This window comes from Salvia hispanica, chromosome 3, assembly GCF_029641045.1.
Source record: "Salvia hispanica isolate PSC_SH4W2 chromosome 3, Shi_PSC_v1, whole genome shotgun sequence".
NCBI classification, from domain to species: domain Eukaryota; kingdom Viridiplantae; phylum Streptophyta; class Magnoliopsida; order Lamiales; family Lamiaceae; genus Salvia; species Salvia hispanica.
In genome coordinates, this window is record NC_142694.1 from 46,039,998 (window position 1) to 46,181,102 (window position 141,105).

Genomic DNA, 141,105 nt, shown 5'->3' on the forward strand with positions numbered 1-141,105 from the left:
ACTATGAAATTTGCTCTTTTACTATATCTTACTTATATATCCATTTTCTATCTTTCATTTATGTGGAAAATAATTTGCTAAACATTTCACCAATTATTGACTTTATGAAATGTTATAGCTGAACAATTTATGGTTTTATTTTACGTTATATTTGGACTTTTAACAATTTAAACTTTGAGTACTGTGCTTAGTATATGCATGGTCTTATATTTATTTATATCTAAAGATATGATCATAAAGTTTAAAAATACACGTTATAATGCTAATTATTAGTTTTGGTCTTAATACTCTTATTACCCTAATTGGCTAATCCAAAACACAAATATTCATGGTTAAGGTTGTAAATTTTTAAATGCTAACTTGATAAAATTACAATCGAATTTTAGTAGGGCTGAGTTGCTGATCCAATTAACATTTCTAGTAATTTTCCTTGGCGATGGCAATAACATCCCCATCTACAACAATAATTTCCCTCGACTTCAATTACTCATGTAATATTCATCGCATTGCGGAGGAGCTGATGGCACATTATATGGCCCCAAATAGAGGTGTCCACGGTTCAGGAACCGCTGGTTCCGGTTTTGGAAATTGTTGAACCGGAACCGAACCGCGAGGGTGTTTCGCGGTTACGGTTCCGGTTCCAAAACCGCCGGTTTCAGTTCCGAACCTGTGGTTTTTTACGGTTTTTCACAGTTCCGAACCGCCGGATTTTTTGTGGTTTTTTGCAATTTTGGCTTGATTTCATGATTTTCCGGTGGTTTTTCGCGGTTCCGGCACGGTTTCAGTTCAAAAATTTTTGAACCTGAATCGAACCACAGTTCAAAAATCGACGGTTTTAATTCGGATAAATTCTCATAGTTTCGGTTCGGAACCGTAACCGACAGTTACAGTTTCGGTTTTAACCGCTGGTTCGGTAACCTTGGGCAGGTCTAGCCTCAATGTAAGCCAAGAAAAACAATCAAATCCCAACTAAAGTGACACGTGCATCATGAAAGATACGTACTCGACACTTGCATGTACCCGATAACATTGTGCAAGAATGATTGAAATGATTATGCATGGGCATTCGAGACACATGCAATGACAAATACCAAGGTCACTGACAATCCAAAACTGTCATATCAATCCGCACAAGGCACGTTACGACTGCCCCTACATGGTTGGCAATATCGTTTCAATGCTCCCACCGTAAGTGGAAAAAATTCCCATCAGATGCAAAGAAAAATACAAGTAGTAATTGTGGAAGATCCAACCATCATCTTAGAAAGATTCTTTGGCCAACGACTAATGATTTAACATGTATTCTTTGGTGTCTCCAGGTCAACAACGACATCAACATGTTGAACCACTATGACGTATTCAACAATGCATGGAATGTAGAGCGCCCGTTGCAAGCTTCACCACCAATGTATGTCCGTACAACATGAGCTACTACTTCGTGAACGACACCTATCCTATGTGGCTAGCTTTCATTATGACCTTTTCATGTCTAATAGACTAAAAAACCTCATTTTGCACAGAAATAGTAAAAAAAAGACGTGAAAATGCTTTCGGGGCTCGCCACGCATGAACACATAATAAAGACCAACTTGGTCGACTCCGACACGATCTACTTGAAGAAATCTAGGCATGCTTCGATCCCGCGATGATTAAAATATTTTTCTATTATATTTTTAGTATGATTTATTTTAACAATGTATATTTTTATTTCAATCATGTAATATTAATGTTATGAAATTTTAATAATTTTCTGTTATTAGTAAACCTACTTAATTGAAAATTATTACTATTAAAATTAATAAGAAATTATGAATAAAAGAAGTAGGCAGCTAACACTCTTGAAAACCTAATGCTTAATGTTTATGAATAGTGTAAAAGTACGCATGAATATATAATGTTTAAGGAATTAATACTTATGAATAAAAGAAGTAGGCAACATGTAATTTTATTGACATTTCAATATACTATATTGACATTAAGTGTTGACATTTTAATTTCACTGTATTGATATTTTTAATACATTGCATTGATGGGTTAACAGAGTTAGCAATTTAAAAAATTAGCAATATAACGCACCCTATTAAGAGATTATATGAATACTATTAGGTGGTGTTCGGTTTCATAGATAAAATAAGAAGTAACAAGATATAATCTAGGATTGAGTTGTGAAATTATTTTAATCATAGGAGGTTAGCTATGACTAATTATCTCATGATTATCCATCTAAGATTGAATTGTGGGATTGAATCTCATGAATCAAACACATTACAAATTTAATTCGGGATACAATCTTGCAAATCGACCACCTTCGTGGAGCTAGGTGAACAATATTTTATTTAGCAATTTCCCTAAATCCACATTTCGAATCGACGAATTATATATACCCACGTGGGATTGATAAAGTGGCTTTGCATTAGCCAATTTCTCATGAATTGATCCCTTTGATCGATTATTTTGCCAGCTGACAAATACAAGCCCTAATTTAGCAAAAATAATTACTAATAGCAAAAAGAAAAAGGTTTTGGGGAAAAAAAGAAAATAGACAAAAAAAGCAGTGAATCAAATTAGGGCTTCAAATCAAAGCTGGAAGTTTCTCCTTTTTCCCATTCTCTCAATTTCTCCCCAATTTGAACTCTTTCATGCTCGATCTCCACTTCTCCCATGGCGTGGTCGCCGTAATACTGATTACAGGTACGGTTCATGTGTGTATGTCGCCGGATACATACTTGCATGTTTAATCTCTGCATTTATTTTCCTGCTTTTTCTTAGTTTGCCTATCAAATCGGCGTATTTTGATAAATGAATTGCCTTTTGGTGTATTCCAGGAGAATTTGATGGGTTATTTATGGATATTTTTCGTTTTCTTTCCGTGTGAAATTTGTGGCAGATCTAAGTGGGGCATGGAAACAAAGGGGGTCGTATAGATTTGATTGAATTGAGTGATTATTGATGGAAATCAGCAACAAGAAGTCTGGTGGCGCTGAAATCCCTAAGAAAAACCGTTCATTAGATCTCAAGAGCCTCTATGAATCCCAGTTTTCTCAAGTGAGGAATAGTAAGAAGAAAGTTTGTGATGAAAATGATGGGGAAAATGTTAAAAAGAAAAAAAGGAAGAGTAGAAAGGAGGTTCCCCTGAGTAGTCTCGAGAGTGATGCTAAGAAGAGTAGGAAGGAGGATGTAAATGGTGTAAAACCAGAGCTAGATTTTGGAAAAAAATTGAAGGACGGGAGTGAAGGTCTGCATGAAATCTCGTTGCCTTTGGGAAACAATGGAAGTTCTTTTAATATCCCAAAGCGTCCACGGGGTTCTGTGAGGAGGAAAAAGTTGAAAAGTGATCAAGGTTCTGAGCCGACCAGACATTCTGATTCTGCTGATTCTGCAGGAGAAGTCAAGGCTGAAGTTACTAAATCTGAGGATGGGGAGGCCCTCAATGACCGATTAGCTCAGGTAACAACCCCTCTATTGGGTAATGACAGTGTTTCAACTGTGAAATCCAAGAGAAAGGTAAATGGTTCTAGTTCAAAATCAAAGCAGAAGTCTGATTCAAAACCTGCTGTGAAGTCTAGTGGTTCAAATGTGAAATCAAAGCAGGAGGTGGGAGCTGAAGAAGTTAGGAATAGTGAGCCTGGTTCAGCTTGCCACACAGGGAAAGAATGTAATCCAGTTGTAAATAATAATGTTCCACCGCGTAAAAGAAAGCAGAGAAACAGTCAGAAGAAAAAGGATGTAGTACTTAGCAGTGATAGAGGTGGTGCCGAGGCTAAAACTAAGAAGTCTCAACCTTCTATGGGTAGTTCATCAAATAAGCTGTTTGTTGATTTTGTGGATGAGGACGATGATGATGAAGAGAATCTTGAGCAGAATGCTGCAAGGATGCTCTCCTCTCGGTTTGATCCAAGCTGTACTGGCTTCTCATTGAAGAAGTCTCCAGTTTCTCAGAAGGCCGATGGATTGTTGTTTTCATCTTCATCTGCTCGGGTCTCTTTTACCCGACAGGCCAAGTCGTTCGCTGATGGACCGTCTGCATCAGCTGATGATCAGAGCAGAAATCTTAGACCCAGGAGAGGAAATGCAGGGAAAGGCATCCCAAGGAAACGACGCCATTTCTATGAGATTCTTTCCGAAGACTTGGATCCATACTGGGTTTTGAACCGGAGGATAAAAATATTTTGGCCACTGGATGAGAGTTGGTACTATGGCCTTGTGAATGATTACAATTCGGAAACTAAGCATCATCTCATAAAGTACGATGACCGAGAGGAGGAAATTGTTAATCTCCTAGATGAGAAATTCAAGCTTTTGCTTCTCCCTAGTGAGGTTCCTGACAATTCGAAAAGTAAGCGGAGAAGGGCCAAAGATTTACATAGTGGACAAACAGCTCCATCAGCGGGTGATGATAGCTGTACAAGGGACCCTCTTGATTCTGAACCCATAGCGTCATGGCTTGCTAGTCAATCTCATCGTGCCAAAGCTCCACCAAAATCTTTAAAGAGACAGAGGACTTCACTGAAGCACCTTCCTTTGGCCTCTTCATTGTCATCCGAGAAAACTGACTACTCAAATAGTGATGTAGTTGACTCAATGATATTTAGAAGTAATCCAGATTGTGAATCTGCATCAGTAGATAGCTTACTTGATGGCCAAAGGGGTAATAACTCTCTGCATACTCACACATCTCCAAGTGAGAAACATGTGGTTTATGTTAGGAAAAAATACCGTAAGGCAGTTGAAGGAGGTAATTCTGTGTCTAGAGCTGTTAAAGCGTGTAGAACTTCTCCATGGACTGTACCACCACTTTCCCCTGTTGGTGTTGGCTGCCGACCTTCTAAAGGAGGATCTGGCAAGCTACTATGGTCATTTGACTGTCAAGGCAAATTAAGACTGAAAGATGCTTTTCTGGAATCTGACCAATTCAAATTCGAGATTTGCTTACCTGGATTACCATGTCTAGGGACTTCATTTGAATCAGGGATTTTTTCACTGCTTCATGACATACTTATGCTTCAACATGGGGTGTTGGTGGCCAGTTCTCCTGCTGTTGTCCTGGAAATGCTTTTTATAGATACTAATTATGGCATGAGATTTCTCTTATATGAAGGCTGCCTGAAACAGGCTGTAGCTTTGATCTTACAGATCTTGATTGTCTTTAGTCAATTTGATGAAAAGTGTAATGACGGCATGAAATTACCTGGAACCTCAATAAGGTTCCAACTTTCTAGTTCTCAAGATCCAAGGAAACAGCATGTGTTTGAATTCTACAGTTCCTCCAAGCTAAAATGTTCAAGATGGCTTTACCTGGACTCGGAGATTCTGCAACATTGTTTGCTCATTAAACAGCTGCCCATCTCAGAGTGCACGTATGACAACATTAAGGAACTTGAATGTGGCAATTTCCAGTCATGCGTACCTTGTAATGGTTTAAAACACTCGTCAAATGAGGTATTCTCTTATCTTACTTATTCATATGCTATTTATACTTTTGAAATATTGGTTTTATATCCCTCTTTTTTCTCCCTAACTGTGTTTGTAATAGCTAAGATACTGCGACCTGGAAGTTGCCATGGATCTGTTATTTAACAGTAATGGTTCTCCTTCTTTCACTTCCAGGGTTTCAAAAAGAAATATGTTTCTGGCATTTTGCCAATGGGTATTTCCCGAGAAGCCCGTAATAAAAGGATGACTCAGTCTGCTTTTAGTCTGGCCGCAAAGCCTGGAAAAGTGCCTCAATTCGCTCTTTCCTTTTCTGCTGCACCAACTTTCTTTCTAACTCTACATCTCAAGCTACTGATGGAACATAGTTTTGCTTGGGTTAATCTCCAACATCAGGATGCTCTCTGCTCTTCAGAAAGTTCTGATGCTATTTGTCAACCAGGTGCAGAATGTGCTCGATTTAAACCCAGATTCAGTGCTCTTCAAAATGGTACTACTGGTAATAATATCAGAAAATTGGATGCTAAAGCTCCTGGTCTCATTGGTTTTCAACAAGATTCAGGAAGAGGTGTTATCTTGGCAAGCAATGCTGCTGAGAATGCACGTTCCTCTAAAAATATCCAGAGGGAGAATCCTGAGATTGATGGAAGGGGTGGATGTCTCAAAGAATTTGCTGGAAATGCATCATCCAAAATTATTAGTCAACCATGCCAGGATGAGCCTAGGAAAGAAGCGCACCAACTGATTGATGCACCCGAAGTTTCATCTATGCCTACTTCAATCACATCTCAAACTCCCGCCCCTAGGATTAATTCCACACCTGGTGCCCTGAGAGTTGACATTCCATCTTCTGAATCAAGGCAGGCCTCTGATGTGGATTGGAAAGTGCATGATGAATTTATGCATAAACCCAACACTATAGGCTTCAGAAGCTCATGGCAGCATAGTGGAAGCAACTCAGTTTCTTCTCCATTTGGACATAAGCCCCCAGTGTGGCCTGATGGAAGCCCAAACTTCAAGCCCAATGGATTCAGTAATGGACCAAAGAAGCCACGCACTCAAGTTCAATACACATTGCCTTTTGTAGGTTGTGATATCAGTGAAAAGCAAAAATCGCCAAGCACAAAATCTCTTCCTTGCAAACGAATTAGGAAAGCTAGCCTGAAGAGGATATCTGATGGTTCTGGTAACAACCAGAAAAATGTGGAGTTGCTTCAGTGTGTTGCAAATGTACTAGTCACCAATGGGGACAAAGGATGGAGAGAATATGGGGCACATATTGTGTTGGAAGCTGATGATCATAATGAATGGAGACTGGCTGTGAAACTTTCTGGGGTTACTAAATATTCCTATAAGGTTAAACACATTTTACAGCCTGGGTCTGCCAACCGCTACTCACATGCTATGATGTGGAAAGGAGGGAAGGACTGGGTACTGGAGTTTCCAGACCGGAGCCAATGGGTGCTTTTCAAGGAGATGCATGAGGAATGCCATGACAGGAATATCCGTGCTGCATCTGTGAAGAATATCCCCATCCCCGGAGTACGGATGGTTGAAGAGAGTGATGATGACCATGGAAATGAAGCTCCTTTTGTTCGGAATCCTGTACAGTATATCCGACAGGTCCAAAATGATGCTGAAATGGCAATGGATGCCTCACATATTTTATATGACATGGATAGTGATGATGAACAGTGGTTGATGGCACACAATAGTCGTGCTGACAAACATGATGAGATATCTGAGGATTCCTTGGAGAAGGCAATAGACATGTTTGAAAAAGTTTCATATTCTCAGCATCGGTTGAACTTCACAGATGAAGAAATTGAAAAGCTTCTGACTGGAATGGGGTCAATGGGGGCTGCAAAAGTCTTGTATCAATACTGGATGGAGAAGAGGGAGAAAATCGGCATGTCATTGATAAGACACCTGCAGGTCTGTTTTATATCATTGTCCTTTTATATTGTAGCATTGCATATCGTTTGTTAAGTTAAATACCTTTGGTCATATTTAATACTCCTATAGAGTGTCAAATAATTGCTCACTTTACTATGAATGAATTTTGAAATGCGTTTTAGCAGTGTGTCTGAACCAGAAAGAAAAGAGAACAAAGCATCAATGCACGCTTTCAATTGATTTTAGAAATATAATTATTGGTGGCATGTATGCTTTAAGTTGATCTCATAGGTTTAGTGTGCGTAGGTAACTGATCTCTTCAGGGGAATATATAGAGCTTTTGGATCATGCATCTGATTAAAACCATCACATTAGGTAGTGATTGACAAATCATTATAAAACTGAATACGGCTCTTCTTATTTTCCGAAGCTTGTCGAGCAAACTTAACATACAAAAATACAGCTTCAAACTTAACTGGCCAATATATGTTATAGAAATATATATTTTCTTCCTTTTTTGTTGTTCTTAGGCTCATCGCTATCACTGTTCTGTATTCAGCCTCCGCTTTGGAAGAGGTATCAACAACAGCTGAAAGAATGGGAGCACAAGATTTCTCCCGGATTATATGCCTTTTCTTCAGGTACTCAGGGGAAAGTTCGTCCTGAAAAACCACCCATGTTTGCATTCTGCTTAAGACCACGTGGCTTGGAGGTTCCCAATAAGGGTTCTAAACAACGGTCTCACAGGAGACTTCCAGTTTCTGGACACCATCATGCTTCCATGGCGGATCAGGACAGTCTTATTTTTGGTAGTATTCACTGCTTTCCTGTTGCAATTGTCTCAATGATTTATACCATTGCCTTTTTTTTTTCTTTTCTTTCTGGAAGCCATATCCATTGTTCCATGATCATCTCTATTTTTGTCACCTATTAACAATCTGTCATGGCAGGGAGGAGATCCAATGGTCATGTTTTCGGAGATGAGAAGATGTTGTACGCAAGCAGTCTTCATCATGACTATTCTGATGTTTCACCATCATCAAGGCTATTGTCTCCACGCGATGCGCATTTCTACTTGAGCACCGGAGCGTCAGGCAGCCCAAAGTTTTATAAAAACAAATCAAAGAAGCTCGGATCATACCCCTCTTATAACAACCAGCCCTACACCCCGAGGTCAACAGGGAAGCGAAATGCGATCCAGCAATGGAACACTGGTGTGCCTGAATCACCCGGTCAGTGGCCTTATTTCCTCGAAGGACCTGACAGTCCAGATCTCCACGAACTACGATTACGCGATGCATGTGGTGCGGCACAGTATGCACATAAAATGGCCAGGCTGAAGAGGGAGAAGGCTCAGAAGCTGTTCTACAGAGCAGACCTAGCTATCCAAAAAGCCGTGGTTGCTCTGATGAATGCAGAGGCCGTAAAAGAGTCAAGTGACATCAATTAGAAAAGAGAATGTGGTTCTAGTTCGTGTGGAGGAGAATAACTCTCCCATCAGCCGAGAGGGCACGATCCTATCATCGTCCTCGTCTCCGCTGTGGGTGCATAGAGAGTCGCAGATTTCAGATACGCGGCTTTCTATAATTTGTCCATAATATAAAATAGTAGTCATTTGTAGCGTGATGGCTGGGCAGGTATTTGTAGATGGCGATTTGTCACATCTGCCTAGTCTGATACAAAGGTCTCTCGGCTGTATTTTCACTGTCAAGGGCATTTTTGGTAGACGCATGTATTTTTCCAGCCAAAAAATGAAGCAAGAGGCGCCTCAAATTTTAGAATTCTCAATCTTTGTACATAATTTTTGTTGTTGCCCTTCTCATGGTTTTCTAATCTCTACTGATATTAATTACTAATACACTATGGTTGTCAGATCCATCAAAACTGTGTATGGCTGTCTGTTACTCTCTGATTATACACTATAGTTAATTTGAAATTTGTAATTTACCCCTTTTTCTTCTTTGAATTGGGCGGAATGACTAATGAAGGATGAATTTTTTTTATCCTTAATGCAAATACGAAATTTGCAAAAGAAAAAAAGAAATTTTTAAAAATAAATAAAAATAGTAATTCATCCCAAGGCAGTTTTTGGATCTTTAATTGTATTACAAAATCTTGAATAATACTAATTGTTATTACAACTATTAATATTAGTGAGTGCTTTAAAACAATAGGCAAAGGAACAGACCAACCGTCAAAACCGCCAAGATTCCCTCTTTGCCTCTCTGCCTCTGCTAACATGAAATCATCATTCTCATTTCATTTTCTCCTTCCCTCCTTCCACACTCCAAACTACCTTTCCTAATCCAATCACCCATTAATTTAGGGAGGGTTTCATTTGGTTTTCTTGATTATCTTCTTTTGTAGTTTTTGTTTATAGAGGGTGAGTAGGAAAACAAATTTGCAAAATGCCTCGTCGTGTGAAGGAAGAGGAGAAAGTTGAGATGATCATTCGCGGCCTTCTGAAGCAACCGGACAATAGGAGATGCATCAACTGCAATGCGTTGGTATCATTCTCCATCTTTTTTTCATTTTTATTGGAATTTCTAGCTCATGCTCATTTCAATTATATTGGCAATGGTCTTTTTGTTTGATCATCATGTGAGATATACTCATTATTTGAAAAGTGAAACTAATACAAATGGATTATGTGAAGAAAATCTCTGATTTATCTACAAACAATAATATTCTAATCATTTAGCTAATCTCATTCCTATGTTTGTTTTTCCTTCTCTGTCTTGTGTTACTACTATGAGATATAAAATGTTGAGGATTATGCATATATATTGTAGCCGAGACGAATGAACCTAATAAGCATGATTGAATGATCAGGGGCCGCAGTATGCCTGCACGACTTTCTGGACATTCGTCTGCACAAATTGCAGCGGAGTACAGTAAGTTTCGTCGAGTACTTGTTCAATAAGAATACAGAAACATCACTACTCATTAGCTGTAGTAAATTCTGACTCGTCTTTCTGAAATCACAGCCGGGAATTCAATCATCGCGTAAAATCAGTGTCACTGGCAAAATTCAGTGATGAAGAAATCATGTCTCTTCAAGCTGGAGGAAATGAGGTCATATTCTGCTTTTGCTTGATCAGACTATGATCATAACATAAACAATTTTCTCTGCATAATTTTTTCAGAGGGCAAAGCAAATTTACTTCAAAAGTTGGGATCCTTACCACAAGTCTTATCCTAACAGCAGGTATATATACATAGTTATTGAATTTGCAGTTTATTGTCATCCCACACGAGGCCTATTTCTGCGTTTCCAGTAATCTTGAGAGGCTTCGAGAGTTTGTGAAAAGCGTTTACATTGATAGAAAGTATGCCGGTGAGAATAGCTCCAACAAGCTACAAATGGCCCAATCAGTAAGCCTAATGCTCAAACACAGTTGGATCTAATTGATCACAGAATATAAATTTTGAGGCGCGAAGAGTCATGCATTGTTTCAACGCTGCAGGAACCAAGAAACGCCTTATCTGAGTGGCCGTCTGAGAGGTCTCGTTGGGGTAGAAGGGATGACTATGTGGGGAGGTCTCCGGGTAGCAGTAGCTGTGGCAGAGACGAGTTTCGTGACCACAGTTTATTCGAGAGATCTCTTTCATCTGGAGGGTTGAATTTGAAGGATTTCTTGGAGGAAAGAAGTCCAACAAACAGCCAAGTGATGCCAAGGTCTATCAGCCACAGGAGCCGTTCCACTCATTTCGAGATAATTGATGACAGGTTTCGAGAGGATGGAGGCGTGAAACGCTACGAGAGGAACTCTGGCTCCGGAGGCAGGTCACCTTGCTCTATAAGGAGCGCGTCAAGTGTCTCCCCTGTCAACTCGTTTTTGGGAGGCAAATCACCCGATCTACGAGTAGCTGCACTCGATGATCATAAGGCCTCTCCTAGTGGTCACGAGGTTAGTTAAATTTATAGATTACTGTGTCTTTAAACATTGAGCTTCAAAAGTGTTATGGTGTTTGTGTGATCATGGCAGAAGGTAGCTGATGCTGCTGCCTCTAAAGAGAAGAAAAACGAGGCAGCAAATTCAACCAGCTTGATCGATTTTCTTGATGCAAAACCACCCGAGGCTAACGAACAAGTGGCTTCAGAAGCTAGCAATGAAAGCAGAAGCATTGTTCCTATGAATTCAATTGAGGCTTTGCTGTTTGAACTGTCGGATCCCATGCCTTCGTCTCCAGTTAGTGCCTCCCAAACGTCTCTTGCAGTTGCAACTGTGAACAGTGCGGATAATGCTACTGATGTTGAGACAGAAGAAGCACCCGGGGTACCTGACTGCCCTGAACCTCTTGCTCTCACTGTCATGAAAAGTGACCAACCATTGCATAGAGACGCCACCAATCATGTGATGCAACATGTCCACACACATCATATAATGCCTCCCAACACTACTATACAAAGCGCTTCATCAGTTGAATCTTCGTTGAATGAGGTAACAAAATAACTTTTTTCAAGACAATTATCTCACTTGATCATGATTATCTTCTGTAAAGAAAGATGTAATTCCTCTGCAGCAAGGGTACAGATCACTTTCACCGGATGATCTGAGGCGAACGAAGAGCGTTTCAAACGTGCAATCATTAGGAGCTGCCAATACTTCACCTTGTGCTAGGAAGGAAATCCCAGAGGTATTAATCTACTTGTATAATCCTTTCCATAAGCTTATGTATATATCTATATTGTGCAGAATCTTTTCAGTTCGGGTTTCGTCTCGTTCAATCCAGCATATACTGGATGGCAGATGCATCTGCCTCATGGAGGAATGCAATTCCATCATCATCCTGCAATGGTATGCCTCAAATAAATCTCAAAATCTTGATGTTTTACGCGTACACATCAATCTAAACGTGTCTTGTTTCAGCAGCATGTGGCCACGTATCAGAATCCCCCGAGACCAAGGAATCCCTTTGACATTGATGATGATGACAGAACCCAAATTCAAGCAGCAACAGTAAGCACAAACAAACAGTCTTTTAATTTGTGAATGTGTTACCTTACCTAACTCGTATATGCTTGGTCTAGTTCATGCCTATGTCACCGTTGCACGGAGCTCATCCAAACATGTTGAATCCAGCAGCTTCACAGCCTCAGCCTTCACCTTATTATCTATCTCCTCATTCATACATGGCCCCATATGGCATGAACATGCCTCAAGGTATAAATTCTAAAAGAAAGAATCATTTTTTTTAAAAAAAAGTTGAAATATTCATGATCTGATGCCAAACCTGCATATAGTTCCTGAAGCTTACATGGCGCAGCTTCCAAACAACATGCTTCTTGCAAGGTAACATTGCAACTCTTTCTCCAAAATAGTTAGTTTTAGTAATATTTACATGGGAAATATCTCCTAATCAAGATCTCTTTGCAGGCCAGAAGGGAATGGCAACTTTGGCACAGGCGAAGACGCCTTTGCTTCCCTGAATCCGATCACACGCTCCTTGCCTAGTCTTCCGCTGCCACGAGGAAATCCTTTCGGATGATGGGTTGAATGGTCGTGTATTGAGATACAAAAGTGCGTTGCCAGTGCAATGATGCTGTTTCACTAGAGATTAGAAATGGAGGCAATGTGACATTATATGATGATGCTGTTGTTGTTGTTGTTGTTGTTGTTGTTGTTGTATACTCAACCCTCTCCTATATTTATTTGAGACACACAATCAATTATAATCTTATCTTAATTACAAGCAGACTAATTAAGTCAATGGATGTTTAACATTAAGTCAGAATGATCCCAATATATGTGAGCTTGGTGCATTAGAATCAGCAATATCTGAGCATGAAATGAAGAATTTGGAAGCATTCTAAATATTGCAATAAAACATTCTTCTTTTAGATGTGTATTTCAACGTGCGCAATTGTAATTGTTTATAACCTGATCATAAAGTTCTCAGCAGGATGTTTCTTTTATGCTTCAGTTGATAGAAGATAATGACTGGAAATTGCATTAGTTGAACATAAAACTAGTACTAATTCAGAGGTAGAGAAGCTCATAACTTTACATTAACTCAAGCAATGTCAATGATACTGAATAATTATTCCCTAACAAGTGCAAAAACCAAACAAAGCCTTCTTTCATCATCTTCTCTAAATTCCTTGATCAGCTGCACATTGATATCTTGAGTTTCAATCATATCTCACATCATTCATTCTTCACTTGATGTCACCTCAAAATTTTAATCTCATCGTGTCGGGGTTAAATAGAAACAACAGCTGTTCTAGCAGTGGTGGTGGAGTAGCTTCTGAACAAGGAGGTGAATGCGTGGAATCCGAAAAAGGAGGTGATCAATGATTTGTTGGTGGATTTGATGGTTGTTGGCACGGACACATTGGTGTTGTAGCGCTTGGAGCAGGAGGCTGAGCTTCTGGTGGTGGTGATGATGGTTTTGGTGGTGGTGTTGATGGTGGTTGTGGTGGTGGTGCTGATGGTGGTTGTGGTGGTGGTGCTGATGGTTGTGGTGATGGCGCGGGCTGTGGCTTGTTAGGTGGAGGTAGAGATGGCTGGGCAGGGGGTGGTTGTGGGGGTGCACATGGCACTACCTTAGGTGGTGGTTCTGTTTTGGAATGATTGCATTTGAAGCCTTCACAGTTAACCGGTCGAGCCAAGAACCTTTGGCACTCCAACGCGGATCTCTGGTTCGGCCTCTCCTTCAAACAGTTCATCTTGTCAGCAAACTTAGGCAGCTTTGGGCACGAAGCAGACCCTTCCGAGAAGAAGTTGTTGTCGTACACAAAGTTATCCATGTTCGGAAGCTCACATATCTGGTCAGCTATCCTTCCAGACATCATGTTGTGTGCCACGTTAAGCTGCTCCAACATGTTCATTTCCCCGATAGCATGAGGCAACTCGCCAACGATCTGGTTATTGCTCAAGTCCAGCACGGTCAAGTTCTTCAGCTTCAATATTTCACTTGGGAAGCACGACGAAAGACCAGTGTTTATGAGGATCAGCTCGTTCAACGTCTCTCCCATCTCGCCTAATCCTGCTGGAACGCACCCTCGGAAGTTGTTGTTAGCTAAAACGATGACAGAGACGTGAGATTTGCCTATGTTGTCAGGCAAAGCAGAGGAGAATCTGTTGTTGTTGACAAATATGGCATCAAGGTCTAACTCAAAGAGTTTTCTTGGGAGTTTGCCTTCGAATTCATTGAAACGGATGTCTAGGTACCTCAGGCTCGGTAGCTGGAGCATGACTTTAGGGAACGTCCCTGCAAAGCGGTTGTTGCTGAGGTCCAGCTCGTGGAGGCGCTTCATGTTGACAAAAGTCCGTGGAATGGTCCCACAGAATCTGTTCGAGTTTAAGTGGATCAAGGAGAGGTCGTAGAGGAGGCCTAGCTCGTTGGGGAGGCTCCCGGCTATGTCACCGTGGTTGAGGTCAATGCCTGCGACTGTGAGCTCGTGTGGGAACTCGGGCGTGGGCCAGCAGATGATACCGGTGTAGTTGCAAACGTCTTGTCCGATCCAGTTGGCAGTGATGTTGTGTGGATCAGAGAGCATGGATTCTTTCCAAGCTTGGAGTGCAATGTAGCCGTTCCTTAGCCTAGGGTTGTCGATATTGAGCCCGGGATCGACTGCTAGAGGCTCGCCTTTGTAGGACAGGAGGCGTCGCATCTGGTGGTCCGGATCATCGTCTGTGGATCGGGAGACGTTGAGAAGGAGGAAGATGGTGCAGAGGAACAAGTGAGAAGGCTTCATTGTGTGGGGATTGATTGTTTTGTTATGAGTTTTGGAATGAGGATTCTATATAGTTTTTGAGTGAGTTTAGTGCTTAGAATAAGTGAGATGGAGCATGAAATTTGATAAATCTGTTGGTTTAGATGAGATTTTTATGCATTTTGTTAATTTGTTAGTGTGTATGTTGAGTGTAATTTCCACCACAGATATATTTAGCACTTCATGTATTTAGCATGTATACTATGCTTTAACATTTAGTACTACAAAAATGTGTATGGTAAGGAATGTGAACTTGTGAATGTTTGCGAATTTGGTAGCTGTTTGAAATAATTTGTGTATATTCATTAGTTTATAGATTATACTAGTATATTTTCTTGTTGCATTAGTAGTAGTACCATTGCCATATATATATGCTTATAATTGGTAAAGAAATGCAATGCAAGAGTACAAATTTACATAATTGGGAGTGTAAAATTTCTCCCAAGTGTGCTATATCAAAAGTCTTCTCGAAGGATGTTGTATTATGAAGTTGATCTCTGTTAGTCATATGAAAAGATAAAACTCGCAATCAATCAAGTGGCTGTTCAGTTCACGAAACAAAATTGTCTTGAGATGCAGTGTAAGTAGATCTTGGCTAGGATTAAATTAGTCTTATGCATGGTTGTAGAGTAGGGTGGAGAGGAGAATAATGAGGAGAGGGAGATGGACAAATTAGTAGGAGGGGGTGAGGTGAGATGGTTAAGCATGAGATTAGGTGAAAAGGAGTCCATTCAAATGGGCCGAAACATGCTCAATTATACAATTGTTAACTAAAATTTAGTTCAAAATGTGAATGGAAAAGATAAAAGTTATCTTGGGAACCGAACGGGCACTAAGTAGAGTAGCAAAATATTTTACATTTTCTTCTTGTACTCTAGCAGATGTGGAAAAAACTTTAATGTGGTCATAATGAGATATATATGATGATAAGATATGACCTTAAAAAAATGTGGAACGAACATGTAGGACTCCAAATGCTAACATCTTTTTTGAGAGAATCTAATTAGTGTAAAGAAAATAATTTGTGCTTATGAGTCTATGGAGAAGTAACTGACTTGACAAATGTAGCTCAAAAAGGATAATATATCATACTTCCTCCATCCCTTAAAAATATACTCCCTCCGTCCCGGAGTATTAGACTCACTTCTTTTGGGCACATTATTTAAGGAATTGATATTTAAATAATTAAAGTGAAGAGAGTAAAATATGAGAGAGGGAAAAAGTAGGGGAGAGAAGAGAGAAAAAAGTAGGTGGAGAATAAAATAAGATAGATGTTTTTTGCTAAAAAAGGAAATGAGTCTAATATGTTGGGACATCCCAAAAAGAAAAGTTAAGTCTAATACATTGGGACGGAGGGAGTACTATATTTGTCATTTTGGGATGTTCTTTAAAAATAAACCAATTCTATTTAAGGAAATTTTTTTCTCTCTAATGAGGTGCGTCTCATTCTCCACTAACAATATGGAGTATTATTTTTTCCTTATATTTCTCTGTTATTTTACCAATTGTGCATTAAAACTCATGACGTTTCAAATGTTGTCTATTTTTTAGGAACGAATGGAGAATTCATCATCATCAAAATTCAAAGTGATAGAGTACATTAAAACCTGGAGTTTCGATATAAACTTAATCAAAACATCTTTAGAGACAATATAACTTTGATCGACTTTATAAAGTAACAATAATAGTCATTCTCGTATGTGGATCACCGCTAAGCAAGATAAAGTACTATAAGGCTGTGAAAATCCTACACATATTAATAAATCGAAGTAGTGGCGTATATTCAATGTTATTTGCACCATATATTAAAAATATAAGAGAGAACATTTTTTTTGGTCCACGAACTTTGCCAAAGTATCATTTTAAGTCCGTGAACTTTAAAAATATCATTTCAGGTCCATCAACTATGAGTTAATATCATTTGAAGTACTTTTTTTACTATTTCCAAGTTTTTTCGGCCAAAAATATCCTTGATAATTTAAAGGGTATATATTTTTAATAAACTTATCCTATACTCATATTTTTTTTATAAATATCTTTACTATATATTTTTGATGAATTTTCTAAATATAATTTGACCTTCAATATTATCACTTAATTTTGTGACATGCAAGAAAAGATCCTTATTCAATTTTTTATTATTGAAGAAAAGTTCTTTATTCTATTTTAAAATTCTTTAATATAAAAATATTGAAGAAAAACAATTTTACTTGCATGTCACATAATTAAATGATAATATTGAAGGTCAAATTATATTTAAAAAATTCATCAAAAATATTTTGTAAAGATATTTATAAAAAATATGAGTATATGATAAGTTTATTAAAAATATATACCCTTTAAATTATCGAGGGTATTTTCATCCTATAAAACTTGGAAGTAGTAAAAAAGTACTTCAAATGATATTAACTCATAGTTGATGGACCTGAAATAATATTTTCAAAGTTCACGGACTTAAAATGATACTTTGGCAAAGTTCGTTGACTAAAATTGATGTTCCCTCAAAATATAAATAAGCACAGAGATTTTGCACTTGGTTTAATAAAAAAAAGAAGTACTTATCTCAGTGTGATTATTTAGTATTATTACATCACACTTCATTGTCATTAGTCATCCAAGATAGGAAGTGATTTTAAATCAACACTGAACTTCGGTTGAAAATGATTACTTACTTTTGCAAGGTACCCCTCTGTCCGCCGTTAGGATCCACAATTGAGTTCGGCACATATTTTAATAATTGTAAAGAAAAGTTGGTGAGAAAAGGCAGTGAAATCCGTGGTCTATTATTATTATATTAGTTTTATAATAGAATGTAAGTAGAATGAGTTAATGGAAAATAAGGTCTACCTGTATAATAAAAGTGAATTGAAAATTCTAATGGCGGACAGACTAAAATGGTAAATCGAGAACTCTAATGGCAAACAGAGGGAGTATCGTAAAAAAAGATCTTCTATAAGACGTAACCATTAATATATCGGCCAGTCTACAATAAAGAAGAAATATTTATTAAGAGTTTAAAATATAATACGGAGCTCCTTTGTTATTTACCCAAGAATATTTAATTTACTTTATAAAATATAGTAATTCATTTTTAAGGGGAGTGATAATTGCTAACTCATCATTTAATTGCTAACTACAACTAATTTAAGGCCATAGGATTTTAGAAAACGTGTGGTCTACAATTTGTCACGGGTAATTTTCATTTTTATTAATAAAATAAAAAAAGATAAAAAAAAAACTCCAAATTAGGGTTTTTGATGAAAATGTCAATATAGTGTTTCGAAAATATCAATACAATGCTATGAGAATCAACACAATGCTTTAAAAATGTTAACTCATTGCATATATTGACATTCTACGTGTATTATATTGACATATTTTATATAGTATGTTGACATTTCTGCTTGTACGAAAAATTTAAAATTTTTTGAATTTTTTTTCAAATTTTGACGTAGGATATCGTTGGAATCCTTATGAAATTATCTTTAATTTGATATATGTTATATGAATTTAAAGTTTTGGGATTTCTTTTAAAAGTTAGTTATAACTAAATATGTAGTTAATTGATATTAATACTCCTATTGATATTTTTTGGAAATAATCATATGGCCTTATTGACGTTTTTCGTTGATCGTATTGACGTTTAGAGATTCATGATCTAAGCCCTTAATTTGAATATCTAATGACTATTATTTAGTTGTAGTTAGCAATTAAGTTATGAGTTAGCAATATAACACTCCCCTCATTTTTAAATAATAATTTTTCTATTTTAATCTATTCTATAAAATTAATCTATTTTTTATTTGACAAGTATTTTTTCTTATGAGATGAGCTTTATTTTTCACTAATAACATTATAATCAAATTTTCTTTCTATTTCTCTTCTATTTTATTACTTTGAATTAAAATTCATAACATCCCTATAGTTCATATTTTTAGGAAGTTGAGAAATTGAAAAGTTCAAATAAGATTACCCGAACCCGAGTAGAATTAGTGTGGATCCACGACAGACGGCCCTAGATTCGGTTAATTCGCCCCAAAATCAAAGGGCTAAAACCGTAAATTCAAAGTGCCCAAATTTCCCTTTTCAATTCCACTCCGACACTTATATTTCTCTGCATCTATCTATGTCTCCATGCTCGCCTGAACCTCCAATCCAAAAGCTCCGCCGCGGCCACCACCACTCGGTACATAAATCGCAATATTTCAATTTTTTTTTAAAATTTAATTTTATTCATCTGCGATTCGATTCGATTTTGATTGATCTCTGGAAAATAATACTCTTTGTTGCGTTAATGCAGCTTCTGCGGTGACCGATTCGCTTTTATTTATTCGGGGTGATTTGTTTCAGGTATTGCTGCATGTTTGTGTGGTTGCATGTGTTTTGTATGTCCAGTTTTCATTGCCAATGTGTATGCAATTTCTCTAGTTTTTTCCCCCTTTTTTCAGCTTTTTTCCTGTTTTCCCTAAAGTTATGTATTAAGGTTGGTGGTGTGTGGGGTGGGGGCCCCAACAATTTTGGATTTTTAGGTGATATAAGTAATTTTAAGTTAAAATTACATTATTTTGTAAGTACTTAAATTTGAGAATTGAATTTGTGTGTGTGTGTGAGTCTTGGGGGTGCCAGCCTTGATTTTACTATGTCATTGACTCATTGTTAACCTTGTCTCTCTAGATTTTCAGGCTGGAAGTTGACTTCTTGTAATTGTTGACATCAGAAAATGGTTTCATGTTCAAATGGTAGCTTGTCTGACGAGGTCTCGAATAAGCGGCCTTTGGAGAATGGTTGTGTGCCTAAATATAAGCCCAGGAAAGTATCTTCTATCCGCGATTTCCCCCCTCGGTGTGGCCCCAATGCAGTGCCAGTGAATTTGCAACCAGAAGAATCTGTTTGTTGTAACGCGGCTGGGAGTAGAGATGATCAAAGTGTTGTGAATTTGGAACTGACCAACACTATGTTGGAGTGTCAATCACGTGAAGAAGTCAGTTCACCAACTTCCTCGACTCCCCGGCACTGTGCAGGTGTAAATGGTAGCATAGCCGTATCAATGGCTGAGACATTTGATACATTAATCGAGAAGGCAAAGGAGAATATAGCTGCCTCCATGAAACTGGTTGAGGAAATGGGATCTGTTGGAGCTAAGATACCCGATGATGATGAGTCGCACAGACAGCAAGCAGTATATAATCCTGTTGAAATAGAGGGAGATGAACAATTGGGTACATATGTGGGAAATGTGGAAACAACAGTAATAAATGGTCTCGTGGACGAAGCTCATGAAGTTATGCTAGAATCAGATCTTGTTGGAGTCAACATTGTGAAAGACATAGATACTCTTGATCAGTCTGGAGGTCGGTCACTGTTGGAAGAGTTAAAGGAGGATATTGGTGAAACTTCCTTTCAGAATTCCGGTATTGAGGTGGCTAAGTCCCTGGGTGATCCTCTGGAATTTTCTGCCATTTGTGGCAGTATTCAGCCAGGGCCTTCCATTAGGCCAAGAGATAAATACCGTCCCAGAAGAGTATCTGCTGTTCGTGATTTCCCTCCACATTGTGGCATAAATGTTTCTTTATTGATTGAGAAAGAAAAGGGGATGGCTGGCCTAGGAAAGGATAGTCTGAACAGAACCGAGGAAGCTGAATTGACGCCGAAACCAATTATGTCGACGGATGCCTCAGAGAGGGAGATAACAAGCGAGATGCCCATGGCCTCTAAAAAATGTCCTGATGGTCTTTACAATGTTAGTGTTGAAATTGAAGAAAGTGAAACATTGAATGATAGTGCTGGAAGAGGATTGCTAGGAGAAATGACCGTAGCCACTGTAGAAGGGGACAGGATGGAATTTGAAGAATACAACAGAGATTTACTGCATAGCATCACTGAGGCAAATGGAGCATCTCCAGGATCAGATACCATGGCTAAGGCATCGGTGAATACCAGAATCGAGGATGTTGGAGGGTCAGTTGGCAAAGAAGTTGCCACTTTTTCACCAGATACAAATGATAAAGATATGCCTCCTCATGGTGATATTACCTCCAGGAATGAATTAAATAGAGAAGTTGTACATGGCCTGATGGCGGCACCATATTGCCCCTGGAGGAAATCGAAAGCTTCTTTAAACGGGCCAAATGGTGGAACGGATGGTCTAAAAAGGAGAATGCAGAACGTGTCTCTACAGAAGAAGCCCGAAGCTGATACTTTGAACACTAATGTCGAAGCAAATTCATCAGGCTCTCCGTCTCAAAAGAATAAGAGTCCTGTTTCAGATGATAGGGATAAAACGCATAGTAAACCAACCATCATAGACGAGGGAGATCATCATGCCGGAAGTAAGGGCATACGTGAAGCCACTCCTATATCCATGTTCAAGGCAGATGTTGACAGCAGTGATAATGATTCGGCAGAACCAATTAAAAAAAATGTTGTTGATTCTTCTCCAGGAGACAGTGATCAAGGGAGGAATTTGCATAATGCTTTTGTCTCAAAGGATGTTGTGGATAGGGAGGTTGTGCATGGTTTGATGGCTGCACCTAATTGTCCATGGAAGAAAGAGAGAACAATAGTTAACTCAAATGGAAAGACAAGTGGAGCAAAAAAGATGAAGCAGAATTTGTCTTGGCGGCAGAAGTTCAAGGCTGTTGCCATAAAAAGTAAACCTGAAATGAAATCTCCAGGTTTGTCTTCTAAGAAGAAAAAGAAAGTTCATGTGTCCAATGATGTAAATGAGGGACCTGATGCTTTGGTGCTTGGAGATGATGGAGATCATGATGGAGATTTTGCTACAAATTCTCCTGTCAGCCGCAACCTAGAAGAATGTGAAATAAGCTTCCCTCGATTTGGTCCCAGGAGTTCTGGTCATGGTGATGACCGCTACAAAGTGAGAGAAACTCTTCGGTTGTTCAATGCTACCTGTAGAAAGCTCTTGCAACTAGAGGAAGAAGAAGTGGGAAACCTGGTTGAAGGAGAGGAAGGAAGATCAAAGCAGTTGGGCAGAAAACTCAGAAGGATTGATCTAATAGCTTCACAGGTGCTCAAGACGAAGGGAATATATGTAAATACAACTAAAAGAATTGGAGCAGTTCCAGGAGTTGAAGTGGGCGACGAATTTCAATACAGAGTGGAGCTTGCTGTTGTTGGCATTCACTTCCCATTCCAGTCTGGCATAGATAGTATGAAGGTAGATGAACTTGTACTTGCTACCAGTATTGTTACGTCTGGGGCATACCAAGACGATGCCGAGAATGCTGATGTTTTAAGATATTGTGGGCAAGGAGGAAATGTCCTCGGGAAGTCTAAACAACCTGAAGATCAAAAGCTTGAAAGGGGGAATTTGGCTCTAAAGAATTGTATAGATAAAAAGACACCAGTGCGTGTTGTTCGTGGATGGAAGGAGATGGTGCGTATTGACCCTCTGGATTCCAAGCCTAAAATGGTCACTAGTTATGTTTATGATGGCCTATATACTGTGACTGATTGCTGTACAGAAAAAGGGCCACATGGTAAGCAAGTTTTTATGTTTGAGTTGAGGAGGAACCCAGGCCAGCCTGATCTTGCTTGGAAAGAATTGAAGAAGTCAAGTAAGTCCAAAGTCCGCCCAGGATTGTGTGTCACTGATATTTCTTGTGGAAAAGAACGCATTCCTATTTGGGCGGTGAACACTATAGACGATGGAAAACCACCTCCATTCAACTACATTTCAAAGATGATGTACCCTGATTGGTACAGTCCAAACCCCCCAAAAGGTTGCAATTGTGTCGGGCAATGTTCTGTCAGAAAAAAATGTGCATGTGCACAGAGAAATGATGGAGCAATCCCATACAACCGCAATGGAGCTTTAGTTGAAACTAAGACTCTTGTGTACGAGTGTGGTCCCCATTGCAAATGCCCCCCTTCCTGCTACAATAGGGCCACACAACGTGGCATCAAGTTTCAGCTTGAGATCTTCAAGACACAGGCTAGAGGCTGGGGTGTGAGGGCCCTGTCTTCTATACCTTCAGGAAGCTTCATATGCGAGTACGTAGGAGAACTTCTTGATGATGTAGAAGCTGAGGAGAAAATTGGCAATGATGAGTATCTCTTCGACATTGGCCAGAATCTAATCGATTCCCCTGCCAATTCTGATGACGAAGAAATGACTGCTGAGCTTAAAGGAGGGGGTTGCACGATTGATGCGTTGACGTATGGGAATGTTGGGAGGTTCATTAATCACAGCTGTGCGCCCAACCTTTGGGCGCAAAATGTGATTTATGACAACGATGACAAGAGAATGCCCCACGTGATGCTTTTCGCAATGGAGAACATTCCTCCTCTCCAGGAGCTCACCTATTCTTACAACTACTCCTTTGGTCAGATCCGCGACTCTGATGGAAACGTTAAGGTTAAGAGTTGTTACTGCGGCGCTGCAGGATGCAGCGGCAGGTTGTACTGAGGTGTTTGTGATTATGCTTTTCATATATATATCTTTCTTCCATTTTTATGTTGCTGACATGTGCATATACAAAGCCTAGAGAGTGGCTCCCAAGTTTTCCTAATGAATGAACTGTAACATTTATAAATGCAGATAGAATTTCTCTGTGAGCATCATATTGTTTTATCTTTTATGCACTTTGTTTGAATTTGATGCATGGTCACAGTTTCAAATAATTGCTTTACATACGTACATAAGGGGATGTCAAATGCAAACTTTAAATATTGTACAATCTCCAAATTATGATCTGGACAGTTAGAAAATGTTAAAATGTCAACAGATGACAAAATACAACAAAAACTGTTAACAAAATGTCAACGGTTGATGCTGTGTTGACATTTTTTGTTATTGTTATTTTGTTATCTGCTGACATTTTCCTGACGATCCAGATTATAGTTTGGAGTTTGTACAATATATAGAGTTTATATTTTATCACTACCCCGTAAATATGTACTTGCATTGTGTGTGTACTGAAACAATAGTAAATGTAATACTCCCTCCGTCCAGCAATAGTAGTCCCATTTCTCCAAGGTATGGGTTTTAAGAAAGTTTTGGAGTGTGTAATAAATGGTGTGATAGTGGAATTTGGGACCCACCTCAATTGTGTAAAATATTTTCTTCCATGCTGGAAGTTTCATTGGTATGAGATGAAGGTGTCAAATTTGGCTTATTCTACCAAAATTAAAGAAGCTGCCAAAATTTTTTTGTTGAGTTATCGCTGAGTTTCAATAACATTAATAAGAATAACCATTTTTATGTCTTGAGTTCCATGGACAGATAGAAAAAAATGAATTTAAAAATTACACAAACATTAACAGAATGCTTTCAAATGCTATTTCATCACATTCACTTCAATTCTGTTCAAAATACAATTCCAAAAGTGCTAAAAATACGAGGGAACTGAAATGTTCAAATTTCCCTCTACAAAAAGTTTGAGGGAAATTTGAACTCCAAAAAGTACAACTCCAAACATCAGCTATAAATACACCATCTACACTCATTTAAGACACTCTTACCAACCCCAAAATCTGAGAAACTCCAAAAAAACTCCCTTAGTTTATGTAAATTTAAATCCCTCAGAGAAAATTCATCATAGGGATGGATAATGGGCAGAGGCAAACCAAACACTTGAACAACAACATCAAGAACAATGTGGTGCAGTTTCTACTCAAGCACAACCATGATGGAGTGCTTGCAAGAGGGGCTGTAATGGAGGCAGCAGAGACATTTGAGGTCAATAGGAAGACCGTGTACAGGCTATGGAAGGCAGCCAAGGAGCAGATGCAAAGGGGAGAACCCGCAAGCATGGAAGGAAAGATTAAAGGATACCATCATGCTGACATATTACAACTTGATGAAGAAAAGGTTAGAAACTTATCTACTCTTGAGAGAGCTTCATTGAGAAAAATGGCTGTCAAATTGAATGTTAGCAAGAGCACAGTAGGTCAGTGGGTGAAGGAAGGTAAATTAAGGCCACATACAAATGCAATCAAACCTGCCCTCACCAATATGAATAAGCTAGCAAGAGTTAGATGGAGTCTTAGTCAACTTCAGCCACAAATTACTCAAGGTAGAGTTCAATATCAGAGCATGCATAATGTAGTGCATATAGATGAAAAATGGTTCTATATGACCAAGGCATCAGACAGGTACTACCTCTTGCCGGATGAGGATGAGCCATATAGGTCATGCAAGTCCAAGAGATTCATCACCAAAGTTTTTTTTTTCTACAAATAAACTCCTAAGAAAGGAGGAAATTACAATGATGTCAAGAGAGCTCGAACTCGGCACCTCATACATTGATGTCTAATCTCTTTGCCGCTAGGACAAAGACTCCGGACAGATTAATCACCAAAGTTATGTTTATGTATGCTGTCAGTAGACCACATTTTGGTATGGATGGGCAAGCAACTTATGATGGTAAGGTGAGAATATTTCCCTTCACTGAAGTACTGCCAGCACAGAGGAAGTCAAAGAACAGGCCCAGAGGGACCATGGAAACCAAGCCAATACATTCAGTCACAAAGGTAGTGATGAGAGACTGCCTTATCAACAAGGTATGCAACTTTTTCCATTCTATCAGATCTTAAAAACTCAACAAAGATCATCATTTAGCTATGTTATTGTTATTCATGCCAGATTATACCTGCAATTAAGGCCAAGTGGCCAATTTGGGCAAGCAAAGACATCTACATTTAGCAAGATAATGCAACCCCACACATAACAGCTATGGATCCAGAATTTCAGGCTGTTTCCAACTCATATGGATTTAAAATCCAACTGATTTGTCAACCACCTAATTCCCCTGACACTAACATCTCAGACTTGGGATTTCTTAGAGCAATTCAGTCACTGCAGTATGAGAAACCATGCAGCACTGTGGATGAACTTGTGGGGAATGTGTGTAGCTCTTCACCACAAACTCTCAATACAGTTTTCCTAAGCTTGCAGGCTTGCCTCACTGAAATCCTACAGTGCAGAGGTGGAAATGGCTACAAAGTTCCCCACATCAACAAGGATAGGCTACAAAGAACTGTTGGACTGCCCAAAGTGCTGGAAGTGGAGGAGATATTGTGAGAGAGGTGCTGCATTACTTACAAATGCCAGAGAACAATGATGGGTCAATGTATGATATTGGCCCTCTGTCAAATGCATTTGGCTTCTAAGTAAGCCAAAGTGATGGTTATGAAATAGGGTGGACTGATCTTTTTGGTGTGTTGGTCAGGCCATAGTGTTTATGGAATAGGATAGTCTGATTTTTTTGGTGTGTTGGTCAGCCCCTATTATTTTTTGGGTTAGGGTGTGACGTTTTTGTTTTTTTGGTGTATGATAAGGATAATTTCACGCATCGGTTATATGGTGAAAAACACTATATTTTGCTGGGTCTAACACAGTTTTTAAGCCAGGTGTGTGACAGAATCGCTAGATCCAGGAGATGCTGGAGGAAACGGACTAGCGAAGGAATGAAGGAGAAGTGAACAGAATTTAAGGGAAAGAAGGCTAGAAGAAGGGAGTCAATAGCTGAGGGCAACAAAGTCTATCTATACCTCGCTGGGCCCCACTTCAACGCCTATAAATAGAGGAGCATGCAACACACAACATATACAATCTTTTCGCTCTTAGCTCACACACAACACAGACACACTTGGGAAATGGGAGTTCTGGGGTAGTTTAGTTTTTAAGGGGTCCAATCTTCAGAGAAATTCCGTCGTAACACCGTCCGCGTGAGGGCGAAGATACAATCAATTTACTTTCGGTTCTTTTGCACTCTATTTCGTTCGAACTTCACTTTTGGAAGTCGATTTGGTTGTTGATGTTACTGATTATCTATACATTTCTTAGTTTTTGTTATATTTGTGTTATCTCGTGTTGATCTACGTTGATCATGTTGTTTGAAGTTTTTATTTCGGCAAGTTGCATGTTGATCTCTGTTTTTGTCACTTTGGTGCTTGATCTGGAGAATTTGGCTGTAGATCTGCGGTGTTGTTGTTGATTGGAGGTTGTTTGTTGAATCTGAAGTTATGGAATGTTTTTTGCTGGAGTTTGTGTCGGATGCTTGGATCCGGAGTGGATTTAGCATCCGAGGTTGGATCTGAACAGGGGAAGTCGAGTTGTGCATGGATTCTGAGTTTTCTGTTTACTTTCTGTTTTGCTTCGTCTAGCAGCCGTAGATCTGTTTAGTTCTTAATTGTTCTTCGTTTAATCGTTAAAATCTAGTCTACTCTGTTTTCCGATTACGTTTCATACCTGTTTCTTCTGAGTTTTTTTTTTCTGAAATTTGATTTGAAGAAGATGATGTCACTGTTAGTTAGTACTTTAGTTAGTTGTTTTCTCAGCTTTTCGTCCGTACTTGTTTTTTCAGTCATGGTTCCCACCGTCAGTTTATTTCCCAGATCTAGGTAATTTAGATTAGTTTCTTAGATCTAGCGATTGTCTCGGTTCTAGTTTGCGTGCATGTTTTCTGTTTCGCCTAGATCTAGTTGTTAGCGTAGCAGATTTCAATACCAAGTTTAGTTTATTTTCCTCAACCCAAAAAAATGCGTGGCAGCAGCCAACCCCAAAAATAATTTCCAAATCCTTGAGCATGTTCATTACGCATCCATCTCTGTGGGATCGATCCCTACTTCCCTGTGCTAAGTTTTAGTATAAGTGGTTGAGGGTTTTTGAAGAAGTGCTCTGTGTGTCCGACGACCGAGATTTTCCAGCGACCAGTGAGTTCCTAGACCTTGTAATCTAGTGGATTTGCTGGACCTAGGAAACTTGTTATTCTTTTCTGTGCACACAGCAACTTCTCGTGTCTTCAAATGGCGCCGTTGCCGGGGAAGGATGGCGTTTATTGTTATTGCGTTTGGGGATTTGGTGTAAATAATTTAATTTCTGTTATTTTGTTCTCCTTGACAGTTTATGAACACGGGCTTCCATTTTGGAAGTTGGGCTAGTTCATCTGGGTCAGGGAACGACCGATACAAGTGGCAAGTCAAGGAGTCTACATCCACTATCATCACCAGATCAGGTTTGAGGACAATGGACCCATTTCCGTTCGAATCAGAAAGTGAGAAGGAGTGGAATTCGTCAGGAGAAGAAGACCCGAAGTCGTCAACAGAAACAGAGCATTCCGAGACTGAGGAGGAGGAAAACCCAAATATAGCTCATTTAGTAGATCCCGATCCGGAGACAGGGTCACTCACCGCGCATCTCGACGGTGAACCCACCCATGCTATAGTCTCAAACCCGCGTCGGAGGTCTATTGATATCAAGACAAATGTGCTCGGAGTTTTGCCCACATTTTCTGGACGAAGGAACGAATGTCCTTATGAATTCTTGAACGAGTTCAGTAAACTGTGTAGCATTCAAAAGCGCCCTAACGAGGCGACTGAGGAGGACTACCGTTTACGTGCAGTTCCGTTTGCCCTCAAAGGGGAGGCTAATACTTGGCTACTGAGGCTTCCACCAGACTCGATTAACACATGGAAAGATTTCAAGCTGGAATTCTTGGATTATTTTTCCCTTCCAACAAGACGAATGCCTTGAAGAAGGAGATTCAGGAGTGCAAGCAGGAATATGATGAGTCTCTGAGTTCTTATTGGTCCCGGTTCAAGGGACTGTTGGATGCTTGCCCGAACCATAGGATGATTGAAGCGGAGACTTACTATCTGTTTTACGAAGGAGCAAACCCTGAGTCAAAAGACTTGATGAATTCCTCGAGCGGGGGAAATTTTACCAAGAATAAAGCAAGTGAAGCCAGAGAGACTTTGGGAAGGCTGATTGAGGAGAAGAAGGCCTATGATAACCCGTGAAGTATATTGAGGAGGGGGTCAACCAATGCAGTGACGGAACAAGATGACAAGAAGGTGGAAGACATGATAGATAAATTGGAGAAAGTACTGCTTAATGCAATTGAGAAATACAACCCTCATGCCCCAGCAGAAAATGAGAAACCCCCTGGTCAAGAGGAAAGGCAACTTCAGCCTTATTACAGTCAGCCTTGTGAAGGGGAATGCCAAGCTCAAGCAAATTCGATGGGGAGCTAGAATCCAGATGGAAGTTGGAACCAGGGAAGACAGAGGGATGCCCCATGGAGGACTCACCCAAATTTTAGATGGACTGACCATGATCAAGGTCAGCCACCCCCACTGCAGCTCACAAATTATGCACACCCCCCAAAGAGACAGTCCAACTGGTCAGGAAAAAATCAAGAGGGGCAATTGCAATTGGGGTACAGGAATTATGAATCAGAACAACCCAGGGAGCTCTTATGTGCCACCTCACCAGAGAAATAACCAGGGGAACTATCAGAATTCCCAACCAATCATCAAGGGAATCAAGGGTCTAGCAATCAGTACAACAACCATCAAGGAAATCAAGGGAACTATCGGCAGAACCAGGGGCAGAACCAAGGTCAAGGATCGAATTTTAATCAATTCAACTCCAGGCCACAAAGGAGTTTGGATGACATGGTCCACGACCTAGTGAATTCACAGCAGTTCATGCAGAACAACTTGCATTCCAATAACGACGTGGTGCACAAGTTGCAAGATGCCCAGACGGAACATAAAGCCGCCATGGATATGATGGCGAAGCAACTGTCCCAGATTGCAGTTTCTTTGAATGAGATGAGGGAAAATGAAGGGAAACTTCCTGCCACAGTCAAACCACCGGACCGAACGAACATTAGTCAAATCACCTTGAGGTCCGGGCGAGGCTATGAAGGACCGACCCTGGAGATTGACGAGGAGGTGCCCATACAGTCTGGCAAAAGGAAAGAAAGTCAAGTGTTTCAAGGGGATAGCCCTAGACCCGGAGAAGTCCTTGTTCAGGATGACCTCCAGAAGGGAGATTTAGGGGGATCTCTGCCTCGACCAAGTGACCCATTTTTCCTAGATCCAGAACCTGAAGTAGGTAACAAGGAAGGAAGCAGGGAAGTTGGTGAAACCCAGGCTGGGAGTTCCACAAATGCAGTAAAGCGAGTAAAACCATTTCCATACCGGGGGGAAGCAAAGAAGAAGAAGGATGATACAGAGGACCTCATGGAGATTTTTAGCAAGCTGGAAATCAACCTGCCATTCTTGCAAGCCCTAAAAATGCCTGCTTTCAGTAAGTTCATCAAGGAATTCATTGCAGGGAAGACCAAACCAGACGGGAAGATTGTGATCGGGGAAAATGTGTCTGCTGTGATACAAAAGATAAGGATGCCCTCGAAATGCACAGACCCAGGTATGTTCACATTACTCATCTCTCTAGGGGACATCAAGGTCGAGCATGCTATGTGTGATCTAGGGGCGTCTATCAATGTTTTACCGCTTTCGATCTATAAGAAATTGACAGGAGTAAGGATGGTCGCTACCAAAGTGGTCATCCAGTTAGCGGATAGAACTTGCATTTGTCCTGAAGGTGTGTTGAAAAATGTCATAGTCAAAGTGCATGATTTTCTATATCCAGCTGATTTTTATGTGATCAGGATGAATGATAATGAGTCTGCTGAGTCTAGTGGCGTACTTTTAGGGAGACCATTTTTGCGTACGGCTAAGACCATTATCGACGTCTTCGACGGAACGATTTGTTTGGATTATAATGGGGAAAAATATACATTTAGCACAGATGAGGGGATGAAAAGGCCATTAGATGTTGAGAATCTTTATGCTATTGATGTTATTAACCCCCTGGTCCAAGAATATCTTGAGACGGAATTGATACAGGAACAAATTGACAACTCGGAGTTGAGCCATTCAATTGACAGAGAAGTTGTAGGGCGGTGTGCAGCAATGAACACAACGGAGTTAACAGATGAGGAACTCACAGAGGCCATCATGGAGTTTTGCAGAAATCCCGAGTCAGCTAAATCTAAGGGATCGGCTCACGTGGCTAGTCTGGAGAATTCTCCTGGGCCTGGGAGAAAGGAATTACCAGATATTGCAGAAAAGAATCCCTTGCCCCAGGAGACGAATGAAACAAAGAAGGAACTGAAGACACTTCCACCAGGCCTCAAGTATACTTACTTGGAAGAGAATGAGGCGTTTCCAGTAATAGTTAATAGTGACCTGACCAAGGAGCAAGAGAAGGAATTGTTGGAAGTCATCAGACGAAACAAGAAAGCGATAGGGTGGACTCTCTCAGATTTAGTGAGAATCAGCCCTGATCTTTGTATGTACCGCATCCGTCTAGAAGAATGTGCGAAGGCTCATCGAGATGCACAACGGAAACTGAATCCGAACATGCGAGAGGAAGTCCTAAAGGAGGTGTTAAAATTGCTTGCTCTAGGGATCATCTACTCCATTCCGGACAGCGAGTGGGTCAGTCCTGTCCATATGGTGCCTAAAAAGTCTGGAATACAGGTGGTCACAAATGAAAAGAACGAGTTGGTGCCCACTAGACTGGTGACGGGGTGGAGGATGTGCATCGACTACAGGAAGTTGAACGAGGCCACAAAAAAGGATCTTTTTCTTCTACCTTTCATTCATCAGATGTTAGAAAGATTGGCTGACAAACAGTATTTTTGTTTCCTTGATGGATACAGTGGCTGCTTCCAGATCTACGTTAACCCAGAGGACCAAGGGGAAACCACGTTCACGTGCCCCTTTGGTACGTATGCATACCGAAGAATGCCGTTTGGATTGTGTAATGCACCAGGGACGTTCCAATGGTGTATGATGAGCATTTTTTCGGATCTGCTGGAAGTATGCTGATAAGGCTCGTTTCATGCATCGGTTTAGGGTTAAAATTATGTGCATTTGGGGTGCTAATGTGCGTTATTGAGTTCAGGTGCGAAGTAAATCTTTCGGACCCAGGAGTTTCTGTTACCGGACCTGGCAGATGCAAAAGAGATGAAATTGAAGCAAAATCAGAAGTCGCCGTTCGGACCTGGGAGAATCAAAAGTTGGCGACAGGAGCAGAATGGAGCGAGAGCAGATTATTTTAAAAGAGTCTTACTAAAGGGCAAGGGCGTAAAATCACCAGAGGGATACCCTAGGGATCAGAGCCTCACATATATAAAGAGCTCGACCTTGAAGAACAAGACATCCGTGAACAGCCACTTCTACGCTCTCCTAGCTCTAGTTCTAGTTCCCTACTTCAAATTTTCATCTTCGACTGCTGCGCACTTGGACATGGAGGATTCTGGCCACCGTGGTTCTCATCGTCGTCACTGTCATTTTGCTGTGTAACACCGCCTTGTGGAGGCGAAGAAACAATTTTATTTGCTTTCGTTTAGTACCTTGTTGGTTTTTAAGTTTCGCAACTCTAGTTTCTTGCTTTGATCTGTTGGATTCAGACTTATTTATAGCTATTATGGAAGTTTATGTTTGCTTTTGGTTGGATATCTCTGAGTTTATGTTAATCTCTTGTTTTTAGCTTTCGTTCTTTGTTTGTTGTTGGATGTTTGGAGTTGAGATCTATTGTTTTGTTGTTAGAGGTTGGGGATTTGCATATGGAGATGTTTGGATTTGTTGAATCGTGGTGTTTTGGAGTTGAAGTTTCGCATATTTGGTGCTTGATGTTTACGTTGTGCATGATTATGGCTATTTACTTTCTGTTTCTGCATCCTTTAGGTCCAGTAGCGTAGATCTGTTACTTTAGGCTTTAATTTCTCATTTTAAGTCTAGATCTAGTGTTTGCTTTGTTTTCATGGTGTTTAATACTCTGTTTTCTCTGCTATTCTCGTTTGATTCCCGAAGAAGATGAAGTTGTTGGTAGTTAGAACCAGATCTGCTTTATGCCAGTACTTTTCTGCATGTACTTTAATTTTTCTGCATATCTGCTAGACCTGTCAGTACGATCTACTTTGTCTCTTTTAACTTTCTGCATGCTTTTCCAGACCCTGGTAGTTTAAGGAAACTTGTCTTGCTTTTTGCTTTATGCTTGTTTGCCCAAATTAGGAAAGCCTTTCTAGTTAAGTTTACCCCAGCTGTTTCAGAACTTAAAAATATCTCATTTTCTCTGAGTCATGTATGTTCCGTGCGCTTTCATTTCTTAGGCCCAATAGGTAGAGTAAAGTTCTTCTGATCCTTTAGACCAAGTAGGTAGAGTAAAGTTCTTCTGATCTATTAGACCTAATAGGTAGAGTATAGTTTTAAATTCTCGAACCACAAAAATTGCGTGGCAGCAGCCAACTCCTTTCTTTTCCAAAACATCCTCAAATGTAGTTTCGTAACACCTACTTCCTCGTGGGATCGATCCTTTACTTCCCTGTGCTAAGTTGTAGTATAGTGGGTTGAGGTTTTTGAAGGGACAGAGTGCACCCAACCACCTCTTTCTGATAGTTCCACGGTTTTCTAGCCTTAGAAGTCTAGTCGAACCCTTTGGACCTGTTAGATCGAGTGACACATATCACAGTACAAACCTGCACTGCACTTCTAGGACCTGTCATATGCATTGAGATATTCATGGACGATTTTACCGTATACGGGAACTCATTCGATACTTGTTTGGCCAGCCTTGATCTAGTGCTAAAAAGATGCCAAGAAAAGCATTTAGTATTGAATTTCAAAAAATGCCACTTCATGGTGACAGAAGGCATTGTCCTGGGTCACGTGGTTTCTGAGAGAAGAATACAAGTAGACAAAGCGAAGGTAGATGTGATATCAAAGTTACCATACCCCACGAACCAAAAAGAGGTAAGAGGCTTCCTAGGTCAAGCAGGTTTTTATAGGAGGTTTATCAAGGATTTCGCAAAAATCGCGCAACCACTCACTCATTTGTTGCACAACGATGTGGAATTCGTCTTTGACGAAGGATGCAAGAAGGCATTTCAGTTGCTCAAGGACAGACTCGTGTCAGCACCAATTATCAGGGCGCCAGACTGGAATCACCCTTTTAAGATAATGTGCGACGCGAGTGATTTTGCTGTGGGAGCTATCCTAGGACAGAAGATCGATGGAAAAAGTTATGTGATCTTCTATGCTTCTAAGACTTTGAATCAGACTCAGAAGAATTATGACACCACGGAGAAGGAAATGTTGGCTGTCGTGTACTCTTTTGAAAAATTCCGACCCTACCTTCTTGGGTCGAGGGTTATAGTCTTCACGGATCACGCAGCTATAAAGTACTTACTGGCTAAGAAGGAGTCTAAGCCGAGGTTAATCCGTTGGGTGTTGCTCTTGCAGGAGTTTGATTGGGAAGTGAGAGACAAGAAAGGAACGGAGAATAGAGTAGCTGATCACTTGAGCAGAATATATCAAGGGGAACATAAGAGGCCATACCCGATGCTTTCCCTGAAGAGCATTTGTATTTTCTGGAGAAATTTCCTAGACGAATTAGCTGGGAAGCAGTTTTGGTTTTAACCGGTCTAGGGGAATCTGATAAAGGGAAGCGCACACTTAACGCAGAACCGTGGTTTGCTGACTTAGCCAACTACTTGGTCACGGGAGAGGTGCCAAGCTCAGACAAAGTTTCCCGGGCCCAGAAGATGAAAATTAAAAGCGAAGCCAAATATTACTTTTGGGACGAACCTTACCTGTGGAAGATGTGTTCAGATCAAGTGATTAGGCGCTGCATTCCCGAGTGGGAACAAAAAGATGTGCTAATTCATTGCCACACTTTGGCATGTGGAGGTCACTTTGGACCAAGGAAGACAGCAAGGAAGGTTCTGGACAGCGATTTTTACTGGCCAACACTCAATAAAGATGCATTTGAATTTTGTCAGTGTTGCGAGAGATGCCAGCAGACAAGGGGAATTTCAAGGAGGGAGGAGATGCCTCAGGTCCTGGTGATTGTGTGAGAAATTTTCGACGTATGGGGGATGGACTTCATGGGACCATTTCCATCATCCTGTGGGAACACTTACATATTGGTTGCCGTAGACTATGTGTCTAAGTAGATAGAAGCTAGGGCCAACACAACATGTGAATCCAAGGAGATGGCAAAATTTCTGAAGACCAATATTTTCAACAGATATGGAGTCCCTAGCCGTCGTCTCATATCAAGGAACACATTTCTGTAATCGCACCATCGAGGCTCTGATGAAGAAATATGGTGTTCACCATAGAGTATCTACCCCGTATCACCCTCAGTCTAATGGCCAAGCGGAGATTTCTAATCGCGAGATCAAGGCGATATTGGAGAAGACAGCTAATCCGTCAAGGAAGGACTGGAGCAAAAGGCTCGGTGACGCATTGTGGGCCTACAGAACTGCTTTTAAAACGCCTATTGGAATGTCGCCTTACAGGCTTGTGTTTGGCAAGATGTGCCACTTACCTGTGGGTATTGAGCACAAGGCGTACTGGGCAATGAAAGAGTTGAACATGAAGCCTATAGCTTGCGAAGAAGAGAGGAAGTTACAGTTACAAGAACTGGAGGAACTTAAGCTGGAGTCATTTGAGTCTGCCATGTGGTACAAAGAAAGGATTAAGTTGTGGCATGACAAAAATCTACGGGTAAAGGAACTTCATGTGGGACAGAAGGTGCTCCTTTTCCAATCCAAATGCCCGACCGGGCGATTATGCCAATTTTTAGATTTTGTGGGTCAACTTTCTATTTTTGGACCCATAGTATAAATACCTCTTGATGTCATTTCTTTTCCTTAGACTTTGATGAAATTAGATGCTTGAGAGCTTTGTTTCCTCTTGGAGAGGTTTTCTATCCAATTCCTAGATTTAGGTTGCTTGAATCCATCAATTGCTAGTTTAAGCATGAGATTTCCATCAATTGCTAGTTCAAGCATGGATCAAGTAGAGGTATGCTTTGAGGTTTGTGGTTCCCTTGAAGATCTAGACATGGATGCATGTTAGTTATGTTGTAAGTGCCTTAGCTTGCTTCATCAATGACTATGTATCACAATTTCCACCCTATCCAATTTTATTTCCTTCTTGTTTATCTTAGCTTCCTTATTTCTTGTTGGGTTGCCCTTTATTGATAAAATAGAAAATCAATTCTCACAAAAAAATACCTAGATCAAGCATCCAAATTGGGTAAATCCTTGGGAAATGGACCTTACAATACATGGGTCCACATGAATCACTGACAATTCCGGCGGATTCGGCGGCACAACCGGCAGTTTTCCATAAAGAAGGGCCTCGAGACTCTGGATCTCAACATGCAGAAATCACTTCACGGGAGGCGGATAAAGAAGAGGCGGTGCACGAACGGCCGGAGGATGGTGGACAGACGAACAGCGGAGCGGAGGTGGAAACCGAAAGGCAAGGTGATAGAAACCCTGATTCTGAGGGTAAGAAAGATGGTGAGGGGGAAACCCCTGCGATAGAAGACATTGCGAAGGGGGAAACCCCTGTTGTGGAAAGTACTGTTGAGGGGGAAACCCCTGTTGTGGTAGAAGTGGCTGAGGGGGGAACCCCTGTTCAAAAATCGTTGGTAGCTAAGGGGGAAACCCCTATGGAAACTGGGGATGAGACCCCAACTGATTTCAGGGGTGCGACCCCTGAACCCATGGAAGAGGGGGCAACCCCAAGTGATGTCAGGGGGGAAACCCCCATTTATATTGAGGGGGCAACCCCGATGGTGGATAATGTGGGGGAAACCCCGGAAAAATTGGTGGAAGAAACAGATCTACATGTTACTGGAGTACCGGAGCCCGTTGAGGAAGGGCTGAATTTGATCGTGGACCTGGTGGATGACCATGAAGAGGATGAACCCCAAGTGGACCAGAGAACAGAGAGGAGACGAGCAAGGAGGAGCCTGCTCGACGAAGTTGATGACTTAGTTCCAGATGATGAGGAGGCAGAGGAACATCGCTTGGCCAAGGAGAGAGCGAGAAAAGGAAAGGCGGCGGCGACTATGTCTACCCGGTCAAGGAAAGCTCCCTCCGTCCAGGAGGTTGAGGAGACCCTTTCCCCAGTGACCGAAGATCCCTCTGCCGAGGAACAAGACAAACCTACCCATGAATCTGACTATGAATCTGAGGAAGCTGAAGAAGAGTTTATTCCAGGACGCCCGAAAGTGTGGCTGACTACGGAGCTGCTAGAGTCGATGAGGCAGTTTGACGATCAGAAAAGGGCCACGGTGTACAAGGAAAGATGCAGCGCCGAGAAGATGGCTAAGTCTGGGAAGCAGTACAGCCCCAGAGAGCTTAAAATGATTGCATGCAATGAGTACTTCCGCGCATGTATTTATTCAATCGGATTCGAGTGGTTACTGAAGCACAGCCAGGAGAAGGTGTCGGTGGACCTAGCAAGGGAGTTTTTCTCCACCTTGCGATTGAAGAACACCTCTTACCTTGATGCGGACTCCATAACCTTCAGGCTTTTTAATGAATAACACGAGATGAGCATCCGGGAATGGTCCTTGAGGATGGGGCTGTTCACCAAGGCCGAGGATGACGAAGGGATATGGAATGAGAGAATGATTGGTATGCCGAAGAACACGCCGGGTTTTAAAGTGCAAGCAGCATGGGAACTGATCACCCACTCCAAGGCAGGGACATTCAATTCAAGCTACTCCAAGGCTTCTCACATCGAGGACAGAATCCTCCGTTTTGCTCAGACGTTTATCAGCTACAACTTAATGGGAACCGCTAATTCAGCTCTTACAACTACCGACCTTTACTTCACTTGGTGCATGGAAAAGGGCATCAAGGTACATCTGGGTTATTGGCTGGCTCAAGCATGTCATCAAATGACCAGCAACCCTGCTCGACATATGTATACCTGCCACCTCTTAGGCGCCTACCTCCAGCGGAACGTTGAAATGAAGATAGCCAAGGCCGCACCTTTAGTCATAATGTGCGAACCCCCTGAGGTTTTCAGTGTGGAATACTTTTTCAATAAGGGGTTGCTTCAAGCGCACGAGAAACAGACTTTCTTCTACACAATAGGAGAAAAGGTGAAGGCGGAGACAGAGGAGGTAGCGGAGGCCATGCCAAGTGAAGAAGTTGAAGAGCTGCGGAAGGACATTCAGGATGTGAGAAAGGAGATGCAGGTAATGCGGAAGGAAATGGTGAAGGAACTTGGGGGAATAAGAAAGGAATTGAACGGGAGCTGGGAGGAAATGAAGACCCTGAGGGGCAATATTGTAAATTTGGTGGTTAAGTCCGCCAAACAGAATGAACGCATGACGGAGGCGGTGGACCTTGTGATGAAGATGATGAAATGGTTGCAAAAGACGCTCCCCTTGACCCAGTCGAAGGTAACTCCTGGGTCCAGCAGTGAAGTCAAGCAACCTGTCCAGAGCAGCCCCTCCGTCCAACGACCACCTCAATCGCTCCAGCAGATGGTCTCCCCACCCGTTCCCAAGCAAGTGTCAATCCCAACAAAACCAAAGTCTATGATGAAGAAGCTAGTATTCGACCAGCCAGAACATGAAGAAGAGCCGGAGCAGCCGGCGAAGAAGAAGGTGAAGATGACCCGACCCGGAATCCCACCCCAGTCTGGCTCTTGAGGGAGCCAGCCCCAGAAGTGAATCACCCCCCATGACCAAGTAACTTTTAATTTTTACTTTCAGTTATCTGTCTTTGTTTTTGTTGTCTATTTGTTAAGTGCTGTTGTTTATGTTTTCTCCCACTTAGCCCAATGCTTGATCTAAGTGTGAGAAGTTTATATTTTCTGTGTTGTTTCTATTTCCTCCCACTTAGCCCATTGCTTGGTCTAAGTGTGAGAAGTGTTTATTTTCTGTTTTGTTGTGTCTTCTCCCACTTAGCGCGTTATTCGGTCTAAGTGTGAAAAGTTTTTATTTTTATAAACTGTTGTTATGTGTTGCATTGATCTCCCTGTTTCCCCCCTTCACGATGATGGCTTGGGGACAAGCTTGAGTGAAGTGGGAGGGGGAGAGGAGTCAATGCAAGTATTTGTCAGCATGATAAGAGTCTTTAGGTCTAGTTTTTTGTTTGTGTCGCATGAGCCAGTGAATATAATACGGCATGATCTCCTTAGTGAAAGTGATTGAAAATAGGAGGTATTTCAACTTAGAAGCCTTTTCTTTTAATAAGCCAAGTCAATCTGAATGAAGCAAGAACGATAGAGGATGCCTTTACTTACTTAGTTGTGAAGCCCTACTATAAAAGCGAGTTATAAGCCTTAAATAACTTCGAGCTAACACATGTAAAGGGGCCGCCACTGAATGCTTAGGGAGAAGAGTCACGAAGGAGAAAAATAGGGGAATTGGGTTATGAAGGTATAAGCTGGACGAAGTCCAGAGGGAAAAAGGAAAAAAAAGAAGGGAAAAAAGGAGAAAATGAAAAAAATAATAATAATAATAATAATAATAAAAAAGAAGGAGGTATAAGCTGGACGAAGTCCATGGGGAAGTTGTTTAAAGGGCAGAAACAATAATAACCTAACCTAGGAAAAAAAGGAGGAAACTCTCATAACCCGACGCTTCAGTGGTGTGGCAATAACTTAAGAGAGAATCGATCCTAACATCCCTGGTGAGGAATGAGCGATCGAGTGAATCCAATAATTGGGTAAGTAGAGGCTATCTTGACGAACTGACAGATTGGCTAGGTAGAGGAAGGGAAAGAGCCTATTTGGAGGAGTGCAGCCTGTTGGATTGACCTTAATCTTGTGGGGACGGTTGCCTAAAAGTTGAAGTTAGCTCATGCATATGTGTTTATGTGTTTTTCTTAAAGTGTTTTAGTTTCAAGTTGTGTCTAGGTCTAGGAGTCTGTTTAGAGTCTAAAGAGTCGGTCAGGGGATAACCTTGCTTGAAATTCGCCTTATTCTTTTTCTTGTCTTTATACTTGAGGACAAGTATGGTTTAAGTGTGAGCAGTTTGATAAGGCTAATTTCACGCATCGGTTATATGGTGAAAAACACTATATTTTGTTGGGTCTAACACAGTTTTTAAGCCAGGTGTGTGACAGAATCGCTAGATCCAGGAGATGCTGGAGGAAATGGACTAGCGAAGGAATAAAGGAGAAGTGAGCAGAATTTAAGGGAAAGAAGGCTAGAAGAAGGGAGTCAATAGCTGAGGGCCAACAAAGTCTATCTATACCTCGTTGGGCCCCACTTCAACGCCTATAAATAGAGGAGCATGCAACACACAACATATACAATCTTTTCGCTCTTAGCTCACACACAACACAGACACACTTGGGAAATGGGAGTTCTGGGGTAGTTTAGTTTTTAAGGGGTCCAATCTTCAGAGAAATTCCGTCGTAACACCGTCCGCGTGAGGGCGAAGATACAATCAATTTACTTTCGGTTCTTTTGCACTCTATTTCGTTCGAACTTCACTTTTGGAAGTCGATTTGGTTGTTGATGTTACTGATTATCTATACATTTCTTAGTTTTTGTTATATTTGTGTTATCTCGTGTTGATCTACGTTGATCCTGTTGTTTGAAGTTTTTATTTCGGCAAGTTGCATGTTGATCTCTGTTTTTGTCACTTTGGTGCTTGATCTGGGGAATTTGGCTGTAGATCTGCGGTGTTGTTGTTGATCGGAGGTTGTTTGTTGAATCTGAAGTTATGGAATGTTTTTGGCTGGAGTTTGTGTCGGATGCTTGGATCCGGAGTGGATTTAGCATCCGAGGTTGGATCTGAACAGGGGAAGTCGAGTTGTGCATGGATTCTAAGTTTTCTGTTTACTTTCTGTTTTGCTTCGTCTAGCAGCCGTAGATCTGTTTAGTTCTTAATTGTTCTTCGTTTAATCGTTAAAATCCAGTCTGCTCTGTTTTCCGATTACGTTTCATACCTGTTTCTTCTGAGTTTTTTTTTTTGTGAAATTTGATTTGAAGAAGATGATGTCACTGTTAGTTAGTACTTTAGTTAGTTGTTTTCTCAGCTTTTCGTCCGTACTTGGTTTTTCAGTCATGGTCCCCACCGTCAGTTTATTTCCCAGATCTAGGTAATTTAGAATAGTTTCTTAGATCTAGCGATTGTCTCGGTTCTAGTTAGCGTGCATGTTTTCTGTTTCGCCTAGATCTAGCTGTTAGCGTAGCAGATTTCAATACCAAGTCTAGTTTATTTTCCTCAACCCAAAAAAATGCGTGGCAGCAGCCAACCCCAAAAATAATTTCCAAATCCTTGAGCATGTTCATTACGCATCCATCTCTGTGGGATCGATCCCTACTTCCCTGTGCTAAGTTTTAGTATAAGTGGTTGAGGGGTTTTGAAGAAGTGCTCTGTGTGTCCGACGACCAAGATTTTCCAGCGACCAGTAAGTTCCTAGACATTGTGATCTAGTGGATTTGCTGGACCTAGGAAACTTGTTATTCTTTTCTGTGCACACAGCAACTAAACGTGTCTTCAGTGTATAGACATAGTGCAAACCTAATGTGATGCACATATGCAGGATAATGCTATAAGACCCTCAGAAAAATTTCATCATAGGGAATGGACACAAACCTCCAAACCTAATCAAGGGGTGGCTTTTCACATAATATAAGCACCACAAATCACCACAGCACCAACCAACAACAGATTGCAGCAAGTAAAGCAACAATAAACCATCATAAACATCCCTCAGAAAAATTTCAGCATAGGGAAGCAATAAAAGCCTCCAAACCTAATCAAGGGGTGGTTTTTCACACAATATAAGCACCACAATTCACCACAACACTAACCAACAACATATTGCAGCAAGTATAGCAACAATTAAAGGTGTCCAAACCCAACCGGACCGGCGGTTAACCGCCGGTTCCCAACCGATGGGGCAGAACCGGACGACGGTTCCGGTTCGACATCCGGTTTAGGGTTTATAACGGGCCGGTTACGGTTCAAAAAATATGAAAGCAGAACCAACGGTTCGGAACCGCCGGTTAACCGGGAAAATGTAGCCGTCGCTGGTAGGTTCCTAGGGTTGCAGGCGTAGGGCTGAAAACGGTCGGAAAACCACTGGTTTGTGTCGGAAAACCGCCGGTTTCTGACACAAAACCGCCGATTCCCGACGGTTCAGGGCTAGGGTTGCAGGCGTAGGCGTAGGGTTGCAGGCAGAGGCGTAGGGTTGCAGCGTAGGGTCTGAAAAGGTGTCGGAAACCGCCGTTTTTGGTTAGAAACCGGCGGTTTTCTGGCACAAACCGGCAGTTCGGTCAGAAAATCGGCAGTTTTCGACCATTTTCAAAGTCTCTTTGGATTTTACTATAGAATTTAAAAGTTAAACTATAAGATTTAAATAAAATAAAAAATAAAAAAATAAAAAATAAAAAGAACCGGAACCGCTGAAAAACCGGGGGTTAGTAACCAGAACCGGCGGTTAAACCGGAACCGGATAACCGGTATCCGGGGTGGTTACGGTTCAAGCATTCGACGAACCGGAACCGGCGGTTTTTGAACCGTGGCCATGTCTAGCAACAATAAACCATCATAAACATCCCTCAGAAAAATTTCAGCATAGGGAAGTAATTAAAGCCTCCGAACCAAATCAAGGGGTAACTTTTCACACAATATAAGCTCCACAATTCACCACAGCACCAACCAACAACAAATTGCAGCAAGTATAGCAACAATAAACCATCATAAACATCCCTTAGAAAAATTTCAGCATAGGGAAGCAATAAAAGCCTCCAAACCTAATGAAGGGGTGGTTTTTCACACAATATAAGCACCACAATTCACCACAACACTAACCAACAACAGATTGCACCAAGTATAGCAACAATTAAAGGTGGCCAAACCCAACCGAACCGGCGGTTAACCGCCGGTTCCCAACCGGCGGGTCAGAACCGGAACCGGAACCGGACGACGGTTCCGGTTCGAAATCCGGTTTAGGGTTTATAACGGGCCGGTTACGGTTCAAAAAATATGAAACCGGAACCGGCAGTTCGGAACCGCCGGTTAACCGGGAAAATGTAGCCGTCGCTGGTAGGTTCCTAGGGTTGCAGGCGTACGGCTGAAAACGGTCGGAAAACCGTCGGTTTGTGTCGGAAAACCGCCGGTTTCTGACACAAAACCACCGGTTCCCGACGGTTTCTGACACAAAACCGCCGGTTCCCGACGGTTCAGGGCTAGGGTTGCAGGCGTAGGCGTAGGGTTGCAGGCGTAGGCGTAGGGTTGCAGCGTAGGGTCTGAAAAGGTGTCGGAAACCGCCGTTTTCGGTTAGAAACCGGCGGTTTTCTGACACAAACCGGCAGTTCGGTCAGAAAACCGGCAGTTTTTGACCATTTTCAAAGTCTCTTTGGATTTTACTATAGAATTTAAAAGTTAAACTATAAGATTTAAATTAAAAAAAAAAAAAAAAAAAAAGAACCGGAACCGCTGAAAAACCGGCAGTTAGTAACCGGAACCGGAACCGGCGGTAACCGGCGGTTAAATCGGAACCGGCGGTTTTTGAACCGTGGCCATGTCTAGCAACAATAAACCATCATAAACATCCCTCAGAAAAATTTCAGCATAGGGAAGCAATAAAAGCCTCCGAACCAAATCAAGGGGTGACTTTTCACACAATATAAGCTCCACAATTCACCACAGCACCAACCAACAACAGATTGCACCAAGTATAGCAACAATAAACCATCATAAACATCCCTCAGAAAAATTTCAGCATAGGGAAGCAATAAAAGCCTCCAAACCTAATCAAGAAGTGACTTTTCACACAATATAAGCACCACAATTCACCACAGCACCAACCAACAACAGATTGCACCAAGTATATCAACAATAAACCATCATAAACATCCCTCAGAGCCATTTCAGCATATAAATAAGCACCACAATTGGATTAATCGGCCAAACATCAGAAATTTCAACATATAGCAGTAGAATGCACAAATTCCAGCAACCAACAACAAATTCCAGAGGGACCATCAGTCAAACATTACTAATTCCAGCATATAGGGCAAGATTAAGCCTCCTAACCCAAAAGGGGGTGGCTAAATCAACATAAAAAAATATCGTAACCCTAAATACAGACCAAGTCAGAATCTCTGAACCCTAGATAGGGGGTGATTTTTACAGAACTCACAATATTAGAGGAGATCTTTCATGTCGGGCAAGAGAATCAGGAGGAACTCCTTGAACCACTCCTCTTCCTCAACAGGACGCCTCCGCCTCTTCACCCGCAGAGTTTCAGGTACCACAGTGGAGTCAGGACTCTCATAACCCGGCGTATCAGGGACGATAAGCTCCGAATCGAGCATGGTCTCTAGCGTATCAGGGACGATAAGCTCCGAATCGAGCATGGTCTCCGGTGTATCAGGGACGATAAGCTCCGAATCGAGTATAGCTTCCAGATCTGGGGTTTCAAGAAACATAGAGGGCTAAGAATCGGTCCACGGAGGGACTTCCACCATCGGAGTTTCAGGAACTACGGTGGACATCGAATCGGCCAAATCTAGCCCATAGATGGGGGATAGGGTTTCAGAGGGTACATAATCCATTTAGGCTAGAGTGGGGAAGAGGAGGATGTGGCGATTGAGAGGAGGAAGAGGAGGCGGCGTGGAATTAGGGTTTCCACAGACATATCGATTTTTGGTGAGCAACCGAGAGAGAGAGAATTGTTGATTTAGTGATCGATAGAGTGAGAGAGATAAGTTAATTTTGGGAGGGGAGGGGGTGTTTTTTAATGGCATTACAGTAAATTATTGAGAAGGGGGAGGGTAATTAAATTGTCCAAATATAGTAAGTAGAACCGGGACTCCTATTGCCGGACGGACAAAAACAAAAAAACGGGACTTCTATTGCTGGACGGAGGGAGTAGTATTAAAAATAAGTTGGTGGGTCAAAATAGACATATAGTATTAGCCGATTCATCTGCCCTAAAAATTGGTTAGCTCATTTATTCCCTCCCCCTATACTGCACGCAATTTGTCGCATTGAATTCACACCAATCTTTCAATTTTCATCTCTTTATATTTCAAGATAAGTTTGATCACAATGGCCTTTCTATTAGATTATGAATTTATTTGCCAATCAGTTTCTAAAACTCAAGTAGCTTGCATTCAATTATGAGCTGGTTTTGTTCAAAAGTAAATAAAGATATATACATACCAATACCTCAAGTTCATTGAATACCAAAAGGGAGAAAGTCTTATTGAACGCAATTAGTGAGAATAGTGTTGACATATGATACTTTTCTTGGATACTCGTGCAATTATATCATATGCATATCTCCACTGACAATATTGATTTATATTAATTGCTTAAATTAATTTCTGCATAGTACCAAATGCCAAAATTGTGCCTTTGAGGGGCAAAATGGTAATTTTGAATATTTTCAGTCTTTAGTCCATGGTCAAGAATACCATTAATAACATACAATAATGTTAAGATTTATTGATGTACCAACCTTATTTACGATATCATTTAATCAAGTCACTCTTTCACGTGCAACATTGAAAATTCGATCCCATCTTCTAGTCTATTATTTACTCCGGAACGGTCTCGTTTCTTTTGAACACGAAATTAAGGAAAAGGTAGTACTCCCACATTTCAAGGAATATGACCTCTGTCTTTAGGTTAAGCGTGATTTTATATAGTTTTTTTTGTGTGTTAAGTAGAACGAGAATAACACTATGGGACGCATATGCTTTGATGCAACAACATCTCTGATTTCTTTTCAATTTAGTAATGGATCGTCTCAAAACATAACAACAAAATCCGAGCATCAAAGAATGTGTACAAAATTCAAAATTTATGCTCAGAAAAAGCCATTTATACGGATTCAAAATTCATCAACAAGGTGATCAAACTGGGGAGCCATTTCAACATCACCAATATTAATATATAGAGCTTATCTTTCTATCCTATCATAGAAAGTTCCCAAGTCAAAAAACAGCTTCTTCTTGCCCTACTCACACACTATCACCATGAGAGATGAAACGTGATCCAGCACACGCGATCCATGATCACCCAAGGCCGCAGACAGATACACGAACAGCTCTAAGTTAAAGAGGATACAGACGAGAGCACCTGTGCTGTTGTTTCATCATTCATGGCAAGTGTTTCAGTATGACAAGCCGCTGCTAGAGGCTTTCAGACGACTCACTGTCGTCCTCATCGATCTCCATCTCCTGTGAGCGACAAGCTGAGCTGCAAAACGCCTTCTCACCTCTGCAGAAAAAAACAACACACTTTCATCAAAATCATGCACACCAGCAGAGAAAAATTCGAAGATGGTCAGGAATGTCGAGGCTGGCTAACCTATACATGAAGATATCCTCACCATCCAACCTTTTCTTGCAAGAAAAACAGAATTTCAAGAAATCATCGGATGGATAAGGTGGAAGAACGTCGCACTGCCCTCTTGCCTCAGGGGCTTCTTCGCTATTCTTCAAAAAATCGTTGTGACATTCTAAAATGCAGTCACCAAAGATATGAGTAACCTTAGGATTGGGACCATGAGTCCTAACACAGGTATAGTCCTCAGACAGCTCAATCTCACTTGTGGGAATGGGACTAATAAAACAATTCCCCGGAAGAGAAGCTGAACTCAGCTTCTCCCCACTCAAGTCGCCCAATTTAGGGCTCACGCCAATGCCTCCAGAACCCAAACAAACAGGCTTATCAACGCCAAAGCTGCCAGACCCAAGCCTGGACTTGTGGTTCTTAAAATCCATCAGGTGTGATCCGTATCTTCCAGAATCCACTGAACGAGCACGGAAGCTTCCAGAAGCCTCCTTCTCGAACGGGACCTCCCCAATCTCAAAAACAACATCAGAATCAGGCTTACGGGCATTGGATGGCTTAGGGAAAATAGCAACATCATTAGGCAGTGACTTAGGTGCCTCCAAAGAACCGCAAAAAGTTGGACTTCTAACACTCATATGCCGTCCTAAAATAATGTTCTTGTTATCGGATGATTGGGCGATGCTCTGATCAAGCTCATGGTCGAGGGAATCTATAATGCTTAGACCTACTTTGCTACAATCCCAGCTCTTGTGGTGCCCCTCATTCTGTGCTCTTAGAGACCTAAAGGGATTGCCTAAGACTGGAAAAATCCTAAAATCTAACGGCGAAGTGGGGCTTCTCACTGCATCAGAATCTGAGTTCCTGGCATTGAATCCCACAAACAAGCCAGGAACCTTCAAAAGGGAAGTATTTTTGTGCTTCTGATTCGATACATCATCGGAGTGAAAATGCCCCAATGTTGAATCAGTTCCTGTAGTGTTCATGTTTTGATCCTTTTGGTATGATCTATTTCTCTTCCTCAGCATTTTTGTCAAAAACTAGACCTCCAAAATGCACCAAATGAACAATACCCTGTATCCACATGAATCCATCACAAAATTAGAGGTGCATTGTGTAACTAATCCAACAAACAAATAATAATGACAAGAACACACAACCCTAATTTTAGTTTCAATCACCAATCAATCGGCACAATTTGTTAGCATTAAGATATGTAATTTACAAAAAAGCAGAAGTAGGAGATTTAAATAGAGGAAAGCCCAAGATAATGGATCTTTCCAGAATCAAAGGCGAATAAGAAATCAGTGAGAAAAAAGGGGAAGGAGTCAACTTTATACTCAAATACAGTAACGAGGAGTCAACAAAAGGAAAGAAATCCAAATGTTGGAAGAAAAAGGAAAAAATCAAACAAAATGTAGAAGATTTTTGAATTGTCTCAGCATACCTAACATTAATCTACAGCTAAAACTCTCCTGATCAAGAGCATTCAGAAAAAAAAAATGAAAAAAAAAATTATTGAATGTTAAGAAATAACCCCCAATAAACTGCCCTAGGAGCAGCAATGAGCTAGGAGAAAGCAATCTAGAGATGAGATTTGATGAATCAATCGACTTCTTAGCAAAAATAACGATAAACAACAATCAACATTGATCATTTTTGTGTATATGTTTATGCAGAATGAAAAAATTAGATTGGGGGAAAATCCAACCTTGGTTGCTCTGTTTCTCTCTCTAAAGTGGAGAGAAATGGGGTTAGAGTGAGAAGAAGGAAAACCCAAATGCAGTGAAGAAGAAATGGAGACCCTTCTCCTGTCTTTATCTTTGTGTGTGAACCTTGTACAGTACTCTCTCTCTCTCATCAAATTCAGAGAACTCACACACTATTTCTCTCTCTATTTTCTCTCACCTAGTGATTTTACACGTGGCACTAATATTTCTGTTATTGTCTCATAAAAAATAATTCACATTTTACATTTTATTTACTTTATTAATTTTTTAGATAAAAATATTGTGATTTTTGTCATTATTTGGAAAACTGAAAAGATTAATTTAAAATATTTTCGAGATTTACCTATTGTGCTATGCATGGAGAATATTAGTAGTATGTACACTAAACTCGAAATTAGTATTTTTTGTGAAAATAAACTTTTTAATAGTAAAAATTTAATACTTGACTGCCAACTATATTCTTACAATAAAATCTAAATTTGAGGTCAAAAGACAAATATCTTTGATTTAACATGTTCATGTTCATTTTCACTTTACATTATTTTATTCAAATTAGGAGTTATAATCTCTCTATCTGTTATTCAATTTAGGAGTTCAAATCCCTCTCTCTCTTTCACAATATATAATTAAATTTGAGGTATAATGATTATTCAATTTTGGAGTCGTGAGTTCTAATCTCTTTACCTCTTTAACAATATCTAACTAGGGCTGACAATTTTTGACACGACACGATAATACGACACGAATCAGTACGAAATTAATGGGTTTGGGTCAGAGCTTATCGTGTTCGTGTCCTTATCGGATCGACCCATTAAGGACACGGAAATTTCGTGTCGTGTTCGTGTCGTGTTCGTGTCGGGTTCGTGTTATCCGTTAACAATGCGTGTTCGTGTCGTGTTCGTGTTATCCGTTAGCACATAATATTTTAATATTATTATTCTTATTAACACATAATATTTTAATATTATTATTCTTATTATTTTCATTTTTTAATACTTATTTTCGTGTCATTAATGGGTTCGTGTCGTGTTCGTGTCGTGTTGACCCGAAACGGTTCGTGTCGTGTTCGTGTCGTGTTCGTGTCTGAGGATAGCGTGTCGTGTTCGTGTTCGTGTTTGAGGTTTTCTTAACGGGTCGTGTTCGTGTTTGTTGTTATCGTGTTCGTGTCGTTATCGTGTTGACACGATAACGACCCGACACGCACGATTTGCCACCCCTATATCTAACTAATTTTGAAGTACATAGATATAGGAACGTACTCAAATGCAAACTTTAAATATTTTATAAATTCTAAATTATAATTGGATTGTTAAAAAATATCAACAGATTACAAAATAATAGCAACAGAAAAATATCAACACAATATCAGTGGATAACAATGTATTGACATTGTGTTGAATGTTGATATTGTGTTGACATTGTATTGAAATTGTGTAGACATCAAAATCTTAAAATTTTACACTGTGTTGATATTGTGTTGAAAAGTTTGGAGTTTGTACAATATATGAGTTTGTGAAACCCTTATGATACTAGAACTGATGCCCTATAAAGCATGTTATCTCATTTTCAAATTAGTTTATTATGCAGCAGCAAATGCTAGATTTTGTCACTATCCGAGAGATGTAAATATATTTAATTTTACTGTTTTGAATTTGCTAAATTGTCCATATAGATTATACAATACTATCCATACCAAATTTGCTGGCATAGTGCTGACTGCTTGTTTGTTTAGTATACATTGTTTAAATTGCTCGAACAAAATCACATAATTTGCGTGAAATGTTGAGGTTGGCTGTGCCTAGGAATGAACACATAAATTTGGCAAATTGCATTCGAACAACACGCACCAAAGTAATGGATCTGAATCCCCAGCTATGCTAAAAGCTACAGCAATGGATGATGTGCTCTAATACACACATATTTTATTCATAAAAAATATTAAAATATTAAATTTATTTTATATAAAATAATAGCTCGTTTGTAACAACACCCCATGCCCCAAACCCCCAAAGTAACTGCATTTCAAATTTAGATCGTGTACATTTTGTTTTACACTTCATACTTTATATAGTAACTAAAATAGTACACATGATAACAAAAAATTAAGTAATAACATAATATATCTGTACATATATTAATCGTACATATATTAATCAAATGGTTTTTATAGCCATAGTATATATAAAATCATGAATATCTATTTCTATAGTATTAATTACAAAAATAATTCAATAACTAATAGGATAGGAGTATGTAATTTATTTATTAAATAATATATTGGAATATTTAATGAATGTTTGAGAAAACCTACTTTTTTGCATTGTTAATGTTGTAGACGTGGCAATCGAAATACACATACACCATACGCTCACGTACGCATCAACTATAATTATTAAATAATAAGTGGGGAATAAACTAATGATTATATTAAATAAGTATTTCTCTGAAAAGGTAGAGTTATTATTATGTACTACTCCTATTTTCTTTGCATTTCTTTATTTGTGTGTTTCACTTTAAAGGGTGATGATTCATCACAAGACGACAAAAATAGGTCTCATTCTCTGTACTTTTCAGTAAGTATTTTTTTTATTACTCATTTTTGCAATGAATACTGCTTCGCCGTATTTTCCTTTTTAACTTTTCTCTTATTTTCTTTTTTCTGCGACCCGCAAAGAATTTTACAATTTTTTTTTGAGTAAATGCTAAAACTGATTCTGAATATATGTAAATTTTATAATTTTTGTTATATATTTTATTTTTTGAATTTTTGCATCCTGAACATTTTAACTCGGATCATAATTGGTACTACACTAACAATTCCGTCAATTTTTAAACGGTTTTAACCCGATTTTGCCGATTTTCAACTCGGATCGCAATTGGTCCTATTCGAGTTAATTAGTACTCCCTCCGTTTCTTCATAGTTGAGGCAAAACTTTTCGGCACGGAGTTTTAGAAAGAAATGTTTGATGTGTTAAATAAATAGATTAAAAAGTAGGAGAGAGGAATAGGTAAAGAGAATAAAGTATTAAGTGAATAAAGTAGAGAGAATAAAGCAAGAGAGAAAAATAAGAAAGAGAAAAGAGTTATCATATATGGAAATGACTCAATTATGAAGAAACTTTCTAAAATGGAAAAATGACTCAATTATAAGGGCATCCACAATGGGACGCCCTAAGCGACGCCTTATGCACCGCCATGTCAGCATTTTATCCTCCTCCTATTCCACCTGCAATGGGGCGGACTATAGCCCGCCCTAAGCGACGCCCTAAGCATTTTATCTATTATTTGAATATTTAAATACTTCAAAATTTGGAAAAATAACTTCATTTCGTTAAAATTCAAACATTACAATACGAAATAAAAAAAACTACAATTTCTCAACGGCGGCGATTGCGGTTCCAAACTTCTTCAATCATGTCGGTCATGAGCTGAGTATGGTCTCGTTGGTTGCACATTGAGGCCTGTCGCTGTAGAACCGCACTGAAGCCAATCAGTAATCCTCGAGTGACAGGCGAGGTCGTCGTATTGGAGCTAGATCCGGCTTCATCATCCACTAAATTGGTGACATGTCCACGTTCTTGTTCGACTATCATGTTATGCATGATGATGCACGCATACATGACGTCGGCGATGACTTCCTTGTACCAGAAACGCACCGGACCTTTCACAATTGCCCACCGCGATTGGAGCACCCCAAAAGCCCGCTTCACATCCTTCCGCGCGGACTCGTGCTTTGTCGCAAACAAGACTCTCCTCTCACCAATTGGGCAGCTAATCGTCTTCAAAAAAATAGGCCACCTTGGGTATATGCCATCAGCCAAGTAGTACCCCATATGATGTGAGCGGCCGTTGGCAGTGAACTGGATGGCTAGACCGCAACCCCTGCACTGATCGGCGAATAGGGTGGACGAGTTGAGGACTTTGATGTCGTTGTTCGACCCGGCTAGACCAAAGTAGGCATGCCAGATCCAGAGGCGGTGGTCAACGACGGCTTCTAGGATCATCGTCGGGTGGCTGCCCTTGTAGCCGCTAGTAAATTGGCCTCTCCACGCCGTCGGGCAGTTCTTCCACTGCCAGTGCATACAGTCGATGCTCCCTAGCATCCCAGGGAAGCCGTGCACCATCTCGTGCATCCGCATCAGGCTCTGGCAATCATCAGCAGTCGGACGTCGCAAATATATGTCGCCAAAAGCCTCCACAACTAACTTACAAAATTTCTTCAGACATTCGCGGCCAGTTGTATCCCCGACGTGAAGGTACTCGTCGAACATATCCGTTGTTGTGCCGTAGGCAAACTGGCGGATCGCAACCGTGCACTTCTGCAATGGCGTAAGTCCGGGTCTGCCGATCCCGTCTTCCCGATACTGGAAGTACTCATCACGTCCCTCCAACGTGTGCACAATGTGGAGAAAAAGATCTCGGCTCATTCTAAAACGTCGGTGAAAAACACTCGGGCCCCACCTTGGATTCTCGGCAAAATAGTCTGCGAACAGACGTTCGTGCGCTACATCGTGCTCGCGGGGGACATACGTCCGACGTCGTATCGGGCGAGGGACCCGCGCCTCCGCCTCCTCCCGCTGCATTTGTGCCAAGCATTCCGCCTTGGCTTCATTAACGGCATCAAACAAGGCTCGAGTCAAGGCCCGGCTGCAGCCATCCGATGTACTCAAATCGTAGTCGTCGGGATTCATTTTTGAGACGATTAGAGAGAATAATTGAAGAGATGTGAAATTGAAGTGTGTGAAATGGTAGAGAAATATAGTGTTTACATAAGAAAAAAAATTGGAAAAAAATAAAAAAATCAAAAATAAAACGTGTGAGCATCGTCCAACCCATTGTCCGCATCGTTCATAGTAGCAGACGATGGGTATCCTCTGCGCATCGTCCGCGGACGATGCGATGGACGATGCATCGTCCGCACCATTGCGGATGCCCTAAAGAAACAGAGGGAGTACATTCAGTTTGCCCGAAAAAAATGTGTACGTCATAACTATCAGTACTACTATTAGAGCATCCGCAATGGTCGGCTAGCGACCGGCTAGCCGATTCGTCGCGCTAGCCGAACCATTGCAATCGGCGAACACGAAATCGGCGAGCGGATCGGCGTGGGTTGGCCGATTGCTCGTCGCTGGCCGAAGCGCTGGCCGATCGGCTAGCCGCCATTGTGGCGGCCCGATCGGCCAGCGCCGATTTTTGATTTTTTTATTTTAAATCATATATAAACGCGATTTTCGTTTCATTTTCATTTGCACCACTTGTTTTAACGAGTTTTCTCTCTCTCTCTCTAACTTTCTGTACAAGAGCATCATCGAGCGATGAGTAACGCGGGTGGTAGCGGTAGTGGTAGTGGTGGGGATCCTGAGGAGTACGAACGGAGGATGAACGAGGCTATGGATGCCTACATGAACCGCGGGATGGAGCGGTACATGCGTATGGTGGAACAGCAGGCGATACCTCGCCCTCCACGAGTTGTCCACCACCGAGCAGTGATTGATCGGGATCACGTAGCTGCACATCAGCGGCTGTACGACGACTACTTTGCAGAGAACCCGCGGTTTCCCGCCAACATGTTCCGGCGGCGTTTTAGAATGCGCAGGGAGTTGTTTATGCGCATCGTTGGCGCATTAGAGCGTTGATATCTGTGTTTCCGCTTCAGGCACGATGCGGCTGGCAGACCCGGCCACACCCCTATTCAAAAGTGCACGGCGGCAATCAGGCAGTTGGCCTACGAGGGCGCGGCAGACATGTGGGATGAGTACCTCCACATCGGTGAGTCGCCAGCCCTGAAATGTCTGAAGGAGTTCTGTGGGGGCGTGATCAGCATTTACGGTGAGCAGTACCTTCGAAGCCCTACTCCCGAAGATTGTCAGAATTTGATGCAGATGCACGGGGAGAAGCATGGGTTCCCCGGGATGTTAGGCAGCATAGATTGTATGCATTGGGAGTGGAAGAACTGTCCGACTGCCTGGAAGGGGGCCTACACGACCGGCTACAAGTCAAAGAACCCCACGATAATCCTCGAGGCCGTAGCTGATTACCGGCTGTGGATCTGGCATGCGTATTTTGGGGTAGCCGGGTCGAACAACGACCTCAACGTCCTGAACTCGTCTCCCCTCTTCAACGAGAAGTGCCAGGGCGTCGGTCCAGCCGTCTCTTTTGTGGCCAACGGCAACCGGCATGATATGGGCTACTACTTGGCGGATGGGATATACCCTCGGTGGCCGGTCTTTGTGAAGACGATCCGACAAACAAGTGATGAAAAGAAGGCCTACTTTGCGCAACGACAGGAGTCGGCGCGCAAAGACGTGGAGCGCGCATTTGGTGTGCTCCAGTCTCGATGGACGGCAATTAAGGGTCCAACGCGTTTGTGGGATGTCGGATGCGTTTCCGAGATAATGTACGCCTGCATTATCCTGCACAACATGATCGTCGAAGACGAAGGCGTACAACTGACTAGTTGGGTCAGTGACGATGAAGCCGGTCCAAGCCACGGAACGGCCACCCCTAGTGTACGACAGGGGGTACCTCTCGATGAAGCCGGCCGCCTCAAGGAATTTGCCAACATGCGCCAAGTGGATGCTCATATTCAACTCCAAAAGGATATAATTGAAGAGTTGTGGGCACGGAGGATTGCACGGCGATAGTTTTTTTTCTTTATTATGCATGTAATTTTTTTTTATCTATGTAACTTTTTTAAATGCAATTAATGAATTTTCCCGTATATGTGTCGTAAATTTAATTCCGTATTTTAATCGTAATTTTAATTCCGTAAATGTAGTATATTTTGAATTGTTTTTATTGCGGCTGGCCTATGGCTGGCCTAAATCTGATGTGGCAGATGGTTTTTTTAGTGTTGCTGACATGACAGGGGAGAGAATGGCTGGCCTATGGCTGGCCTAAGCACGATGGATGCTCTTAATTAATCATAAGAGACGCAACTACTTCATTTAAGCATAGCTGATTAAAACCTTTTGACAAGTACTAATGATGGTTCAGTTTGATTACTTAAGCTATATTTGATTGGCATATTTAGATTATTAGCAGTTATTAAAGAGAAGAGTTGTTGGGAAGCAAAATTCGTGAGTGTTTGTTGAGTATACAACAATTAAAATATAAAGTATAAACCCACTCCAATAACTTAGTAACGAAGTTGGTGAATATGCAGTTCATATTTAAATTATTTAAAAGTGTATAGTGATTGTACTTATTGGATTTTACGTTTTTTTATAACGATTATGTATGATATATGTATATACTCCCTCTGTCCCGGATGATTCGTCCCAGTTTTCTATTTCGGTCCGTCCCATATAATTTGTCTCATTTATCTTTTACCATTTTTGGTAGTGGACCTCATATTCCACTAACTTATTCATACTCACATTTTATTATAAAACTAATATATAAAGGTAGGACCCACATTCCACTAACTTTTTCAACCCACTTTTCATTTCAATTCTTAAAACCGGTGTCCGGTCAGAGTGACCCGAATTATCCGGGACGGAGGGAGTACTATATACAGTTATTTATTCATCTGTCTCATTAACAAACAACATGTTTTTCATAAAGATATTTTAAGTAATGTTAATTAATACTACTATGTTAAATAGATGAAATAGTGTTTTCGGTTTTAGAGTTGTAGTATGTTTATTAACGTGGAATTTTCTGAAAAAAAATTAATCCTTCAAGTGTGATGGATGGGAGGAAGTATATAAATTATCGCATAAATAAAATATATATACACATACACACTAATATTATGTTCACCTTCAAGTAATATACAGTAGTACTTTTTTGTATTTTCTTTAACGTCCTTAAATTAAAAAGAATTTTGAAATAAAGTAGGTGGTCAATGAGCATGTTGTCATAAACTCTTAGTATTAAGAATTTGGGGAGTATAAAATTTCACCTTTATTTAAATTAGATTGAGACAATTTTTTCATTCTATTTTGCCATTCACATTGCGTTATAAAACTAACACATAAAATTGATAATCACGCTCTATTAAAATATTACACTCATATTTCATTAAAGTTAATAGATTATATAAAAGTGAAATTTATATCACTAATGTTTCATTATTCATTTATATTTCTTAAAATTCGTATAAACATAAACAAAATATTAGTCGCAAATGAAGAAAGTGGAATATTTTTGGAAGAGAGTAATTAATGTGAAATTGTATACTCCATATAAACAAAATTTAGAAAATAATTTTCAAATTACGTTAATGTAAATTTATTACCTGCATAATTAAGAATCCGTGATTCGGTAATTAATATCGAATCTATTACCTTTACTCCACGTCAATCTAAGGATTCCGAGTTCCCCTCACACCGACATATGACGTCGTTACTACTGCCGTTAGCTTTCCACCGTCATTTTAAGCTCCTCAACTGCCACGTCAGCATTGGGTTACCTTGAACTAACCATGGTTAATAGTTGGTGTAATATTGTCACTGCGTTGTTGTACTCTGTTCATTTTACTTCTATTCATTTTTATGTACTACTCTTAATTCTAGTTTCCCACCATTTTTAAGTTTCCATTTTGTAGTACACATAATTGTTTCTAAAAATTATTCCAATTAACGATTAAGTTATCCAATTTAGTTATCAGCTCAGGGTTGCCTTGTTTATGGATTAATTCCATTGTTTAATTACATTGATTTATACTACCTATGTCCACCAAAATTTATCACATTTTAACTCGGCACAGATTTTAAGAAATGTAATAGAAAGTGAGTTAAAAGTTAATAGATCGTGGATCCTACTTTTATATAGTATTAATTTTATAATAAAATGTAAATAAGAATGAGTTAGTAGAATATGAAATCCACTACCAAAAATGGTAAAAATAAAATGGGATAAATTTTGAGGAACAAACGGAGATAGAAAAATGAGACAAATTTGTCCCACCTAAACCCTAAACTGTCACTAGTTTAGTGTAATTGTTTTATGTAGTCAACGTTTATATGGGATGGAAAAAATTACTCCACATAAATATGTGATGAATTTAATTTATTACTCCTACCATTATTTTATTCACCTCTAAAATTTATATATTGGTTCTAAACATAAATGTGTGACGCAGTTAATTTATTACTGCCGTCCATGATTACAAGTTCAATTTTACCGGACACAAATTTCAAGAAATATACTCCCTTTATTTGTGAAATAATGTTTCATATTGTCATTTCGAAGTGTATGCAATTTAAAGTCTCATTTCTCTTTTTAAAGTGTCATTTACCTTTTTTTCCATTTTAAGAGCATCTACAAGGAGGGAGGTAAATGGAGATGTAAAATCTTAAAACTACCATATTTATCCTTTTTTCAACAAAATTCATTCTCCAAGGAAAAATATATTTGAGAACGTATTATACATTTTCCTATTATGAAGAGTTGATGAAGATGTAAAATCCTATAACTACCATATTTACTTCATTTCATGAAAAATCATTATCAAAGGAGGAAGGTGTTTGAGAAGGCATTATACCTTTATGTTTTGGAATGCATTTTGTACTACTCCTATTATTTTATTTTAAAAAATAATTTATCTTTTCTCTTTGGAATGTGTTAATTTTTGAAAGGGTGATATACCTCTTTCATTTATCTTTCCTCCTTCGAGATGCTCAATGGACCTCATCATTCACCTAACTCATTACACTCACATTCAATATATAAAAGTGGAGTCTATATTCCATTAACTCATTTTTGCATTTTTCTTCACAGAGTCAAACAATTTCTTAAACTTGTGTCATATCAAATTGGAACTATAAATAGCGGACAGAGGAGGTAGAGTAGATAGAAAAAGCTAGTGGAATATGAATCCTACTTTTATTATCAGTTTTATAGTGAAATGTGAGTAAAATAAAGTTTGTGGAATGTGAAATTTATTATCATAAGTAATTAAAAAAAATATGACAGTTATTTATGGACGAATGAAAAATGTTAAAATGAGACGATTATTAATGGACGGATTGAGTATCTGGTGTGTGAATCCTAATCTTAAATGGGCCAATGATGTAGGTCCACTGTAAAGTTCGTATTTGTAAACAAATAACAATACTACAGTAGTACTATACTAGCACGAAGTTTGATAGTAGTAAAATTTTGTCGTCGTTTTTAATTTTGAACTAAAAACATTAAATAATAACTAGAAGTCTTTGTGTTGTGTCTATATAGTACTAGTATAATGAAATTAGAATGGTGTGTTATAAATTGTAATTTAAGAAAGTAAATCAAAAATTAAATAATTTTTTAATTCAAATTTTTGATAAGCCAAAAAATTTAGTTAAAATTTGGCATGACTTTGCATTGAATTCTATTTATTTATATACAGTAAATAATCATATAATATTATATATTTTTTAATGTTTTGATATGTAATGTATGTTTTGTGTGTATTGTTTGTGCGAAGGCACACAATGTGTGTTGTACGTGCGTGTGCGGAATACATAGTGGGTTGCAAATTTGAATGATGTGAGAATTTAAATTCTTTTAAAAATTATTAATACAAGTACGTAGGAGTATATTATAATGCTCTCAATCTTATTAATATATAATCATGCTCTCATCTCAATCCTCAAATATCTCCAAATTAATCTGATCCAAAATTCATGATTGAAAAGACACAAAAACATGAATAAATAACACAGCACGTGAATCCAAATAGTAGATGACAAACTTGTACAAAAGCACTAACAACAAAATAATGAGCACAAGTATGTAAAAAAGCAACTTTTCCAAATGGAAGTTGTCATTGAATTTTCGTTCCAAACTTCCACTCCACCAATATATTATTACAAATTCGTTTTATTTTTTAAACTCGAACAAAATCATTACTACAAAAAAGGCTAAAGGAAAGGTCTATGTTCACAAGTAAAAAAGGTATAGTACTAAAATAATAATCAAAGAAGGCATAAAATCTACCATTCGAAATCGAAATTGGATTTTAGCATATAGAAATATTCAAACATCTGAATTGTTCCTCATGTCATGTGACAGACAAACAGTACACTGACATATTATCACAAGTAACGAAAAATTCTACCATCATTCAAATTACTCGTACACAATATAAATTATTCATCATCATAGCCGTTCAATAAAAAAAGACAACTAGTAGTACTTTTTATTTAAACAACATATGTTTGATATGTTAAACACAAGAACACAACCAAAATAAAATTTTTGTAGAGTTTAACTAACTAGTATATATACTATGATATCACTATACCTGTTTCTCTTTAGACTTGATGTGTGCAGATTCGACGCATCAGCCAAACCGTTTCTTGAACAAGTGATGCCTCTTAGCCGGATCCTTAGGTTTACTCTTCACCTGGCCTTGTAGTTTTTTACCAGTACTGCAATCAAGAGACGAACGAGGTCAGATACAGCACGACGTATTTCACAACCAATACGGCAAGGTAGCACGATGCGTACCTATACTCCATGTATACCCTTCCGTTGGCTCCAGACATTGCGCTCATGGATCCAGCTGAGCGACGGGCTTTCTGAAGTGCAATATCATCTGCATCTTCTTCTAGTTGCTCCAGCCCAACTTCATTGTCTCCTGCACTTAGTACCTTTTAGGGGGGAAACGAGTAAGATATTAGTATCATTATAGAAGTAGAAAACGTCTCAAATTATATGATGAGCTATTCATGTTTAGAAGCACCTTTCCAAGAAGTGCAAGCTGATCATCAAGGTGGTGGTAGCTCAACTCGGGGCCTGTATCAGCTGGTGGCAAGCTTGTGATCACCTGAAACAGATTGCAAAGGTCAAAACAAAACGTAGTGAAAAGATGGTATTTGTGCCAGAAAAGCAACATAATGGATGTTGATATGGTACCTTAAAACTATAACCTTGATCAATCAAAAACTGCTGCCTTTTTGTTGAATAATACATCTCCTACATCACAAAAATGGTATGATCATAAGTGAATTACCAATACGGAAATATATTTTGAATTTAGAAACCTAAGATACCTGAGTGTCCGTAGATACAAGAGAGTAGAAAAATGCATTGTACTCTTCCTTGCCTCCAGCAACCCTGTCTTGAGGCTTCCCCTACAACCAAGAAAATTTACAGAGTAAGACTTAAATCCAAGATACTTCCTGATGTGAAGAGAGATAGTGGAATTAATGGGAGAAATAAGAAACAACAGTGAGATGAACACAGCTGAGAGTCTTAAACATATTGTTGGAAGATCCACTTAGAAACAACCCATATTCCCTCCTCACCGAAATAAAAGATGTTTTAGGCTTTTGTTTTGTTTCACAATATAAGATTTTCTCTTTGACCAAGATTATTTATCTCTCTCCATTAAATCTTCCAGTTTCCAACTCCCTCATCTAATATTCATGTGGTTGAATGCAAAAAAAGAATTTTGGAGCTTGTTTTTTTTGGCTCTATAAGTATATTTGACTATGGAATAAACAGAGAAAAACATTAAATGTTGATTAAGATCACATTAGGTTCAGGGAGAGAGGAGAATGAATTCTTAAAATGGCGTCAATTCTTATTTCAAAATCCTAGTGCATAAGTTAACACATCTTATATTCTGGGAAGGAGGAAGTAGTTGTTTAATGCTGAAATCAAAGTCACCACCCAGAAAGTGTACGAGTCTGCAGGCTCTTGAGGTTTATACAGGTTCCAATAATGAAGGAGGGAGCAACTACTATATAGTTAACACCATGCCCATCGCATACCATGCTAACAAATCGTCTAAGAAGAAGCTAAGAACCATATGAAAATGCCAGGTATATTTTCCCATACTTAAAAGACATGCACACAGATGAACACGGTGAATGTTCGAGAATTCTTTCTGAGAGCATTCTACCGTGTAGCATAGAATGATCAAATTTGTTAGCTATGCACAGGCATCTAGAGAACCTACCTTGGCCCTGAGAATACGCCCAAGTCGTTGAGCCTCTTGACGCCTTGAACCAGCATGTGATGAAATCTGAATTATCACATTAGCCTCGGGAATATCTATAGAATTATCACCGACCTGTAAAGCGTACAGCAAGCAATTATCTTCCCTTTTTACATCATACATCACCATAAGAGAATTCGAATCCCAGTGATTAGGTATAACCTTAGATGTATTTCATCATTTCATGTCCTATGTAAATTGAGTTTTATCATATACAGTATCACATTATAAATAGTCAATGCGGCATTCTGAAACATAATTAAGCATAGGGTTCTGTCACATGACTATATAAGTAATAGTCAGTTCTGTCACATGACTAAGTGATAGTCGAAAATAGTTACATCAAGTGATATGCTTGCTGCAAACATCATAAGCGTACTTATTTAGTGCTGCCGACCAATTACAGCTTCAACACATTCATAAACATTAGGGTAAGATAAGTTGGTTGTTGCCATACCTTTGAGAGAAAAATGGTATTCACATCTCGACTGGTTTTAAATGCTTCAAGAATTTTTGTTCTTTCAGGATGGCTGCAAATTATAAATTAAGAATATATTACGAAACAGTATAATTCTAATGGATGGAGTGTTCTTTTTCTTTTTTCATTTTAGAGAGTGGGAGGTACGAACTAACCTGGTGGCACCATAAATCATAGGTTTTCGAAGCTTCATTGCATATTCTGTCAGAGCAAAAAGATTATCTGCAAAAACTATAATCTTATCACCACGCTGCTGTTCATGGAATCGGATAAGGAACTCACAAGCCCGGAACTTATTGGGGTTCATCACATAAAGAGCCTGAAAGGTAGAAAGACAAACAGATATCAGAGGTGACACGGAAATAAATACACACAGCCAATTAACCATGAATGAAAACCATGCAATATTGTTAGAGCTCTGAAGGCGGAAGCCACAATAAAATGAGTTCACAAGTGAAATTCAATTAAGGATTTCCGCTTTACAGTTCTATTTACAAATTTTGATTGGGCTACTTAACTAAAAGGCCCTTGAATGAAGATGGTGGTCACTGAAGATGATGAGGAAGCAAATTACATGAGGAGTTGAGGAACTTAATTAGGAGGATATGAGGACGGCTGATTGATCATGTTGAGCACAGATTTAACTTTCAAAAATATATAGTTGGAGTTATTTCCTTGCCTGTTTTTTCTTTGAATTTTCTTTCTTCAAGTACTCGGCGAAGAATTCCTTTGTCATTGGACACCAAACTTCTGCACATTGAACATTTGCGATAAATCCTCCTTTGACAAGATCCAACCAATTTGCCTCATACAACTTTGGACCAATTAGGAAGTTCAAATCTGTAATCCTTTCATCCTCTCTCACAAGAGTGGCTGCAAACCAGTTGGTAACAATGAATTATTCTTCATCAAATCAGCATAACAGGAAAATCTTGATGAATGATAAATACTATTGCATTTACTTATTTAGATTAGAAAAATACAAACCAGTGAGCCCGAGTTTGCAGTGAGATTTAGTTAGAGCGATGACCTTCCTGAACATTTGAGCAGGAACCACGTGCACCTGATATTTTGAAGAGATGAGCATGTATGCCACATCTTAAATCCAGAGAAGCTTCATATTCACCCAATATACAATGGGTAAAGACAAACTATTTACAGATAACACATTACCTCATCCATGAGAAGAAGTCCCCATTCTCGATTCCTTATGTCTTCAATTATCTTTTCTGCTTCTTCAGAACGTTTTCCACCAAATGCAATCATATTATATGTTGTCACCACCACCCCAGCATTGCCACGGAATCTTTCTTTGCTGTCAGATGTAAAACGACATATTTGATCTTCTTTGATGGTTGACCACAATTTGAACTGGAAAGCCCATTGATCCACAGACACCGCATTGGTAGCCAAACAAAGACAACTTTTTCTTATTCTGCAAGCTGCAGATACACCAACTAAAGATTTCCCCGCACCACAAGGTAGCACAATAATACCAGAACGGGCCCTGCCTGAAATGTCAGCAAACTTTGACTTAGCATGATACAAGTTCTTGTACAGGGCCCTAAACCCCTAAAGCTTAATCCATATTCCCAAATGCAATGCCCCACATGTGATCTCCAAACCACAAGAGAATTAATTAAGACGAGGGATCAGACCCATTTTGATGCATAGGAAGAGCATATAATCTGCCTAAGTCATGGTAAAGAATAGAAAACCAATTTTAGAAAAAAGATTGCCCCAAGAATAAATGTAAAACAGATGCTTCATTTCCTCAAGTCTTTAAATATCATTAGAAACACTACCACCACTCCTTATTGCTACCTAACTTAAATCCTCATATATTCTCAAGTTTAAGCTTGTGATATACAAATAAACAATAGATGACCCTAAAGATCTTACACAAATTTTGAATAATGAGTAGTATCTGTGTGTTGGATATGAAGATCATTACCATTTCCAAACATCTTGCTGAGACTCTTTTCTTGATAAGGACGTGGTTGCGCATGGGGCTTCAACTCTACCTCAAGATCAGGATTGACCTGCAATGTTTACAACATCAGTGGAACTTTTCTATAGATGTTCCCACTCACAGTTTTAAAGTCAAGCTCCTAGCTTAACCCCTGTGCAGATTTTGAAGCTACTGACCGGATCATTTCTGAAGTCGTACTCCTCCAACATTGGGTAATTTAAAGCATTAGGTAAACATCGTTGCTTCACATTTTCAACCTGAAAAAAAAGAAGCCATTTATCAGAAAGCAATCTACGTTAATCTTGAGAGGTTTGGCACATTATACTTCTCAAATTTATTGACCTAAGCCAATCAAAGGTAAAATAGGAAAGCATGAATAGAAAATTTCTGTAACTAAAAAATAGTCAATTCCCCAACCAGCTAATTCTGGTCAGTAAAGGTAGGAACAAACAGAGTTACATGGGAAAATTCTATTGTTGGATTTCGGCAGCAGATGGTTCCACCACTATAATTATGCACAATGCTTGCACACCATTTTAAGGACTCATCAATTAGGAAACAGAGTTATTATAGTTTATTCATATGGAATAATCAAAACTAACTGGATTAAACAAATCTCTCAACAAAATACTTAAAAAAACCAATACAATGCAAATTAGGAATGCAGCCAGTGGCCGTTGAATATATTAGAAGCAACAAGAAACTCAGATATTGACTTGAAATCATCAAAGAACCAACCTGAGTAGGGTCAATTTCAAATGCATGAGTTTCTTTTTCTTCAGCTGCGGCTGCCAACTCAGCTTCATTAAGCAACTCTTCATGAGTACCAATACCATCTATTTCAACAGCAGATTTTCCAAGTGTAAACCCATCAGCTCCACGTGATCCCTGAAGAAGCAACAGTCAAAATCTTATACGACTACTGTATTTAGTGTGATAGTTAGATTGTACTAGTAGCTAATCTCCCTAAATACATACCTCTGAGGAAATTCTAGCTCGTCCTATAACATCGTCTTTAAGCAACGTCTTTAACACCTGGAGAAAAGAGTCAATTATGTATCATAGCACCCCACATTTCCTAAACCCGACTGCAGCAACATATCTTACATCTGGAAATGGGGATTCCACGAAGTATTTGTTCTTCTTCAGGACCAACTTCACTTTGCCGTAATTAGCCGTAGAATTATGAATGAAATCAATCATTTCTTTAGGAAGCTTGGTTTTTGATAGTTTATTCAAGACAGATATGATGGTTTCTGTCTCAAGTCCCACTGACACTGCTGCATATAAAGAATGAGGAGTCAAGTTGTACTCGTGCATCGACTCTGGCCTGTAGAGCAACATGCACATCAAATCCTTCCCCAAAATATCAAAATGCACATAACAACTATTAAAGAGCAAATGAGCAAACAAAAGCCATACATATATATAACCTTCTTCATTAAAATAGCAGGCTTACTAGTTACTACTCAGTCAATTAGTCAAATCAACCTCTTATGATTTGGGAACATATCATTCAGGACAGGAGTCACACGATAGTACTTTATTGCTTCAATATTATCAGAGACGTATACTACGAACAATATATTTCCGAAACACTAACAAAACAAGTTCACTAAACGAGAACACTAGTGAAATTTTTGTCCCTGAATTAACATAAACTTGGGGTTTAGACAATTACACGAGTACACTTACTAGCAAGGAAGCATCTATATTTGTTAACTATCAAGTGCTATATTTGGTAAACACATATTGTACCAAATGCAACTAAATTATACCTGCAAACAGGTTCAGCAATAGCAATGAGGAAATCATACGCCTGTTTGTATAACGTGGAAAAAGTTTCAAGGAAAATCCGACCATCGGCACAAGCCCATAAGGGCCGATTCATGTGATCGGGTTTGAGTTCCAATTTCGAGAAATCCCTCTTTTTCCCATCACCTAGAATACAAATCAAGCAACTCAATACACACTAGTTCAAAAGAAAAATAAATTCTGAATTTAATTCAATTCAATTCAATCAAAGTATTCGTACCATCACGAGGATCATCCTCCAAATCTTCTCCGAAGTGAGAACTATAGTCTTGTGCTGTCGAAGCCCTATGTTCATCCTTGAAATTAAGAAAGTAGACAATAAATAAGCGTGATTTTGAAGGGTGTGGATAGAATCGCAAACAATACAGCAGCGAATTGTAAATACCTTTGAGAACTTGATCCTTTTGCTGGGCTGATTTTTGTCGCCTGAAAACCGAAGGCAGTTTTACATCAAATTATGTGATTCAATTTGTCCAGAAAAACTCAATACAAATACAATATTAGTGCGTTGCAGTGTTATACTCGCATATTTTGTTTAGATTTGCAGAAGGCGATTTGAACAATGATGGCGATGGAATTACCGTTTCTCATTGTGGGAGTGTTGGTGGCGATTGAACAATGAGGTGCTCAACCAAGGGTATTGTGTTCGCTGTTAAAAGACACTGTCGACAATAATGAATACCATTTGTAAGCTTAGAATAAAAGTTTACTTTCGCCCAATTATGATATTTTCCATAAAATTTATAAGTAGTCTAAAAAATTACTAGGAGTATAAACTTTGCATTTATGATTAAATTACTATAAACCATTTTTAAGAGATAGAGTACTAATATAAGATTCGAAATTAGAGGAATCGACCTTGTTTCAACTAGAAATTTCAACTAAGTTACGTTATTTTCACGGTTGCCATGTAGGATAGTATAGTCAGATTGGAAAATAATAATATTTTTATAACTACTTGAGAAATAACAGAGTTGAATTAAAGTTCATGAATTTAGAGACTAATGATCTATAAAAAAGTATCTTGGGCTTATGATAAATATAGGTATATCAATCGGACGAACCTGCTCAAATTCAGGCTAACCTTCTTGAATTATTAGACTACTTGGGTGCAATATTTATCGGATTGTGATTTTGATTGTAATTTTGGATCAACTCTACATGGTAGCGGGCTATTAAGATTGTGACTTTTTTTTCGGAATATAGATATCTAAGCCTAAGGTTCAAATTCCACTTTTGAAATTGAAATATTTTCTCTTTTATTTAAAAAAAATAGCATTGTCTAATTTCCAATTTGTTTAGTTAATTCCAACTTATTCCCTGCCTTTGTTCCCCACTTAAAATGAATTACTTATAACTTCAACTAGCTGTGTACCTTTACATTTGTGGTTCAGTTCTTACAAACTAGTGCTATAGACTGTATGTTGATTCAAACCTACACAAAATTGAGCTTTCCTTCGTACCTAATGATCTAACACAATCACATCATCCAACATCTCTTCCCTCTGATGCACAGCAACCACACCCAGCATCCGAAACACCTCCCCCGAGCATGCCTTCGTGTCATCCCCGGCCACGAACTCCTCCACCACGCTGTCGACCTCAATGAGGCTGCACCCTGGCTTCCTCCCCCTCATCCCCTCCCCTCTCATCACCTTCCTCAACCTCGAAACCTCCCCCCACTTCCCAAGATCCGCGTATATATTAGCAAGCAGCACCAGGTTCCCCGTGTCCCCTGGCTCCAGCTCCAAGAGTTGCTCCGCTGCCACCACAGCCGTCTCAAGATGATCGCGGTTGCCCCTGCACGAACTCAGCAGCGAGCCCCATATCGCTGATCCCGGCCTCATCATCATCCCCCTGATGAGCTCCAAGGCCTGATCGACGTGTCCTGTCCGTCCCAACATATCCACCACGCACCCGTAGTGCTCCACCCCAGGCTTCATGCCGTAACCACTCTCCATTGAATGGAAATACCTCAGCCCATCCTCCAACAAACCTGCGTGGCTGCAAGCAGATAACAAGCCTATGAATGTGATCTCATTAGGCTTCACTTCTGCCTTCTGCATCTCCTCAAACAACTCAATAGCTTCGCGAGCCCTCCCGTGATTCGCCAAACCACCAATCATCGTGCTCCACGACACGACATCTGGTTCCTCCATCGCCCCAAACAGCTGCAACGCGTGCCCCACTCCTCCACATTTTGTGTACATCTCTATCAATGCATTGCACACGCGAGTATTAGCTAAGAAACCCCTCCTCTCCGCGTAGAAATGGATCCATCGCCCGAGCTCTAAAGCTCCCAGCTGTGCACAGGCGGGCAACACAGCTACCAAGCTGACCCAATCCGGCAGCACCCCGGTCATCTGCATTTCCCTAAACACATCCAACGCCTCCGCAAAACAACCGTTTTTCGTGTACCCTGATATCATCACAGTCCAAGAGACAATGTTCTTGCACTGCATCGCATCAAACATGGCTCGAGCCTTCCTAACTTGGCCCAGCCTCATGTGGCCGGAGACGAGGCTGTTCCACGATACAACATCTCTCTCAGACATTTCGTCGAACACCTTGTGTGCCTCCGCCATTGCATCACACTTGACATACATATACAAGAGAGAATTTTTAACCATACTGTCATCAATCAGCCCAAATTTGCAGACATGCCCATGAATCTGCTTCGCCAAACAAGCATCCGGCATCCCACCAATTGACCTAATTACAAATGGGTACGTGAATCTATCAGGAAGAATTTCAAAGCAGCTCAACATCGACTTGTACAAGGTGATGGTTGATAGATACATTTGGTTGCGGGTATAGGCTCTGATCATTGTGTTGTATATGAAGATATTTGGGTCTGCAACTCTTTTGAAGAGCAAATTTGCATACTCAATCTCACCAGTTTGATCGCAGATCTCCAGCATTCTTGTGAGCAAGAAATTGCTTTGCAGCAATGAGAACTTCTCCATTTGGGCATGGATTCTCTTCAACAACTTTGTCTTGTTGCATTTTCTTAATATGGGGATGAATGTATCTTCCAATCTTCTAATTCTCGAAACCCCCAATTTTGCCGCCATTTTCTGATATGAAAAAATCCAACCTTTTTTTCTTCAATACTTGCTGCTGTGCTTTCACTCAATGGAATATTGAACCTTTCACATTTTGTATATCATGGAAGAATCTAACCTCTCCAAATCCATCAATTTTCGAAATTTGGTCGGTGTGGGTTTGAAACTCAAATTCTGGAATTCAAAGAATTGAGACTTGCCGCCGCCGGCGAGTTCGGTGGCAGCGTGGGGATTGGGAGGTTTCAGTTTGGAAAAGGATAGATGTGGAGAGTGTCGAGAGATGTGATGATAGAGATAATCAGAGAAGAGAGACAGCTACTCACTCAGACTTGTTAACATTATTGTTCAACTTATTGCACTTCTTTACTCTTTATCATACAACTAGTTCATGTTCTTGAGAATCGAGTTGAAATAAATATGCAAAGTACAAAAACACACACTACTGAAAATACCAGAAAACCTATTTACTTGTCAGTCATCAACTATTTTGGCAGTAGAATTCCAACATACATTCCAAAAAGTGGAGAACTTATGTAGTCACTGTAATAAGCCAACAGAACTGGTCATTCTTGCCGAGATGCAGTGGGGCATATCTGGTGGAAATGCCAGAAGACGAGTCGAAGACTGCCACGTGCAGAACCGACGTATCTCTAAGCATTCGCGACCAGTGGCTCATGGAAGTTGGTATGAGAGCTCCCATCTTCATTTTTTGACGTCGCAGGTTCACTGACTTCCCCCGCATCTATTCCATCCTTGGTTGGCTCTTGCTTGGATGCAGAACCATACATCTTTCTCCTGGCGTCCCTACGTCCAGCCTTCTGTTCTAATCTCAGTTCATTGAATTTTTCTTCGAAGCTGGCCTCATCTTCAGGTGCAAAGAAGACGACCTGCTTCCCTCCAAGGTCTTGATACATCTTCTCAATCTTAACCTTCCAGAAAAGACCCATTTCTGTGTCCATCTTGTGGTGTGGAGTCTTGAGCAAGTACTCATCGATTCCGCCTGCCTTGTCTATGCAGCGCAGCGCATGAGTAGTCACCTTGACACGGATTTGACGATCAAGAATGTAACTGAAGAGCCGCTTCTCCTGCATATTGGGCTTCCAACACCTCTTCGTCCTAGAATAGTTGCCAAGTCAAGAAATTCAAGATTGGGAATATACGAAATTCAGAAGAAGGCAGCACAGAGCCAATGGCTAGAACTGAATAATCTCCATAGTTAAACAAATGATCAAGCCTATAGATGTTACCAAACATCAGACATTTTCTCAACAAGACCGAGCTAAAATTTCCATCAATTTACTTCTTTGAAATATCAAAGTCATAAATACAGAGAAATACAGCTTCTGCAGTTCTTCACCAACAATAATTAGTAAACTCCACCACACCAGTTCAAATCGAATTAAACAAGATGATCGTCCCAAATCGAATTAATCGAGATGATCGGCAATAACATTAAGGATCTACACTTAGCCAAATCTCTTCCTAGTAAGCTCTCCAGTTTATGAATCCTTATAATACTAAATCAGCAAGCTCATAAAAAATCAAACACTAAACTATGCAAACATAGCAGCTCAAATCATACACGGTTATACGATCAAAGGTGAGATGAAAGCACACATAATCAGACTGCAATTAGCAATTATTCCTTCCTTCAATCGATTGCTATGAAACCAAAAAATAATGACATATGCACGTAAACATACAGACTTGTTGCCTCCGTCTTCACTGACGCGATTGCCGAATTGGATATGGCGGCCGGCGAAGAGGCCGCGGTTGGCACGGGCCATGACGATTTTGCGATCCGGCACCCATTTTTTCAACTCATCTTTCACTCCCGGAGCTAGATTCTGTTCGCCTCCGATTTTCTTCACAAGTTTCTTCATCATCTCTCTGGCCCTAAACGCCATTGTCTCGAATTTGTTTCTTCGCCGGAAACGGTAACTGAGAATAAGATTGGGGGTTTTAGCTAGGGTTCTAAATTGTCGAAATACTCGTAAATAAATCAGTGTTTTTTTGTTTTTGGTAAATTTATTACCAATATTTTTCAATAAATTCAAATTCCGAAAATATTAGTTCTAGTAGTACTACTCCTACTATTTAAAATTTATTTTCGTATTATCTCATTTGAAGTAATACTTATATTTTTATAATTTGAAATACTATCATTTATCTCTATTTCATTTTTCAAATGATACACTATAAAATTTTGTGTCTCAGAAAGAATTCTAAAGGGAGCACCAGAGTTGAAAGTATAACATGATACTAAAAAATGTTTGAATTTGGAGCTAGCTATGCATTTTGTTCCTAAGTTTTTTTTTCAAATATAATCCTATAAGGGACATTCAGAGATTAATTACAGTTACAATGAGTACTTTTATTTTATTAAGTTACTATTATGAACTTGTCAACGAAGTAAAATTTAATAATTTCAATTTATTAAGCAATTATTGTAAACTTAAGTAGCTACACAATTTCATTTTTTGGGGGGTGGATTTAGAAACAAAAGTTGAGTTGTTTAATTGCATTCATTTTATCTTACAATATTGTTTTGAGTTTTAGTTCGCTTTTTAATCAAATCGAATTGAAAATTTTTTAAAAAATGAAAAATAAAAGGGAACTGAATCAAAATATCCCAAAAATAAAACCTGGCCGGAAAACTAAAATTGAATAAATATATCCTCTAGGTCGGATTCTTCAAATTGTTACTATAATAACTCTTTTTCAACAATACAAACCACATTAAAATAACTCTTTTTCACTCTCAATGCCAAAAACACTAGATTTCTTAAATTTTGTTTACAAAGATTTGCTCAACACAGATTTAATTCTATTCTCCGATAAATAAAAATTCTAGTTTCATAACTCAAGTTTAATTTAGCTTTTCTAAACACTGGAGTACTATTTTCATCAAAATTAACAAAAAATCAAACCCGAAAGGAAGGATTTAATTTCATATAACAAACACTATTCAGAATTTGCTCAAAATGTGAAAAAAATTTCAACTAAGCAAATTTCCTCTTCACCTTCCGGCCGAAAGCTTGCCTTTCTTGGCGCCCTTCTTCCTCGAGCCACTAGACTCCGGTGCCTCTGCCTCTTCCACCTTCTGCTCCGCCTCCAAGATTGCCAACTGCAGAAACGTGTCAACGACGAAAGAGTGAACGTTAGCACGCGCTGATTCTTGAAATCAACTGGTGAAAGAGGAGACGATGTTACCTCATCAAGTATCGGTTTCAGTTCCTTGTACCTCGTCTTAGCAAGATCAAATCCATCTTTACGGAGTTCCTGCAGCACCAAAAAACCTTAATCCAACAACACCAATGGAATGCAAACATAACATTTTCCTTTCGTAATAAGTAAAACTCAATCTGGACCATTGATCTTTGTACGATCCACGCTAAGACTGACCTTTCCCGTGTGCTGTGTATGCTCATAAGCAGCCATTTGCCAGTACATATCCGTACGTTTGTAGAAGTCCTTGAGAGACTCCCCGGGCTTTACATATAAAGTTTAAGAACGAAATAAATTTAGAAACATATATGCAAGATTTGGCGACATAATGAAGTTGCTCAATATGGAACGGGTTGCAGCAAGTACCGTTGGCGTTCTCTGTGAATCAGAAAGGCCGAGGGTGACTCTGATTTGTTCAATCTTGATCCGTCTCTCCTTCCTCCGGAGGGTTTTTCCTTCTCCCTTTATTATAGCAACGGCATCCCCCATCTGTTGCAGCAAACGCAATAAGAAATAAAGCACGTTTTCGTCTCTGTAAAATCTAGAAGTGAAAATAGCATATTTTTCAGTGTTCTATTGACATGAGAAAATACCTCCACGTCTCCATCCGCATCCTCAGATTTGTCACTGTCATCTTCACTGCCAGAGTCTTCGTCTTCACTATCATCTTCGTCTTCATCTTCATCCTGTTCTTCATCATCTGATACTTCAATCCATTCTGATTCAGATGCCTGTACAAAACGGATACAGAAGGACTTAAGTACAATAGCCCCGAACACAAAACAGAACCCAGAAACGTAAATAGATAGCATGAGCAAGATAGACACCAACCGGAATGATGCACTTCCATTCATCCAGTTTACTAAGGTTGAGTGCATACATATCATCAAGAGTAATCTCTTGATCCTTGATCTCCATCATGCCACCGTACAAATATAACATATCTTTTCCAACGACCATACATGAATTGATCCGTCCACAAGGTTTCACTATCTGCAAACGAGAGATAAATAGTTCAATAGACAATTCATCAAACACAAACGAAAGGCACAGGACGGATGTAATAAACCTCTGGTAAATCAGATTCTTGCACCGCGAATTTCTTGCTAGATCCAGATACTTCTTCGTTATCAACAACTGTCACTTTTTTATGCAAACTAGCAGATATAGTTTTTACGTCAATATCCATGTCAGCATCATCATCGGAATTTTCATCTTCGTCGAGAGATGATACATTTTGCCTTTCTGCAACTTTCATCTCGTCAGAATCCTTCTTTAACTGTAGAGACATGAACCAAGGGAGGAGTCAGGCATGTGGATACGTCGAGACGACCAAAAAAAGAGCTGGAACTCGGGAACTATCCCAACAAGAATACCTTATGTTTCGTTGCCTTCTCCTTCCGCAGCTCCAATGGATACCTTTTTAAGGCACAGAACAAATCATCATCGGTTCAGCATCCTTAGCAAAGTAAAGGGATGACAAAATGCGCAAGAAATAATAATTATAACTAAATTTATAAGCAAGCAGTTCATACCAGCGATGGTTGTCAAGTTGGAAACCATAAATTTCATTCAAGAACAAGCTCATCATTACGTCACCTGTTCAGAAACGTGGGCCAGATTTATAAGCTTAATTGACTCAAAGAGAACAAAGTCCTAGTAGTAACTACTAGTATTTAAAGTTCTTCATTTAGCATAAGAGAAAAAGGAGGATTAAGTACTAAAAATATAAAAACTACACCTCAAAATTAAAGGTTGCAATTTTACTGTTCACTTCATCTAATCTATGGAGGACATACATGCACTGTAGAATACAGATTATACTTTGAAATCTAGCTGCGGCCATAAAACATGATTGAACCTAATTCGCACCCCAATTTGTAAATCTAAAGTATCGTAACTACTTCATGGGAAAACTCAGTTCCAAATATTATTCTTTTGTTGCTGAAAGCGAAGCATTTAAATCAGCTAGGTGAAAAGAAAAGAAATTCATAATATCGACCTTCCATTTCCATATCAACCACTCCTCCAAAGAACAGTGCCCTCTTCTTATGGACAGCCATAGAGAAACCAGCACGAGGTCCAGGAGGCATCCCAGTCTTCTTGACCTTTTACATGAGACAGAGAAGAAAGTATTAACAAACTTCAGATAAAAAGAACTTCATAAAACATAGTAGAAAATACACCAAAAAATGGTCAGGCACAGAAACAAATATAGTCATTGATTGGTCTATTTTTAACTTTATCATTCTGCTTCAAAATCGAAGCACATATTTTAGGTTCTGCTTCTATGAAATTGAGAACATATCACAAAATAGGTCACATAGAACTCATCCGTATCAAAGATTAACTGAAAAGGAGCTTTCTTTAAAAGAGTGGTATTTTTTTTTTAAAAGTGCAAAATACTATGTATTATTAATAGAAAAAGAGTATCTAAGAGAAACAAAGCTATCCTGTATTAACATGTAACAGCAATGAAAGTCATTCTGTAACTATGAATCATATTTATTTCACAAAGAAAGTGAATAAGTATCGAAGGAAACATAGATACCTTATTCCATTCCCAGGTTTTAGGATCAAGGCACCACATATCTGAATGAACATTTCCCTTTTCTGAGATTTTTTTGTCTGATGATGAAACCTCTTTTGAGTAGCCGCCATATAAATAAATCTGGGATGGAAAGTCAATTATAAGAATGTTAGAATATAATCCAATATATTATAACCTCAAACAATTGAGTTCAAACAACATTGATATAAAACAACTAGGCTGCTATCTCTACAACCAACAATTTTGACATGTATTATAGAGTATTTAATGCAGACAGAAAGAGTTCACTTTAAGGTACTATATTATTAAATCGACATGCATCACTCACCTCATCTTGGTAAACAACAAACTGGAATCCACTTCGAGCACTAGGCCACAAGGATCCTGGTCTAGGTTTTATCTCTTGCCACTACAATCAAAGTAATAAATGCCTAAGTTAACAATCTGAAACTAAACAAGCACCAGAGAACATATGCTGAAAAGGTCAAATTACAAAGATAACTGATACAATACCTTATACTGATCCAGATCGAATACATGCAGATCATTGTAGTATCTGCAGTAGGGTAAATATTTTACAGATAGACGAGAAAATATTAAGGAATACGATTGGGAAGAATTTAAAGCAAATCCACACTCAAATACGTGTAATTTGAGTTCACTATGCAAGCAATACTGCTCATAATTGTTTGATACAACTTTTATGCTGACATAAATAAATCGAGTAGTTCATATTGAAGTGATAATGTTGTAGAACAAGAAGTATTACAGGAGCAGAGAAAGAACCGGAAAACTACCTCACTTCTCTAAGAGTATCATAAAATCCTCCAAAAATTATGATTTTGTGCTTGTACAGTACCTGCAAGAGAATGACAGCACAAATTCATTATGACTTTTCAATTCTCATAATTAAAATTCCCCAAAGTTGATGCATGTCAAATGAGAAAGCTCCAGCTTACCATTCGGTGACCTGATCGTGGACTAGGGCAACCTTTATAGTTCAGTTGCTCCCATTGATTTGTTTTTAAGTCCAGCACCCAAAAATCCTATAAGAACATTTCAGAATCAAAATTCCATATTTAAAAAAGCTTCATTAATACCAGCACTCTATACCTTGTAGTGATGAAAACGCTCTTGATTTGGAGATGTAAATTCACCACCTGATTGCGTCATTCATTCAGAAAACAAGATCAATGTAGTTTATCTATAAATAAAGGATATAATTTCTCTTGCAGTCTCGTTATACCATAAATATAGAGACAGTTCTTCCATGCAACTGCCTGATGAGCACTTCTAGGGGGCGGGCTATTGGGGCTCGAAATTAACTTCCATTCTTGCTTTTCCACATCAAACCGGTAAAGATCACCATAAACGAATGTCTGCATAAACAATAATCATCTCAAACTCATTACTTGCAAAAAAAATAGAGGGACCTTGCTTTTCACCTCATCTCATATCTCCGCAATAAGACAGATTACCAAATATGCAATTCAATATAATCGTGACACTTGTCATGAAAACCAACACCTTCACTTCCTCAATAGTCATTACCAGAGCACCACTTATAGACAAAGTATGTATGAGCTCATGCCACATATAAAGTTCGGAACTTGACTTAGGCTTCAGACTCAATTGGGTCAATTCTCCAATTTCTACTGATATATAACAAGAAAGAAAGAAAGAAAAAAACCTTGTTTCCATTGTAAAATTCACCACCATAAAGCACGAGTTCGGTCTCTTTCAATGGATTAACAGTTAGCTGCACGTACAAGAAGAATTCAAACATGAGTTTCCAATCCAATTATAAATTAAACTTGGCACGAATGAAAGAGGTTGTACCGAACAATTTGATCTTGGAGATGGTGCTGGGACATTATCTTCGACATGGACTTCCTTCTTTTTGGCTTCCTCTTTTTGTATACTCAACTGCACAAATTCCAAGAAGCCATTTCACAATCATTCAGCAGAATCACAATGGAGTTGAATAAGTGTGAAATCAATAAACAATCAAGTGAAAGAATGGTTTTTTGGAATTGATAGTTGAAGGAGAATGTAGGTATACCAAAATAGCATCGATGTCATCTTCGGGAGAGACTTTTTTAGACTCACGTCGCGCCTTTTTCACCTCGGCTTTTGCAGTTTTCTTCTCCGTCTTCTCTTTTCCTTTGCCGGGTTTCTTCGGTTTTTTTCCCATTCTTCTCTGCTTCAGCTGCTGGCGCTAGTTGCTGCTTCTCCTCTCACTCTTGATTGGGAGTGTAGCCGTCTCTTCTTTTTGGCTATTTATTTCGCGGCGGAACTTTAGCTTTAGGGGTTCAATTTTTGGTCTCTGCTCTGCTTCTCGATTGTTTCATACACTATTTTTTCCAGTGTACATATTTTTTCTTATTTTAAATTTTAATTAAAATTATTAAAACATCCAAAATCACATAATGAAATAAAAAATTAGTGAGTGTGTGTGACCCTATTTTTTAACAAGAATAAGAATTAAACACAAAAAAATATTTTTCCTTTTAAAACCTAGCATTAAAATGTTTGGTGAATTGAGAATTTATTCGAAGGAATTAAAAGAGCATTAGATATCAATATTATATTAACCAAATACATTCAATTTATATTTTTAATTGCTCTTATCAATTAAATTTGTTCTAACACTACATGATTATGTGTTATAATTAAAATTACATTTTCCACCTTATAGTATTTGTACAGTATTTGTAGTATGCGAATGTGATGAGTTTGGTGTATAAGAGAGAAGGTGGAGTTGTGTGTCCATGCGAAAGATGATCGACTTCAAGAAACAAATGGCCGTTGGAAAATCGGTTATCCACGTCAGCTCAAAAGTAGCCGTTGGAGGTTGATGAGCGAAAGTAACAGCTGGAGTTTGTTACATGAACTACCTCTCTTTGTTTCTAGTTCATAGCATTCATAAAAGGAGATCTACACACACGCGCGTTATAACTCAATCACTTAGTCTCTCTCGCGAATTCACTCTGTTTCATAGATAGCTTATTGCGGTTTTAGCTTTCTTTACACAGTGAGGATAGAGCTCGATCTGAGAGTGTGTAATCTCGATAGTGAGGTGAATAAAGTTTCATTTTGTTGTCTATGGACGTAGATCGAAAGATCGAACCACGTAATTCCTTGGTGTGTTTTACGTTCATTGCTCTTTGTTTGTCGATTGCAATGAGTGCAATTCATAACAGTATTGATAACCACACCACCAACTAATATACTGATACATATCAAGTGTTTTTTTTACAAAAAAGCATTATATTTTTAAACAAATAAAGTATTAAAATACATCAGATATATTATACTCCCTGTGAACATGTATTATTATTATATAATTTATATTAAAATTACATATTCCACCTTATATTGTACAAACAAGTAATTTTTTAAATAATTTTATGTACTAGTATAAACTTTGGCAAAAATATCCACGAAACAAAACGACTAAAATATGTGTGATTAATGGGCCAATCCAAGCATTTCTTTTCTATGAAACAGGCCCAAAATATTTTTATTAAGAAAGAAACCCAGGCCTTCTACTAAATTGACACAATTGCACATTGCACATTGCACACATGGTTTATTTTGAAATTTGATTTTGGGTCAACAAGTTTAGGTAATTACTATAACTATGGGAAAATTGGAAAATTTTAGAACTCTTTATACTGAATTTTTTTTCACAATTATATTCGACGCATTTGAAATTGTAAATTATACAAAATTTTATAGCATATAAATCGCAGCATCATTTCCAAATGGCTCCGATTATCAATAGATGAAATTGAGACAAGGATGTGAATCTACGTAATCTACAAAATCTTAGAAAAATAGCAATCCAATATTAATTTCACATCAAAATTTACCTATCTCAACAAATATATCACTCAATTTTTTCGAACAACATTTGATGATACTTGATTGTTTACATGAGTTTTAAGTTTAAATTATTGAGTAAGATAGAACTTTTTTAATCAATTACAATTAACTTCCCTCTCGTACTTATGTCATTAGAATGATTGAAACTCTCAATTTATTGATTGGAATAAAAACATTATAGTAAAATAAACTCAATAATTCGTAGTACTATTTAACCACAAAAAATGACAAAATGGGAGAAAAGAAAATTCTAGAAAATATGTCTTCATGGTGTGTTACAACGAATTTGAATGCATTTTCATATTTATGACAAAAAGAATTAAAAGTTACTACAACACAGTTGCCTCATTATGTCCTCACCAATCAAAATGACAAACACGATACGTTATCAAGACAGCTGGACTATTGTTTTCTTAATTATGGTCTTTGTTATTCATCGTATAAATACTTAAAAATGGTAATATTATCAATTTTTTTAAAACAAAAAATGGCATCACTTAAGCCTTAAGGTCTTAATTTGTAATTCATGGAGTACTTATTTTATCCAGCAAATAACCCAGAATTTCAGAAGATATATATGATCATCTGCCATATAATTAATATGCGATTATTAGATATACATGATTGTTTACTTCCAATTTCCAAAAACAAATTAATTCTAAATTTCTAATTACAACATACTAGTATATTTTTCTTAATAACTTCAATTTTGACATGCGCCGTGCCCACATTATGCATGATCAATCCCCCAAAAAATCACAAATTAATTGGACAGCATACCACTTAGATTACAAAAATAAAATTTAAGCATTTGTTTATGACATTTAACGAAAACCATGTTTTACTATTCACAAAAAGAGATGATAAATTTTCTTTGGGTCGTCAAAATTGCAATAGGCCTATAAATTTGGGGTCTGTAATTAGATTGAATAATTTAATTAATTGGACTATATGGGAAATGATATACAAATAAAAAATCCTGTACACGACTCCATTAAAAAAACAGAAAATAAAAAATAAAAAATGTGCCCCTTGTTTCATAACTATGAAACTAGTGGCTACTATTAGTAGTGTAAATTTATTTGTGAGAAGAATATTAAATATTGGTATAAAATTATGCGAGTGTCGCCACCAGCACACTCCATAGCGTGCCGCCCACGCGATGTACACGTGCCCCTATAAATACCCAATTCATTTCCCTCTTCAAATATCCACACAAATCAAATCACAGAGAGAGATGCAGACACTCCAAGAAAAGGCGTCGGAGTGGAGCGGGGTATCCCAAAACGACGCATTCGCCATTGACGACACCAATCTCTACGAGAAGCTCGGCCTCCACACATTCATCAACCTCTCCACCAATTTCTACAACAGGTCAAATTCAATTTTTCATTACAATTTTACTTCATATCGCTATTCCATCGTAGTATTTCACTAAATTCATTATTGAGAATGGGTTGAAGTTTGGATTTTTTGGATGAACTGAAGCTTCCACACCTCAGTAAAACAGTAGGGTTTATTCATTAACGGCATAGGAGAAGTAAATAAGAATGAAACCAATAATTATTCCTTCTTATTTAGGTTTTTAAAAAATAATCTATTTAAAAAATAGGGTTTTTCATGGAAACATTTGTTGATAAATGTAATATCTTGAATGATGTATAATTTATGATGATGTTGGATGACAGAGTATATGATGATGAGGAAGAGTGGTTCCGATCAATTTTTGCAAATTCTAAGAAGGAAGATGCCATTCAAAATCAGTATGAATTCTTTGTACAGAGAATGGGAGGGCCTCCACTGTTCAGCCAAAGAAGAGGTGACTCAAATTTGACTTCAATTATTATGTCATTTCAATCTTATTTAGATATTGTGTGATTTTACTGTTGAAATGGAATTGATCTCTATTGGCATGTGAAAGTGTCTCTCCTCTTTTCAGTATCAAAAGATTCTTGCTTGAGACTTCTCTCTTGTTTTAGTACAACTATCCTTCTTGATGGAAAAATCATAAACTTTCTAGATTATGGTCTTCAATGTGAGAACGTGTGCTTTGAAACGCGATGATTCAAGTAATTGAAGCTAAACAATGACATGGCTGCTAAGCTTGAATGATCAGCTAGTTTGTTACTCATGAAAAAAGGTCCTCAACCATTAGGAAATCTGCACAAGATAGGATTATTTGGCTTTCTGTGTTATTCTACTTGTTGTACCTAATTGTGTTTTGGCACTCATTCCTTGGACAGGCCATCCTGCCCTGATTGGTCGCCACCGGCCATTCCCGGTCACTCACCAAGCTGCTGAGAGGTGGTTGCACCACATGCAGGAGGCACTGGACACAACCAAGGATATTGATTCAGATTCCAAAACCAAAATGATGAACTTCTTTAGGTACCGTACAATGGCACAACTCTACAACAAACTCATCTCCCAACTCACTTTGATAAAACGGGTCTTCTGTTTTTTTGCACGATCATGATCCAATCTTTTTTTCCTGCTAGGCACACTGCGTTCTTCCTTGTAGCTGGAGACGAGCTGAAGAACCCGAAACAGGGGATTCCGTGCAAGCACGCAGCATAGAAGAACCTCCCATAATTTGATCATTGATGCAGTCCCTCCCAACCAACAAATGGTGATATTTACCTATTATTACAGCTGACTGAATAACCAGATTGTATGATGAAGAACATGTATCCCTCAACTTTAATCAAGAAATGAATGTTCCTCATTTCCCCTGTTTCAAAAATCTTAACTTGCTGCTTATTCAATATGACATCACTCCTTACTCTTTTTGTCATCATGAATGAATGCTGCCAGAATTTTCAAAATAAAATACCCTAGAATCAATATTTTGAAGTTGATTTAGCATACATTGTTCACTCATCCATCTTCATCTCATCACAAATGCAAAAAAAGCAAGCTGAATTCACAACTTGAGCATTCATTCCTCAATATACAACTAATACAATAAGCTTCAAGAAAAAAAAATCTTATGACATTTATCCACAAAAGAGGAAAAATAAGAGGAAAACCAAAAATAAAAAAAAAAAACATGAAAACTAGGATTACATTACATACATTGAGATTTGGTGTGATTCATACATCAATTAATGAGGATCTCCTTAATTCATTTGGATCGAATCTTGAAGGATTGGCATATCTGGCCGAGAATGATCGGTAGAGGTTGTCGCTGTCAGAGCCCTCGTCGAAGTTCTGCATATAGGTATGCGGATCGTAGGTTTTCTGCGTTGCAAAGGGAGATTCTGAGCTTTTCTTCTTCCCTCTTTTGATCTTTCGCCAGAGCATCAGGCATTTGTGATCACTCGATGATGAGTATGCGTTTTGCCCTAATTTCATGCTTTTGCTGCGTGAGCTTTTCCATTTGCTCATGGAAGGAGACATGGTTAGAGAAGGTCGATGGATTGAAATCTTTTGAGTGAGAGAGAAAGATAGACAATGTGTGTGCATGGATATGACCAATATATATTTTTCCAACAAATTTACTAATTTAATGCAATTTTCATATATTTTCACTATATTAAAGAATACTCCTACAAACTAGTAGATGGAAAGAAACCGTGAGTTGCAAATTAAAAAAATTATTTTGTTTTATCTTTTCAAATATTACTACTGCTACTACTACTCATATTTATAATATATTGAGATACAAAAGGAGGATACCATAATTAAATAAACCAAATCATATAAAACTGTATCAGATTAAATCGTAATAATACATGGAAATAATTACTTACTAAACAATATCTTTAGATATATGCATAAGGGGGAATAGAAAAATTAAGACTAAAGTCTAATTTTGGTCCTTTATATTTGCTCTGAAATTCTTTTTGGTGTCCATTAAGTTTGTGACCTTTTGGTCCCAAACATATTGTTTTGGTCCAAAATAACCAATTTCTATTAAAATTAACGGTCAAAATGTTTGATCGGTTTAATAACTTAATTATAATCTAGGACTACCAATTTTAGTCTCGTACATTTTTCATAAAAATTCTCTTCAGGTCCCATATGTGACCTTATTTGGGACCAAAATGTACCAAAACAATTAGGGATCAAGAGGTCACTAACTTAATGTATGGGACCAAAAATTTTTTTAGGACAAATGTATGGGACCAAATTTGGATTTTAGTCAAAAATTAAATACATGTATTGCACTATGACATGTTTCTATGAATAGGATATAACAACATAATTAATCCGGAAGAAGAAATTCAGCCCGAACACAGAATCAGATCAAGATAAGATTTTGTAATGTGTTGTTTGATTGAAGATAATATTTAAATTGTTCATTTTGTCATTTTCTATTCAATGGAGTACTATTACGTGTAACTATATGCCTTTATTTACTGAGGATGGCTTAACATTCTGTTAATTACTTATGGCTTATTAGTGATTAGTTTTATGAAATGCTTAATAAATTTAATTATTAAGGTTCTTCACTATTAACATTGAACCCTCCATGTCGAATACCAAAAATAAACAAAGAACTCAGAAGATAGACTTTGATCTAGAAAATAAAGAATTTATCTCTATAAATCGAGAAGACAAAAGAAACTCTCAGATATGCATCGCATCACAACACTCATTTCTATGAACATTGAATCCACCAATGCCACCTCCAAATATTCAAGACCAAACCAGAAGATAGAAACCATCCCAATAGATAATGACATAGAATCTATCACCATCACAGACCCGAAAAATCAACTCCGAAATCAACTCCCATACCAGAAAATCCAGAGGAAGACGATAAACACAACTCACGAAACAGTGAAGATTGAACCTAAACCTATCCCGTTACACAGTAAGAGAGGTCCCGGAAAAGCAAACACACAACAAACGAACAAAAACTGATCTAAGTAACGTAAATTCCCAAAAAACGCCATAGATCTTAAACAGCAAGAAATTACACATAAAAGCTGAGCAAGTCAAAGAATTCTTGCAACAAAGTTAACCAAGAAAAAAGGCAACAATGTGATACCATTATCCGATGAAACAACATCGCATCATAATCCAAACACAAGCTTTTCGTCATAATCAGATCGAATTGGGCAGTTCCCTCTATATAAATCTTTGCTCCCCACATATTATTACTACAATTAGGGAGCGCTTCAATATCTCAAGATTTCATATAAATACCTATCGGATGACGCGTGGACTTTCTCTTTTGAACTTCATTGTGGTCCTCGGCCCCTTGTGGCCAAAGAACTCATATACTCGACTAATGGCTGGATGTTGAGGGACTGTAGAAGCATTTTATGTTCACATGAAATCTTCCTCAAGTTCTTGAAGGGACTTGTTGGTAGATGCTATGTCCTTGTTAGATGTCATCTTCTCAGCTACCATCAAGTTTTTGTAGCTCCTTAATTCAGCCTGCCTGTCTTTCTCAAGTCTGTCCAACTCCTCCCGTCGCTTCTGCAAAACATAAAATCATATATAAGCATAACTAAGCCACAAAAGAGCTTTTCAAAGTGACAATCAGTGAATTAGTTAGTTTGTCATTACGGCAATCAAAATATCTGTACAATCTACCAGAAAATTTACTTAAGTAACAAAATATAGGGAACATAAACATCAGATATGGGACAAGAACCTCAATAGAAATATCTCAACCAGATTACATTATACACCACTTTTTTCTTCACTAAATATTAACAAGGTGATAATCATTGCACTCAGCCACAGAAAATTAGTTGCAAGACATCTTAATCATTACATGACCAGCAGGCATCATGAATCTACTTTCATGGTGCCATAGATAGGTAGAAGCCAGAGAAGCTCTACTGTGGTGAGGCCTGTGAGAGAGCAGAAAAAATAATTATATTTGTCCAGAGTCAAGTAAGGACTAACAATATGAGCAGTGGATTTATTTATGACTTAGTTGCTCAGACCTGGGGTAATATAATAGCATGTTAAATCAGCAAGTCCTAGAAAACTAAATACCCAGATGTTTTAGATACCCGGTCGTAGTTTGAGAAAAGAGAATTTCATACAGTTATGCCAACCACAATCAGAGAACAAAGGAAAACTGAGCACCACACATTTCCATAAGGAAAATTGATACTGCAAACAAGGCACCTTCAGGTAGCATACCTCAAATTTAGTTTAGTTAGAGACTTAGAGTCAGTGGAAACATTTCAATATGCATCTGATTAGAAGTGGCTCACTTATATAATTATGAAAAACCCTTGTGCCTATACCAAGAGGTAAAATCCTAACCTTTTCACGGAGCTGCTGCTTCCTTTCTGCTCTTTCTGCTGCATTTACGGCCTCCCGTTCAGCTAATCACACAAAAAGAATTGCACTTATTAGGAAATTAGAAGACATTTTACTCGCATTCTATTTAGTTATGTGCTTCAAGCTAAGAAAGGCATGCCACAGAAAAAAATAATCATGTAGAGAATAGCTTGACTCTCTTACTGTCTAACATGAGAGTTTTTGCAAAATAAACAACAAAATACGAACCTTTTAGATCAGGAGTTCTTTCCACTTTGGTCCTGTTTAATCGGTTGACTATCTCATTTATTCGCTTTTCAACTCTCACGGTACGAACCTGTGTAATTAGAAGAACACATTTACTTTGACCTCTGGTATCAGTTTTCAAGCAGTAGGAAAATACCCCATATAGTTATCATAAAAGTCACAAAGACTAATGCTCACCATTTTAGAATTATAAAAACCAACTTGCCCAACATCCATCGATGCAGTCTTCTTAAGATTTTGCCAAGGAGTGTAAACAACATCGACATTGTTTACTTTATTTCCTGCAATAACCATGATATTAGATTAGACAATATAAACATATGCCAAACAAATCAAGCTTTTGCTTCAAACAAAAACACTCAGAAGTCCCAGCAAAATATGGTACTCCACATAAGTTCGACAGACAAGCTACACTGAAGAAAGTCGAGATGCAGAAAAACAAAATTTTGCCTTGGATAGAATTTGCTTTGACTAGTTGAGCACAATCTTCTAATACACCTTCAGATATATCATCAATAGTTTGACCCTTGTGCAATCTCAGATAAACGTGAGCTGAAGACATCTTATCCACGTGGAACCTGCATCAAATCATCCATGTCAAGTAAGCTGCAGCAATTATTGAACAGCACAATAGGCCATATTTTAGTAGCATATTTGGCAGTCCAAGAGAGCTTGTTTCGAATCCACAGGAATGCATTGAGAAAAGGTTATCAAGGCTAAATCATCACAAAGTGTTTTAGCATCCATTAGATTGAGCTAAAAATTTCATTCATTTAACAAAATCAAAAGCAGTTCTTCCATACATACATCTTTTGAATAGCAATATAGACCTAAAGCTCCAAAACACATATAAAAGTCCAAGATTTCATTTTGCCCTAGAGTGATAACTGAAAAAAATTATGATAGAACTACAGAAAATAGACCGAAACCTATACCTTTCTACCTACAACCTGAAAAATTCAATCCCCTTCACCATACACTACCCAATTAACCCTCAATCTAAAAATCTCCCAAATATTAGAGCTCAATCCGTTCTAATTCCACACCACGTCAATAAACTCTCAACTCAACTTCCAGCTAAAAAATAAATGCACTACAATCAAAATAAGCTTGTATACAGAGCATATTACCAACTAAAATGCATCATCCAGGAAATGAAGTCAGAGTAATCGAACAATTAAGGTGTTATAGTAATAATAAAAAATGATAAGAGTACCAAATATCTTCAGGAAATCCGTATTTGATGAGCTCCTCGTTCTCATACTTGTCGAGGCCCATGAATATGGTGAAATCCCCAGCCTCCGGGCGCGCCTTGAAGTAGAAAACCATTCTCTCTTGTATCACTAGGGTTTGAATTGTGGTGAATTTGACGATGGAATTCAATTAGAATATGAAGCTTCGCGGTGATGACTCTCTCTCATTTTCGCCTCCCTGTTCTCCGTTTATATTTAATAAATAAATAAATAATTTAATTAATATCGGATCCGTTTCCGAACATAATCCGATTGGTTAATGGGCCTATTTGTTAATGAGTGGGTCATAAAGCCCAAAATTACGGACATATCCACACTAGAGACAAGATTGTAAGGATTTGGAAACAGACAGCTCGAGTGAAGGGCATCAGCTTTTATCCACTCACGTGCTCAACATGTCCACGTCATCATCAAATCACCCTTCCAACACATCTCCACTGGTACCTGAGCATCCACGACGGTTGTGTTCAAAATTTAGCTCTACGTACTTTTATGGCTGCGTCCGCCACTGGTCATGAATATCATATTGTTATGGAGGCGGGCGGAGCCTACAATCTAACAAGAATTTGAGAACCTCATGTCACCTGTGAACGGTCATCAAAGCTGTCCACCTAACCAAGTGAAAGATTTAGGCCAACAGAGGAGGCGAAATAAAATTTATCGGAAGCTAACAAAGAGAGAATGGCGATGTCGGAAGCTATCGAAGGCAATGGAAAGTTCACGCTCCGGTCAATGGTAGCAGGTCGCCCCCTCCTATCCCCTGGATCAGCCATGATCCACTGATCCAACCCATCTCAAGATAACATTTTTTAGGCTCTTGGCAACATCAACAATAAAGTGGCCGTCCAGCAATTCCAACTTGAAAGCAAAGGATACGTTGAAGTGATCGAAGATGAGCTCCAAGGGCGCTACCTCATGTTGCGCACACTAATAAGATCTATGATTTTTAATTTTCTACTTTTTAGGATTTTTATATTTAATTTATTTTCTATTAAGTCCTTTCAGATTTTATATCATATACTCATATTTTAATTTCAATTTCAAAACTAATACAAGGAATAGTGCAAATTAATATGAGAGACAAGGAGAGGCGTGGAGAAGAGTATGGGGAAAGGACTTCGATTATGATAGTTGTGACGTGGTTTAGAAAAAAAAAAGAATGATAACACAGTAGATAATTGTAGTATAGTGAAAAAACCTCTATTACTGATGCTCTTACTAAGTTGTCCTAAAATTAAAATATGAGACATCTTATCAGTTAAACTAGACACCATCTTCGTATCAATTGTACAGAGTTTATCTTATTAAATGGTCATAAAATTAAAATACGAGATATATTATCATTTAAACTAGACACCATCTACGTATCAATTGTTATCTACTAGCGATCTTTATTAATTTGTATACTATCATTGTAAAATGAGATGCACCGCATCTGCTAAATGAAGTCCACAACTTAATACGGCTATCATTGTAAAATGAGATGCACCGCACCTTCTAAAATCTAAATGATGTCCACAAATGATTACGTGATTAAATATTATTATTATTATGTTGAATTTTGGGATCATATATTCATTCAACTTGTTTAATTGTGATGGGGACTACACGCCTAAATAGCCTTAGGGTTAATTACATATGGTAAGATTTACCCTAGCTGCAAATCAGGAAAAGAATAATTACAATTAATTATGAATCAATTCTCTAATCTTGCGTATCTTCTTGATTTATTTCCAACACTCCCCCTCAAGTTAAACAATGGGATCACCCATTTTCAACTTGCTCAATACTCCATGAAAACTTCTTGAATCCACTGCTTTAGTGAGGATATCTGCTAACTGATCTTCTGACCGAACAAAGGGAAGATCTATCACTTTTGCTTCTATGTTTTCCTTGATGAAGTGGCGGTCTACTTCAACATGCTTGGTTCGATCGTGTTGCACTGGATTTTCAGATATACTGATTGCTGCCTTGTTGTCACAAAAGAGTTTGCACGGTTCCTTAGACATCAATCCAAGTTCTGTCATCAACCTCTTCAGCCAGAGGATTTCAGTCAACCCACTCTTAATTCCACGAAACTCCGCTTCGGCACTTGATAGAGCTACCACCTTTTGTTTCTTACTCCGCCAAGTTACAAGATTTCCCCCCACAAAGGTGAAATATCCTGCAGTCGACTTCCGATCATTTGGGTTTCCAGCCCAATCTGCATCAGTGAACCCATGCACTTCCAAGTTCCCATGATTCTCGAACAAAACTCCATGCCCAGGAGTCCCCTTTAGATACCGCACAATTCTCAAGGCCGCTTCCCAATGATCGACTTGAGGCTTATGCATGAATTGACTAACTACCCCCACGGCATAGGCAATGTCTGGCCTAGTATGAGAAAGGTAAATAAGCTTACCCACAAGCCGTTGGTATCTAGTCTGGTGTGTCAGTTCAGCTCCTTCTGTCAGTCGAAGGCCGTGATTCTGCACCATTGGGGTCTCTGCAGGCTTACAGCCAAGCATTCCGGTTTCCGCCAAGAGATCCAAAACATACTTCCTCTGACTTATAAATATCCCCTTCTTGGACCGCATTACTTCAATTCCCAGAAAATACTTTAGGAGACCCAAGTCTTTCATTTCAAACTCGGTATAAAGGTTCTTCCTCAACTGACTTATTTCCTCATCATCATCCCCCGTGAGAATCATATCATCGACATAAATGATCAGACATGTGATCTTTCCTCCTCTCTGCTTGAGAAATAGGGTGTGATCTGAATTACTCTGCTTGTATCCGTATTTCTTCATCACCTCAGTAAATCGTCCAAACCATGCCCTTGGTGACTGCTTCAAACCATAGAGCGTCTTTTTGAGTTTACAAACCCCCTCTCCCTTGAACTCTCCATCAAACCCGGGTGGGGCCTCCATATAGATTGGTTTGGTAAGCTCGCCATGTAGGAAGGCGTTAGTTACATCAAACTGATGTAGTGACCAATTCTTTGTTGCAGCAATAGAGAATAGCACACGGATTGTGCTCATCTTCGCTATTGGTGAGAAGGTCTCCGCATAATCAACTCCATATGTTTGTGTGTAACCTTTTGCTACCAATCTTGCTTTATAGCGTTCAATCGATCCATCTGGTCTTCTCTTGATTGTGAACACCCAACGACATCCCACTAATCTCGATCCCTCGGGTCTCATACATACTTCCCATGTCTTGTTTTTCATTAGTGCCTTCATCTCTACAATCATCGCCTCCCTCCAATGTGGAATTCCCATTGCTTCCTCGGCAGTTCTGGGAAGCTCTTCTTCATCATATAGGACAGCAGAGAATGCCCTCGCCATCTCTGTCAAATTAGCTTTAGCCAGATTTGCCACTGAATATCTACTCCTCTTCGTGACACGCTCTGGACTGTATCTCTTTGGTGGAATACCCCTCGTGATCCGATTTGGGAGTATATATTGCCCAGTATCCCCGTCAATCGCAGCACTCTCCTCTGATCCTGTGGCAGAGTCATTAGGAACAACTGTACTATTGATGTTGGTTTCAGGAATTACCTCAGATATCACTGGAAGAGGACTATCAGGCGAAGACGATTGAGGAGGCTCTGCTGCCGACAAGACAGGCTCGGCGGGAGTGCTAACTGTCTCTGTTGGTTCCACGGCAGAGTTGCTTGGTAGTGGCACAAACCAGCTTAGGGGTCCACTCGACCTATCGACAGTTCTACTCTCCCCCTGGCCACTAAGGCTGGTGTAATAATATTCGCACTCCAAAAAATTACAATTCATAGTAGTTATTATCTTCCTAGACGAGGGATCAAAGCATCGATAACCCTTTTGATTGATTCCATACCCCAAAAAAACACATTTTATAGCGCAAGCGGAAAATTTTGTTCTTTCGTGTTTAGGAACATGAACATACACAGAACACCCAAAGACTTTAAGTGGTAGTGTAAGAGGTTCGGGTACTTTGGCTAGAGAAGATAAAAGTTGGAGCGGAGTTTTCATATTCAATATTTTTGTAGGGAGCCGATTTACCAAATAAACCGATGTAGCAACTGCCTCGGGCCATAAAAATTTTGGGACTTTCGAGTCAAAAAATAAGGCACGAGTGATTTCTAGAATGATCCTATTTTTTCTCTCAGCAACTCCATTTTGTTCGGGGGTATACGGACAAGAAGTTTGATGAACTAACCCTTTATCTTTGAAAAAATTTGACATTTCTCGATTGACAAACTCCCTCCCATTGTCAGACCTAAGCACCTTTCTGAAACTGAGTTTGGATTAATTTGTAAAACAAGACAAATTTTTCATAAACTTCAGATTTATTTTTCAAAAAATATACCCATGTCATCCTTGAACAATCATCCACAAAAAGTAAGAAATATTTAAAACCATGATCACCAATAACGGGTGCACGGCCCCAAACATCAGCATGCACCAAAGAAATAAGACTCTTAACACGAGTTTCAGTAGACTTAAAAGATTGTCTATGGCTCTTCGCCAAAACACAAGATTCGCAAGAAATATCCTTAAGATGAGAAAAATGAGGAAAGAGTAACTTAAAATAACCATGAGATGGGTGACCATAACATCTATGCCACAACCAAGCTTCTCGAGTCGCAGATCCGTGAGCTAGCATTGCGGCACTACCTTGGTGAGCCATCTCATCAACATAGTAGAGACCTTGACGCTCAGTGCCACGCCCAATTATCCTCCTTGTCCTGATATCCTGTAATACACAGAAATTAGGATGCATTAATAGTGTACAATTTAATTCCTTCGTCACGTGGCTAATTGACATCAACTTATGTGACAATTTGGGAACATAGAGGCAATTCGACAATTTTAATGTAGGTGAGATCTCAATTGTCCCACTACCCTCTACTGATGTTAATTCCCCATCTGCAGTCTGTATATGACTTTTCATGGAATCACTGAAATTTACAAAATCACTCTTATCATGTGTCATCGTATCTGTTGCCCCACAATCAAAAATCCACTCTTTCTCCTTATCACTAGGTCTATGTTGTACAGTACAAGCAATAGGTAATTTTTGCAGAATTTCAAAACTATTGGGACCAAAAAACATATTATCACATGATATGGGGTCATTTTTTGAATTATGCAGAGTATAAGGTCTAGATTGTAAGGCATGGGGTATCTGCTGCAATTTTCGAAATTTAGAGGGACTAGGCACTAAAGTATAAATTGGGCTAGGTTGTGTAAACCCTAGCCCATTACCTCCTTCACCAGACACGGCGCCGCCGCGCCCTCCTCCGATTCTGCCGGCGAGTGCACCGCGCCCTCCTCCAATTCTGCCAGCGAGTGCACCGCCGCTTCTTCCTCTGATTCTGCCGGCGAATGCAGCCTTCCCCACCTCCTCAATCCGTCTATCACCGTCGCTGGATCGGCTCCTCTCAATTGCGATTCCGCCGCTTACAGCAGCATTCTCGGCGGTGGAGTGTGGTGTCTGCTCTCCGGTGCGTGGCGACGCTGACAGAGGGAAGAGGCGTTCGTTCCGGTCTCCAAGTCCAAAGCCCACTCCGCCCGATGATGATGAATCTCCGTTTGTTGCGCCGGTTTGGTCGGGGTTCGCCGGCGGCATGATTTCCAGCCGTGTGGCCTCCCGTTTCACCCAGCCGTACGCGACGTCGACCGGAGGCGTTGGGCTTTTTTTGAGAATGTCTCTTCTGATTCCCTCATATTGAGAGTTTAATCTAGCCAAGAACTTGTATAATCTCCGTTGATTGGTGATGTCTCGATACTGACATATTCCTTTGTCGCAGTGGGTAATGGGTCTGCCTTGGCAGCGGTCGATCTCGACCCACACACCGTGCAAGGTCCTCCAGTAGGTTTCCAGATCCGTGTCCCCTTGGACAATCCGGCTGACTCTGTCCTCAAGTTATAAATCAGATACGGGTCCGACGTACTCTGGTACATCTCGGCCAAGCTAGGTTTAAAGTCTTTTTCCTCTCCTGACATTTCTGCAGGTCTGGGTTGTGATGAATTATTTTCTGAGTCTCTGATTATCCTGCTCTGAGGCCATGTTGAATTTTGGGATCATATATTCATTCAACTTGTTTAATTGTGAAGGGGACTACACGCCTAAATAGCCTTAGGGTTAATTACATATGGTAAGATTTACCCTAGCTGCAAATCAGGAAAAGAATAATTACAATTAATTATGAATCAATTCTCTAATCTTGTGTATCTTCTTGATTTATTTCCAACATTATTATTATTATTATTATTATTATTATTATTATTATTAAAATGAGTAAAATTTGTGCTACATGATAAATGAAAAAAAAAATCTGGTTTCAACAAGATTTACTAGTGCAAAAAGTTATCACGGGTTGTAATCTCCGAGTAACTCCAAGGATAAATGAAAAAAAATCTGGTTTCAATAGGATTTAATAGTGAAAAAAAATATCACAGAATGTAATATCCGAGTAACTCCAAATCTATTGATATTGTCTGTCTTTTGACGTAATGAATATGAATCCGAAAGAAAGAGGTCCTATTATTTTCCCTATATCCCACAAGAAAAAATAAAGTGATTTATTTTTAAAAATAAAATAAAATAAAACAGCCACAATCGCTATAGCAGATTAAAATTGATGCGACATAAACTTGTACATTTATGTGGACATGCCCTATGCAAATACGTGCCTATTTGTTTTTAAATGTTTTGGTTTTTTGTATTTATTTTGGTAGGACATATTGTGTTATAGTATGATAATGACAAATTTGGTAATGCGCATCTATCATTTCGTTTTATGTATCCATTATGGAATGTTAAATCACTAGCTAGTTCCACAAATTATTGATGGAGACGATTCATTGAATTTAAATCAATAGTTCTATGTACGTGTAAGTTAAATGCACAATCTTTAACACGTTCTAGAAATCCACTCATTCTAGATACAATTCGGATTATGGAAAATAGAATTGGAATCATATAATTGATCACAGTACAAAAACATTTTTAAATTCGATCACTGTTCAAATACAACTACATTATTTTAAGTAATAGTTTTTCACCCGCGCGATGTGCGGTTCCATGTATATATAAGTATTTTTAACTGAAAAAAGTTCTTTAATTTCATATAAAGTAGGTGGAGAATAAAATAAGAGATAGATTTACTAAAGAGGAAAATGACTCATTTATAGTGGGACATCCCGCCCAAAAAGAGAATATGATTCGCTTATCTTAAGACGAATGGAGTATGTTACTTTGAAACACATTAATTATAAGGGCCTCTATCGTTGAAAGTAAGACGATTTAATGGCCTTTTTCACCAAGATATTGCATTCTGTATTCAATTTATATCAAACTTTATGCTTAATTTGCACCAATTTATACACCTCTCAAATTTTATAGAGTTAAATATATGAAAACAGATTTATAACTATTAATGATTAGCGGACAACTATATATTATCGCAACAAATACATATTAAGCCTAGCCCATTATAAAAAACTTAGCATATACACCAAAATATATGGTAAAAGTGGCGATGTTGAGCAAGCGGTTGTCACTTTCACCTTACACAGCACAGGCTTGGCCTCTTCCGGTCGACCCCATTAATTGTCTCTGCCTCACGCTCGATCTCACTGCGACATACTTCTCCGGCTGCCATCTCTAGCTCCATCTCGCCCTCGATTGTTGCATGGTCTCGCTAACACAACTGATCGATTTCTACGTGGCCTCTCTATTCTTAAGAGCCTTTGAAATTACATTTTTGTTCGAATTTGTTGTGCGGGAGAATGCTTAAAGATTTTGGCTCTTTCTTGGAGGATTAGCTATTTTTTTCCACGGCAGGTAATTCACATTAGATACAAGCCTTTCTTTCAACCCCACTTACAATGCGTGAGAAAAGAAAATTGTGGCTTTATAGATGGAATGCACACTCTATCTCTGATTTTCTTTTCAGAGCACATGGCTCAAGAATGAGATGATCTTACATCTAATTGCCTGATTCAAATTTCACAATTCGAGATGTAGAGAAGCTCTTTCTCTAAATTATTAGATGCCAAATCTATCTCTATTTTTTTTATTTGTGTATTTGATCACACTTTGCATCTATAACACACTTTGCATCACTTTCTATAAATTGATTTGCAGCTTTATATACTCCATTGGTTGACATTCATTTATCATCATCATTCATATTTTTTATGAGCTATATATAAATGTAGTTTCTTTAAAATAATTTTATTGACTAATGGTTTAAGAAATATAAATGCAATTTTGAAAAAACAATTAATAAAATCATTATAAGTTTCTTGCTAATCTATAATCTATAATTTATAATATTATCTATATGTGATCTATAATTTATAATCTATAATCTATGAACATATAAAGCAACAGTTATTTTCGGAGAAAGTTTTGGGAGGAAATCAAAAAGACTTTCCGCCAATTTGCAAAAAAGAATTGTATGATTTTTTTCAATTGTATTTTCAAAACTGCATTTATATTTCTTAAAACCATTAATATAAGTATGTAGAATTGAAAATTATGCAAAAATATATTGAACCATGTGTTTTAATCCTTTTTATGTCATTAACTAATGGTTTATTTCTATCTCACATGTTAAAAAATCTATAAAGATTAGCTCAATGTATACATTTGCCTTTTATTTAGGTTTTGTGCAAAACTTATTAAAGAAGCTATATAATTAATGTAACTTTTGGACTTTTTTATTATCTTTGATTGAAATTTATGAATAGAAATTTTGACAATAGAAAATGTGACTAACTTGTGTCATTTACTAAAATAATATTTTTTTTTCCCAAAAACTTGTCAATCAACATTAAATGCATTTGGGGATTGATAAGTAATTACACTTTGCAAAAACATCATTCGCTAATTAATGTTCCTGCTCTCAAATCAAATCATCTTTCGATAAAGCTAAATAAATATTCCATTCCATATAGTATAATTTATTTTATCAATGAAAAGTTGAAAAATCAGTCGATCAGTAATTAATGCAATTGATGGCACAAAACACTTAATTTTCTTCTCAATCTACTCAATATATAAATCTCAACACGGGTAAGTGGATATAATATGATTAGTTCATTCAGTTGTGATATATATACAAATTCTGAAATAGAATTTCATAGCAGGCTAGCAACAGATTATGCTACTCATTGAATAAATCATAATTTTTTTCTACAGACTGTTGGCTTAAAGACAACTGTGTAAATGATGCTCTTCTTTTCGATTATGTGAATGATGCCAAGAAGCTTTCTGTGAGAACAAACTACCTGGAAAACTCTGAAGAATATAATTTATTAATATAGGATATAATATCATTTTTATACTGTAGGTAGGATTAAATATGTAAGTGGAGTAATAGATAGGAAAAAAAAAAGTAAAAGAAAGACAATAAATAAATTAACTAATAATAGAATAATCAAACAAAAAATAAAACAGAAGAAATTTAGATAATATGAGATTTAAGTAAACAAACCAGTTCATATTGTTTTTCCTGTCATTCGTATCATTTAACCTACAATACCTGCAAAAGCATAAAAATGATTAGTTTTATAAATCGGAAGCAAAAGTAGATAGTAGAAGATTCATGATTGCAAAACCAGTTTACAGAGCTTTTCATTTCTCATGGCGATCAATTTCACTGCAAAATAATCAAACATAAATACGATCAGTAGATCAACCATAAACAAAAAGATATTTAGAGATAAAAAAGATGACGCTAACCTCTTTAGGTGATGAATTCACCTGCAATATATGCCCAAAAAAGTACAATAAATCAACAATAGAAATAAAGATGGTTTAGAGAGAAGAAAATTAACGCTAACCTCTTATGCCGATAAATTCACTTGCAATATTTACAAAACTATAATCGTTCAATAGCTCAATAATAAAAAGAAAGAAGATTTAGAGAGAAGGAAATAATCGGTAGAAAAAAGATGAAAGAGAAGAAAAATGATTGTGTATGAATATGTGTCTATGCAAGTGGTTTATATATATAGAAAAACATGGGGGGTTATTTTCAACTTTTTTTTATCTCAAAAAATGGTTTTGGCTCTCAAAAAACCTTGCATTAGAGAGGATCCCAATTTGAGAATTCCCACCAAAGCTCAACATGAGAGAGTTTCTTTATGTAAGAACGATTTGATTGATTGTTAGTATAGAGGCTAATCAACTTTGCTTTTTTTCAGAGTTCATGCCATTAGCTGCTGGATTCAGCAGGTAAAAGAAACAATTCTTGGAGGTTATTTATTAACCTTTGGTTTAAAGCATGTAATTTTTAAAATAAATAAATTAAAATAGATAAATCTCTTCAGCCAGTTTGGCGGAAACTCTTGTTGTTTCCCATAAAAAAATCATTGCTTTTATGGTAGTAAAGATATAGATATAGATTGTATTGATTATATTCCATAATTATTCATAGTGAACAACAAAGAAGACAAAAAAATTATACTACCAAATAAGAAGGATTATATGAGAAGAAAAAAAAGATTTTTTTTATCAAAACTATAACAAATGTGGTCTCTATTTATAGATGATGAAATATTATGAATTTTAGTATAACTTTTATAATTTTTTAATATAATATAGAGAAGATATATAAATTTAAAAAAAATATTTATCAACCAATGAGATTGTGTCATTTATTACATTGATTTATTCATTGATCATTGATTTTATGGAGTAACATCTTATTACTCATGTCAATCACACCCTTCACATGCATCTATCATATCATAGATCTTATAATAAATTTCTATAATATATACTAAAAGACTTATATAATATAGTAAAAAAAAAATCATGAAACTGAGTGGGAAAATGGATTGTTTGGTATTTCGCTTTTATGTATGTATAGATAGGGAATTATTATAAAGAAATGACAAAATAAATTAAAACAAATAAATAAAAGTCATATGTTGCAATATAAAATACAAATAATCTTGGAATAATTTAAATTTTGGGAATTAGAGAACATTTCATTCTCATCATCCATGGTGAATAAATTCTTTAAAAAAAAAGAGAAATTATAATATAGAAGAAAGATTATACGTAGAGAAAAATAGATATATTTTTTTAATAGAACTATAGCAAATGTGATCTCAATTTGTAGAGGATGAAAAAATATGAATTTTGATATAATTTTTATATATATTTAATTTAATATATAAAAGATATTTGAATAATAAATAAAATAATTATTGACTAATGAGATTATAACAAATGGCATAATCCCATTGGTCAATAAAAAAAATTGAGAGAGAGACTACTTGATCTTGCTTTACCCAATGGACAAAAAGAGTGTGATTTGACAAATTGACATCTTTTATTCTCTATATCAAATAAGTCATATATTAATAGTGTATATTATATGCTAATACAATTTTATAATATAGTTATCAATATTTTATGAAAGTGGGCGGGAAAATTTCCTTGCCATGTACTCTGGCTTTATATATTTATATAGATTATATAGATTAGATTAATTATTCAATTCTTTACTAATAATACTACAATCATATATTTTTTTTCTAAATTTTACTTTACCCATTTTACACTAAAACTCGTTCTATCTCAAAAATATATTTTTAAAGGATAAAATGTTCCTGCTTAGTTTATATTAATATTTTACGCTTTATATATTCTTTTATTCTAATTAATAAATATAATGAAAATATTATTGATGTTAATAATTTTAATAAGTTGTATGAAAATCACAATTCAATTTGTTTATTTTTTTATACTACTAAAAATGAATAAAAGAATAAATCAAATTATTTGTTACAATATATTCTTTATAAAATTAATAATTTCAACAATGTTTTTAAAATTTTTTAGAGCTAAATTAAATGGATAACAACGTGGGCCAATTTAGCTAGATGGGCTTTTTTGGATAGTTTCTGGCTTTCTGCGATACAATTTTACATTTTGACCTTCGGCTGTAATAGTTGTGTCAATGAATCCATGTATTTAATATATTAAAAACAGTCAACGTAGCCCGTCTAGCTCAGTTGGTAGAGCGCAAGGCTCTTAACCTTGTGGTCGTGGGTTCGAGACCCACGGTGGGCGAATTTTTTTATATTTTTTTTCTTATGCCATTTTCCATAAAATAAACACTTCAATATAACTTTTTATTTCTACTATTGAATTGTTCCTATTTTAATCTTCTAAATTCATAGAGCAGAGAGATAGGATTTGTAGGTAATATTTTTTCAAATTCAAAATAAGAAGTGAATCCAATTACTTAAATGATACACTAATGAAATAGTTCAAACCATAAGAATTAAGAAACTAACCTATACGATTTGTTATTTTTCCATTATTAACTCTTTCCTTTCAAATTAATCTAGACTAATTAGTTTCCTTAAAATTTCAAATTATTATTATTATTATTATTATTATTATTATTATTATTATTATTATTATTATATTCGTATGTATAATTATCTCTGCATGTATTTTAATTATTAGATAGTAGCTTTGATTTAGTTTAGTTGCAGATAATAAATTCCAATTGGTTTTTTTAAAGGTTACACATAAGATGTGCTTGTTAGAAATATTTTTATTTTATATTTTGAGCTAACAAGAACTCCTACTACTACTCCTACTACTAATATTTTATTTTAACGCAAATATTTCCCTATTTTTTCACTACAGATGAAAACAAAACGTTATAAAACGTGATACATTTCAAAGATTGAATAGCGATTTCATCGATGTGGATGTGATCATCTTCATTTTTGTTGGATTGCTTTAATCCAAGAGCAGAAAAATGCTTCAGCTCAATCTTCAGCTTCAGCAGAAGCAGTTTCTCGCACTGCCAAAATTCCACACCGCCCGTCCCCACAAACCGGCGCCGCTGCGCCCTCTTCCTCTTCAACTCACTCGAGTTACCTTTGGATTGTGCGCGAACTCGGTTTCCCGGTTTTTTCTCTGCAGAGCCAAGGATAATTCAGGTCAGTTTTCTGTTCCTCTCCTTTTATTTTAGTTAAATTTGGTACTTTTCCATGAATTGCCTAAATTTTCTGATTTATTATTGCATTAGAAATAGAAATTTTGTGCTGTATTTTCATTCACTTATGTTGATACTTTATTTCGAAGGTTTAATTGACTATGAATTAGGGATTTGTAATTCAAGTTAATGATGTTTCACTTAGACATTATGCCACAGCTGGTGAAGCCCTAAGTTTGCTGGTTTTATTGGAAAAGAGGGGAAATTTTTCATGTAAAAGGTTTATCTAGTTGTTTATTGGAATAAGCTTGTAACTGACCAAGATTTTGAGATTTGATTTCTATATAATTTGTAATTCAGTTTGATGATGTTTCACTTAGACATTATATCACAGCTGGAACTTGGGAAGCCTGAAGAGCAAAGGAAGGCTGTGAAGCGTGTTAATGGCATATTCTGGATTCTTCTTCTCAATATCGGGATATATGTGGCCGATCACGTGTTCCAGGTTCGAATAATCTTATTCTTTTGATGTTTCGCTGTCTTGTACGTACTAGATTGGTGGTGATTGTAGCATTCTGCCATAGTCTTTAAAATATAGGGTTATAATATTGTTCGGCTGCTGTCTCTAGTGTCTTAGTGTGATGGAAGTCGACAGTTTCATTTGTCTGAGAGAAAAACTCATGAAATTTTGGGTTCTTTAGTTCAGAAACTATGCCAACTGATGGAGTTAGTTCTTGTAAAAGAAGCTAACTAGGGATTTGCTCCGATTTTACAGGTTCCGTTGATTAAGGAACTGTATCTGTATCATAATAATCCTGCTTGGTACCAGTTTATAACGTCTACGTTCTGTCATTTCAACTGGTAAGGCTGCTCATTCTCTATGTTCTTACGTTTGGAATTTGAGATCATATCGAGAAAGTATTTTTGCTTGCAGGAGCCATCTATCGAGCAATCTGTTTTTTTTGTATATTTTTGGTGAGATGTTTTGCGCCCATTCCCTATAAAAAAGTTTGAAGTCATGACTAGTGCTAACGGCTGGCTTGTAAATTCTTTGTGATCCAGGGAAACTTGTTGAAGAAGAAGAGGGGAACTTTGCTCTGTGGATTTCCTATATTTTGACAGGTGCGGGGGCGAACCTTGTTTCTTGGTTGGTTCTTCCAAGAAATGCTGTTTCCATCGGGGCATCTGGTGCTGTATTTGGACTCTTTGCTGTTAGTGTCCTTGTGAAGGTATGATGAATGTTAGCCTTTCTTGGGGGATGAGGTAGCATATATACTTGCTTTTTTGCCGAGCTGCTGAAACTCTCACTTCATGTGCTGCAGATGTCATGGGACTGGAGAAAAATCCTCGAAGTTCTTATATTGGGGCAATTTGTGGTAGAAAAGGTTCGTACCTACAAGACCTTTTGTTTGGTTTCTATAAATTTGTAATTGTGTTAAGAGTGTCTTGATATAGTTCTTGACGTTTAATAAATTCTTACTTTTCTACATTTTAAAAATTATGTCCCATATATTGTGATATTGACTGCACTTGAAATCTCGTGTGGGAGATATCAGATTTCGTATACAAGCACGTATTTTCAAATCAGACTCAGTGCATGTCACATGAGGTTTTAGGTGCCGGAAATGTCACATTGAGATTGTGAAAAACTGAAAGTGGTGAAATGTTGGACATTGTTCAGAGAAATGCTCATAGGTTGGGACATAAACTGATACCTACACCATCCATGGTTTCTTACATGGCTCCAACTAATTTTCGCATGAACGCCTGTAAGATTGAGTTCTGTGGTTGACATTGGTAACCCATATCAGGTTATGGAAGCAGCCCAAGCTTCGGCGAGCTTAGGTGGAAGCTTCCGGGGAGGTGCGATGCAGAACGTAAACCACATCGCGCATCTTTCCGGCGCCCTCATCGGCGTTGTTCTAATATGGCTGCTCAGTAGTGTTCCCACACCAACGGATGAGAAATAGGGCTTCTTTCTGTAAGGTGAAACTTACCACCGAGTTTTACTATGACACCCTTTGTTGAAGGATTGATGATGGTAGTTTTTGTCAACAGTATGATGCAAACTGATAGCAACAGCATAGGTCATTGATGTAATTTATCTCACAACATTGTTCATTACAGAAAATACTGAAGGATGTTTACATTTATCATATAAATGATTGATTAATTTAATTCTCAATACCGATTCTAGCTTTTTGCAGAGGCCTCATACAAACTTACTGAATAATTTGAATAACTAAAATAAACACAAGACTCATAACTAAATATAATAGCAAACGAAAGATAAAGATAAACAACTTGACGATATCTCCAAGTTTTATCCATAAGCCGGCCGGAAAACAACCTTGTTCCCATGGCCGGCGTGGAACCATCTAAGGAGAGATGTCACCGCCACCGTAGTCTTGTTGGTCAGGTGGGTGTGGTGCAACATCGTGAAATAGGCCATCGTCAATGACAATCTCATTTGAGCAATCCACCATAAATTTAAGACCACTAAGAAAATAAATGTCAGTTGCCCTATCCCGATGTCAGACTGGTATGAATTTGTTCAAGATGAGCTCCGAGTTGTCGTCCAAACGATTAAACAATTTGGAAGAGAATTGTTCTCACCATAAGTGGCATAAATTTAAACAAGTCAGCTGTTGATTTTTTTTTAAAAATACTACTATTAAATTATTCAATTTAACGTATACTTCCTCCGTCCGCCATTAGGAGTCCCATTCATGGGCGGCACGGGTTTTAAGAAATGTTAAAAAAAAGTGGGTGGAACAAAGTTAGTGGAATAGAGGTCCCACTTGTATATATTAGTTTTAAATGAAATGTGAGTGAAATGAGTTAGTGGAAGGTGGGACCCTATTACCATTTATAGTAAAAGTGAACCGGGACTCTTATTCGCGGACGGACTAAAATGGAAAAACGGGACTCCTATTCGCGGACGGAGGTAGTAATATCTATATAAATTTTATAAGAATAGAAAACAATTCTCTATTTTCAAATTAACATAAACTATATAGACCACAAATTACAATCTAAAAGAGAAAGGCCAAAAGTGGTCATAAATATATGACCGTTTTGCGAATTTGGTCCTGAATATTATCTTTTTGATTATTTGGTTCCTCACAAATGAACTAGGATCGGAATCGGTCCTAAATTAACAGATGCGTCTAAAATAGACGGTCAACGTCGTTTAATCAGATTTTGATCAAAGTTAACCATTTTAATGGTAATTAGTTAAACCTGATTAAAATTCTTAATTTCTAATTCTATTAATAAAGTGGAAGAAACATAATATATTAAAACAAATACATCCAAAATAAATCCTAATCGTTCAAACCCTCCGCCGCCTCAAAACCCGCCGCCGCAACCCATGCCGCCTGAACACCCGCCGCCTCAACTTTGAAACGCCACCAACTTTGAAACATTCGTCCATTTGTTACCTTCTAAAACATTCATTTGCTTTTCTCTCTCTTCAATCTAATTAAACCTCTTTCTCTTTCTCTCACCTTCTCCTACCTCAAAGTTGCAATCTTTATGCTTATATCATGATAATGGCTTGTGGGGTGTTGAGATTTCTACTCTTGCAATTCTTGATTTTGAATTTCGTATGTTCTTGCATAGGATTCGATCCTAAAGATAAGTACTACATATATTGTGGATGATCAACTCATTGCAGTAGGAAGCATCACTTACATAGGATTTGATCCTAAAGATAAGTACTCCATAACTTGTTCACGAACTACTGTCGCGGAAGAGAATGAGAATGAGAATGAGAATGAAGAAAGGAGATGAAGAAGTGTTCTTCGTCATTTTATTATGTGTTTTTAACAATTATATTTTTATTTTTTTTAAATAATTAAAATGGTTAATTTTGGTCAAAACCTAATTAAATGATGTTGACCGGCTATTTTAGACGGTTCTGTTCATTTAGGACCGATTCCGGTCCAAGTTCATTTGTAAGGGACCAAATAATCAAAAAGATAATGTTCAGGACCAAATTCATAAAACGGGCATATGTTTAGGACCACATTTGACCTTTACTCAATCTAATTATAACTGTGTAATATCAATAAATCAAATTATAATTTACAAATAATCAAAAAGATAATGTTCAAGACCAAATTCATAATTTACATTTGACCGGTTATTTTAGACGGTTCTGTTCATTTAGGACCGATTCCGGTCCAAGTTCATTTGTAAGGGACCAAATAATCAAAAAGATAATGTTCATGACCAAATTCATAAAACGAGCATATGTTTAGGACCACATTTGACCTTTACTCAATCTAAAATTATAATTATGTAATATCAATAAATCAAATTATAATTTACAAATTATTATCATAATTTCTAAATACACAATTCTATATTAAATAATATATTAAAAAATATACTAATTCCAAATCAAATTCCAATTACGACAATCCCGGGTTGAAGTGACGGAGACCAATTACTCTTCTTCCTACAGAAGTACGGGTTGACGAATCACTCTTCTTCCTAACAATTACTCTTTTTTCTAACAGAAGCACGGTTAATGAAGCACGGTTGACACATATATTATCTTGTTTTTATTCCACATTATCCCATTTAAATTAATGTCTTGACCTAGGCATATATATTATCTTATTTTTATTCCACCTTATCTTGTTAATGATTTTGTCTCTTCTATATGTCTTGTATAATGTTTTAAAATCTAGTTAATATGTACAGAGGAAATTATTGGTGGGGTGATGTTTAAAAGGAAATGATTTTGTCTTCTTCAAGAAAATGAGAGAAATTGTTTGTACAAAGAGAATGATAAAAACATTTAATTTTTTCGTTATTAGTTATAATAAAAACTTTATATATATTTATAATATGCGAGCATACAGAAAAGATATACTCCCTCCGTCCCAAGGTATTAGACCAACTTTTCTTTTTGGGATGTCCCAACATATTAGACTCATTTCCTTTTTTAGCAAAAAGCATATATCTTATTTTATTCTCCACCTATTTTTTTCTCTCTTCTCTCCCCTACTTTTTCTCTCTCTCAGTACTTTACTCTCTCCACTTTAACTATTTAAATATCAATTCCTTAAATCATGTGCCCAAAAGAAGTAAGTCTAATACTCCGGGACGGAGGGAGTACTAGACTAATAAATCAAATCAAATCATATCAAATCTTAACAATCTAAAACTATGAATAAACTATATTCTAGATAGTTTATTTTAGATTTATGAAAAAAATCCGTATCAACTCCCATAAATGAAACACACCTTATCCACAAGTCCACAAGGTGGAAAACCTGTATAAAGAGAATGATAAAAACATTTAATTTTTTCGTTATTAGTTATAATAAAAACTTTATACATATTTATAATATGCGAGCATACAGAAAAGATATACTAGACTAATAAATCAAATCATATCAAATCTTAACAATCTAAAACTATAAATAAACTATATTCTAGATAGTATATTTTAGATTTATTAAAAGAATCCGTATCAACTCTCGTGAATGAAACACACCTTATCCACAAGTCCACAAGTGGAAAACCAAAAGGCCACGTTTGTCAGTACAAGGATTGTGCTTATTGAGCCACTTATCCTTTTGTTGGTCAATGACAAAAGGTATGCCAAAATTAGTTATGTGTTGATTTCACATTTTATTACTTGGTGAAGATATAGAGTCTGGAATGAAATCATCATCCGAATCAGGAGTTTGGAGCACAATCATAGTGGAATTAGTGGGAAACTTATTTTTTGGAGTCTTGAACAAAATCATTATTGGGATCGGTAGAAAACTCTTCGTGCGGCCAAATCAAAGACGGTATAAATATTTGCAGATGGCTCGACATTATAGACGATGAAAGGACTTGTATGTGGCTCCAAATATAATTTGATGGAAAGCTCCGCAAGCAATATGATTTGGTGGGAAGTTCTGCATGCAACTTCAAAGCTTGCATAGATTTGTGTGCGTCTCTCTAATTGGATCAAATTCTGATGAACAACTGCCAGAAATACTTGCCATGAACAATTTGGAATCGAATTTCAATAGTCGTGGAACCATTCTGTTGATGGTTGGTCAAACAACACACCTATAAAGTGTAGTATCAGTATCTATATACTCCAAAAAATCAAATAATGTTGCATATCTAACTTCCTACGGGATTAACACTAAAAAATCATGGGGTACGAGGTATAATCATGAGGTTCGAGATCAAAGCATCAACCGGTACTTATTAGTTAGGAATTACTACATATCAAAAAATTGTTGAAGGGAAGTGGTGATTAAGAAGAGAATGACGTTAAATCGGTTTTTAAGAGAAGACGCGTAAGGAAGGGGACGATAAAAATATTTTATTTTGTTTACTCTTGATCATAATAAAAAAAACTTGAGTAATATGCGATGAGACAAAAAAGTATGCTAGAAAATAAATCAAATTATAGTCAATCCTAATAATCTAAAAATATGCCTAAACTATATTCTAAAAATAGACTAAATTAAAATACAAAAATCTCGTATCTCAACTCAACAGATAAACCCTGTCTCTCTGTATCATACAAATTCACATAGAGGAGAAAGAAGAGAGAGTGTGATTCGCAGAGATGTTTCTAACACACCAAATCCCTAGAATCCATTCACATTTCTTCGCATCTCCTAAAACCCCCAAATTCTTCCTCATCACTTCCGCTCTCTTATCCAATTCTAAATCCCCAATTCCTCTACCTCCGCCCCCGCCCCTCTCCCACTTCTCCACCCTCACCCCCACCGCCACCGCCACCGCCACCGCGACGCCTGAAGACCAAGAGAGCCTGCAGCTGTCGCTCGAATCGCTCTTCCTCCCGCCGGAGACAGACGTCTCGTCGCTCAAGGAGGCGCCGCTGACCGCCAGGATTCTCAAGGGCTCCAACATCGTGCTCAGCAAATTCGCCGGCCACGGCGTCGACGTCGTCAACGCGGATTTCGTGAAGAGCAGCGTCAAGACGGAGGAATGCCCCGCCGACGGGGCGCCGGAGTTCGCCCTCGTCGGCCGCTCCAATGTCGGGAAATCGTCGCTGCTCAACTCGCTCGTCAGGAGAAAGCGACTCGCCCTCACCTCTAAGAAGCCCGGTAGAAATTCCTTTTGCTCTGCGTGTGTGTGTGTTTTGAGCTTTAATTAACGGTTTCATCATTGAGATGAGGGATTTAATTACATATTATCAAGGTAGTTTGAATTGTGGTTAATGAGGTAATATTTGGAGAAGTAATTTATGGAATCATCATTTGGGGGAAAAAAGTTGCAACTTTTTTGGCTAATTGGTGGAGTTTTTCAATTTCATATGGTGAGAATGTATGTTGATGGTTCTAATGTTGAGAAATTTGTTCTAAGGAGTTTAACTTTGAAGTGTATTACGTTTTTTTGGTGTAGAGGTTTACAAGTCGTGGTCGTGGCCTTCGGAACTGAGTATAAAACTGATTTGCTGTCATGTTTTGCAGGGAAAACACAATGTATCAACCATTTTCGGATCAATGATAGTTGGTACCTGGTGGATTTGCCCGGCTACGGGTACTAATCTTATCTTGATATCCTGCTGTTTTTTTCTCGTTTTACTGAGTTAAATGATTAGGTGTTGAGGTATTGGTAGAGGTGAGTTTCTTGTGGGATTGATCATAATCTGTAAAAACTTGCTAATTACTAGGAGTACTTCACAATGTGAGAGGCTGGCTTGAGTGAACTTTTACTATTAGAGGGAGCATGATCCTCTATGATTACCTGCATTGGGTTTGTGATCATAAGATGTTCTTGCAGATTTGGGCCACTTTTTTAGAATGTGAGAGTAAAACGAATACTACTACTATTAAAAATAGAATTGAGGATAAATGCATGGGAAGAACAAAGATACTAGTGTTAACAATTTCAAATCTTTGCTACTGTTATGAATTATTTATCGATGCACTTACTAGGAAAAATGAGTTGTCACTTAAATCTTAGTGTAGTTTAAGGTTTCTCTAGTAAATGTATTTTCTTTGCAAAAAGCAAAGGCTAAGAGTTAAGGCATTCATTGTACCTTTCTTGGAGATCCTAGTGTAATTACTTGCTATTAATGACTTGAGCGGTGTCTGGTAATTAACTGTGTCTCTGTGTTGATGAAAACTGGGTTGGCAACTCGTGTGTTAATCAATTGTTTGTTCGTGTTGGAAAGATTTGCTGCTGCACCTCACGAGGTTCGGACTGACTGGGCCAAATTCACCAAAGACTACTTCCTCAACCGCCCGACCCTTGTCTCTGTATTCCTGTTGATTGATGCCAGCATTCCGGCGAAAAAGATTGACCTCGAGTATGCAAGTTGGTTGGGACAAAATGAGGTTAGCTGCCCTAAACCAATCTTTTTCTGTTTTTTTTTTATATTGTATTATTATAGAGTAAACCATGAGTTTTGGTTTATTTACTTTTATTTTGTTCTCAAGTTCTAACATCTAGATCATGTGTACTCGTCCAGATTCCTATGACTTTGGTATTCACCAAGTGTGACAAACGTAAAAAGAAAAAGAATGGAGGGAAACGGCCTGAAGAAAACGTCCGAGACTTTCAGGAATTGATACGCGATTTCTTCAAGTCCACCCCACCTTGGATCATGACAAGCAGTGTCACAAATCAAGGTCGAGATGAGATCTTGCTGCACATGTCCCAGCTCCGAAACTACTGGCTGAAGCACTAATTAAATTGTAGTACTAGTTCGTAATCATGTGAGCCGATATCCTCTATAAATTATGGTGTATACTGCGATTGTGCTGCATCGTTTTTCTTAATGGTGTGTGATCATGTGTTTCCTTAGGCAGCGACTGTTCCAGACTAGACGTATCAAAGGATAATAGTTGTCCTCTTTATCAGCTTTGTAGCCGCGTTGGCTGGAATGAAAGTTTAGTTACGGGCTTCGAATGACAGAGGAAAGGAAGGACTCACGATAGGCTTGCAGTTGAGCTCTATTTTTAGGCTCACCCGAAGATGCCAAACACCTGTAAGCTACACATTAATACATGAATATAATCTTGAGGTGGATATCGTAATTGCATATTTTTGCTTATGCTTTTCTAAATTAGAAATTTGAGATTGAGTAACGTGACATTTGGTCTTGAATATCTGTTCTGTATGACCTTGGATTTTTAACTATGATTCTTACTGGTGTTGGAGTTTAATAATAGATAATTTGAAATACTAAATTTGATTATGGTTAAGATTTATTGGTTATATGTCCTCGAGTTAAAAATGGGTGAATGGGTGAGTTCTTAGCTAAAAGTTGCAACTTTGAATCCCGGCTAGATTTGGAACTCTTATATGTCCAAGGTTCAGTATTGAAATAATTTCCGATGTTTTCACAATTCGAAATGCCTCGTACTCGAACTCCTTTTACGTTGGGTATGTCTTTATCAAGATCCAATTCCAATGTACCAAGATCTGCGAATTTATTTGAGATTTCGAGCCTTGTGGTACTCAGAATGAAACAACTGTACGTACATTCTAACATCTACACAGAATTTCATAGTTTTCCATAAATAAACAAATTTAATTTTGTCTAATAATGAAGGGCCTTACGAATATGGTTTTGACTTTTTAGGCCCAAAGCGGAAAAGCCCATATGTTCTGATCTTGTGACCGTATCATGATGGACCCAATATTTAATTGCCCAAATTGACCAATTTGAATGGCCCATTAAAGTATATATGAAAGAAAGGATGTCATTTAAAAATCGAATTAAAAAGTACTCCCTCTGTCCCATAGTAGATGACACACTTGAAAAGTGGCACATGATTTTAGGAGATGTTGTTTTATGTATTGAGTGGCGAGAGAAAATAATATATTTATATTAATGTGAGAGAAAACTTTTTCCAAAAAAAGAAATATGACATCTTTTGTAGGACAAATTAAAAAGGAAAGTGTGACATCTATTATGAGACGGATGTAATAGTATTTTGTGATGATATGCAGGCTGTGCATTGGAATTGGAAGGCGGTTCGTGCTGGACGATAAAGTGCATATTAGTTGGTGTGATGTTTTTCTTAGACAAGATGTTCGAATCCCTTCAAATATGCGTGCGATGAACTGTGTAACTCGTAGAAGTTTATAAAAAAAAAGTATAGTTCCTTCTACTCTTATTCAACAACGGGTTCCTAAACACATGAGATAAATCATGTTAATTATTTCATACACGATTATTACAATCAAATACTCCATAATATATGGTAAACATAATTTAGTGAAATTTAATCTCCCATTGTTATATTTTAAATAGACTTCGATGGTAGTCCCTATCCTAAAATTCTATGTTACGCAAGTAGCGTCAACTCAAAGAAAATGATGGTTCGAATTGAAGATTTTAAGTGAAAGACAAAAGATGACACCCATAAAAACAAAAATTCTTTTAAATTCAAATAAAAGGAAAATCAAACTAACCCATATAAAACAAAAAATCTTTTAAATTCAAAAAAAGTAAAATCAAACCAATAGCACTTCGAATCATGACGTAACTCGATCGATCTCTATAATAATCGTGGGAATATTTAAACTAAATCAAGATAAAAAGTGGGATACATTTGGGTTTTACATGATGAATAAGTCCATCATGAAGAAGACAAGCAATGACCCAAATTCTATGAAAACATATATATATATCACATCAAAATAAGTCAAAATGTTTTCAGAGTATTGAAAACTCAAACACATCCTAAACAATGGAAAAGTGGGTTACACACATATATGTAGCCAATATAATAGTATATGAATGTATGAAAACAACTAGTTTTTGTTTGATAGCATTTGGTTGTATAGTGTTTTGAAAATCACAACGTTACAAGTTCCATGTGCATTGTATTTGTTATATGACAACAATATTGCACTCTCATGCGTAATAGTACTAGTACTATGTGTCTACATTGTTTTGTTTAATTGTATATACTAGTGTATAGTATATATTTAATCTCATTGGACAAATATTAATTAGGAAATAGCCTTTTGCTGCAATATAGTTTTTGAACATGTATATAGGGTTTTGAGTCTCATGTAAATGAAACCTTGCCCGTTTATTTAAAACTTGATCAAACCAAATAATTCAGACCTTATCCATTTTTATTTATTGAGTATAATAATTTGTAAAAGTAGCTGAGTATATTAGGTTGAAGAATATTAGATACGACAAATCATCTAGTAGTATCAAATAATATAATACTATAATAAGTACATATATACTCCATTAAACTACTAATTAAATTATAATTCTACAAAACTATAATTAACAAATTTGCGATTTTTTTATATCATTAGAGAGGGTGTAGTAGAGTATTCAAATTTAATTTCAACCAGAAAAAAAAATAGGTCCTCGCACGTTACATAAAATGAAAATTTGAATTTGATTCGAATACTATCCATTTCATTGTGAATATAATTGGTGAATTCATACAAGCATGAAAATTAACAGAAAAAACAATTATGTATGGTGGCAGTGTATGTGCATCATAAATATTAAATTCACACAATATATATTCATAAATTTAGTAAAAATTAAAAAAAAAATGATTGACTTATTAGGGAAGATACTTATATGCCTTTGGAAAAAAAGCTGAAAACAACAAGTGTCGTATATCATTTGGGGGGCTAAAACTTCAAGTTTGAAATGCAATCCAATTCTCTGTTTTTCAGTTGTTGGAAGGTTCCTAATAACTAAAGATACCATTTTAATTAAATAATATTTTTAATTTCTTGAGAAATAAAAATAAGAATGGGAGTCAGCTCAATAGCCCATCAATGTTAGAGTTCGTGAGGGTCCATAATTATTTTCTGGAAGTGTCCTAGAAAATAGAACCAAATAAATTAAAATAATATTTCGACCTTATATTCTCGATTGTATGTTTGTTTTTATTAATTTGGGTAAATTGAAAAAGACACATGCTTATTGACATTCTGCTGCAGAGGGATTGCGCCGCTGCCCACGGAGCAATTTTCCCAATAATATTCAATATATTGTTATCAATTTATTATTTTTGGTAAGCATATTTTTTTTACTAGTACATGTCATGTAACATACATATAATTTTTTTTTTTGTTTTCTAGAGTAATTTTTAATTTTTGGTCATTGTTGACTGAGTTTGATTTTTTTGTTATTAGACAAGTTACGAATTTTAAAAATTAATTACATGAAGTAAAATAAAATATGGGAATTAGCATATGGATTTTAAAACTAATTAGGAAATAAGAATTCCATAAAATTGCAAAATTATTTTTCATATGGAAAACTATTTATGATTTGAAAATTTGGTTCTTAAGTTGACGTTATAGAGAAAAAGTCATAAATATGGTTAGTGTAATTGCTTTAATCACGTGATTACAACATGAACTCATTATAGCAAGTTGTGACACATAATATTACAATCGAGTGACATATAGAATATATAAATGGAATAATAGACACTCATAGTTAATTAAATTTGGTCAAATTTTAGTTAGTCACATAAAATTGGAAATGGTATACTGAATTAGTATGATATTTCAATTTTTCCTAATAATCCCATTTGTGTACAAACAGACATTTTGATGATACTCAAAATTAAAGTAGAAATATAGTTTTATTAAAATAAATATTTTCTTTTTTTTTATTATTTTAATTAAACAATAATATTGTTGTCATTTTGAGAAACAACAACGGTTGTTGTTTTGCATGCAAATGAGACAATTGGAATTTATTTTTTTTATGATTTTGTGATTTTAATATTCTATTTTCAAATTTTATAATATTGGCGAGAATATGACAAATTTTGTTATTTAAATTATTGTTTTCTTTTAGTAAATATCGTGATTAAAAGCTTAACTTCTAACTCATTTATATTCTACAGGTCATTGGATTAGAAAACGAGTAGGTTTGTTAGTTGTTACAGTGCCTTGTATAGCGGGTAAGTATCTACATAGTTATAATTTCAATTTGAGTTTTGTTGATGCATGTGTGTTTTGCAATCATTGCATAAAAACAAAATTGAGTTAAGTATATTCAGGTAATTAGGTAACAGTTTTGGATTTCCGTACGTAAAATGAATGAAAATAGATAGATAAATAAAATAATTGTACTACTTGATTTGAATTTGCTACTAATTTTCAAAAGTAATTATCGTGCATGCTAGTTAATCAATGATCATTTTTATTTTCAAGGGGCAATTGATGATCATTAATATGTGTGGTTTATGTAATGATGTGTTGATAACTGAGAAGGGATTTCTGGAGCATGACGTAATGTTGACTAATCATTCTACTAGTACACGCATTCATATTATACATGGATTTTATTATATTTAAACAAATTTTCCATAAAAAAAAAAGAGTAAGTAACAAAATATTTATCGAGGGATCTCAATTAATCATTGATAAATATGACGGACTGTCGTCGGCAATGAACATCATCGGAAAAATACTAATAAAATGTCGCCTAAAAGTTATTAACAGATTAACTATGAAATTTTAACGACAAAATGAGCATTAAAAAGTTGGCAATATGTCCGGAGAGTCTCACTCGACCAAGCCGTGTAGAGCTTAATTCACAATAATTTTATGTTCAGGCCTTATTTTGCTTCAATTATTCTTGTGGTTATGCTTTTTAGCTACGGTTTCACATAAGAGTATGTATTATGTTAACTTCAAAGGTGTGTATATTATATGTTTGAGAATAAATGACATATTATATCGTATATCTTGAAAGACTTGAAATTTAAACAAAGCTAAGGGCATTAATCTTAAATACTTTTTGGACTAATTTATTCGAGAATATTAATTGAGATATACAATATGCAACTTTAGATGCTTCTGTTCACACTAAGGTTTAGGATAACCAAGTGATCGTCTTAATAAAACTTAATTGTGATTAAATATATAATATACTTATTCCGTCATTAGCTTTAGTCTAGCTAGTTATTCCGTCAATAAAATTATTTTTTTTAATAAGTAAATCTAAATTTAAATTAGCTACGTCGGTATCCAGTATCCACCATAAATTAGTGTAGTACTTTATCCGATGTCACACTTTCCTTTTTAGTTTGTCCCACAAAAAATGTCATATTTTTTTTATTTTGGAAAAAGTTTCCTCTTACATTAATTATAGAATTATATTTTCTCTCAGCATTTAACACACAAAATAACATTTTCTAAAATCTCATGTCATCTCCCAAGTGTGACATCTACTATGGGACGGAGGGAATAGTAATTTTTTAAAAAATGAATCCTTTTGGAAGTTGTTCAATGATTCATCATCTTTTACCTAACCTTAGTCCACTAAAATTATATATATACATCCCATATGAAATATTTGAGTATTGAATTTTGATAATTATTTGAAAAAGCAGGCATGGAAAAGCAGCTAATGCTAAAAATGTCTCGCCTTCTCCCTTCCTCTTTCACTTCTTGCCACTTCACAAATCTTTCCGACGTTGTACAAAATCCCAACAACAAAACACGCGCCGCCCCCGCCCTCTCCTCCACCTCCAACGGCTTGTTCACCAGCAGCGACGACCTCGACACCGATACCTTCTTCAGCCTCTCCTCCCTCTCCGGCGACTCCTTCCACCTCCGCACCGCCTCCACCCGCTTCAAGCACGAAGCCGCCGGAAAAATGCCGATCAAGGCCGACGAGCTAGGATTCGACCACATCTCGACTCAGCTCTACTACGGCGAGGGGTGCCGGCGGCGGCGGCGGAGGAGGAGGAGCAAGAGGAGGGTTGTGATGGGGGAGAGCTACGCGGTGGAGAAGAGCACGAGGGACCCGAGGGGGGATTTCAGGGCGTCGATGGTGGAGATGATCGTCGACAAGCAGATGTTTGCGGCCAAGGATTTGGAGCGCCTGCTGCGCTGTTTCTTGTCGTTGAATTCGCCGGCCTATCATTCCATGATTTGTCATGTTTTTTCTGATATTTGTCAAACCTTGTTCACTAATTGATTTAATGATTTGTTTTAGTTTGTAAATTTATTATTTGTGTTTTTCTTTTCCTGCTCTATTAGCTTTTATTAACACTATAATAATATCTCATTAATTAGATGGTTCACAATTTTACTATAACTTAAGTATTTAAAATTATTAAATTATTTATATTCTCTTTATTTGAGCAATGCCAATAGTCTATTTCACAATGTTTATAAAAAATGCAGAAAAGTCATCAGGTACGGTCAAATTCTAATTCGATATTGATTTTTTTTTTTTTTTTTGATTAGCCGATAAAACCATGTGCTATAATGATTTGTTTAAATTGCATTAATTTGGTGTACTACTTCAATATTGATTTTTTGTTGCTGCAATATGATATCTGCAAAAACAATGGAGTTATCTAGAGGATTGGAACCATTACAATTTGCAATACAATCACAAATGCAAAATCCTAGTTAAACTATTGAATACTATATGGCTTAATTAAATCTTTTTTCCCTATTTTGAATTTGGAAATAATTATGTTTAATTACCTCGAGATTGTGTAAATGTTGCTGCAGAAAGTCGCATTTAAGCCAAGAATAAGCAAATATAATTGAATAAAAACTACCATGATGGAGTATTTGTATAAGAGGTTGCTACATGGGAAATTTGGAATTGTGAAAATTTAAATATGGGGTATATACTATCTAAATGGTGTGCACATTGGAATACTTACAAAAATTGAATGTGTATAATTAATGTTGCAAAGCCCAAATAAATGTCAACACTTAAACCAGTAATAAAAATCTATATTCAATTTGCGCACAAAATTATGCTTACAATAAAGTGAAATAAACAACATCCAAATTCCAAAGTCATGCTAGACAAAGAAATGCTCCTACAAGAGAAATGCCATGTATAAATAACACGAGATTCTCTATTTCACTATCTTTTACTATTTCTTAATAAAACGGTTGATTAATTTTAATAAAAATATATATCTAGGAATAATCAATCAGAATAATAATTTACTAACTAAGAATATACAAATTGAAATATTTTTTTGGGACAGCGCAGATTATATGCTTTCTTCTCATACTAATAATATGTATGGGGTTGGCAATATTGATTTTTGGCAAATTGTAGATATCTATTATAATCTGCAGTAAAATGCAAGCGCGGGGATAGCTCAGTTGGGAGAGCGTCAGACTGAAGATCTGAAGGTCACGTGTTCGATCCACGTTCACCGCATGTTTTTTCCTTTTTCTTTTTAAATTTCGGCAGATTATTCTATTTGCACAAAAGTGTATGTTACTTAGTCTAATTCTATTCGCACAAAAGTGTATGTTACTTAATTCTCCCATACGACAATAATCCCCCGTCCACTCCAATATGCCATTTCCAAATTCCTAAATCACATTAAATATTTTAATCGAACGTGCAACATTTTAATTAGACAACATAATGATATAATCAGTAGCAAAATCTTATTGATTTCTCTATGTCAATAGAGTGCTTCAAATGTTTATGTTTGTTCGATCGCTAACACTATTTTGCTTCTATAGAAATGTGGAATGGATAAGTACATTAAACAATATAAATATTTTCAATTCGGTCCAGAGGAAAATCATTATAAGCAAAAAGATCAAAAATCATAAAATTGTGACATAATCAATTAATTACAAAACTTACAACAACAAGTAAAATATAACAAAACATACAACAATAATTAAACTTTGAGTAAAGTTTATATAATTTCTCATACACAATTTAAACTATCATACATAAATCTAATTTATTCAAAGTTTGATAGAAAATAAATTTAATTTTAACTCACTATCCAATTTCCGAAACTGTAATTTCTCTGCTTCTCCCTCTCATCCCTCCGCCGCCGTGCCAGCAGAAATCGACGCTAAAAATGGCGCCGAAAGCGGCAGGCGCCGCGTCTCCGACCGTGCCAATTGAAGATCTCTTCACCTCCCTCAATCGGCACATCCAACGCTCCGAATTTCACCTCGCCGCTAGGGTCTCAGATCAAGGTATGTGACTCATTTCATTGTTTACGCATTCAAATCAGCTACGAGATCTCGTATGATAAAATTGCGAAGCTAGTACTAATTTTTATCTTCTGGTTGTTTTAATTCACATTTTAATTTGGCCTATGTTTGGGGTTTTAGTTCTTTCTATTGCGCCGGGAGATGAGGATGCGATTCTGTGTAAAGTCGTTGTTCTGATAAAAAACGACAAGATTGACGATGCTTTATCTGCAATTGAAAAATTATCCAGGAAATCTCCAGTGGATTTAACTTTCTTCAAGGTACTTCGATGGATTTATTTGTGATATTGATCTCGGATTTATTGTTTTACAGTTTCTTAATCAGTGTGTAGAGTTAGGTTCTGTAACTGTAAAAGAATGCTGATTGCAGCTGAACACATTCGAAAGTTTGGCTTATTTTGGGTGGTGTTAAGTACTTATGTTCCTTTTGGCTTTGCTATTTATGTTCGACACTTTGTAGTCATTGTCAGGAGTTTGAAGCATTGATCTGAAAACAATTTTAGTAAACGTAAACCATCATCATTAGGTTGTTTATACCAGTCTACTGAGGTAAACTGTACACAGATTAGTATGTTCAATGATTTTGAGGATGCAATTACTCACAATATACACTACATGTATGTGCGCATTTATATAGATGTACAACTGTTTTCAGCATCCACTTTTATCGACAAAGCTAATAAAAGTTGCAATCCTTTGTATTTGTTCATATTTGCTATCGAATCTGAAGGTCTAGTAATTTGGAGGATGCATTTACAATCTCCATAGATATGTATTTTTGTAAACATTTATATAAGTGGTAGCATTTTCGTTATCCTTACGAATGAAAGTTGCAATCGTCTTCTGTATCTGTGCTGCTGTGCATATTTGCCAATGTCAGCATCTGGGATGTTTTGTATGCATAAACTGTTTTCAGCTCTTAAAGTAGGATAATCGGGTTAACTACCAAAATTAAGGTCTATCTCTCAACTCTCATATATTAAAGCCCTTTTTCCTTTTTTTTTTCTTTTTTTTTTTCTGAATAGGCATATTGCTTATATCGACAAAATAAATTGGATGAAGCCTTGGTGTCTTTGAAAGGGCATAACGAGGACTCTGCAGCCATGTTGTTAGAGTCACAGATTTTATTTCGGTTAGGAAAAATGGATGCATGTGTTGATGTATATCAAAATCTTCAGAGGTCAAAGATAGAATCTCTAGAAATCAATTTTGTAGCTGCGTTGGTTACTGCTGGCAGAGCTACTGAAGTCCAGGGGACAATTGAGTCTCTCAGACTTAAACCAACAAGCAGTTTTGAATTAGCTTACAATGTTGCTTGCTCATTGATAGAAAGAAACAAGCATACAGATGCGGAACAACTTTTGCTGTCAGCTCGAAGGTGATGTGCAATCTCAGGAAACTCGATTAATAATCAATTTACCAATTTCATATTTCATGCTTATTTTTCAGAATTTGATGTCGTATTATCATAACTTTGTAAATTTGAAACAGACAAGTGTGAGCTTTTATTTTTATGGTCCTGCAACAAGGAGTTGTATGTGGACATTGTATGGAAGTTGAATTTGATCCTTTGCCTTAGTTCAAGTACCTTCGTGTTCCTGCAACAAGGATTTGCAAGTGGACACATACAACTATAGGAAAATAGATAAAAAAAAAGAAGACAATTTGTCATATCGATATCCACCCTCCGTCCATTATCCGTACATATTTAGACGGAGAAAATTGTATCTGTATTTTTTTCTTTTCACTTCACGTTGGGAAAGTCTAGCACTACTTTTAAAACGCCTCAAAGACTTGCCTGCACTTCGTCATGATAACATGCAAATTGAGAATTTATTTGATGCTTAAGCTGACACTTATTTTATGCAGAATTGGCCAGGAAACATTGATGGAAGAGAACTTACTGGATGATGACATAGAAATTGAGTTGGCACCTATAGCTGTTCAACTAGGATATGTTCATCAGGTTCTCAGCCATGTAATATTAGCATTCATTTTTTTCTTCGTTTGTTGGAGAGAGTAATTCAACGGGTTTTGAATGCGCAGGTGCTAGGAAACAATCCAGAAGCTCTAGAAGCTTACTCCACTCTTATCAAGAAAAATTTGGCAGACGAAACATCACTTGCAGTGGCAAAAAATAACCTTATTGCACTAAAGGGCCCAAAGGATGTGTCTGATGGTTTGAGAAAGCTAGATAAGCTGATAGTGAGAGCTGAAGGACCTACCTTCTCTCTTGCTAGTGGCCTTGACTTAAAGCTGTCCCTGAAGCAGAGGGAAGCGATATATGTTAATCGTCTGTTATTACTACTACATTCTAACAAGTTGGATCAGGTAATACATTTACAAGCTTCTCACTAGATTTTGTGATTGGTTTAATGTTTGAATAATATGTTTTACACTGGCAATATATTTAATTCTATTGTGGTAGTCAGATAATGCATTTTCAGAAATTTGTTTGGGATTGGTCTGTCTTAGTATATATAGGATGAATTCATTTTCTCTTTATTTTCCTTATCTATTTTATTGAGAAATTTGTTATCAGAAATTTCTAATGATGATTCTTTAGCTAATCATAAAAAGATATGCAGGCCAGAGAACTTGCTTCTGCACTTCCAACCATATTTCCGGAGAGTATAATGCCAGTGCTTCTCCAGGCTGCTGTGCATGTGAGAGAAAACAAAGCCAATAAGGCTGAGGAGATACTTGGGAATTTCGCAAATAAATTTCCTGATAAGTCAAATGCCGTCCTGCTTGCAAAGGCACAGGTTGCCGCATCTGCTGGCCATCCTCAATTAGCAGCCGAGTCACTGCTAAAAATACAAGATATTCAACACATGCCCGCAACTATTGCAACCATTGTGGCACTCAAAGAACGTGCTGGCGACATAGATGGTGCAGATGCTGAATTTGATTCTGCAATACAGTGGTGGTCCAACGACATGACTGAAGACAATAAACTTGCTGTTATCACGCGAGAGGCTGCCTTGTTTAAGCTCCGGCATGGAAAGGGAACCGAAGCTGCTCGCCTCTTTGAGGAACTCATCAAAAGCCATAAAAGCATTGACGCTCTGGTAGGCCTCATTCAGACTACTGCTCATACAGATGTTGCAAAGGCAGAATCTTATGAGAAACAGCTGAAACCCCTTGCTGGCCTGAAGGGAATCGATGTGGATGGTTTGGAGAAAACCTCGGGTGCAAAGCCCATTGAAAATGGGCCGATTGCAGGCACCCCTGAGGCATATGAACAAAAGAACAAGGAGAAAACAAAGAAAAAAAGAAAGAGGAAGCCCAAGTATCCGAAAGGCTTCGATCCTGCAAACCCAGGTCCTCCACCAGATCCAGAAAGGTGGCTGCCAAAGCGGGAGAGGTCAAGTTATAGGCCTAAGAGAAAAGATAAGAGAGCAACACAGGTCAGGGGCTCTCAGGGCGCAGTCGCTAAAGAGGCTGCTAACACTGTTAGTTTGAAGTCGAGCCAAACGACTAACTCTAAGGGAACATCTCAGAATACGAGCACAGAGCAAAGCAAGGCTTCCTCAAAGTCCAGGAAGAAATCGAGGAAATGATTAGATACGGGTTCATAGAGCGTAACACAGAACTTAATTAACTCGTCTTTGGATTGATGTGATTAGCCAATTTTTTTTTTCGTATTTGTTTAATTATTACTTGCAGTGTATGCTTACTGAGAGATCAAGCAGACCGCAAACTCTATACTTCGAATTTATTTTCAAAGTGTAAAATATTTTTCTTGTTTGCTTGAAAACAGATATTTTAATTAGTTTTTCTCCATTTCTTTTTTCTTTTTTGGTCGAGGTAAATACTTTGCAGGTAGAAGAATATTCATTATGTAAAAGTTCGTTTTAGAAAATTCGAACATGGGATATCGAGAGATACTTTTTAATCCATTCCATATCTTCTGATAGATGTGTCTCAATCATATATCCAAGGGTTGGGCTGTGATTAATTGAGATTTTTTATGCTAATTGAGAAATGAGATGCAATCATTCATTTTTATTAAATGAGTAGTCCATATTTTTCTAAATGGAAAATATCTTTAGATTAATTAATTATGAAAGGGCAGAATGGTAATATCATGGTATATTTTATTCAATAAATATTTTTTTTAATTTTTAATTATTTTTTATTACATTTTTTTAAATATTTTTTAATTTTTTTAATTTTTTTTTCCAACTACATATACAATTCATGTCAACTACACACATATAATGTCAACTATGTGTACAATCCATGTCAACCACACACACAATTCATGTCAACTACACACATATAATGTCAACTATGTGTACAATCCATGTCAACTACATATACAATTCATGTTAACTACACAATATAATGTCAACTACATGTACAATTCATGTCAAATAGTATTTATTGAACAAAGTTGTTGACATTTGATGTGTAGTTGACATGAATTGTATAGGTAGTTGACAAAAAAAATGATTTTTTTAAAAAAAAAAATTAAAAAAATTAAAAAAATTACTCCCTCTATCCAGAGAAGATGTCACACTTGGGAAATGGCACGGGATTTTAGGAGATGTTATTTTGTGTGTTAAGTGGTGAGAGAAAATATAATTTTATAATTGATGTGAGAAGGAATTTTTTCCAAAAGAGAAAATGTGACATCTAAACCGTAGAATTCATGTTTTAGGATTTATATTTTTCTAAACATGAATTATTTGCGTTCTAGCATACAATTATCTGTTTAACATGTGAATTGATTAATCGCATAATCGGTCAAATAGATCTATGTCTGATTTATTTGTTTTGTACAAGTCTTCCGCTGTGCAAGGGGCTCCAAACTCCATCAATTGGTATCAGAGCCAGACTTGGCTCTGATTATGTGGATTAATTTCATGTTATGTGAATTGCTTGATCGCGTGAGTTCTTCGCTACATTTTTTATTTACTTATTGTACGAATGAACCAATTCTCTATGATAGGAGGAGGCTGCGTAACTTCAACAAAAGGCACAGATCACGTAGAATCATGTCACGAAATTACTTGAGTAATTGCCAAGTAATCATTACTTGGTGTATTTACAAAAGATTCAATCATTACATGGATGATGATTGTTTTAATCTATTCGTTCGTCCATGTTGCAATGAATGAATGAACGTGATTTCGAAGTCGTGGTATTATTGCGACAACGAACACGGATTGAAATCAGGGCGTCGTGTCCCAATTTTGATGGGTAGGAGAGCGACGAGGAGATTTCAGGCAGCGCCTCCGGCTGTGTAAGCAGCAAACGGACAGCAACGCAGCAGCAAGGCAGCGGAGAAGTCGACGTCGCAGCAGCGACGACGACTCTGCAGCAGCACGTTGATGACGATGGTCCAGCAGCGCCGGCGGCTGCAGAGACGATGTCGCACAAGCGACGACGCAGCAGCAGCGCCAGAGGCGTCGCAACAGCAAACAGCAACACCGGAGCAGCTGTGACACGGCGGCAGCGACGTCGGAGATGTCGCAGCAGCAGCAACGGTGGTTTCGCGAGGCAGCAGCACCGCTGACGCCTGTGACGCCGATCAGCGAGCAGAGGCGAAGTTTGAGTCGGAGTACAATGGTGCGAGATTAGGGTTTCCCTATGCGCAACGTCCCGTTCTCGTGACTTCGCTTTCCAAATTTGATCAGGGTTTCCAAATCCTTGGATTCAATTTTGGAAATAATTCAAGATTAATTTGGAAATAAGATTTGAATATATCTTTTGTTGATTTTATATATTATATGAAATTTAATTATGAATTAAATCATGAATTAATTAGATTCTTTCCTTATTTAAATGGATTTATATGGATTTTATTCCTAGATGAATCCTAGTTATATTTGGAAAATAATAATCTAAGTTTTTATCTATATCCTATAGATTTATGTGGATTTATTCCTAGATAAATCTTAGTTGGATTTAGATAATGAAAATATTATTTTATTCATATCATATGAATTTATATGAATTTATTCACAGATAAATTCTAGATGGATTTTGATAGTGATAATATAATATTTTATTCTTATCTTATAGATTTGTATGGATTTGTTCCTAGATAAATCTTGGATAGATTTGAACAATTATAATATAATATTATCGTATTCTATGGATTTATATGGATTTAATCCAAGATAAATCCTAGATGAATTAGGATAAATATTTATATTAATTTATTTTATCTTATGGATTTGAATAGATTTAATTCAACTAAGACAAATCCTAGATGGATTAAAATAAGTATTAATCCAAGTTATCCTTATCTTTTGGATTTATGTCCTAGATAGATTAGGATGTTAATGATATATAAGAAAATTCTTATTTAATTGGATTTAGATATATTTATTTATCTAAGAAATCCTAAGTAATGTGTGATATATTCTGGATGTCTATTCTAAATAGAATTAAGATTTGTATAAATCTTGGTTGATAGGATTTTATTTTTATCTTATGGATTATGATGAGATTGTTTCTATCTAGTAATATCCTAGTACGATTTAAATAATGATAATCCTAGATCAACGTTATCTTGAATTGTAGGATTTGATGTTATTGAAATAAAACCTAGAATAATCCCAAATGGATTTAGATAGTCAACTCTATCTTGATAAATCCTAATTGAATTTTGGATAAACATTATCCGAGATAAAACTTAATTATTTAATTGATTCTCCCTTAACTAGATTAAATAATTGTCGTTAATTATCATGCGTGTTTAAATGCCATGCATTAAATGGATTTATCTGTTTATTTGGTGTTTATCTATTTTAAGTGGATTATCTGCATTATCTGCTTATGTGATAATTATGCAAAAACCATATAAAAATATCTAAGTGATGATTACAACAAGTGCGTTGTATACGGTCTCATCGGTTGGACTGCCAAATTTTGTGAAGTTGATTTTCTAATATTATCGCCACCTACAGAGTAGGGACAATAATCCTATGAAAAACAACTTCATAAGGGCGGATTTCTCACATAATAAATAGAATGAACTAGAAAGTGGTTCCCAATATTATTGCCACCTGCAGAGTGGGGACAATAATCCTAAGGAACTGCGAGTTTCAGGGTTCAATCAGAATTTATGAGATAGCTTGGTTTTGTTGTCAGCACATGAACATTGATATGAGAGTGTGTTGTAGAAATAAAATTCTGTAATGCTAAATCTGATGGTCGTGCTTAAGCAACATTAGGCGTATTAACCTCCAGAGGAGGATGCAATTGATGTGTCGGTGTTGTGATCAGTAAAATTGTCAAAATTTTAATGCGTATTAACCTTCAGAGGAGGATACAATTTATTAATTTTGCTGTTGTAAGATACATAATTATTTTGTGGTTATTTGTGATTATGTATTGAGCATGAGTATGTGATAATAAGTTTATTTGTCAAATCTTCATTATGTCATTTAATATTTATCTGCGATCCTTAAAGAAAGAGAACTCGAATGCCTAAATTATGTAGACCGGAAACGAAAATGGATAAGTTTCTCATCGCTGAAAGCCTTGAGTTTATACTCAATGATTCATGTCCTCCATTTCCTCGACATAATTCCACGAAGAATGTTCGAGAATGCATTATGCATGTACTTGACAAGCTCCTTGAGGAATAAGGTCAAGCTACTTTCCTTTAAGTAGCTTGACAAGTCTTGGTTAATGACGATGAAAGATGGATATCGATAGAATCTGTCAAGATGATTCGATTGGAGTATCCTAGGTGACAAAATGTTTTGAGGATCTTTTGATCACTCAAATAGTTTCTGACACAAGTCATCGCCTAAAGTAACAAGAAATGACTACAAGAAGGTTTAAGTGAAAAGTAGAAAATCTTCAGAATAATAGTCGTTATGTTACTGTTAGAGGAAAGTAACATGATAGATGACAAATTCATAAAGGCTGCATTTTTTAAGTCCTAGTTCATTTGAACAAAAGACTAGATGTGGAAATGAGAGAGCCTGAATTGTCATCAATGTTTGTTTAAAGCGAGAAAAGATGCTTTGTGAGTTGGATTGACCTATTTTATAGAAGGACAATGACTTACATGACAATGCAACTTCTAAGTAAGAGATCTTGATCCAGTTAGGTTTTTGTTGCAGTGGGAGCTATTAATGCTCAACTATTGTTTTATGGTTGATGCTTAAATCATCATAGTATTAAAATAATATAAGTGCGATGAAAGGGTTTGATTTGTGCTAAGGCTGTTCAAATAAGAAAATAACTGGTTCCCTAGATCCAGCAAGTCCACTAGATCACTCGGTCTAGGAACTCGTGGGTCACGAGGAATCCGGTCGTCGGACACACAAAGCACTTTTCCTTTCAAAAACCCTCAACCACTTTACTAAATCTAGTATAGGGAAGTAGGGATCGATCCCACAGAGAAGGATGCGTAAGACTCATAATCAAGGATTTGGGTGTATTTTTTTTTGGTGTTGGCTGCTGCCACGCATTTTCTTGGGTTGAGGAAAATTAGAATTAAACTTGACTTGGGAACCAAAAAAAAAACTTAACCTAACAGCTAGACCTAGGAGATAATTCTACGGTGGGGACCACGTCTAAAAAGCAAGGTACGACTGAAAAGTTGGCAGAATAACTAACTCTCGTACTAACTGACAGTGACATCGTCTTCTACAACCAAATTTGTGTAAAACTTCTTAAGAAAAACACATAAGTAAATAAAAAACAGAGCTACTGACTTGAAATCAAATCTATGCATAATAAACGAAGAACTTAGCAGATCTGCATACCCTAGACGAAGTGAAATAGAAACCAAGAAGAAATAAAACAAATCTATCTACCACTGTCTTTCCATACGCCAAAACCGACCTCAGACGCTAAATCCACTCCGGATCCAAGCGTCCGACACGAACTCCCAACAGAAGAAACTCTCCATCACGTCAGATTTTACAAATAAGAACTCCAAATACTCAAATAACCACAGATCTGTCACCAAATTCCACATCAAACACCTCAATAACGAAATAAACAGAGATCGACATAGCAATTGAAGAATTACGCTAACAGCAGAAAGATCTACGCAAAATAACTTGAAATTAAACAGCTCAACGCAGATCCATGAACGGTAAAACAGTAAAACATTATCAACATCAAAGTCGACTCCCAAAAGTGAAGTTCGACGGTGGAAACTAGCAAAAACAGCTGAAATTAAAAGTAATTGTATCTTCGCCCTCACTAGGACGGTGTTGCCAAGCACGAAATCTTTCAGAAAATACTCCCCCTATCACGATTACCCCAGAACCATTCCCAAGTGTGTGAAAAAAGTATGAGCTAAGAAGAGTGGAAAAACTATATCCATTGCGCTGCATGCTCTTCTCTATTTATAGGCGTTTTAGTGGGCCCATCGAGGTATAGATAATGACTTTGTTGCCCTCAGCTGTAGACTTCCTTTATCACGCCAATTTCCTCGTAATTCCTGCTCATTTCGTTCCATTCTCCTGCTAGACCATCTCCTTCATAACTTCCTCGATCTAGCAATTTTCTTCACACACCTGGCTTAGGAAACGTGTTAGACCCAACAAATTATAACATTTTTTCGCACATTACCGATGCATGAAATTAGCCTTATCAAACTGCTCACACTTAAACCATACTTGTCCTCAAGTATAAAGACAAGAAAAGAAAAAGAATAAGGCGAATTTCAAGCGAGGTTATCTCTTGACCGACTCCTAGACCTAGACTCAAGAAAAACTAAGAAAATATAAGAAAATCATACAAACATGCAAAACACACATACATGAGCTAGTTTCAATTTTAGGCATCTGTCCCCACAAGATTAAGGTCATTCCAATAGTTTGCACTCCTCCAAATAGGCCCTTTCCCTTCCTTTACCTAGCCAATCTGTCAGCTTGTCAAGATAGCTTTCTACTTACCCAATTGTTAGATTCACTCGATCACTCATTCCTCACCATGGATGTAAGGATCGATTCTCTCTTAAGTTAATGCTACACCACTGAAGCGTTGGGTTATGAGAGTTTCTCCTTCCTGGGTCAGGCTATTATCATTCCTGTTTTTAGACCATTCCCCCTCTGGACTTCGTCCAGCTTATTCCTCCTCTTTTTTTTTCTTTTTCTTTTTATTTATTATTATTTTTTTTTCTCTGGACTTTGTCCAGCTTATTCCTCCATTTTTTCCTTTCTTCTGGACTTCGTCCAGCTTATAACGCCTTTCCCTGGACTTTGTCCAGCTTATACCTTCATAACCCAATTCCCAATTTTTCTCCTTCATAGCTCTTCTTCCCTAAGCATTCAGTGGTGACCCTTAAACATGTGTTAGCTCAAAGTTATCTGAGGTTTATAACTCACTATATAGTAAGGCTTCACAACTAAGTAAGTAGAGGCATTCTCCGTCGTTCTTGCTTCATTCAAATTAACTAGGTTTATTTAAGGAAAAAGCTTCTAAGTTGAAATGCCTCCTATCTTCAATTACTTTCACTAAGGGAATCATGCTGTATTATATCCACTGGCTCATGTGACAACACTTAAGACTAACAGACTCTTAACATGAAACACGGGTAATGCATTGACTCCTCTCCCCCTCCCACTTCACTCAAGCTTGTCCCTAAGCCATCGTCGTGAAGGGGGGAACAGAGAGATCAATGCAAAACAAAATAATAAAACTTCTCACACTTAGACCAAGCAATGAGCTAAGTGGGAGAAAGAACATAGAAAACATAGGAAAACAAATAAAACAACAGAAAACACAAACTTCTCACACTTAGACCACGCAGTGGGCTAAGTGGGAGAAGATATAACAAATGTTAAACACATATATAACAGGTAAACAATAATAAAAAAAAACGAAAAGAACGACAAATAAAAGTTACTTGGTCAAGAGACGATGGATCACTTCTTGGACTGGCTCCCTCGAGAGCCAGACTGGGGTGGGATTCCGGGGCGGGTCACTTTCACCTTCTTCTTAGCTGGCTGCTCCAGCTCTTTCTCCTTCTGCTCTGGGATTTCCGGTACTGACTTTCGCACGATAGACTTTGATTTTGGTGGGGCTGGAACTTGCACGAGAATGGTCGGGGAGATCAACTGCAGCGACTGCTGTGGTCGCTTGACGGAGGGACTGCTCTGAGTGGGCTGCCTGACTTCACTGCTGGACCCAGGAGTTGTCCTCAACTGGGTCAAGGGGAGCGTCTGCTGCATCCACTTCAACATCTTCATTGAAAGCTCCACCGCTTCCGTCATCCTATCATTCTGTTTGGCACATTTCACCGCCAAATCAGCAATATTTCCCCTCAGGGTCTGTACTTCCTCCCGATTTCCCATCAATTCCTTCCTTATCCCACTGAGTTCCTTTATCATATCCTTCCGCATCATCTGCATCTCCTTTTTCATGTTCTGGACTTCCTTTCGCAGCTCCTCGATCTCTTCACTCGGCATGGCTTCATCGGCTTCCTCCGGCTCTGCCTTCACCTTGTCTCCTAATGAATAGAAGAGAGTTTTGGTGCCTTGAGTCTGCAGCAACCCCTTGTTGAAGAAATAATCAACACTAAACACCTCTGGGGGGTCGCACATGACTACTAGCGGAGCGGCCTTGGCAATTCTCATTTCTATATTCCTCTGGAGGTAAGCGCCGATGAGGTGGCAGGTGTACATATGACGCCCCGGGTTGCTCGTCATCTGGTGGCACGCCTGCGCCATCCAATATCCGAGATGCACCTTAACACCCTCCGCCATGCACCATGTGAAGTAAAGATCGGTAGTAGTGAGAGCTGAATTCGCACTGCCCATCAAATTGTAGCTGATAAATGTACACCTTGTCTCCTAATGAATAGAAGAGAGTTTTGGTGCCTTGAGTCTGCAGCAACCCCTTGTTGAAGAAATAATCAACACTAAACACCTCTGGGGGGTCGCACATGACTACTAGCGGAGCGGCCTTGGCAATTCTCATTTCTATATTCCTCTGGAGGTAAGCGCCGATGAGGTGGCAGGTGTACATATGACGCCCCGGGTTGCTCGTCATCTGGTGGCACGCCTGCGCCATCCAATATCCGAGGTGCACCTTAACACCCTCTGCCATGCACCATGTGAAGTAAAGATCGGTAGTAGTGAGAGCTGAATTCGCACTGCCCATCAAATTGTAGCTGATAAATGTTTGAGCAAAACGGAGGATCCGGTCTTCGATGTGGGAGGCTTTGGATTAGCTGGATTTAAACGCCCCTGATTTAGAGTGCGTGACCAGTTCCCATGCTGTCTGGACTTTGAAACTAGGCGTGTTCTTTGGCATCCCCACCATCCTGTCGTTCCATGCCCCCTCTTCATCTTCTTCCTTAGTGTACAACCCCATCCGTAGGGACCACTCCCTAATGCTCAACTCGTGCTCCTGATTGAAAAGCCTGAATGTGATAGAATCCGCGTCCAGGTCCGTGGTATTCTTCAAACAAAAAGTGGAGAAAAACTCCCTTGCTAGATCCACTGGTACCCTCTCTTGGCTGTGCTGCAACAGCCACTCAAACCCTATTGCTTGGATATAGGCGCAGAATTCTTTATCACATGCAATCATCTTGAGCTCCCTCTTGCTATACTGTTTTCCTGACTTGACCATCTTCCCTGCGCTACATCTCTCCTTGTATACCACGATCCTCTTCTGGTCGTCGAACTATCTCATTTCCTCCAACAAGCTTTTAGTCAGCCAAATCACCGGGCGTCCGGGAATCGGCTCTTCTTCAACCTCCTCAGAGTTATAGCTGGGCTCAGGGATGGGCTCGTTGTGCTCCTCGACAAAGGGTTCCTCGGTCACAGGGGAAAGGGTCTCCTCGACCTCCTGGACGGAGGGAGCTTTCCTTGACCGGGTAGATGTAGTCGCCAGCGCCTTTCCTTTTCTTGCCTTTTCCTTGGCCAAGCGCGCCTCTGTCTCTGTCGCTTCAGGTATAAAGTCATCAACTTCGTCAAGGAGGCTTCTCCTTTCTGCCCTCTCATCAACCTTGGGCGCACTTTCCTCCTGGTCATCAACCAGGTCCACTATCAGTTTCAGCCCTTCCTCAGGCACCGGTACTACCGTCGAATGTAGATCTGACTCCGCCAAAAGCTTTTCTGGGGTTTCCCCCTCTTCAACCAACATCGGGGTTGCCCCCTCGATATAAATGGGGTTCTCCCCCCCGACACTTCCCGGAATAGGGGTTTCCCCCTCAACGATTCCTTCCAAATTAGGGGTTTCCCCCTCAGCAAACTTTTCAAACACGGGGGTCTCCCCCTCAGCAATTTCAACAGAAACAGGGGTTTCCCCCTCACGAACTTCAACAGAAATCGGGGTTTCCCCCTCACGAACTTCAATAGTAATAGGGGTTTCCCCCTCACACATTTCCCCACCCTCAAGATTAGGGTTCTCCGTTTCATTCCCTTCTGTCTCAACCAAGGTCTCGTCATGTGTCGGTTCACCATCCTCCGACTGTTGTTGTAATGCCCCCTCTTCTTCCGCCTTCTGCGAAACGACCTCTGCATGCGGTTGTTCTGCGACTAGCGATCCTTCTTCGGAGAGATTTGCCGGTTTCGCAGCCGAATCCGCCGGAATTTCCAATGACGGTGCATTCGGCGCAGATGACATCAGACTGGCGGCGAATAGGGCATACACCTCCTTCGCTTTCTCCAAACTTCCCAACTTCTGTGTCAATTCGGCCAACAAGGTTGGGTCATACTCAGTGCCCTTGGTAGAATCCATCGGTGTAGATCTGAAAAAATGAAAAAAACTGGGCGATTTTTGGTTAGGGTTTCGTTCGTGTTTTAGAGAGAGAGTGAATGAAGAGAGAAGGAAGAGCAAACACAAATTTTTGTCTAATTAGGAATGATGGAGAGAGAAGGACGACTGTTGCTTTTTCTGGTGAAAGGATGGTGCGGTTGCAGGCGTGATGTAAGCAACCGTACGTCTCCCATAATTATCGGCCAGAATTTGAAATTCAAAATATCTTTTCCCTCCTTGACTCCTTCCTTCAGACTCTCCTCCTGGATAATCCCCTCGACCATGCCCTACAAAATAAAAATTGAAGGTTCCAGACCCCTGGGTCGAGGTTAGAGCATAAAATATTGGTTCCCCTTGGAGTCTGGTGCTTTGAAAATATATAAATAAGTTTTTTTTTTTTAGAGAACAATTAAACTATTTACATGTTGTATTTCCGAGATTCCCTGGTTCAGTTGTGAATTTTCAAAATTATCAACTTATCCCTTGACCCAGGAATTCATCGGAAATTACCCCTGTATTTTTAGGCAATAATAGGGAGTGTGTGTAGTGGAATCTCGTCCACTACACACAACTCGGAATTATCCCTAAAAATTTTCACTCTATGACCGTTAACAAGGAAAAGAACAGAGTTTGGAGCACTTCCCTGGATCTCCACTGCTCCATTTGCTCGGATGCCTACGATGGTGTATGGGCCAATCCATTTAGACTTCAGTTTCCCTGGCATCAGCTTAAGCCGAGACTGAAAAAGGAGCACCTTTTGTCCCACACGAAGTTCCTTGACCCGGAGGTTTTTATCATGCCATAACTTCGTTCTTTCTTTGTACCACATGGAAGACTCAAACGACTCCAGCCGAAGTTCCTCCAACTCTTGCAATTGTAACTTTCTTTCTTCTTCGCAAGCTATCGGCTTCATGTTCATTTCTTTCACTGCCCAGTATGCCTTGTGTTCAATACCTACAGGTAAGTGACACATCTTACCAAACACAAGTCTGTAAGGTGACATTCCAATAGGTGTTTTAAAAGCAGTTCTATAGGCCCACACTGCGTCCCCGAGTCTTTTGCTCTAGTCCTTCCTTGTCGGATTAACTGTTTTCTCCAATATCTCCTTGATCTCGCGATTAGAAATCTCTGCCTGGCCATTGGACTGAGGATGGTAAGGAGTTGACACTCGATGGTGTACATCATATTTCTTCATCAAAGCCTCGATGGTGCGATTACAAAAATGTGTTCCTTGGTCTGAGATGATGGCTCTAGGAACTCCATATCTATTGAAAATATTGTCCCTGAGAAATTTCGCCACCTCCTTCGATTCGCAAGTTGTGGTGACCTTAGCTTTTATCCACTTAGATACATAATCCACTGCCACCAATATATAAGTATTCCCATATGATGACGGGAACGGTCCCATAAAGTCCATTCCCCAAACATCAAAAATTTCGCACACAATCACTGGGATCAGAGGCATCTCATCTCTCCTTGAAATTCCCCCTGTCTGTTGGCATCTCTCACAACACTGGCAGAATTCGAAAGCATCCTTATTCAATGTTGGCCAATAAAATCCGCTGTCGAGAACCTTCCTCGCTGTTTTCCTTGGCCCAAAGTGGCCTCCACATGCTAACGCGTGGCAATGATTTAACACATCTCTTTGTTCCCATTCGGGAATGCAGCGCCTAATCACTTGATCTGAGCACATTTTCCACAGGTAAGGATCATCCCAAAAATAAAATTTGGATTCGCTTTTAATCTTCATCCTCTGGGCCCGGGAAACTTCTTCTGAAATCGGCATCTCTCCCGTAACCAAGTAGTTGGCTAGATCAGCAAACCACGGTTCTGCATTCAGCGTGCGCTTCCCTTTATCCGATTCCCCTAGGCCGGTCAAGGCCAAAACTGCTTCCCAGTCAGGTGGTCTAGGAAATTTCTCCAAAAGGTACAAATGTTCCTCGGGAAAGGCATCGAGTATGGCCTCTTCTGTTTCTCCTTGGAAGATTCTGCTCAAATGATCTGCTACCCTATTCTCCGTTCCTCTTTTATCTCGTACTTCCCAATCAAACTCTTGTAAAAGTAACACCCAACGGATTAACCTTGGCTTCGACTCCTTCTTAGCCAGTAAGTATTTTATTGCTGTGTGATCCGTGAAGACTATAACCTTTAACCCAAGAAGGTAGGGTCGGAATTTTTCAAAGGAATACACGATGGCTAACATTTCCTTCTCCGTGGTGTCATAATTCTTCTGAGCTTGATTTAGTGTTTTGGAAGCATAGAAGATCACATAGCTTTTTCCATCAATTTTTTGTCCTAAGACGGCTCCCACAGCGAAATCGCTTGCATCACACATTATCTCGAAAGGATGGTTCCAGTCTGGTGCCCTGATTATTGGTGCTGATACTAACCTGTCCTTAAGCAGCTGGAACGCCATCTCGCATCCTTCGTCAAAGACGAATTCCACATCATTTTGTAGCAACCGAGTGAGTGGTTGAGCGATCTTTGCAAAATCCTTTATGAACCTCCTATAGAACCCTGCATGGCCTAGGAAACCTCTCACCTCTTTTTGATTCGTAGGGTATGGTAATTTTGATATCACATCCACCTTTGCCTTGTCTACCTGGATACCCCTCTCAGAAACCACGTGACCTAGGACAATGCCTTCAGTCACCATGAAGTGACACTTCTCGAAGTTCAACACTAAATGTTTTTCCTGACATCTCTGCAACACTAGATCAAGGCTGGCTAAACAAGCATCAAATGAGTTCCCATAGACGGTGAAATCGTCCATGAAAATCTCAATGCACACTTCCAACAGATCCGAAAAAATGCTCATCATACATCGTTGAAAAGTCCTCGGTGCATTACATAATCCAAATGGCATTCTTCGGTATGCATATGTACCAAACGGACACGTGAATGTGGTCTTCTCTTGATCCTCTGGATTAACGTAGATTTGGAAATAGCTGCTGTATCCGTCAAGGAAACAAAAATACTGTTTGCCTGCCAATCTCTCCAGCATCTGATCGATGAAAGGTAAAGGAAAATGATCCTTCTTTGTGGCTTCGTTCAACTTCCTGTAGTCGATGCACATCCTCCACCCTGTCACTAATCTGGTGGGTACCAATTCATTCTTCTCATTTTTGAAAACTTGTATCCCAAACTTCTTTGGCACCATATGGACAGGACTGACCCACTCACTGTCAGGAATGGAGTAAATGATTCCTAGAGCAAGCAACTTCAATACTTCCTTTAGGACATCCTCTCGCATGTTCGGGTTCAGCTTCCGTTGTGCATCTCGATGAGCCTTTGCACTTTCTTCTAAACGGATGTGGTGCATGTAAAGATCTGGACTTATTCCCACCAAATCTGAGAGAGTCCATCCTATTGCCTTCTTGTTCCTTTTGATGACCTCCAACAACTCCTTCTCTTGTCCCTTGGTCAAGTTGCTGTTGACTATTACTAGAAATGTCTCGTCCTCCTCCAAGTAAGCGTACTTGAGGCTTGGTGGAAGTGTTTTCAGCTCTTTTTTCGTTCCATTCGTCTCCTGGGGCAAGGGATTTTTTTCTGAAATTTCCGGTGAAGTCTCTTTCCCTGACCCAGGAGATTTCTCCAAGTTGGCCACATAAGCTGATCCCCTGGACCTAGCTGATTCCGGGCTTCTGCAGAATTCCATAATGGCCTCTGTGAGCTCTTCATCTGTCAATTCCTCTGTGTTCACTGCTGCACACCACCCCACAACCTCTTTGTCAATCGAATGGCTCAACTCCGAGTTGTCGATTTGTTCCTGTATCAACTCTGTCTCAAGATATTCTTGGACTAAAGGGTTAATAACATCAATAGCGTAGAGATTCTCAACATCTAAAGGTATTTTCATCCCCTCATCTATGCTAAAGGTATATTTTTCCCCATTATAGTCCAAGCAAATTGTTCCATCAAACACATCGATAATGGTCTTAGCCGTATGCAAAAATGGCCTCCCCAAAAGTACCCCACTAGACTCAGCAGACTCATTATCATTCATCTTGATCACATAAAAATCAGCAGGATATAGAAATTCATGTACTTGACTATAATATTTTCCAACACTCCTTCAGGGCAAATGCAAGTTCTATCGGCTAGCTGGATCACTACCTTGGTATCAACCATTCTTACCCCAGTTAACTTCTTATAGATTGAAAGTGGTAAAACATTTATTGACGCCCCTAGATCACACATGGCATGCTCAACCTTGATATCCCCTAAAGAAATGGGTAATGTAAACATACCTGAGTCGGTGCATTTTGAGGGCATCCTTCTTTTCTGTATCACAGCAGACACAGTTTCTCCAATCACAATCTTCCCATCTAACTTGGTTTTCCCTGCAATAAACTCCTTGATGAACTTACTGAAGGTGGGCATTTTAAAGGCTTGCAAGAATGGCAAGTTGATTTCCAACTTGCTGAAAATCTCCATGAGATCCTCTGTGTCATCCTTTTTCTTCTTCGCCTCCCCTCGATATGGAAATGGTTTTGCTCGCTTTACTGCATTTGTGGAAGTACCAGCCTGGGTTTCATCAACTGCTTTGTTTCCTTCCCTACTTACTTCCTCAGGTTCGGGGTCTAGGAAGAACGGGTCCCTTGGTCGAGGTAGAATTCCCCCTAAATCTTCCTTCTGGAGGTCTCTCTGAACAATGATCTCCCTCGGTTCAGCGCCTCCCTCTTGCTGCTTCTGACTCTGTTTCCCTTCTTCAGCTTGCATAGGCGCTTCCTCATCAGTTCCCAACGTCGGCCCTTCGTAACCCCGCCTCAGATCTCAAAGTGATTTGACTAATGTTTGCTCGGTCTGGCGGTTTTACGGTAGCAGGAAGTTTGCCTTCATTCCCTCGCATCTCGTTCAAGGAAACTGCGATCTGGGAAAGTTGTTTTGCCATCATGTCCATGGCGGCCTTTTGCTCTGAGTGAGCATCTTGTAACTTGTGCACCATGCCATTGTTGGAATGTAGGTTACCTTGCATGAACTGCTGTGAATTTACCAAATCATGGACCATGTCATCCAAACTCCGTTGTGGTCTGAAGTTGAATTGACCAAAATTTTGTCCTTGACCTTGGTTCTGTCGAAAATTTCCTTGATGATTATTGTATTGGTTATTCGACCCTTGATTGTTGTACTGGCCACCAGACCCTTGATTCCCTTGGTGGTTCTGTTGGGAATTCTGAAAATTGCCTTGGTTATTCCTTTGGTGAGGTGGCACATAGGATTTTCCTGGGTTGTTTTGATTTTTGTTCCCCCAATTAGCTTGGTCCTGATTCCTGTATCCTAGCTGCAATTGTCCTTCTTGGCCCTTCCCTGACCAATTGGACTGCCTCTCCGGAGGGTGTGCAAAATTCGTGAGCTGCAAGGGAGGTGGTTGGCTTTGATCATGGTCAGTCCATCTGAAGTTTGGGTGAGTCCTCCATGGAGCGTCCCTCTGTCTTCCTTGATTCCAACTTCCATCGGGATTCCAACTTCCCATCGAATTTACTTGAGCTTGGCACTCCCCTTCGCAGGGCTGACTGTAGTATGGTTGCAGTTGCCTTTCCTCTTGACCAGGGGATTTCTCATTTTCCACTGGAGCATGCGGATTGCATTTCTCGATCGCATTTAGCAAGGCCTTTTCCAGTTTATCGATCCTATCTTCCACCTTCTTGTCTTCTTGATCCATCACTGCATTAGCTGATCCTCTCCTCAATATGCTTCGCGGGTTATCATAGTCCTTCTTTGCCTCAATCAATCTCCCCAGCGTTTCCCTGGCTTCACTTGCTTTGTTCTTAGTAAAATTTCCCCCGCTCGAGGAGTTCATCAAGTCCTTTGACTCAGGGTTTGCACCCTCATAGAACAAATAGTAAGTCTCCGCTTCTATCATCCTGTGGTTTGGACAAGCATCCAGCAGCCCCTTGAAGCGGGACCAATAAGAACTTAGAGACTCATCGTATTCTTGTTTGCACTCCTGAATCTCCTTCTTCAAGGCATTCGTCTTGTTAGGTAGGTAGAACTCCAAGCACATTCGTCTTGATGTCGATCGACCTCCGTCGTGGGTTTGAGACTATAGCATGAGCGGGTTCACCATCAAGATGTGCGGTGAGCGACCCTATTTCCGGATCGGGGTCTAGTAGGTGAGCCATATCTGGGTCCTTCTCCTCCTCGGTCTCGGAATGCTCTGGTTCGGTTGATGTCCCTGGGTTCTCCTCTGTCGATGAATTCCACTCCTTTTCACTTTCTGACTCGAACGGGAATGGATCTTCCGTTCTCAATCCTGATCTAGTAGTGATGGTAGATGTAGATTCCTTGATTCGCCACTCGTACTGGCCACTCCCTGATCCAGATGAGCTTGCCCAACTTCCAGATTGGAAGCCCGCTTTCATAAACTGTCAGGAAGAAAGAAAATAACAGAAATTAAAATATTTACACCAAATCCTTAATAACAACAAACGCCATCCATCCCCGGCAACGGCGCCACTTGAAAGGGTTTGATTTGTGCTAAGGCTGTTCAAATAAGAAAATAACAGGTTCCCTAGATCCAGCAAGTCCACTAGATCACTCGGTCTAGGAACTCGTGGGTCACGAGGAATCCGGTCGTCGGACACACAAAGCACTTTTCCTTTCAAAAACCCTCAACCACTTTACTAAACCTAGTATAGGGAAGTAGGGATCGATCCCACAGAGAAGGATGCGTAAGACTCATAATCAAGGATTTGGGTGTATTTTTTTTTGGTGTTGGCTGCTGCCACGCATTTTCTTGGGTTGAGGAAAATTAGAATTAACTTGACTTGGGAACCAAAAAAAAAACTTAACCTAACAGCTAGACCTAGGAGATAATTCTACGGTGGGGACCACGTCTAAAAAGCAAGGTACGACTGAAAAGTTGGCAGAATAACTAACTCTCGTACTAACTGACAGTGACATCGTCTTCTACAACCAAATTTGCGTAAAACTTCTTAAGAAAAACACATAAGTAAATCAAAAACAGAGCTACTGACTTGAAATCAAATCTATGCATAATAAATGAAGAACTTAGCAGATCTGCATACCCTAGACGAAGTGAAATAGAAACCAAGAAGAAATAAAACAAATCTATCTACCACTGTCTTTCCATACGCCAAAACCGACCTCAGACGCTAAATCCACTCCGGATCCAAGCGTCCGACACGAACTCCCAACAGAAGAAACTCTCCATCACGTCAGATTTTACAGATAAGAACTCCAAATACTCAAATAACCACAGATCTGTCACCAAATTCCACATCAAACACCTCAATAACGAAATAAACAGAGATCGACATAGCAATTGAAGAATTACGCTAATAGCAGAAAGATCTACGCAAAATAACTTGAAATTAAACAGCTCAACGCAGATCCATGAACGGTAAAGCAGTAAAACATTATCAACATCAAAGTCGACTCCCAAAAGTGAAGTTCGACGGTGGAAACTAGCAAAAACAGCTGAAATTAAAAGTAATTGTATCTTCGCCCTCACTAGGACGGTGTTGCCAAGCACGAAATCTTTCAGAAAATACCCCCCCTATCACGATTACCCCAGAACCATTCCCAAGTGTGTGAAAAAAGTATGAGCTAAGAAGAGTGGAAAAACTATATCCATTGCGCTGCATGCTCTTCTCTATTTATAGGCGTTTTAGTGGGCCCAGCGAGGTATAGATAATGACTTTGTTGCCCTCAGTTGTAGACTTCCTTTATCACGCCAATTTCCTCGTAATTCCTGCTCATTTCGTTCCATTCTCCTGCTAGACCATCTCCTTCATAACTTCCTCGATCTAGCAATTTTCTTCACACACCTGGCTTAGGAAACGTGTTAGACCCAGCAAATTATAACATTTTTTCGCACATTACCGATGCATGAAATTAGCCTTATCATGCGACAAGGTTGAGTATTCAACAATACATCAACTTCTTAATCATTGAATGATAAAGTATTTAAGGCTCTTAGCCGTAAGGCCAAGAAAATACTTAGCAATTGTTCGAACTGATCTAGACTATCAAGATTTTAACATTTCATTAAATAGCTTGATAGTTGAGAAAGTCTGTTTGATGCACTATGAGTTAGAATCATTTGATTTTTCAAGAGATTCAGAATACTTATAGGAGTGCAACATAGAAAGACCAGCAAGTCTCAATGGTTTACACCATAAGGAGACGAGCAAAGGGTTATGATCAGTAGTGGGATTCTAATCTCCATTAACGAATCCAAGCATTCATCTAATGAATGAGATAGTTATGTAAGAAGAAATCGAAGTCTTTTTAAGACAAGTTTGATTATGTGATGAGTTGTACTCATTAAAATCTTATCATTGATGGGATGAACATTAAAGAAACTACCAACATCAGTACCTTCTACAAAACACGAGTTGTGGACTAGAGCGTCTCTAGTCTAGCACATCTCAAGGTGTAATGTTGTTCCAACACGTGTTTGAAAAGTGTCCAAGAAATTGGAGTTGAGTACTGAGGCATGTTTTAAGGTTTGTCCCAAATGATGTAAGGTTATAAGTTCTGTAATCTTCAAAGATATAATTCTTGTATGAAGATCAAGAGATGAACTTCAAGCCTAACATCGTGATAACTCTCAAAATAAAGAGAGAGATATCGAATTTTCCACATTACCAAGAAGTCATACCATTAAAAACTTTTGCACTAATAAAATCAACTTCAGTACCTAAGATTGTAAGAACCATGTCGTAGTGTGAGCGTTCCACTGGAACACAACAAGTTCATGGGTCTAAGAGTGTCGGAAGACTCAGTCTTAGATTAACTTGAACATAATCCCTTTAACTACAGTGTAGTATTGGTTAATTTGGATAATCATCTTTGAAAAGGTGATAGATTCCATATTACAATCTAAAATAGACAACATGTCTTACAAGACTTGCAAAACTACGTATAGGCTGTGTCAGTCAGTGGGAGCTAGTATATTTGCAAGTGTAAATATGGATCTCAAAAGGCAAGACAATGACAATGGGTTATGCCCAAAGAGAATTATCTTCTCGCTATCGTTGTGCCAGGATTTATTCGATCCTATTGTCTATTAGAACTTACATAAATTAGAATGTATGTATTATGATTGTTAAGACAACCTTCTATAAATAGAAGTCTTGAGGAAATCATCTACTAGAACATTCTAATGGATATGTAATTAAGGGCAAGAAACGCATGATTGGAAGCTTATATAGACCTTCGTGGTCTTAGGCAAGCATCTAAATCAGAGTATATGTGTTTTATCACAATTGTCAAATATTTGGTATTTAACTTGTGTCCTTAACAGTGCTATAAGCACAAGGAAGTTGAAAGTGCATTACATATGGTATTATTGGTACTCTACGATGATGAAATCTACAAAAAGTTGCAAACAACTAAGATTGGCATCTAGCGTAGGAAACTGGTTGTCTACCTAATTTAAGATAAATGATTTAAGAGAAACTAATTACATTCTTAGCATCTAAGTCCTTTTAAGATTGCTAGAAAGAATGTTGAGATTCTCTTAGGAATCCTATATCTACACATTGCTTGGAACATTTAAGCATTAGAAATTCCATAAAAAGGTTTATACCTCTCAAGATGGAATTGTCTTGTTTCTAGTCAAGTGTCGTTTGACACTTAGTGAGATCAAGAATTATGAGACTAGTTCGGAGATAGTTGTCTCATATATGCTATAATGTGTACTAAGTTTGATATTAGTTGTGCTTATGCATAGCAAGTATATATCATATTAACCATGGGCAAAGGATTTTGATTGAGGTAATGAATATACCCTAGTGCTTGAGAAAGACTAGTAACTATATTCTAGTTTACCGGTCATTCATGTAATGTCCTTGGGGTTACACTTTCTTAGTTTTATGACTAATCAGTGATCGAGTAAGTCATCCTCTGAATATGTGTTTAATTTAGGAATATCTTCCTAATAGCTTTAATCGTAAGTTTGAGTATGCCTATGAGTATTTTTATTACTCCAGTGAAGGCTAACTCAAGGGACACACGAGTTTATTAAGCTAAGCAATCACATATGAGGATGAAATTAATTAAAGATCAAGTATGCAACAAAGACATTATGGTGAAAAGGATATAATCAGAGAACAACCAAGCAGATTTTTCTTTCACCTTGTGAAATGAATGGTAGTTCGATATATCTAGTATCAATACCTGCTTTGTGTATAAGTGGGAGAGTTTTTGACAGTGGGTATACTCGAAAACATGTTTTTAGTATAAGTGGAAGATTGTTAGGTTTAGTATACTGAAAAGCATGCTTTGAGCAAGTTTCGCTCGAATAGAATCTTGCTTGTATACGTAAAACTCTATAATCCACTTTTAACCCGATTCAGTATTATTCGAGCAGTTCCGCACGAATAGAATCACTATTATTATTACATTGTGTTTTCTTGTGCATTTATAAGATGTTTTATAAACATTTAAATGTATAGGAAGTAAACAAAGTCTAAGTCTTTTGCTTAGTAGACCGGTTGTGGGCGGCGTCCACTTTAAGGTAACACGGTCAGATCTATGCAATGCTTTGCAAAAGAAAAAGAAGAATTTCACAACCTAGATAGGCTTTGGCTACCTATCGTGAAAGGTTGCAATGTCAGTCCGCATATTTCTAAGCCTTACTGAAATAAGATGACATTAGTGTGGTATAGCACTGAACGTTTCTAACAGCAAGACGTGTCTTTATGCTATCTACTGAAAGACTAGGTCTTGATAAAATACTATTTCTTAATCTACATATGTTAGCATTGAGCATACGGTATTGATTATGCACTACTTTGACTTATCAAATGGTGCGGGTTTTTCGCAACCCAATAATCCTGATATATTGGGTAGTGGTGATTAATATCTAGCGGTGCTAGGATTGCTACTATGTTGAAACGTGCGCGAGGTGAGTCTCGTTTGATAATGTCCTCAAGAGGAGCTCGAACAAGGTTTTATTATTCGGAAAACTGGCTAGTTGGAGTTTTATTACTCTATAAATAATAAATAAATGTTTCTTGCTAAGTCCACTCTTGGAATTAATAAGATATTAATTAATTAAGTCCGTAGCAGACATTAATTAATTAATGGACATTTATATCTTAAGCGCGGGAAATAAATAATAAACAAAGTGGAAACCCGGATTACTTGTAATTTCGAATTTGGATGGGGAGAGTTCAATATTACTTCTGTAGTGGCTGCTCGTAATATTCCAATATAAGCTTGTATTAAATTGTGGGTTCAATTTAATTAGTAAAAAGCTAATTGGGGAGCCCATATCCAAAACCTTCCATAGATCCCTGTCTGGGCCCAAAAGGAACTTAATATAAATAGGAGAATAAAGGAGACATAAATCATTCATTATTATTACTCATAATTTTCGTCCCCCTTTACCTAGAGGAGTTCGAATTTCTCTCCTAATTGGAGAAGGATTTCTTCTGTCTTCTTCATTCGAGTCCTAGTATTTTGATAAGATCAACCCACCCTGATATCGAGATACAGTTTGGGAACCAGAGAGAAGATCCATGGTCTAGTATTGAAGATCATGGAGAAGGCGCGAGCAATCGACGATTCTTTGGAGAATCAAATCGGTAACTCTAAACCGTAGAATTCATGTTTTAGGATTTATATTTTTCTAAGCATGAATTATTTGCGTTCTAGCATGCAATTATCTGTTTAACAGGTGAATTGATTAATCGCATAATCGGTCAAATAGATCTATGTCTGATTTATTTGTTTTGTACAAGTCTTCCGCTGTGCAAGGGGCTCCAAACCCCATCAATGATTATCCACCTAAGATTAAGTTGTGAGATTCAATCTCATGAGCCAAGTATTACATATTTAATCATGAGATGTAATCTATTACAAACTGGTTCAAGACCGATTTTAGATTTTTTTTTTATGAATTGCTATGGAAAATTTCATATTGACGACATACGTGTCAAATTTTAAACATTTAATTTCAGGATTTTTTTTATTATTTATTTAATCACAGGGGTGCTTAAACTCCCTCAATAAATATATATGTTATACACACACATATTATACTTTTCAATTACATAAAAAATTTCAAACCATGAAAAATTGTAAAGTGGAGTATAACATTAACAAAAGAAACAAAACTATTATACCGAAAGCAAAAATTATAGCAAACCAAACAAAAAATTGACAACA

At 38.1% G+C, this 141,105-nt stretch overlaps 15 protein-coding genes, 1 long non-coding RNA gene, 2 other non-coding genes and 2 pseudogenes across 24 annotated transcripts; 11 read left to right on the forward strand and 9 right to left on the reverse strand.

Annotated features, from left to right (window-relative positions):
• The first annotated feature begins 2,534 nt into the window (after positions 1-2,534).
• On the forward strand, positions 2,535-9,114 carry LOC125212787 (uncharacterized). Of its 2 annotated transcripts, none has more exons than XM_048113046.2 (5): positions 2,535-2,691; positions 2,888-5,439; positions 5,608-7,365; positions 7,886-8,135; positions 8,277-9,114. In XM_048113046.2, the coding sequence occupies exons 2-5, from the start codon at positions 2,950-2,952 to the stop codon at positions 8,774-8,776; spliced, it is 4,998 nt and encodes a 1,665-aa protein (XP_047969003.2). In that variant the 5' UTR covers positions 2,535-2,691; positions 2,888-2,949; the 3' UTR covers positions 8,777-9,114. The 2 variants fall into 2 exon arrangements, with proteins under 2 accessions (XP_047969003.2, XP_088923877.1); XM_089067751.1 differs by having other exon boundaries at positions 2,538-2,691; positions 2,826-5,439.
• Positions 9,115-9,518: 404 nt separating this feature from the next.
• On the forward strand, positions 9,519-12,996 carry LOC148930938 (uncharacterized). The gene is made up of 13 exons (XM_089069455.1): positions 9,519-9,833; positions 10,159-10,220; positions 10,314-10,401; positions 10,473-10,534; positions 10,605-10,701; positions 10,794-11,237; positions 11,316-11,771; positions 11,854-11,967; positions 12,027-12,128; positions 12,204-12,290; positions 12,362-12,494; positions 12,575-12,623; positions 12,708-12,996. Exons 1-13 carry the CDS (start codon positions 9,735-9,737, stop codon positions 12,817-12,819), a joined length of 1,905 nt encoding a protein of 634 aa, XP_088925581.1. The 5' UTR covers positions 9,519-9,734; the 3' UTR covers positions 12,820-12,996.
• Positions 12,997-13,282: 286 nt separating this feature from the next.
• LOC148930939 (leucine-rich repeat extensin-like protein 7 pseudogene) lies at positions 13,283-15,057 on the reverse strand (annotated as a pseudogene).
• Positions 15,058-19,121: 4,064 nt separating this feature from the next.
• On the forward strand, positions 19,122-23,629 carry LOC125211006 (uncharacterized). Of its 2 annotated transcripts, none has more exons than XM_089068847.1 (3): positions 19,122-19,235; positions 19,350-19,399; positions 19,724-23,629. In XM_089068847.1, exon 3 carries the CDS (start codon positions 19,770-19,772, stop codon positions 23,475-23,477), a length of 3,708 nt encoding a protein of 1,235 aa, XP_088924973.1. In that variant the 5' UTR covers positions 19,122-19,235; positions 19,350-19,399; positions 19,724-19,769; the 3' UTR covers positions 23,478-23,629. The 2 variants fall into 2 exon arrangements, with proteins under 2 accessions (XP_088924973.1, XP_088924974.1); XM_089068848.1 differs by having other exon boundaries at positions 19,732-23,629.
• Positions 23,630-24,614: 985 nt separating this feature from the next.
• LOC125210186 (uncharacterized) lies at positions 24,615-26,093 on the forward strand (annotated as a pseudogene).
• Positions 26,094-45,448: 19,355 nt separating this feature from the next.
• On the reverse strand, positions 45,449-47,829 carry LOC148930940 (FCS-Like Zinc finger 10). Its single transcript, XM_089067384.1, has 3 exons — positions 47,671-47,829; positions 45,975-47,033; positions 45,449-45,884 (listed from the first exon to the last, which is right to left on the reverse strand). The coding sequence occupies exons 2-3, from the start codon at positions 46,985-46,987 to the stop codon at positions 45,797-45,799; spliced, it is 1,101 nt and encodes a 366-aa protein (XP_088923510.1). The 5' UTR covers positions 46,988-47,033; positions 47,671-47,829; the 3' UTR covers positions 45,449-45,796.
• Positions 47,830-51,066: 3,237 nt separating this feature from the next.
• Positions 51,067-52,272, reverse strand: LOC125210187 (uncharacterized). The gene has a single exon (XM_048109758.2). The coding sequence runs from the start codon at positions 52,270-52,272 to the stop codon at positions 51,067-51,069; it is 1,206 nt and encodes a 401-aa protein (XP_047965715.2).
• Positions 52,273-58,791: 6,519 nt separating this feature from the next.
• On the reverse strand, positions 58,792-65,590 carry LOC125214832 (general transcription and DNA repair factor IIH helicase/translocase subunit XPB1-like). Its single transcript, XM_048116003.2, has 20 exons — positions 65,470-65,590; positions 65,274-65,314; positions 65,109-65,184; positions 64,852-65,014; positions 64,181-64,403; positions 64,052-64,108; positions 63,812-63,961; positions 63,250-63,330; positions 63,056-63,143; positions 62,275-62,612; positions 62,089-62,164; positions 61,781-61,974; positions 61,257-61,420; positions 61,081-61,153; positions 60,585-60,698; positions 59,674-59,754; positions 59,537-59,596; positions 59,364-59,447; positions 59,129-59,271; positions 58,792-59,049 (listed from the first exon to the last, which is right to left on the reverse strand). Exons 1-20 carry the CDS (start codon positions 65,477-65,479, stop codon positions 58,962-58,964), a joined length of 2,304 nt encoding a protein of 767 aa, XP_047971960.1. The 5' UTR covers positions 65,480-65,590; the 3' UTR covers positions 58,792-58,961.
• A 635-nt stretch (positions 65,591-66,225) lies between these two features.
• Positions 66,226-68,179, reverse strand: MEF21 (mitochondrial editing factor 21). The gene has a single exon (XM_048118316.2). It carries the CDS (start codon positions 67,960-67,962, stop codon positions 66,352-66,354), a length of 1,611 nt encoding a protein of 536 aa, XP_047974273.1. The 5' UTR covers positions 67,963-68,179; the 3' UTR covers positions 66,226-66,351.
• A 103-nt stretch (positions 68,180-68,282) lies between these two features.
• Positions 68,283-69,953, reverse strand: LOC125211821 (uncharacterized). Its single transcript, XM_048111759.2, has 2 exons — positions 69,661-69,953; positions 68,283-69,069 (listed from the first exon to the last, which is right to left on the reverse strand). Exons 1-2 carry the CDS (start codon positions 69,858-69,860, stop codon positions 68,604-68,606), a joined length of 666 nt encoding a protein of 221 aa, XP_047967716.1. The 5' UTR covers positions 69,861-69,953; the 3' UTR covers positions 68,283-68,603.
• An 838-nt stretch (positions 69,954-70,791) lies between these two features.
• Positions 70,792-76,072, reverse strand: LOC125208869 (Galactose oxidase/kelch repeat superfamily protein). Its single transcript, XM_048108364.2, has 20 exons — positions 75,795-76,072; positions 75,572-75,658; positions 75,423-75,491; positions 74,979-75,111; positions 74,846-74,892; positions 74,692-74,778; positions 74,530-74,591; positions 74,246-74,288; positions 74,061-74,141; positions 73,733-73,852; positions 73,184-73,289; positions 72,717-72,780; positions 72,558-72,600; positions 72,251-72,460; positions 72,013-72,174; positions 71,775-71,912; positions 71,548-71,670; positions 71,359-71,445; positions 71,167-71,235; positions 70,792-71,080 (listed from the first exon to the last, which is right to left on the reverse strand). Exons 1-20 carry the CDS (start codon positions 75,924-75,926, stop codon positions 70,973-70,975), a joined length of 1,971 nt encoding a protein of 656 aa, XP_047964321.1. The 5' UTR covers positions 75,927-76,072; the 3' UTR covers positions 70,792-70,972.
• Positions 76,073-78,821: 2,749 nt separating this feature from the next.
• GLB3 (hemoglobin 3) lies at positions 78,822-80,363 on the forward strand. The gene is made up of 4 exons (XM_048112142.2): positions 78,822-78,994; positions 79,309-79,439; positions 79,864-80,008; positions 80,119-80,363. The coding sequence occupies exons 1-4, from the start codon at positions 78,858-78,860 to the stop codon at positions 80,195-80,197; spliced, it is 492 nt and encodes a 163-aa protein (XP_047968099.1). The 5' UTR covers positions 78,822-78,857; the 3' UTR covers positions 80,198-80,363.
• Positions 80,364-82,585: 2,222 nt separating this feature from the next.
• LOC125209495 (uncharacterized) lies at positions 82,586-85,565 on the reverse strand. The gene is made up of 6 exons (XM_048109093.2): positions 85,335-85,565; positions 84,569-84,696; positions 84,296-84,399; positions 84,101-84,188; positions 83,855-83,916; positions 82,586-83,050 (listed from the first exon to the last, which is right to left on the reverse strand). The coding sequence occupies exons 1-6, from the start codon at positions 85,445-85,447 to the stop codon at positions 82,898-82,900; spliced, it is 648 nt and encodes a 215-aa protein (XP_047965050.1). The 5' UTR covers positions 85,448-85,565; the 3' UTR covers positions 82,586-82,897.
• An 8,856-nt stretch (positions 85,566-94,421) lies between these two features.
• LOC125210986 (uncharacterized) lies at positions 94,422-95,308 on the reverse strand. 2 transcript variants are annotated; one of them, XR_007174440.2, is made up of 4 exons: positions 95,187-95,308; positions 95,086-95,106; positions 94,838-95,002; positions 94,422-94,641 (listed from the first exon to the last, which is right to left on the reverse strand). It is a non-coding gene; the product is annotated as an uncharacterized LOC125210986 (long non-coding RNA). The 2 variants fall into 2 exon arrangements; XR_016136356.1 differs by having other exon boundaries at positions 94,422-95,002.
• Positions 95,309-97,355: 2,047 nt separating this feature from the next.
• Positions 97,356-97,428, forward strand: TRNAK-CUU (transfer RNA lysine (anticodon CUU)). The gene has a single exon. It is a non-coding gene; the product is annotated as a tRNA-Lys (tRNA).
• Positions 97,429-98,069: 641 nt separating this feature from the next.
• On the forward strand, positions 98,070-100,496 carry LOC125211077 (rhomboid-like protein 11, chloroplastic). Of its 3 annotated transcripts, none has more exons than XR_016136522.1 (8): positions 98,070-98,315; positions 98,692-98,816; positions 99,087-99,172; positions 99,246-99,286; positions 99,374-99,540; positions 99,634-99,696; positions 99,868-100,006; positions 100,123-100,261. XR_016136522.1 is itself a non-coding variant. In XM_089067302.1 (8 exons), the coding sequence occupies exons 1-8, from the start codon at positions 98,132-98,134 to the stop codon at positions 100,279-100,281; spliced, it is 906 nt and encodes a 301-aa protein (XP_088923428.1). In that variant the 5' UTR covers positions 98,070-98,131; the 3' UTR covers positions 100,282-100,496. The 3 variants fall into 3 exon arrangements, 2 of the variants coding, with proteins under 2 accessions (XP_088923428.1, XP_047966720.1); XM_089067302.1 differs by lacking the exon at positions 99,868-100,006 and adding an exon at positions 98,531-98,591 and having other exon boundaries at positions 98,672-98,816; positions 100,123-100,496; XM_048110763.2 differs by lacking the exon at positions 99,868-100,006 and having other exon boundaries at positions 98,072-98,315; positions 100,123-100,496.
• Positions 100,497-104,828: 4,332 nt separating this feature from the next.
• LOC125216246 (P-loop containing nucleoside triphosphate hydrolases superfamily protein) lies at positions 104,829-108,426 on the forward strand. Of its 2 annotated transcripts, XR_007175393.2 has the most exons (6): positions 104,829-105,408; positions 105,775-105,844; positions 106,482-106,644; positions 106,779-107,025; positions 107,115-107,297; positions 108,266-108,426. XR_007175393.2 is itself a non-coding variant. In XM_048117904.2 (5 exons), the coding sequence occupies exons 1-4, from the start codon at positions 104,904-104,906 to the stop codon at positions 106,995-106,997; spliced, it is 957 nt and encodes a 318-aa protein (XP_047973861.1). In that variant the 5' UTR covers positions 104,829-104,903; the 3' UTR covers positions 106,998-107,025; positions 107,115-107,514. The 2 variants fall into 2 exon arrangements, 1 of the variants encoding a protein (XP_047973861.1); XM_048117904.2 differs by lacking the exon at positions 108,266-108,426 and having other exon boundaries at positions 107,115-107,514.
• Positions 108,427-112,624: 4,198 nt separating this feature from the next.
• Positions 112,625-113,276, forward strand: LOC125210189 (transcription repressor OFP2-like). The gene has a single exon (XM_048109760.2). The coding sequence runs from the start codon at positions 112,659-112,661 to the stop codon at positions 113,244-113,246; it is 588 nt and encodes a 195-aa protein (XP_047965717.1). The 5' UTR covers positions 112,625-112,658; the 3' UTR covers positions 113,247-113,276.
• Positions 113,277-114,391: 1,115 nt separating this feature from the next.
• On the forward strand, positions 114,392-114,464 carry TRNAF-GAA (transfer RNA phenylalanine (anticodon GAA)). Its single transcript has one exon. It is a non-coding gene; the product is annotated as a tRNA-Phe (tRNA).
• Positions 114,465-115,020: 556 nt separating this feature from the next.
• On the forward strand, positions 115,021-119,055 carry LOC125215856 (uncharacterized). Its single transcript, XM_048117422.2, has 6 exons — positions 115,021-115,252; positions 115,391-115,530; positions 116,295-116,647; positions 117,139-117,235; positions 117,316-117,600; positions 117,858-119,055. The coding sequence occupies exons 1-6, from the start codon at positions 115,132-115,134 to the stop codon at positions 118,830-118,832; spliced, it is 1,971 nt and encodes a 656-aa protein (XP_047973379.2). The 5' UTR covers positions 115,021-115,131; the 3' UTR covers positions 118,833-119,055.
• The last annotated feature ends 22,050 nt before the right edge of the window (positions 119,056-141,105 follow it).

Coding starts and splice junctions, on each gene's coding strand:
- LOC125212787 (XM_048113046.2), top strand. CDS start 2,950: ATGGAAATCAGCAACAAGAAGTCTGGTGGCGCTGAAATCCCTAAGAAA. Junction 5,440..5,607: donor TAAAACACTCGTCAAATGAG/GTATTCTCTTAT, acceptor TTTCACTTCCAG/GGTTTCAAAAAGAAATATGT. Junction 8,136..8,276: donor TCAGGACAGTCTTATTTTTG/GTAGTATTCACT, acceptor CTGTCATGGCAG/GGAGGAGATCCAATGGTCAT.
- LOC148930938 (XM_089069455.1), top strand. CDS start 9,735: ATGCCTCGTCGTGTGAAGGAAGAGGAGAAAGTTGAGATGATCATTCGC. Junction 10,702..10,793: donor AGCTACAAATGGCCCAATCA/GTAAGCCTAATG, acceptor TCAACGCTGCAG/GAACCAAGAAACGCCTTATC. Junction 12,129..12,203: donor TCCATCATCATCCTGCAATG/GTATGCCTCAAA, acceptor TTGTTTCAGCAG/CATGTGGCCACGTATCAGAA.
- LOC125211006 (XM_089068847.1), top strand. CDS start 19,770: ATGGTTTCATGTTCAAATGGTAGCTTGTCTGACGAGGTCTCGAATAAG.
- LOC148930940 (XM_089067384.1), bottom strand. CDS start 46,987: ATGCTGAGGAAGAGAAATAGATCATACCAAAAGGATCAAAACATGAAC. Junction 45,885..45,974: donor GAGGATATCTTCATGTATAG/GTTAGCCAGCCT, acceptor TTTTTTCTGCAG/AGGTGAGAAGGCGTTTTGCA.
- LOC125210187 (XM_048109758.2), bottom strand. CDS start 52,272: ATGCAGCGGGAGGAGGCGGAGGCGCGGGTCCCTCGCCCGATACGACGT.
- LOC125214832 (XM_048116003.2), bottom strand. Junction 61,154..61,256: donor ATGATTTATGGTGCCACCAG/GTTAGTTCGTAC, acceptor TATAATTTGCAG/CCATCCTGAAAGAACAAAAA. Junction 59,272..59,363: donor AGCTTGCACTTCTTGGAAAG/GTGCTTCTAAAC, acceptor CCCCCCTAAAAG/GTACTAAGTGCAGGAGACAA.
- MEF21 (XM_048118316.2), bottom strand. CDS start 67,962: ATGGCGGCAAAATTGGGGGTTTCGAGAATTAGAAGATTGGAAGATACA.
- LOC125211821 (XM_048111759.2), bottom strand. CDS start 69,860: ATGGCGTTTAGGGCCAGAGAGATGATGAAGAAACTTGTGAAGAAAATC. Junction 69,070..69,660: donor AGTGAAGACGGAGGCAACAA/GTCTGTATGTTT, acceptor CAACTATTCTAG/GACGAAGAGGTGTTGGAAGC.
- LOC125208869 (XM_048108364.2), bottom strand. CDS start 75,926: ATGGGAAAAAAACCGAAGAAACCCGGCAAAGGAAAAGAGAAGACGGAG. Junction 72,781..73,183: donor GGTTGATATGGAAATGGAAG/GTCGATATTATG, acceptor GTTTCTGAACAG/GTGACGTAATGATGAGCTTG. Junction 71,081..71,166: donor TGAAACCGATACTTGATGAG/GTAACATCGTCT, acceptor ACGTTTCTGCAG/TTGGCAATCTTGGAGGCGGA.
- GLB3 (XM_048112142.2), top strand. CDS start 78,858: ATGCAGACACTCCAAGAAAAGGCGTCGGAGTGGAGCGGGGTATCCCAA. Junction 78,995..79,308: donor TCCACCAATTTCTACAACAG/GTCAAATTCAAT, acceptor GTTGGATGACAG/AGTATATGATGATGAGGAAG. Junction 79,440..79,863: donor ACTGTTCAGCCAAAGAAGAG/GTGACTCAAATT, acceptor TTCCTTGGACAG/GCCATCCTGCCCTGATTGGT.
- LOC125209495 (XM_048109093.2), bottom strand. CDS start 85,447: ATGGTTTTCTACTTCAAGGCGCGCCCGGAGGCTGGGGATTTCACCATA. Junction 84,697..85,334: donor GGATTTCCTGAAGATATTTG/GTACTCTTATCA, acceptor GATTTGATGCAG/GTTCCACGTGGATAAGATGT. Junction 84,189..84,295: donor GTTTTTATAATTCTAAAATG/GTGAGCATTAGT, acceptor CTAATTACACAG/GTTCGTACCGTGAGAGTTGA.
- LOC125211077 (XM_089067302.1), top strand. CDS start 98,132: ATGCTTCAGCTCAATCTTCAGCTTCAGCAGAAGCAGTTTCTCGCACTG. Junction 98,316..98,530: donor CAGAGCCAAGGATAATTCAG/GTCAGTTTTCTG, acceptor ATTATGCCACAG/CTGGTGAAGCCCTAAGTTTG. Junction 99,287..99,373: donor GTTTTTTTTGTATATTTTTG/GTGAGATGTTTT, acceptor TTTGTGATCCAG/GGAAACTTGTTGAAGAAGAA.
- LOC125216246 (XM_048117904.2), top strand. CDS start 104,904: ATGTTTCTAACACACCAAATCCCTAGAATCCATTCACATTTCTTCGCA. Junction 105,409..105,774: donor CCTCACCTCTAAGAAGCCCG/GTAGAAATTCCT, acceptor CATGTTTTGCAG/GGAAAACACAATGTATCAAC. Junction 105,845..106,481: donor GTGGATTTGCCCGGCTACGG/GTACTAATCTTA, acceptor CGTGTTGGAAAG/ATTTGCTGCTGCACCTCACG.
- LOC125210189 (XM_048109760.2), top strand. CDS start 112,659: ATGGAAAAGCAGCTAATGCTAAAAATGTCTCGCCTTCTCCCTTCCTCT.
- LOC125215856 (XM_048117422.2), top strand. CDS start 115,132: ATGGCGCCGAAAGCGGCAGGCGCCGCGTCTCCGACCGTGCCAATTGAA. Junction 115,531..116,294: donor TGGATTTAACTTTCTTCAAG/GTACTTCGATGG, acceptor TTTTCTGAATAG/GCATATTGCTTATATCGACA. Junction 117,601..117,857: donor ATTCTAACAAGTTGGATCAG/GTAATACATTTA, acceptor AAAGATATGCAG/GCCAGAGAACTTGCTTCTGC.